At 35.7% G+C, this 144,179-nt stretch overlaps 1 long non-coding RNA gene across 1 annotated transcript; it reads right to left on the minus strand.

Annotated features, from left to right (window-relative positions):
* Positions 1–7,555: 7,555 nt before the first annotated feature.
* LOC134757180 (uncharacterized) lies at positions 7,556–88,190 on the minus strand. Its single transcript, XR_010130877.1, has 3 exons — positions 88,130–88,190; positions 9,216–9,354; positions 7,556–7,705 (listed from the first exon to the last, which is right to left on the minus strand). It is a non-coding gene; the product is annotated as an uncharacterized lncRNA (long non-coding RNA).
* Positions 88,191–144,179: the final 55,989 nt, after the last annotated feature.

The raw sequence follows: 144,179 nt of genomic DNA on the forward strand, positions 1-144,179 counted from the left end.
TTCTTTTGAAAACTGAAATTATTTGGTGCCTTATTAAAAGCAAGATTTGAGATACTTTGTTTTCTTTTTTAAGGTTTTGAACAATGTTTAACAAAAATAAATTAGTGATGTTTGACTTTCACCAGTGGAAAACAATTCTTGGTAACTTACAACCTAGATAATTTTATAGAAGTGGTTGGATAAAATAACTTACAAAATTGAAAGAAAACCTGGAAAAAGACATCTTGGCAAGTTCAGGGACTGAAGAGGTTCTGGCAATATAGGAAGCAAGAACAATAAACTTTTTCAGGTCTCTCAGATTTAAATAAATCATATTCAACCATGTCCTCTGCTTGTATCACTTTACTAAATATTCAGATTTCAGGAAGAGTGGGATTGGCTGAGCTTTGGGTCACATGCCCACCTGCTAACCAGGAGAGACTTGGCATCTTGATAATCAATTCTACCATAACCACTTGAAATGTGGAGAAATATGTCTCCAAAGAAATTTCTTAAAAGAATGATGGAATCAGGCAGTAACCTCTGGCTAATAAACCCCTACTACTATTGAAACGGAGCAATGCAATAATTTTTAAAAGCCTTATAAAATAAGTCTGTCTGTTGGTTAAAAACTGCCCCGAAGAGGAAGTGGGAGGGTGCAAAGTGTAATTCATTTGCAAGATAGCTGCAAAGACAATTACCATGCATCGATAAGCTTATTCATCCTCCCCTGAAACCTACCTTCCTAACCTCTTACATTATGCTTTCAGAATAAGATTTTGGAACAAGATTTGTCTTGTTTTAGATAATTAAGGCTGGAGCTGCTGATTAACCCCAAAGCTTCTATCATTGAAATGGGTTTAACATGAGATCAGGAAGAGCTCTTTGCTAAGCTAAAATTTGAAATGACGACTTGTCTTCTCTTGACTAATTCCCTTCTGAAAGCTGCATCTCACTCTCCAAGTAGAACAAGAGAGGTATTTCTCCACACATTTCTGGCTAGGCCTAAGCATTTTCTCACAATATCATTTCTACATTTATGACAGTCTTTTCATCATTTGATTTCAATGGTAATGATCCTTCTGTTGTCTATGAGATCAAGTTTAAGTTCCTCATCACCAGTTTTCCAGCTGCACATCACCCTACTACTTCAGAAACACACTGCATTCCAGCCACACCAAAATATTAACTGTGCCTCCACAAAATGGGGTGCCTTTCCAAGTCTGTGTCCCTATACATTCTCTGCTTTTCTTAACTTTTCTATTTCATAAAGTGTCATTCTTGTATTAAATAAGGTCAAGGATCAAGCAACCTACTCAAGAACTATAGACCTCTCTAGGTCTCTATTAGTAGCTTGTACATTACAACAAGCTTGATGAAGAATCTTGAGCCATATCCTATCCAGCAGCTGCTAGGGCCACCCACTCCTAGGATTCCACACCCAGCATAGCCTGCCATGTTTTGTTCATATTTCTATTAAAATAGTTTAACAGTATTATAATTATTTGTTTACCAATATGTCTCTCCTTTTACACTGTGAACTGCTTAGGGATAGTGCCCTTTTGTAACCATCTATCACCATGAATTCAATAAACATTTATTGATTATCTCCTATGCTGAAGAACTTATCTAAGTACTAGGGATTCAATTATAAAAATATAAATAAATCCTGCTGTCATAGCACCTAGAGCACAGGGTCTTGACAAAAACACAGACAATGAAGCAGGCCATTATAACATTCTGTGATGAGTACAGTGATAGGAAAATACTGGATTGTATAGGAACACACTGAATCCTTATAACCATCCCATCAGACAGGTCCTTCATTATACTGATGAAGAAATTGGAAAGCTAAGATGTTATAATTAATTTGCTTCAAGGCAGGCAGGAGACAATAGACCTATATGCTATCCCAAACCCTGAATACCCAAAACTCAAGGCTCGTCTATTGTGTTATGTTGCTTCTTTTCCCAGAAGAAGATGAGAACAGATGCAATCACCTGTGGAAGATGGGTGAGAAAAAGAGAGGGCCTAAGACATACTCCCAGGAAAAATCAACACATAAAGACAGAGATAAAAGGCTGCCCTAAAAGGCAAAGTGAAATAGGATAAAACAAAAAGTAGGTTGAAAACCAGGACAGTTTGTATCCATAGAAGCAAAGAGAATAGAATACCTGACACAATGACCAGTGTGAAATAGCCACTTAATACATTTTTCTTCTTTTTTTTTTGAGACGGAGTTTCCCTGTCACCAGGCTGGAGTACAGTGGCACAATCTCAGCTCACTGCAACCTCCGCCTCCTGGGTTCAAGCGATTATCCTGCCTCAGCCTCCCGAGTAGCTGGGACTACAGGCACGTGCCACCACGCCCAGCTAATTTTTTGTATTTTTAGTAGAGATGGGGTTTCACCATGTTGGCCAGGATGGTCTCAATCTCCTGACCTCGTGATCCACCTGCCTCGGCCTCCCAAAGTGCTGGGATTACAGGTGTGAGCCACTGTGCCCGGCCCACTTAATGCACATTAAATGACAAACTAGCTTAATAAATACAATCATGAAACAAGTCTTCTTGTATTTCTTTCTTAAAGAAAGCTTGAGGATTATTTCTAACTCTTTGTAGGAGAATTTAAACATAGTGTATGTAAAATGATAAATATAAACATGAAAATCACTTAGATGGCATTTTTCAATTATTTTAAAATAGTCACAAACTGAGACATGCACTTTAAATTGTGTGGCTTTATTATAATTAAACTTACTGCTGTAAATACAAGATAACTGGATGATTAGATACTTGCTTAAGGTCTTGTGAATACTTTCATCTTTTCTAGAAGACAGCTTACAAGTAGAAATTGCCAATTCATTGAAAGCTCTGACAACACAATCCATCAAAGATGAAACTGCTGACTAGATTCTGCCTCTAATACTGGGATAGATTCTGACTTAAGTACTTTATAAATGAATCACTATTTTTACTTGATGGATGAAATAAAATACATTCCTGGACATATATGCAAATGTTCAAACATAGAAATGACCACAAATAATAAGTGAAAAAAGAAGCTTTAAATTCAGTTAGCACTCTGCAGGGATAGAATAAGGATGGAATTCATTCAAGACAAATCATTGTGGTAATCTTTCCAGATAATATTTTAAGATGTGAGAATCATGAGGTTAACTTTGCATTGGTCTGGCTTATTCCTAGACTCTGCATGATCGATTCTATTGTGCAGTGCTATCAGATGTACTGTTTTGTAGATCACAGCATATGCTATTCATCAATCTGGTCAGTGAGGAGATAAAGAAGGAAGAACAAAGGTAAATAAATTATAGACTACTGTTTAATTGAAGTTACTGTAATAGTTATAATTGACTCAATTTCATAACAAGGTTAACTCACCTAATGTATTCTATTACATTCCATTTTAAAAGATCTCCATTGAACAAGACATTATCAAACAAGTATTGTTCTCAGTTAGTGAAATTACCTCAGTAAAAAAATAAGAAAACATAATAATACTTTCATAGTCAACATGCATTTTTTCAAATCAAATTTTCAATCACCCATAAATTCACAAATAGTTGTACTGGAATTTGTTCTCAGCATAAGGTATAATTTATCTTATTTCTAGTATGTTAACTCACCCTATGGTGTTACTAATACATTTTCTCTATGAAACTGCATGAAGGAGCATATGAATTGTGTGTCCAATAACCAGTCATCTACGAAGCACCTTGATTAATGACGCTTTCACATCTGTTCTCTTCCATTCATAGTCCACACTTTGATAATCTAGTCCAATGCCAGAGTCTATTGTGCAGTGCTATCAGATATACTGTCTGGTGGCTAAAACAGTAAGTATCCTTAGTCACCTTTTGGTAGAATATCAATTTAAAAATCCAAACAGACTAAAGCTTCTAAAGAAGTGCTATAGTGGTGAAACTTTCTAATTGTTTAATTCCTTGTGTGATATTATTTTCCCAAAAGTTGTATGTCAGGTTATTCTTACAGCTGTATTTTATCAAATAACAGTTTGATAAAATAATATTTTATCAAATAATACCGTTATCAAATAACAGTAAATGCAGTATTTTCCAGTTCATTTTTGCATGTCCTACCCTTTCGAAGATTGATTAAAAACCTACCATTTCAAGCACAAAAATTTAAGGACAAACAAACACTGTCCCTCGTATAAAATATGTACTGTGACAAGCACGAATATTTAAGGACAAGGAAAGCTTTTAATTACTATAAAATATGAACAAAGCTACTTATAATCATATCCAATATTTTTTCCTTTTAGGAAGTCCTTTTCCTACTACTTATTGACTACTCAATTTACTCCAGTCTGAATTGTGACATCATTCCACCAATAATTTCTTGTTAAGAGCACCACTTTAGGCGCTGGGCGTGGTGGCTCACACCTGTAATCCCAGCACTTTGGGATGCTGAGGCAGGCGGATCACTTGAGGTCAGGAGTTTGAGATCAGCCTAGCCAAGAGGGTGAAATCCCGTCTCTACTAAAAATACAAAAATTAGTTGGGCAGTGTGGCATGCACCTGTAATCCTAGCTACTGGGGAAGCTGAGGCACGAGAATCACTTGAACCTGGGAGGTGGAGGTCGCAGTGAGCCGAGATCATGCCACTACAATCCAGGCTGGGCAACAGAGTGAGACTCTGTCTCAAAAAAAAAAAAAAAAAAGCACCACTTGATATCATTAAATTTACAACATTGATGGACCTGAAGTACATTATCCTAAGTGAAATGGGCCAGAGACAGAAAGAAAATATTGCATGATCCCACTCATATGTAGAATTAAATAAATAGATAGAGAAGAGAGAGAGAGAGAGAGAGAGAGAGAGAGAGAGAGAGAGAGAAATAGATTGATAGATTAAATACATAGAGATAGAGAATAAAACAGAGGTTTACCAGAGTAGGGATGTTAGGGAGCGGGTAGAAAATGGAGAGATGGAAGTAAAGGATACAAAGTAGTAAATATATAGGATGAAAACTTTGAAAGATCTAATCTACAACATGAAGGCTATAGTTAATAATAGTGTATTATATTTAGGATTTTTGCTAAATGAGTAGATTGTAGCTTCTCTTGCCGCAGAGGGAGAAATAGGTGGCCATGTGAGATGATAGATATGCTAATTTGTTCCACTATAATAACCATTCTAATATATATATATATATGTATACACACACACACCAACATATATATCTTAAAATATCATGATGTATACTTTTAGACAATAAAATTTATTTAAAAAATGCAATGGTCGCTCTTCTTTGTCCTTCTGGAATTATCAAGGTATATTACACAAGTGTCTGCTCAATCCTTGTGGAAAAACTCTTGTCTTTACTTTCATGACTTACATCCTTCTTATACTGAAGGATGTTTCTGTATGAAAAGATGAGATGAGGCCAAAACAAAACACAAAAAACAACTTTCCTTCTTCACACATAGGCTAAGAATAAAATTTTAAATGTAGCCTTCTTCCTTGAGATAAATGGACTCAGATAGCCACACTATTTTCAAAGTCCTACCTTTTGCAAACACTATCAAGAGATCAATTAAGAAGTTATTTTTATAATAATTTTTATGTTAAAAGTACATTTTCACTGGAAATGTCACATGTTCTGATTATCAAAATAAAAAAGATCTAAACACAAATCTTAGATTATAAAACTTCTAGAGGAAAATATAGGAAATAATATTTACAACCTTTGGGTAGGCAAAGATTTCTTGGACCACAAAAGCGCTAACAATAGAAGAAAATGAACAACTGGAGTTCATAAAAAATAAAATATTCAACTTTTCAAGTTATTGTTAAGAAAACGAAAGGGCAAACCACAGGGAAGGAGAAAATGCTTGCAACACACACATAACCTAAAAAGTAAGAGCTCTTATAACTCAATAATAAAAAGACAACATGCCATTTTTTATGGGGAAAATGATTTGAATGGACAATTCACAAAATAATCTGTTAATAACATGTGAATAGATGGCCAGCACCTTTTATCACCAGAGGAATAAAATTTAAGCTATACAGAAATTCCAGTAGGTATTCATAGGAATAGCTAAAATTTAAAAAGCTGACAATATCAAATGTTGATAGGTATATGAAGCCTTGAAACTCTCACTCATTTCTGGTGCAAAATGCTACAGCAACTTTGTGAAACTCTTTAGCAATTTATTGTAAAGTTAAACATAATTCTACTCTTACTCAGCAATTCTAGTTGTAAGTATATAAACAAGAGAAATAAATCATTTCCTTATTAAAAAAGACATATATGAATGTTTCTAGCAGCTTTATTTAGAATAACAAAAAGGTGGACATAATGGAAATATTCATCAAGGGGTGAATGGAAAAGCAGATTATGAAATATTCCCACAGTGTAGCCCTCAATTAAATGGAGCAAACTACTGATTCACACTATAACACAGATGAATCTAAAACTCAATATATTGACCAAAAGAAGATAGAAGCAAAGATACTGTATGGTTCCATTTGTGTTAAAATTTCTAAAAGGCAAAATTAATTGAGAAATAAGATCAGTGGTTGTCTAGGACCAAAGGGAGGGTGGGAAGATGAACCACAAAGGCCTCTAGGACGCTGTTCAGGTTGATGGTGGCACAAAGGCATACATTTCTCAAAATGCACTTAAAATCATACTTCAAAAAATTGACTATATGATTATATTCTCACTAAAATATTTTAATGTTCCATAGTCATTTCTGATTATAAAATAATATATGCTAACTATAAACCTTCAAATATTTCAAAGGTGCAAAACATAAAAATGGATATCTTCTATATTATTACCTCCTCCTGAGGAAGACATTTTAAAATAATGTGGTATATCTTACTTCAGAATGTTGTATATATAATATATATACACATACATACACACATGTATCTATGTATATACATATTTTACAAAAATTGGACAAGCTTCATATAACCTATTTTCTACTTGTTTTCTTTTAAACTAATGATTCTTTGTGATGTTCTATGTGAGTTCATACAACATTCTAATGAATTCAATACAATTTTCTAATGAATGCCTACTAATGGTATGGTAATATATTTTATAGTTGTACTATAATTTATCAATATCTATCAGTGGAAAAATATTCAAAATACACTTTCAGATATTTAAGCTGACAAATAAATGTGTCACTTTTAATAAAAAGATATCTTTATTGACTACTTTAGTAAAATAATGCTTTGTGTAATTTACCCAGAGTCGGAATATATTTACATCAGCCATGCATCTTCAAAACTGATGAAAAATACTAAGAGTAGAAACACTGCATGATTAAGTGTGAAGTTTTAAGAAACCTTCTGAATCAAATGGAGAAAATGCAGCTCGGGTTGATTAAGAGAAGTATCCAAGGTCATATAGATTGTGGTTGGCAGAGCCAGCATCAGTGCCAGCTCCCGAATCTTAGTAGTGTTTTACACACATTTTCCTTTGTGCAGAATTCACTAACCTGGAAGGGGCTTCAATCCACAATCTTGGCATCATTAACATTGTATCTGAACACCTGAGGTGACCAATCTTACCTGCAGTTGAATTATTCAGTAGAAAGAAACACTATGCAATGAGGGTACGGAGGTAGCGTGGCGCTTGTCTTTCAGGAATGATTCTTTATGCTTCACAATTTAACATACCGCAACAGCACGATGCATCTAATGATTTTTTAAAACAGCTTTCTGCTGACAGCATAAACAGAAACAAGTTTATTTTGAGTGAGCAGCTGCTGTTTTTTCATCGAGGAACGTCGCTAGCTGAAATAATGCAGCAGGCTGGCACTGCCGTGAGTGGATAAACATCTACGGGGTTTGTGGACTGGCAAACGTAAGACCATTCTGCTTCTGTTGCAATTACCAATAAACCAAACAGCCCATCTTCAATTTTATGAGACTGAGAAGTTAAGCCAGTCTGCAAAAGAGTTACAGAAATGGGCTGCACAGATTGCCTTATTTTAATGAATGGATCAACTGCAAATGACTGATTTTTTTTTTGGTCCATCTATGTGGTATTTTTAAGTTTATTTTTCAGGTTTTGTTGAATTAATTATTTTTTAATGTACTCATATCCCTTTAAACATATTTCTTACATGAAACAGTTACGTTTATAGAAAAAGTTAAGTTCATTTCAGCAAAATTCCATTTTTTTGATCTGTGACAATCTATTCATTAATATTTACATGTTCTCAACAAAGATTTTAGTGCTGTAACTTTGGTCTCAAAGAAAAAAAAATCTGAGAAAGAACATTTGGTCAGTAAATGACCTCAGAAAAGTTGTGGATTGACAGTTTTGAAACAAGTGATTTCTCTTTTTTGGAGTGTTTTATGTTTTCGTGATTTCACCTTCATTTTAGTGCTTCAGGGAAGGCCAGGAAAGTATCTTGTTTGTCCACTCCTGCATACCTCTAATTATGTAACACCATCTTTTTGGCTGACCTCAAAAATTCCATTTAAATTAAGTATAATAACTAATTACATGTTCTATTAAGAAGGTTTTTTTTAGTTTTAACTCACTGAAGAGTTGAAAAAATAGTACAGAAAGTCCTCATATACCCTTCACCTGGCTTCCTTTACAGTAACATGTTGCATAACCAAATAATATTTATCAAAATTAAGGAATGTTTTGCATTAGACTTTATAATTTTTTAAAATGTGATTAATATAAGAATGCTATGAAATGATAAACATACTGTACAAGCATAAGAAGCTAAAGAAGAAAAATCAAATATCAAGATATTTCTGAGAGGGGAGAGATTACTTCCAACCAAGTAGTTCACTGAAGAGTTCATGGTTTAGAGGAATTTCCACTGGGAACTGGATGGTGACGGGGATCTGGACAGATAGCAATGAAGCTGGAGGGAGACCTTTTAAGTTTAAAAACAAGGAATGAGATAGAAAGCAAAAATTCAAGTGTACATGGAGTTGTGAAAATCACCCTAGGAAAATTTGGAAACAAACAAAAGACTAATTTACCTTGTTTGTTTCCCTTTCATTGACTTTTCAATGTAACAATTTTATTGTTAAATCATTAAAGAACTATAAATTGTGAGAATCAGATGAAAATTAATAATTAAAAGAAAGTCTGCAAACCTTGATCCCATGGTAAGCTATTGAATGTGCCATTAAATTAGATAGTGAATTCTTTCTTGGCCTAATCCCAGATAATTATAATTCTGTTCTCACACACTCTCACCTTTGCATAGTTAGCATTTCAACAGTTGAAGAGGTCATGTCCTTAGGGTGTCAGTTAATCAAACTGCAGAAACTTCACCATTTTCTTTAACACTTCAAGCACATTTAATACTGGTATCCTTGAGGATCACGGACATTTGCTAAATGTTAAGTATAAAAAGCAATCAATTATTCATGTGCTGTGTTATTAATATCATTTGGATTTATATAACACAGATGTTTTAACAATAGGACTAGTCTGGATTAATGAAGGTATACGCCAGTTACCAGTTACAAAGGCAACAAGTTGCCAAGATAATTCCCAACGCCCCTTGGGTTAAGGAGCAATAGCATATTGTTGGTAAGAGCAGTTGTTGATATTGGCTGCCCTACAAAGATTACTTAATGCCTACTGAATTGTTTGTAGAAAGGATAGAGGTGTTACATAAATTCTCATTCTAGAAATTTAATTTTATTTCAAAAGGAGTGAACATCTCTCCTTATATGGAACTTCCAGATCATTAAAAGCAGATTGAGCAGAAGAATGCAAACAAATCTGTTTTGACCTTTATTCAAATTCAGCAATATGAGCAATCCTTATTTTGGGAATAGAACCTGGAACTTTATGGAAGAGTGAACCCAGATTACCACATATTATGCTCTTCTTTTTTTCCTTTTTTTTTTTTTTTTGGCTTTTTTTTTCCACTGAAGTCATCACTAACAGAAAACTCAATTCTAAAGGTAATTCCCACCTCTTCTCAACCTACCCAAATTTTATCTAATTACGCATGACCCTCGACTTTCAACTTTATTGTAAAGACTTAACTGATCACCTTTCCTCAGGAGTGTTCCCTCCTCTCATATTTCTGTAAAACATGTTCCATACCATCTATTGCAATGTTCTATATTGTATAGTTATTTGTTCATGTGCCTTATTACTTTGTCTTCCCAACTAGATTGAGATCTCCTTGAAAACAGATCTGGTACTTATTAATAATCCTTCCTATGATAAATGTTCCTGAAATATTTGAAGCCTGACTTTTCTCTTTTTTTAAGTTTTGTTTTAGTTTTAGAGCTATAGTTGCAGGTTAGTTGTATAGATAAATTGTGTATTGTGGGAATTTGGTGTACAGATTACTTCATCACCCAGGTAATAAGCATAGTACTCATCAGGTAGATTTTAATCCTCACCCTTCTCCTACCCTCCACCCTCAAGTAGGCCCTGGTGTCTACTGTTCCCATCTTTGGTTCCTTGTATACTCAATGTTTAGCTCCCACTTATATGTGAAAACATGCGGTGTTTAGTATTCTATTCTGTGTTAGTTTGCTTAGGATAATGAATCCCAGCTCCATCCATGTTGATGCAAAGACATTATTTCATTGTTTTTTTATGACTGTATAGTATTCCATGGTATATATGTTTCCTCATTTTATTTATCCAGTCTACCACTGCTGGATATCTAGGTTGATTCTATGTCTTTGCTATTGTGAATAATGCTGCAATGAACATATGCATGCATGTGTCTTTATGGTAAAATGATCCATATTCCTTTAAGTATATACCCAAAATTGGGATTGTTGGATCAAATGGTTGTTCTGCCTTCAGTTCTTTGAGAAATTGCCAAACTGCTTTCCACAGTGGCTGAACTAATTTACATTCCCACCAGCAGTGTATAAGCATTCCCTTTTCTCAGCTTCACCAGCATCTGTTAGTTTTTGACTTTTTAATAGTAGCCATTCTGACTGGTTTATCATGTTATCCTACTGTGGTTTTGATTTGCATTTCTCTGATGATTAGTGATGTTGAACTTTTATTAATATGTTTTTTGGCCATGTATATGTCTTCTTTTGAGAAATGTCTGTGTCCTTTGACTACTTTTTAAAGGGGTTGTTTTTTGCTTAATCTGATTAAGTTCCTTAAAGATTCTAATATTAATATCTAATATTCATATCTAACATCTAATAAAACTAAATCTAATGTCTGATTTTAATATCTAAAGACATTCTTCCTTTGTTGGATGCACAGTTTGCAAGTATCTTTTCCCATTCTGTGGGTTGTCTATTTACTCTGTTGATAATTTCCTTTCCTTTGCTGGGTACCTCTTTAATTAGGTCCCATTTATCAATTTTTGTTTTTGTTGCAATTTTTAGGGTCTTCATCATGAAATCTTTTCCAGGGCTGATGTCCAGAATGGTACTTCATAGGTTTCCTTCAAGTGTTTTTACAGTTTTAGATTTTACATTTAAGTCTTTAATCCACCTTGGGTTTTCGTATATGGTGTAAGGAAGAGGTCCAGTTTCAATTTTCTGCGCATGGCTAGCCAGTTATCTCAGCTTCATTTACCAAATAGGGAGTCCTTTCCCTATTGCTTGTTTTTGTCAACTTTATCTAAGATCAGATGGTTGTAGATGTGTGGCTTTTTTTCTGGGCCCTCTATTCTGTTTTACTGGTGTATTTGTTTCAGATCTATGATAGCCACCCCAGGTATGGACCACTGCAGAACACTATGCATCACCTAAGTCACCAGGTCATTTTCATTCATCAAGTATTTATTAAGGGCTCATTAACAGCAAAGAACCATACTACAGTTATAAAAGAATGAAGTATATCTGACATGTGCAGATTCTGTTTCTAAGGGGATTGCTGCTTAAGAGAAAAATAATTCATGTGCATAAATAACTATAATAAAGTGGGGAAGCTCTGTGTGCTTAAGAGAATCACTGTTAAAAAAAAAAAACTCTCCATGTGCTAACAACGCACTTGGGTTAAGCCTTAAGGACAAGAGGATTTTAGAGTAAGAAGGTAACCAATGCAGGAAAGTACAAAAAAAAAAATCACAGGGAATAGCACATAGTTAAAATTAATAGAATAAAATAATTAATTCTAATTAATTTTGAAAATTGAAACCAGGTCTACATAATGAACATATTAAATGTGTCATTTTAGTTTTGATTTTATTGGTGTTGGATAAGAAACACTTATAAGTCTTTGTAAGTGTGAATCTAAGAAGTGGTCTTTAGATAATCTTTAGACCATGAGTAGAACATGTTGTATATTTCATCCTTCAACAAGCACTCCATCATCTCTAAGGACCCACATTTGAGGTGAAAAATATACTAAAAGTAAATGAAGAATAGTAGATATGTAGAGTTCCCAGGGGAAAAATTTGAGTAATTCTTTTAACAATATTTTTCATATAAGTTTAACAAAAAGATTTACTAAAGAGGAGCAAAAGGGGGGTTTTAAAATAAATATTTTAGAATAAAAGAGATAAGAATTTCAGTGGGCCCCCAAAACTTAAAAGGACCAGAAACATTAGATTATAGCAAACATTACAGCATAAAAGAAATCCACAATGTCAAGATAAAGTTAATGGCCTAGCAACTTGGTTGCCAACTTTTTATTTAATTACACTCTGGACATATTTGAGAGGTCTTCATATGGGTAAGAAAACTATGCTGCTGAAAGTCCACCAAAGATAAACACAGGTCTATGTATCAAGAGTATATATAATCTACCTTCCCATGAGCCAAATGTTTATTATACCAAAATTCAAATGATCTCTTAGGCTATTCCTGTTTATTTCTTGTCTTTTTGTTTAGTACCTGTATTAGTCCATTCTCATGCTGCTAATAAAGACATACCAAAGACTGGGTAATACATAAAGGAAAGGAGGTTTAATGGACTCACAGGTCCACATGGCTGGGGAGGTCTCACAATCATGGCGGAAGGTGAAAGGGGAGCAAAGTCACGTCTTACATGGTGGCAGACAAGAGAAGTGCTGAGCAAAAGGGGGAAAGCCCCTTATAAAACCTCAGATCTTATGAGAACTCAGTATCATGAGAACAGCAACATGAGAGTAACCACCCCATGATTCAATTACATCCACCTGGCCCTGCCCTTGATGCCTGGGGAGTATTACAATTCAAAGTGAGATTTGGGTGGGGACACAGCCAAACCATATCAGCACCCAATATAATCATAATTCTAAAGAAGCTCTGTGAATTTAATCTTAATGTAGATTATTCTGGTATCATAATATATTATTAGTGAAATTGGAGGGATTAATATTTTGTAATAGGGTAAAATTAAGGATAGGGAGTGTGAATCTAAGACCAAGATGTCTACTTGCAAGGCAAAAGAATATGCTCTGAGGAGAAAAAGTCAAAGTAGGAACCCATAGTGAAAATAAATAAATAAATAAAACTTTGTTTGTGAATTAAATATAAGGTTTACTTAGTAGGCTAGAACACCTATTAACTTGTATTGATCAAAGTAGTAACATTAATATACACATCCAAGTTTGTTTTCTATGTATCATCTCTTTCCCTCATGGAACATTCTTACAGAATTGAGCAGGTCTATGAGAAGCTGCTTCTTAAGCAAAGATGCCGCTTATGATGCAGTTGGTGCTGTAGCTATAGGTATATGACTGGAGAAGCCTGGTATGTTGGCAAGGGAGACATATATATTCAGCCATTCAGCCTCCTGTTCCCCTCTGACACTATACGTTAAGTAAATATATATCTATATCCCTAAAGATCACAGTGCCAATGATGCCATCCAGAGTCAATTAGCCTATTGCTCAGATATGAGACCATACAAGTCGTCTCTGATAATTTTTTTAATCTCTTGATCTTAGTGTTAATCTAGAGATTCTAAGAAATTAAAAGTTTTATATTGCAAATTAACTATGTTTGAAAAAGACATAAGCAGATTTGGCATGTGGTGTTAATAAACGTGTACCATGTCCTCTAAGTTCTACAGACCAAAAGCATTATTAATTTTCTTCACCTCTCATTGGTTTGTGTCTCTACCTCCTATAAATCCAGCAAAACTAAAAAAAAAAAAACCCTAGGAAATACTATTCTAGACATAGGCCTTGGCAAAAATTTCATGACAGAGACTCCAAAAGCAATTGCAAACAAAAAACACAAAATTGACAAGACAGACCTAAATAAAGAGTACAGATTAAATTACACCAAAGACCTAATTAAACTATCAACAGAGTAAATAGGGAATCTACAGAATGGGAGAAAATATTTGCAAACTACGTATCTGACAAAGTCTAATATCCAGAATCTATAAGGAACTTGAACAAATTAACGAGCAATAAAACAAACAATCTCATTTAAAAATGGGCAAAAGACATAAACAGGCACTTTTCAAAAGAAGACATATCGATAGCCAACATTATATGAAGTCTTATTAGGCTCAACATTGCTAATCATCAGAGAAATGCAAATCAAAACCACAATGAGATACCATCTCACACCAGTCAGAATGGCTGCCATTAAAAAGTCAAACAAATAACACATGCTGGTGAGGCTGCAGAGAAAAGAGAATGCTTATACACTGCTGGTGGGAATGCAAATTAGTTCAGCCACTGTGGAAAGCAGTTTGGCAATTTCTCAAAGAATTTAGAACTACCATTCAACCCAGTAATCTCATTATTGGGTATATACCCAAAGGAATATAAATCATTCTACCCTAAAGATGCATGCACACTATGTTCATCACAGCACTATTCACAATAGCAAAGACATGGAATAAACTTAGATGCCCATCAACAGTGGACTGGATAAAGCAAATGAGGTACATATACATTATGGAATCCTATGCAGCCATGAAAAAAAATGAGACTGTGTTCTTTGCAGGAACATAGATGTAGCTGGAGGCCATTATCCTAGTGAATTAATGCAGGAACAGAAAACCAAATACTACATGTTCTCATTTATAAGTGAGACCTAGCCATTTAGTACCCATGGACACAAAGATGGGAACAATAGACACCAGAGCCTACTCGAAGCTACAAGGTAGGAGGGAGGGTAAGGATTAAAATTACCTATTGAGTACCGTGCTTATTACCTGGGTGAAGAAGTAATATGTACACCAAACTCCCTTGACACTCAATTTACCCATATAAGAAACCTGCACATGTAACCCCTGAACCTAAAATAAAAGTTGGAAGGAAAAATAAAAATTGTAAAAAAATCAAAACAAAACCAGGGAAAGATTTGGCAGAAGTCAGTTCAGCAACTACTTTAAGAAAAAAAAATCATTTCCTCCCAGGAGTCCTTAACACAAAAATAGGCATACCTTTCTTGCATTTATTTAATAAGATGATGCCACAGTTGTATTGGGGAAAATATGAAGTAGTCATAATAAATAACTCATTTTATTCCAAAATCAGCTATTAATATATGGATTCAAGTTGCTTATTAACTATACCCACTGTTAAACAGTTCTCGGTAATGAGATGGTCCCTCAATCATACTATAAAATAGAATATTTTACTATGTCTTAAGTACTTATGAGCAGAAACAAACATATCTCAGCATGAAATTATCTATGCCTTGTAACTAAGTATGAAAACATAGTGAGGACAGTGAGAGTTATTTCCCTGAATTATTTACTTTTAATTATTTATGATAGCAGGATAAAATTACATAATCACCTTCAGAATCCATGCTTAATGAACTTATTTCATCAACTCTGAAAAGTCATTTTTTATTCCTCCATCCTTCATAAAGCTGTGCACTTCTCAGGGTTCCCTTTTATGGAGTGTGATACAGAGGCAAATAAAATGAAAGAAATAGTCCACAAAAGTCTTCCCAGAACAAGACATAAGAAAAAATCAGACTATGGAATGCAGCAAGGAAATCACAGGAAATATTTTAAATGTTTCTTCTTTTAAAAAATCAGAAAATACAAACTGAGCCATTAAATTCCAAAAGTATGGATTCCTAAAAATTGTTTAAATGTCCTGAAAGGTAAGGATATGTGAATTTATGACTGATGAAAGGAGACAGCAAATGCCTTACACTTGGATACTTGCAAGCATCTGGAAAAGCTTTATCTGTGGAGCAGTTCCTGAGATCCTTCACCTACCCAAGACTATTTATTTGCTAAATGCACAGTAATCGTAAGAAACAGTTGGCAGAGGTGCTCACTTTTGTACAACAACATAATTACAATAAAATAAAGCATAGTGATTTTTTCAGAAGAGGAAAAATGCATAATGCACTTGCTTAAATTGGCTAATCGATTTCACAGAGCCAAGGAGACACAGTGGTATGAGTGGATGTGTGTGTACACATAGAATCTTTCTTCACATCTGGAGCATTAAAGAAATGCTAACTTCAACTATGCCATTACCATCCTCAGCACCACTGTGAACACCAAATTTCTCTCTTATAAGATTTTTTGAGGTACAATTGCTATACCAAAAATTATACATATTTAATGTATACATTTTGATTAGTTCGGACACATATATATATATACACCTGTGATACCATCACTACAATCAAGGTATTATACTAAACATATTCATCGCCTCCAACAAATTCCTTATGTTCTTTTCTGTTTTGTTTTTGGTAAGAACACATAACATGAGATCTCTTCTTAACGTATTTTAAAGTGTGTTAACAATACAATTAGTGCACTAACAATACATACAGTGAATTGTGTTGTTAACTACAGGTACTGTATTGTACAGCAGATCTCTAGAACTAATTCATCTTGTATAACTGAAACCAAGTTTTCAAAACAATGGAGAAGGATCATTATGGTAACAATCTTACGGTCCCTTAACCTTCCTGCTCTCTGATTTCATTATAATAATGGCAGCATCCAATGCTGACACTATTTTGGGTATTGTATGTACATATATACATATACGTTTTTGTCTAAATGAAGAAACAAGGGAAGGGTGGGCTTGTTTTCTCCCAGTGATTCAGGGCAGAAATGTGATATTCCAACCACTGGAATAATGGAAAATGTATTGCCCATACAAATACAGGATACTGCTGTTAATTTTCTCTACAGTGTCTACTAAAACAAACTTAAAACCTTCTGTAGCCAATTACCTAGATACCAATAAGTTGCAAAGAAAGAAAGTTGTGCAGGAGCTTGAATTCAAGCATGTCAAAAGAGGGAAGAAAATGCTTGCTGAACTAGGATCACCAAATGTAAAACTGCTGAGCAAGAAAGAAGTATGTAAATTGATTAAATTTTTCAAGACAGAGTCATTTTCCTTTCTTTTCTCCTCATGCTGAGAACATTTCTTTTTTAAATATCATGGTCACTAGAGGTTGAATATTCACTAGAAAGCACATTTCAGCACAATTACATGTCAAATCTTGCCAGACAAAATGTGTGCAGGTCTTTGGGAGTACTGATACCTTTGAAATAAATTGTGTGTTAACAAACAGTCCATTCTGGTGATACAAGTTAATTGCATAATTATGTTGGGATAAGACAATACAATTACCACATCTCACTCTACACAGATCTCAGGATAGGTATCCAATTAACTCAGGTCAACAGACTCCTTGCTTAGGATGTGGTTTTCAGTCTGCTCCCAAGATGACATCACACAGTTGCCTGTCTCCTGAAGTGCAAAAAAGCTTTTTAAGGAAATAAGGCAATTTTGAAGAGGTTAGGAGCAAACTGCTGTGATCTACTTGATTCAGAAAGTAGTATTCTAATAAATCTCTTTCAGTATGTCATGAAAATATTGTTCAAAATTGATCAGAGTGGCTAAAATATACAAAAGTTCATTATGTTGTTTTCCATAAATATTTCATTCAAGGATTGTATCAAAGCTGAGGACATAAAAGTTGAATGTAGTCTCAAAAACATCAGAAAGCATGGAAATCCTATTTTACAAAGATATATTTAAAACTGAGAAGATTACCAGACTATCACAAGCAAAGAAAGAGCCTAGCATGTAATTTTAGAAAATATGAAATGCCTTTAACAACTTGCCAAATAAATAGGTTTTGATATATAAAGAAATGTGTAATATCATGGAAGGATTCGTTTTTTATTCATTTGTTATCCTGAATACAAAAGCAGCATTGAGCAGAAATGTCAAAATAGGGAACATCTGTTGGTGCCATCCCCTCCAGCAGAAACTGGTAACCCCTTTTGCAATTACATAGCATTTACTTACCGCTTTTCTAAACACTTGTCATACTGCAACACAATTATTTTTAAGACTCTTCCACAATAAGATAAATTGCTAAGAAACAGGGAATGTGTCCAAATTCACCTTTTCATCCCCATCTATCATTCACTTAGTTCCCAATAAATGTGTGTTAAATAAGAGAAAAATGTATAAACAGCAATGTAATAAATTTCATTATCATGCCACATAGATATGGGTCTTTCGTAGTTATTTCAACATTAGCCATCGTTAGGTTTATATAAAGGGGAAACGAATAGAATGGCAACGCAATGTTATCTCCTACATAAATGGAATGCTCTGGCTCACGGTAACGGAATGTAGCCAGTTGGAAAAGCCATGAAGTGGAACTAAACAGTGAAGTCAGTGAAGCTGGTACAGATGCTGGGAGAAACTCCAGGTTGTTAGACCTCACACAACATCCAAATATAAACCAAGATAATGCACTGGGATTGATATTTCTCATATGGGATGTATGAAGCCAAATGCTATCTTGTAAATCTATATCAGCACATTGCCTAGATGTTTAAGCTCTGTCCACAATTTCCTGGCTACCACACTGGCATTTAGAGACAGGCCTCTTTGTCTCACATCTAGGCATTAATGAGAGCCAGCAAGGCCCTGGTCCTAAAGAGGCTAAGATGTTGGGCAAAAACAAAGACACGATTTGGGCAAAAGCAAAGACACATTTTGAGCAAAAACAAAGACAGATACGCTTTTTCACTGGAAAAAGTATAGTTATCCAGAAGGCAGAGACGACATGGAATTAGACTTGCCAAATAAATCACAAGTCCAATACAGAGCTTTAAATATAATAAAGGTTGAAATTGGAGCTTGGATGACTTGATTCAAAGCCTTAAGTCACTTAATTTTCTTTTATTTTCTATGTAAAGTCAGGATTGGATCTGGAGACAAAGTTGGTTTGAACATGTTAATGGGAGCTAAGCACCTCTTGTTTTCAATTTAAAAATGTATGCCACGGTAAGGAATTAGGCAGAACCTGACACAAAGTCTGCAACTTTTGTTCCCCACCAGCATATTCAATTTGCTATGGGCAGCCCCTACTCACGACTTGATGAAGTAAATATAAATAGAAGGCAACCAGAGATTTTTAGCCCCTGAATGCCTCTAGTGCATTGTTCCATTGAGATTCTGCTACCTGAGATAACCCCAGATCTATTATCCACTCCTGTTTGAATTTCACTTACTATGGACTATCCTTTTTTGGGGTTTTTTGAACCTAAATTCTTAACTACTCAAGTCTTGGACTCAGTATGTTTTCTCTTTGTTTTGGAAACCTAAACACTTAGCTCAGGGGTTAGATATGTGTGTTTGGACCCAAATTAAGCGCTGAATAATCTTCTGGGCTTGATAAAAACCCACATTCCTCTAGCAGTTGGCAAGACTCTTTCTGCTTCTCACTGTTCGTTCCATTCTTGAGAATGTGAGATGGTATGGCTCCCGCATTCTTCCAGCTAAGTATCCCTTGCTGTTCAACTGCAGCATGAATGACTAGACCCTGGTTAGACTATATTTTAGCTCACACCCTAAGCTCATGGACCTTGGTAAAACAGCACACAGAGTCCTAGTGCTGCCTATTTGTAGTTCTACCACCACATGCACCTCATTGCCTAAATCTTTAAAAAATATTTGCTTAGGGTGTCCAAGCAAGGAAGACAGATTGTAGCAACTGCATGCTTCTGTTTCTGCTATTTAGAAAGACACACTCTGTACATCCAGATGGTAGCACTACCAAGTCCCTGGACATTTCTCCCCAGGAGCACAGAGTCAGACACTGTTAACTATGATATTTATTTGTGATACTTGCAGAGAAGTGGCAAATTAATATTAATATAGATCACACAGCCAGGAAGGAAGCCCTATCCTTCAAGTGAAAATGTGCATACTCCAGGAAGGGGGCCTGCAGCAATGGGAACACTGGAGAGGCCCTTCTTCCCATTGAGTTCTAGCAAAACATGTTTCCCAAACAATAATAGAGAATCAAGAAAATTATGTGCTAAATATTAAACTTGAAAGCCAACTCTACCAAAATGATTCAAACCCCCAACTTTACTTCAAATATTTTCAACACTGGCCTGCTTTTATAAACTAAATTCAAATAAAGTTATGAAAATATTTTGCTTATCCTCATGATACAGATGTTAGAGGCATGCTTAACAGCTTTCTCAGTTTCTTTCTTTACAATGAGTTGTCTAGTCAACCACAGAGATTTAGTGAATATTTTCAGGTCTATTTTTACATGTCCCTCAAAAATTAATAACTGACCTGGAAAATCATGTTATACATATTATATAAGAGAAATGAGCATGATTTTTGTTCTCATTAATCTCTCTATGTAAGTTTTCAGAAGTTAGAATACCTGAGGTTGAACTGACATTTAACAGTATAAAATGATAAGTAGTCAAGAACTATGTGCTAAGTTTTAAATTTTCTGTTTTTTAAAAATTAAAACTGATTTTTAAATATTACATCTTCTTCAAAATATTTTAGGCTGAGCATGGTGGCTCAGGCCAGGTGCAGTGGCTCACGCCTGTAATCCCAGCATTTTGGGAGGCTGAGACGAGGGGATCACCTGAGGTCAGGAGTTCGAGACCAGCCTGGCCAAGATGATGAAACCCCATCTCTACTAAAAATAAAAAAATTTAGCCAGGTGTGGTTGCACCTGTCTGTAACCCCAGCTACTCGGCAGGCTGAGGCAGAAGAATCGCTTGAACCCGGGAGGCGGAGGTTGCAGTGAGCCCAGATCGTGCCATTGTACTCCAGCCCAGGTGACAAGAGCAAAACTCCATTTAAAAAAAAAAAAACAAAAAAACGCAAAGTTAAAATAATTAGGTTACATTAAAAAAAACAAAATAAAATATACCTTTTACATCAGTTTAGTCAATAAATTTTATAAGTAAGGAAACTCTATGGAACCAGGGGATTTGGTTAAGTAACCCACATTTAGCATGATTTTGCAATCTGAACACCACTTCTGGTATGTTGTAAGGATTCTGGAAACACTGGAGGAATTCCATACCTTAAGATTCTAAATAGGATGGGAACATATAAATAGTATTCTAGTTTACTTAGATGTTTACCCAAAAGGTAGCCACTTGACTGTTCCTGTCCTGGAACTTTTATAACAACGTAAACCCCTCTACAGAACGCTAGGATACTACACACATAGTGATGTTTAATATTTAAATGAACACTTGAATGAATGAATGAACTGGAAACCTCATATTTTTTTCTCATAAATGTTTCCTTCTTCCCCTCTTAAGCTGTGATAGAAAAAAAAAATCTCTCTCAACTAGGTTCTATTTCCAATGGCCATAATATTCTTAAGAATTAAACATCACATACATATGCACTTAATCTTCTAAAATCCTTTCAAAATTGTGTCATATGCAATTAGTGAATTGTGTAAATTGAGCTTCTAGGAACTATAAAGTTCTTTATATGGATTCCATTTCAAATAAAAGAAAGTATTAATCTTCATAACCATGTCTTAGGTTTAAAATTCTTGACATATTAGAAAAAAAGAAACTTTCTCATCAATATTAAATAATTAAAAGTGGTCATAGTTGAAGAGTAACCTACCAAGTTTTACCTTTTCCAAGTTCAGACCCACATTTTCAGTGATTTGTTTTCAGCCTGGGGCAGATGACATTCATTCCAATGAATCTGCATTCACAGAACCCATGAGCTATGGAAAATCAAATCATAGTTTTCGTTTTTGCTCTATTTATTTAAAACTATCTCAGTCGGGTGCTGTGGCTCATGCCTGTAATCCCAGCACTTTGGGAGGCCAAGGACACGAGGTCAGGAGTTCAAGAACAGCCTGGCCAACATAGAGAAACCCTGTCTCTACTAAAAATACAAAAAATTAGCTAGGCGCGGTGGTGGGTGCCTGTAATCCCAGCTACTCGGGAGGCTGAGGCAGGATAATTGCTTGAGCCCAGGAGGCGGAGATTGCAGTGAGCCAAGATAGCGCCATTGCACTCCAGCCTGGGCAGCAGAGCAAGACTCCCTCTCAAAAAAAACAAACAAAAAACAAAACAAAAACACCAATCTCATGTTTCCTAGGAGGTGATTTTAGCTAGCATTTATCAATAATAATTCTAGGAAAATTGCAAACTGTTTAAAACTTACATATCCATAATTATGCCTTTCCCAAACTGTTTCCAGAATAGTTATTTTTGATAATAAAAATGTATTTATTTAATGAAATGTATGGTAAAGCATTATAGACTTTCATATACATAAACTCACTATTAGTCTAATCTGCCTTGAATTTACAATTGATCCTAAAGTTCAAAATAGATTTTTCCCTTTGTTCTAAAAGTTTTGCTTAGGCTTCTGGCCAAAACCAATATAATCCTAACCTAAGACCTAAGTAAAGCTTTAGTATGCTTATGCACAGTGTATGTAATGCATGATTTCCCATATAGAGGCAAAAAGGTGAACTTTAATAGCATAGACCTTAAGCAATATTTTCTTTCACTTGCTACTTTATAAGTATGAATTATAAGAAAACTAGACACTAACATTCTTTCATCGGGTATTTTTTTCCAGGATCCATTTAAGATGAAAATAACTATGGTGACTAACATTATCACTCTACTAGCTAGCACTCATATGGCTATTGTTCAACCATCACTTGCAGCATTTGAGAATTTGGGTATAGGAGGCAAATCCCAATTCAAGACTAACAGGGGCTTCCAGTAATCCAAAGAAAGGAGAAAAGAATCCTATCAAGGATCTCACGAATCACCACTAAATAACTTACTCATGTAACCAAATACCACCTGTACCCCAACAACTTATGGAAAAATAAAGTAAAATCAAATAAAATAAAGAATCCTACCAATATTATAAGATTCACTCATGTGCCTCTTGAAAATCCCCAGACTTCATAATTGGCCTCTTCCAAATACAAATTAGAGCTCTATTTACCCTCATTGGGTTTCCTTAGGCTCAAATCCTTTCATTCTCTTGACTATGAATTGGAACAGAAGTAGGCACAGTTGGTCGTTTCAGAACTTTATTTCTAGCCACTTTCTCCTTCATGTCTTCCACAACTCACCACCAAACAATGTATTTAGGTACATGTATTTCATGAATGCATTTATTTATTGAAATGGTGCCACTTCTTGTTTCAAGCTGACTGGAATTTTTTTCCATTACAACTTACTGTTGGTTTCCAACACCTGATAAATGTTCTTAACAACACATATATGATTATATCAAAGCTATTCAATAATCTGAAAATGGAATATAGTTATTATGAATATTTTATATTATCCATACCTCAGAAATAAAAAATAAAAAATACTTAAAGCAAAACCCATCCATGTTCAGGACATATAATCTCATGTTAAGGCCATACAAGGTTTGTTTTGTTTTGTTTAATCTTAAATAAACTACTGGAAGCATGAATTCCCTTGACCAAATCCTCGACAAAAATTGTACTGGAGCTGGACTGAGGGGCCTAACAAAACATCTGAGCCAACTTTTCCATTTGAAAGAAAGGAAATTGAGATCCAGCTGGTGCTACATACAGGGTACTAGTGACAAGGTTGGGTCTGACACTTCACCCTCCCAGCTTTGGGGTGAGGCTCTTTCCAGACAAGGATACATAGGAGCTGAACTGTTTCTAACTGGTTTATGTTTTTTTAAGGAAGCCCATCAATTTTTTATGTGATAAAGATAATCATGTATACAAATCTATTATATCAATTATCACGTGAAAATGGTGGAGGAATTTTAACCAAATGTGGGAATTATGTCTGGGACAACGTGACTTATATACATTGTGGGTTATGTGTATATTTGCAATTCACTTTGCAGAGCCATAACAGCTAAAGAGATCAGTAGTCATCTTTCCAAGCAGACGACACTGAAGTCTAAAGGAGAGAACTGCGTATGGGCCTTTCAGGAAACATACAGGAACCATGGGCAGAGGGGGAGGGGCGGCACCAAATATGTGGACAGACTCTCAAATGGTAGGTTTCAAATTGAAACATGCTGTATCTAATCTGGAAATGTTTGTATAGTTTATTCCAGGGAACAGCAGCAAGATTTAATTGCACAGGAAGAGGAAGATGGTCCTGCTTTTTCTCTGTGTTTTGTAGAAGACCTCACAGCAGATTGAAGATCCTTTCTCTCTGGCTTCACACACTCCAGATATTGTTGCAAGTCTGGTTTGGTCCCTAACCCACTAACTCCCTTAACACTGAGCCCCTGAATTCAGAAGGGATAAGGAAAAGAAATACAAATCAGTATTTTTCCATATCGTCTTTTATATCCATTGCAAAAACTTGTAAAAGTAATATTTTCTGGCATCATTATATTTTTGACATTTTTATATCTGAAATAATGCCTTAAAACCCCAAACCTGAAACAAATATTATGAATATGGATGGCAATGAAGCTGCCTCTAAGAAAGCAGCAGGGTAGGAAGTATCTATGTGCTTCAAGTTAGCAAATGAGTCGCATTTGTCTGGCAAATAAACAAAGATATGAATCACCTCCTTGCCTAAAGCTGCTAATTCTTTGGAGCGAAATTATTGCCACAAAGAAAGACAGTGGCTGTGTTTGCTCCTGTTTCAACTAAGAGTGACAGACAGCTAACAGAAAACATTACCAAAACATTTGCTAATGATACATTTACATTGATAAATCTGTGAAATCCCATACACAACATGTTAATAGTATATAAACCTAGATAAAGTTTTGATCAATAGCAGCAAGTGGGTATCTTGAAAAAATCTATTATGCTTTTTCAATTTTGGATTCTGTTGTTACGGTTATTTACTGATTGAATTTTTGATCTTATGCACAAAGACGGAAGATTATTAGCATTCTTTGAATATAAATGAGTACTGTTATGGGATTCAATTTCTCACTGAATTTTAATTTAGAAGATGTTCTTTTTTGTTAGTTCATATTAATAATCCGAATTTTAATCATTTTCATGTGCCCATGAAAGCACTGCAAGAACAAGCAGCAAATGTAGTTAGAAATACAAACTATATAAACCATAAAGTTTCAGTTCTATGTCCACATTATGATAGTATTATACCAGAGAAAGATCTCCAAAGTAACCTCATTGCTATTTTAATCCACACAAAGAGATGAAAAGATGTTCACTAACTATATCACTTTTCTGTTTCTGGTGATGAATTTTCTCAATGAACTATGTAACAACTCATCTAAGCATATTAAATCATTTTTAGTATGTACCCACATGTGGCCACTAACTGAGCTTTTTGCTTAGACACATGAACATAAACACCAGACATGCCAGTTTTTCCTCAAATTAAAAGGACATATAAAATATCAGGAAGAATTCACAGGGAGAATGGGACTAGGCTGCTGTCTAGGGGAAATTTTTGTAGAAAAATCTATTTTTTCAAACAAAAGATATTAAACAATAGCTTATCTTTTCCCCTCATCTCTCTCTGCCCTTCACATATATATGTGATATAGCTATAGATACAGATATAGAGATATATATTTCAGATGGAGTCTCGCTCTGTTGCCCAGGCTGGAGTGCAGTGGTGTAATCTCGGCTCACTGCAACCTCCACCTCCCGGGTTCAAGAGATTCTCCTGCCTCAGCCTCTTGACCAGCTCAGATTACAGGCGCCCATCACCATGCCCAGCTAATTTTTGTATTTTTAGCAGAGACAATGTTGCACTATGTTGGTCAGGCTGATCTCGAACTCCTAACCTCAGGTGATCCACCCATCTTGGCCTCCCAAGGTGCTGGAATTACAGGCATGAGCCATCGTGCCCAGCCCCATAACATATTTTCATAAAACATTTTATAAGTGTATTATTATAAAGTATAACATACAATGTCCTTCCAGTTAAGGTTGATTTAACAGACTGTATGTGACATCATAAGACTTAAATACTAAAATTAGAAGACAATAGAATGAGAAGTTTCATTCCTGTGACTATAGGCTTCTGTATGTACATTTATTTACCCTCATTCTAAGAGTATTTAACTACTAATATAAGGTATTTAACACTGTACAAATAACTGTTTTGCTTTTGGTCAAAAAAATCATTCTATTGTAAATTAACTTTTAGCTGTGCTGTATATGGCAACTTTAAACTTTTATTTACTTTAAATAGGAATCAATATTAGTTCTGGTAGACTTCACTAATAATCCTTTAAGAAAAGGATGAATTGTAGGGATGTGTAACAGTAGTTGGAGATAAAAATATTGGAGCAAGAAAAGATTTGCAGTACAACAGGTCCTCAAATAACACTGTTTTGTTCAATGTCATTTCCTTATACCATTGGTGACAAAAAAAAAAAAAACTCATTCTCATAAAAAACTGTCTGTGTGGAATTTGCACATTCTTGCCACATCTGCACGGGTTTTCTCTGGTTTCCTCACACATCCCAAACCTGTGCATGTTAGGTAAATGGGCATGCTTAAATGGTCCCAGTATGTGTGAGTATGTATGTATTATTCTGTTCTTGCACTCTATAAAAAATTACCTGAGACTGGGTAATTTATAAAGAAAAGAAGTTTAATTGGCCCATGGTTCCCCAGGCTGTACTGGAAGCATTGCTAGAGAGGTTTCAGGAAACCTATAATCATAGCAGAAGGTGAAGAGGAAGCAGTCACATCTTTCACAGCCAGAGTGGAAGGAAGAGAGTGAGGAGGGTGGGGGGTGCTACACACTCTTAAACAAGCAGATCTCATGAGAACTCACTATCACAAAAACAGCACCAAAGGAGAAATCCATCCCCATGATCTAATCCCTTCGCACCAGGCTCCACCTCCAACACTGGGGACTGCAATTTGACATGAGATTTGGGCAGGGACACAGACCAAAACCATATCAATTTCCTCTGGCCCCTCCCAAATTTCATGTCCTTCTCACATTTCAAAATACAATCATGCCTTCCCAAAAGTCCCCTAAAGTCTTAACTCATTCCAACATTAACTCAAAAGTCCAAGGTTTCATCTGAGACAAGCCTAGTCACTTCCACCCATGAGCTTGTAAAATCAAAAGCAAGTTAGTTACTTCCCTGATACAATGGGGTATAGGCATTGGGTAAATACTCCCTTTCCAAAAGGGAGAAGTTGACCAAAACCAGAGGGCTGTAGGACCTGTGTAAATATGCAACCCATCAGGGCAGTTATTAAACATTAAAGCTCCAAAATAATGTCCTTGACTCCATGTCTCACATCCAGGGCAGACTGGCCCAAGGGGTGGGCTCCCAAAGACTTGGGCAGCTCTGCTCCCTGAGGCTTTGCAGGGTACAACCCCAGTGGCTGATTTTACAGGCTGGTGTTGACTACCTGTAACTTTTCCAGGTGCACAGTGCAAACTATTGTTGGATCTACCATTCTGGGGTCTAGAGGACAGTGGCTTTCTTCTCACAGCTCTACTAGGCAATGCCCCATTGGGGACTCTGTGTGGGAACTCCAAACCCACATTTCCCCTCTGCATTGCCTTAGTAGAGGTTCCTCCTGAGAGCTTCACCCTTGCAGCAGAATTCTGCCTGGACATCCAGGCTTTTGTGTACATCTTCTAAAATCTAGGTGGAGGCTCCCAAACCTCAACTTTTGCACACTGTGCACCCATAGGCTTAACACTGCCTGGAAGCTACCAACACTTATGGTTTGCAATCTTTGAAGCAATGGCTGGAGCTGTACCTGGACCCCTTTTAGCCATGGCTGGAGCTGGAACAGCTGTGATGCAGGGTACCACGTCCTGAGGTTTCATACTACAGTAGGGACCAGGGTCGGGCCCTGCCTGGGTCTCGCCTATAAAACCATTCTGCCCTCCTATGCTTCTAGGCCTGTTATGGGAGGGGCTGCTGTGGAGGTTTCTGAAATGGCTCTGAGGCCTTTTTACTATTGTCTTGGTTATTAGTACTTGCATTTCTTTTAGTTATGCAAATTTCTGCCACCTGCTTCACTTCCTCCTTTGAAAATGGGTTTTCTTTTCTACCACATAACCTGGCTGCAAATTTTCCAAACTTTTATGTTCTGTTTCCCTTTTAAATATAAGTTCAAGTTTCAGATCATTTCTCTGTGTATGCATATGAGAATAGTCTTTTAGAAGCAGCCAAGCCACATCTTTAATGCTTTTATGCTTAGAAATTTCTTTGACCAGATACCCTAAATCATCAATCTCAAGTTCAAAGTTCCATATATCATTAGAACAGGGACATAATGCCACCAGTCTCTTTACTAAAGCATAGCAAGCAAGAGTGAACTTTATTCCAGTTCCCAATAAGTTCCTCATTTCCATTTGAGACCTCCTCAGCCTGGCCTTCACTTTCAATATCACTATCAGCATTTTCGTCACAACCATTTAACAAGTCTCGAGGGAGTTCCAAGCTTTCTCTCCTCTTTCTGTCTTCTTCTGAGCCCTCCAAACCATTCCAACCTCTGCCCATTACCCATTTTCAAAGCTGCTTCCACATTTTCCTGTACTGTTGCGGTAATGAGAGGACCGGAAAGACCAAATGGGTATTACAGGAGGATTTTTATTAAAGTGTACAATGGCTCAGTGGATTCGTATCCAAAAAGCTGAGCCTAGAACAAAGAAAGGGCTTGATTTTCATAAGCAAGCTTACAGAAGCAGAAAAAAGACAGTTAATTAAATAGTGACAGGTCTTGTAATATCCAGCATAGCTTGTGACCTTGCAGCTGCACTGAAGGAGAAACTGGAACTTACAAAACTTGCAAAATATTTATGGGGAGGGGGTAAAGGGCTAAAAGAGGAATTTTGTTTTTCTTATCCTTATGTTGGGGAGTGATGGGAGAGTCTCCAGAGAACATTCCTTTTGGGTTCTGACTTTTTAGATAGTGTTATCAGGACCTTGCCTGGGCCTGGGCTGTGTCTGTCACTGCTTTTTGGGATGACACAGGCTAATACAGGAAAACTTGTTTTCTCTTTTAGTTTTTATTTCTTCTTTGTCTAAGTACCTCTCAGTACCTCTATAGCAATGCCCAACTTCCCCGGTACCAATTTTCTGTATTAATACATTCTTGCACTGTTATAAAGAACTACCTGAGAATGGTAATTCATAAAGAAAAGAAGTTTAACTGGCTCATGGTTCTACAGGCTGCACAAGAAGCATGGTTGGGGAGGCCTCAGGAAACTTACAGTCATGGCAGAAGTTGAAGGGGAAGCAGGCACATCTTACATGGACAGAGCAGGAGAAGGAGAGCAAGATGGGAGGTGCTACACACTTTTAAACAACCAGAACTCATGAGACCTCACTCACTATCAGGAGAACAGCACCCAAGAGGAAATCAACCCACATGATCCAATTACTTCCCACCAGGTCCAACCTTCAACATTGGGGTTATAATTTGACATGAAATGTGGGCAGAGACACAGATCCAAATTATATCAGTGGATGTGTGTGAGTGAGCTCTGCAATGACATGACATCTTATCCAGGGTTGGTTCCTGCCTTCTGCCCTGAGCTACTGGGATGGGCTCCAGCCATCTTCAACACTGAACTGGAATAAGTGGACTGGAAAAGAATGAATGAATGAGTAAAAATTACTGTAAAATAAAAATCCATGAAGTATACAATGATCATACAAATACAAGACAATAAATAGTGCAATACATTAGGGATCAGGGAGCCCACCACATTTGTTGTTGTTTTTGAATTACACATTTGTTGTTGTTTTTGAATTACATTATTGTAAGAAGTATGCCTTGCAATTTTCGCTTTGTAAACGTTTACCCCCGATTTAACCTACTACTGCTACAACCACCATTACTCACTGATTCACAAGCAACTGGGTAAAGAATTATCATTTTTTATTAGTCTTTCTTAAAGGCATGTATAGCTCACATTTATTTCAATGTTTAATATTAGAAGTGTTTTGGTTTTGTTTAGAAGTTTGGTGATCTTTTTTTTTTTTTTTTTGTAAACCAGAAATGTGCTTTAGAAACTTAACTCTTGTTATATCAATTAACCTCTGGTAAAATTGGTTTTCTTATATGTTATTTTGCTTAAAGTCACAGTTTCCAAGAACTGATTGAAAACACTAAGCAAAGACTTACTGTTTTTTTAATGTATCATCCTAATTGCCATAAATAATTCTGGGAGGTGGGGAATTAATGCTGGATATTCCATCTATACACCAAAAAAATTTTTAAAAAAGCATCAGCTTCTTTAAATCTAGTACATAAAAAGTAGATTCCAACCACATGGTACATCATGTAAAACATCAAAACTCCTGTAAAATTCAAATTGAAGCCACATTTAGAGCATATAGTTGCCAACACAATGACATTTTGTTTATGTGAATGATGTAAGTGGAGATACATATGTTCTTTTTTTTAATGTTTCATTTTACATTTTTTCCTTATCTAAAAATTACACAACTTTAAATATTAAAATTTAGACATTTATTTTAAAATAAACTAGCAGTTCTTTCTCATTTTGTTTTTCCCCTAAGGGATGATATTTCAATTTTGTGATAATTAACAGTGAGGAGGTGATAATATAGGATATTATATTTATTTTCTAACTGTCCCTTGCCTATAACACACTGCATTGTCCTCTTAGAATTTGAGGAGAGCTAGTCTTTTGAGTTGGTACACTGAGATGAACAAGATATGTCTTGGAAAATGAGCATTTATTCACATTAGACAGATCCTCTATTCTACTAGGGTCATTTAGGCCTCAGAAATTCAAAAGAGATTTCTAAGAAAAAAATTTGAAAGTGCTTTCATTCTTCTGAAATTTGCAATACAGAAAGACTCCTTAATTTCAGAATAACTAAGAGTTGAACCAATCTGAAGTCCTAAGATTCAGACATATAAATTACTGTTTTATATAATTAGGTAAACTATGATTTTATTTCTTCTTAAATGTTTACGACTATCTCCTGAACTTTTTCCAGAGATTTATTTATTCAGTAGTCACCCCAATACTTTGGCAAATGTCAGAGCTCCAGAAACATTTGATTGGAATTAAATATGTTGTTTTCCATTTTGACAAACCTTAATTCCTTGCTCCAGCCTTCACTCCACCCTGTTTGCCCCACCCTAATCACTTTTAAATACATTCCATCCATTGCCCTTTTATTCTAACACTGTGCTAAATATTAAATACATGCTAACCCAACCTGATACCATGAAATGTAACATAAATCATATTAAAGGATTAGGGGAATTTGTGTGTTTTTAAGAAGTTATTTGAAATAAAACCTTCTAGATTTTTAAGTTATTTTGCACTGGAATAAGTTGGTTTCTGTATTTTCTCTGTTCAGCTTCTTAAGCCTGTGGAGAAACCTTTCCTGCCTCCAAACATATCCTGTATACAAACAAGTGAGAAATCATAGAGCTCTGCCATAGCATTTGTTTTTATGCAGCTCATTTTATGGGAGCACCTGTTCATGTAGATAAATGATGCCAAAATTGGATGTCAGCCCAAAAGATAGTGACTTCAGTGCAGGAAGCCAAGCAGGAGTTGGACCTGCACACAGTAGGCAAGTCCATCCAGCCTCTGTAGTCAGGCCCTGAGGGTGCAAGTTTTCAGCAGCCGGTTAGACCTCCTACATTTCTGCATATCCTGCTTACTGTGGAAGAAATGTACATTTATAAACACAAACCCTGAGTTAAAATCCATCTATGGCCATAAATTAAAATGGGTCCTCCATTCTATATTCATTGCTTGGCAATTAAAGAGTCCATTTGAATAAACATGGTCCTATGCAAATACTTTGAAGCGTGGCAGTTATCACAAGTGTACACATCCAACAGCCTTTGTCTGTCTTTGACTGTTGCCAACTCCACCATAAGGGGGATATTTCTGAATCTAAAAACAGCTAGCATAGAGAAAACTTGTCAAAACTAAACAAGGCATTCCCTGTTAAAACATTCATAGAAAGAAAAATCCATTTCAGAACAAGTTTAGTTCTCAAACAAATACTACTGATTGTATGAAAACTAATATCATAAACATTAAGGTAACAGTTACTTTTTGACATACAGAGGCTCAAAACACATATCTATATCTATATAACTCCAGTGTTCATGTTCTGAAACTTGAGGACTTACATTATTTCATCCAATTCTCAAAACAAGTCAGTAAAATAGTGTACTAGTTTTTCATTGCTGAAGTAACAAATTACTAGAAATTTGGTGGTTTAAACCAACAAAAATTATCTTACAGTTCCAGGGGTCACAAGTCCAAAATGAGTCTCAATGGGCTAAAATGAAAGTTTCAACAAGGCTGTTTTCCATTTGGAGGCTGTGAAAGAGAATGCGTTTCCTTGTGGCCTGCATTTCCTTGTGGCCTGCATTTCTTAGCTTATGGCCCCTTCCTCCATCCTCAAAGCCAGGAAAGGTAAGTCAAGTCTTTCTCACATTGCATATGCATAACGTTGACACTAACTCTTCTGCCTCCCTTGCCCACATTTAAGTACCTTGTGATTGCACTGGGCCCACCTGGGTAATCCAGGATAATCCCTTTACTTAAAGTCAGTCGATTGGCATCCTTAGTCCCAACTTCAGTCTTAATTCACCCTTGCCATGGAATATAACAATTCACAGATTTGGGGGATTACAGGTAGATATCTTTAAGGGTCAATGATTCTGTCTGCCAAAAATAGGAATGATTGGCCTCATTAACATATGAGAAAGGTGAGGCTTAAAGAAGTTGAATAATTTGCCTAAATGTACATAGCTAATAAGCTGAAATATTGGGAGTGCTTCCCCTCATCTGTCCAATAGCTGCTGTATCCTTCAGGGTCTTGGCAAGAAAGAGATGGCATATCCGAATGGTAATTTAAGGAGACTTTAATAAAAGCATTACTTAAAAAGTATGGCCATATGTAAGAAAATTATCATGGCATTAACTGGGGACTAGAAATGAGGTTCTGTTACTACACTGAAGAGGTAAAGGGAAGAAGAGTATGATGAGAACTTGAAGACAGAGGAATAGAGCCAAAAAAGGAGATCTTAATGTACAGGCTGTCAAGAGTTACCTTGTCTTATGGAAAACAGTCAGCCAGTGGTAACCCTGAAGAGAGGGTACTAGGAAATTAAGGACACTGACTTTACTCCCATTTCCCAAACTCTTATGAGTGCTCCACATATAAAAACCTGGTGCTAAGACAGAGGCCAAGCAGGTCATTTGCCCAGTCTAAATTGGTCAGCCTCTGCAGAGAGCAGAGTAGAGGAAAGCAGAGAGGGGATCAGAGGCACAACAGAAGACACTGGGGAGTTTCTCCAAATTTATTATTGATTTATTAATTTATTGATTTACATTAATAATCATTGCTGATATCTGGGTTTTACTAAAAATGACTTCAACATTTTGATTTTATAAGCAATTAGTATGGAGGTGGTCAAAGACTTATCTTTTCCTTCACATATTACCCTTTCCACAAAAATGTATTTAGTTGGTGCAGAAGTAATTGCGGTTTTGGCCATTAAAAATAATGGCAAAAATCACAATTACTTTTGCACCACCCTAATACCTATTTACCTTTTTTTACTTTATTGGCTTTAAGCTTCAGAATCCAAAAATTTTTAAGTGCTTTCACTCTTCTGAAATTTTCAATACAGAAAGACTTAACTTCAGAATAACTGAGAGTTGAACCAATCTGAAACCCTAAGATTCAGACATATAAATTACTGCTGTTTTATATTATTAGATAAACTATGATTTTGTTTGACCCCACTGGGAATAATTTATGATTGAACTTCCACTGGCTTCATTTTGAATAAATCTTTTCAGATACAGATAGACCAAGACACGATAGGTTAAATTATTAGAAAGGTGTCATAGGATAGAATGACTCAAGTTGAATCTGATACTTGAATATAAATGTTAAAAATATTTTTAAAAACTTTAAGATAGTACAGTACAATTTTTTCATCTGATAGACATTTTCTGAGACAACCTCTGAAAGATATCAGAGCAACTTGATGGCTTTTTGAGAAACCACTTCAAGGTTGTCCCTCAGCTACCTGTTCTCCTTACTACAACTTATCTTTAGCCTTTATTTTCAGTTGTTCCATTAATAGCATTCAATACGAAAGTCAAATTTCCTGGAATTATCTCCTTCTCCATACCAGGAGCTTCACCTTTCAGTCTTGCACTTTGTATGTGCCCGAGGTATTGATACCTTCAAAATGCATAAATTCACACTATTTGTACTAGATTTTTTATCCTTTGACCTCTTTTCAATTTGTTATTCAATATCAAAAGACTACAGAACTTTGACTTGAATTGTCAACCTCAAAGGCACTTCTAATACAAGAAAGAGAGCCTTTACATGGCCAAATACCTGTCTTCCCATTATTTGAACTCTGTCATCACGAATATATAGAAGAATGAGATAGTGGAATTAGAATGATAGAAGCCAAGAAAGAAAATAGAAGTGAAGGAGGGTGAAGAGGTCGTTTATTTTATCTCATGTCCATGACAAGGAAATGTAAAGGAAGGAATTATACCAAGTTGGGCTGGGGGCTAAGGAGAGTGAAATGTAAATCTAAAGGGAATCTAAAAGCCAGAGACAACCTTAGAAAGAAATTACTGAAAAAGCTAACTTATTCTGAACTTCATAAGATACACTCCCAGGGCTGTGGAGAAAAAATACAAATAACTTAGAATCCAGAGATATCTGTTCTTTGGTATTATGACTTGAAACAAGACTTAAAGTGAGCATAAAAATCCATGTTCACTTCAAAGTTAAACACTGTGGCTGAACAAATGCAAAAATTTCCCCAGTGATACTGCCATGGAACCATTACACTATAACCTCTTCATCAAGGAATCAGTCTTCTAAAAGCACTGATTCTATCCAGCAACCTTGTGTCAGTTTGGGCAGATCCGTACCATCAAGGTGCAACCTGAAATTTGACACGTAACGAACACAAAATCTTTCGTTCAGCTATGAATTTAGGTTTGTCTTTTTGAGTAATGGCCTAACTGAAGATGAACTACTTTGGTGATTTCAAACTAAACTGAACTTGAACTTTTGCCTAATAAGGTATCTTTTTCTAAGTGTGGCATCTCTATTAACCAAAAAGAATTTGGAAATCAACAGAACATGGAGTTCCCTGCCCTCCAACTTATGTTCAGACCATGAAAACCTAGAGATCTACATAAATTGGGTCAAATAATAGAATCCTGAGCTAACTGGGGTGAGGGTTGGGGGGAATGGTGCTAATTTTTAAGTTATTCCTTAGGTATAACAATGTATATGGGCAATGGAGGGAAATTTCTAGATTCTATCAAATCAGAGAAACGCTACTAGTGTACCAAAACTTAGGCATTCATCTCTTTTCCCATAAAGCTATGCAGCTGGGGGAGAGACAGATTTTTGTAATGCACATATAAAGATTTATGTTTTATACTTGCATATTGAATACATTTTTCAGAGGCTATACAAGGAGATGAAACAATCCTGAAACATATACAATCAAAAGGAAAGATACTAGCAGCTCAAAAATACATGGAACCTGTTCTTCTGTGTACCTCTCAGGCCTCTCAGCACTCACCAACACCAGTAGCAGAGGAGAGGACAAGTGAAGGAAGAAAGAGAGCAATGAAGCTGACTGAAGCAAAAGAGAGACAAGGAAGACAGGTGTAGAGATGGACAGGATAGCTAATGTTGACCTTTCATCAATTGCAGACAGTAATTACCAATAGTTCTCTGCGATTTTTTAGAAAACTTAGATTAAGAATGGCATGAATATTCTAACAAGGATGGCACAGAATGTGTGAGGGACAGAAAAAGAATTAGTGAATAGCCAAGAATCAGGCAAAAGGAAGCAGGAGTTGACAGTCAAACTAGACCAAAAAGGAGATGAATATTTACCACAAACTACCCTAAGGCTTCCACCAATTCCATGGTAAAGACAGATGGTAGGTTAGCATCGGAATCAACTTGCATATTCATTATAATGTACTGTTTATTCATGTTTAAGCTGTTACATGAACTATGAATAATTCATTTTATAGTCTGAGTTAAGTAATTTTCAAGTAATCCTTTTATTATCTTTTTTAAGTCCTAAGCTAAAGATTTCTCTTCCAGTGATTAAAAAAATTAGAATGCCATCTGAGCTGAAGTGAGTCAAAAGTGTGCTGCAGCCAGTACTTTTATGGTGTTCAGAATGGACAGACCAACTTTGTAACAACTGCCTTAGAATGCTTGCGTCACAAGACTTGTAGTGTCTGTGAGTGTTACAGATAAAAGCCACTCACTGGAGCTCAGGTCTGCCCTGAATGTTTTCTTGCTCGTAATGGATGTGAAATGCATTGCTAACATCTTCTCTCTCATTAAAAATGTAATGCATGTTTGCAACTGGCAGTAATTTTTTAAGTCTATTCCTTTTCTATATGACATATTTTCAATGAAACAAAATACATAAAAATTTTCATATCATTTTATGCCATTTTCTTCCCAAATGCCATTCCACAGAATTCGTTCTTGCTGAAGCAGGAAGACTTGTAAGGAGCTTCCCAAAGGTGATAAAGCATTAAAATATAAAATTCTATTAACAGCAGATGACGATACTACTGCCCAGGACTGATTCTTCCTACAATGTAATCCCATTTCCTGCTGCCAAGACTAATTATCTAATGACTAGCCTTCTAATTTGTTATGCATTTTTGGTATATTTTGATTTATTTTTCACACTACAAAATCTTTGATCGCCAATCTCATCTTTGCAATGGGTTTTTTTGTTCCAGTTTGCATACCTGTTTTTGACCCATGGTCATATAAGCCCATCTGTTCAATGTTTTTCATAACCTAGTTGCAATCTCCCCCAATCTACTTTGTAACTCTGCAACTCATGAAGTACCAATTGAAACTCAACTCCAGCTGCCATAATACTCACCTTTCTCTACTATAACATGACTCCTCTCTCAAGCCAGAGTCCCTAACCATCATAATTCAACTTTCGCAACTCAAGTCTTCATGTCTGCTCTCTGTAGAGAGCATTTATGGCCCACATCTTTTTACATCCCTGGTCAAAGGATACAATTCCCTGCATAGTATCTTTCTACTTGGTAGAAAAATAACTGGCAAATAATATTTGGATTGTTTCTGAATTGCAATAAAATTTTAATTTTTTAAATGAATCACCACTGAGTGTGACCTAGACAAGCTAAATGTTCTTTTGCAGCAGTAGGAACCAGAATTTAGTTTTAACTATAGTCATATAAGCCATTTAAGTGTTTAATTCCTCTGAACTCATTTTCTTCATCTGTAACACAAAAATGATTCCATCGGCCTTACATATGTCCAGAGATTATATGACAATCAAATAAAATGAAAATAAGTGAAAAATTTATCAAAAATAGTAAGAGATCAACAACGTAGAGGAATGTGTAGAGGAACATAAAATTCAAAGCCAATGAACTTCCCATATATGTCTTAAAATAGTTTTCTAGTTGTGGTGACAGGTTTGTAAAAACATAAGCAGCATTTTTCCCCTGTCAGCATATCCTTGGAATCCTCCCTACAGTAGATGACATTGCTACCCTGCCCTAGACCCTTCTGCCCTACCACTGCACTGATATCCACCTGCCAGGACTCACATTTAGTTTTTGCAGGGTTTGTTCCAGCCATCTCAGCCCACTTTGTCATCTGCTCAGGAAGCCAGAATTCCACATCCTCTGGGGAGAACTCTTAAATGTTAATTTTATACTGACTCTCAGAATTCCCCAGTGGAACGTGTCTGCATGTACTTAAAGGAGTAACTAGCATGATAACAAACTCAGCTGCCTTGTTTCACTGTTTCACTGGCCTGGGATATATAAGTGGTATTCTGGGATCACTTAAAATATAAAAAATAATTAATGATATAATATTTTTAAAATAAAAGTCTCCTTTTACTGCCTTTTACTCAAATTTTTGCTTTAGGATCAGCTTCTGAGTTAATCCAAAACAAAACAAAATTCCTCAAAAACAGAATATAAAAAGCATTCTTTCACATAATTTTTGACCCAACTAACATTAAAAGCAATCTAATTCTGTTTTTTCTGAATTTCAAATTCAACTTGGGCTCTTCTCAACCTATCACATAGAGTTCATATTCCAGAAACATGTCCTACATATTTTCTATGCTTCAGCCATAGTGAGTCACAAATATGCCATCCACTGGAAGTTTTTATGCTTCCATGTCTCTGCCTATGCTAGTTTTCTAGAACCTGAAGTATCCCTCCCCGATTCAGTACCTAGGAAGTTCCCGCTGAGCATTGGAGATGAAGGTTAACTATCTTCCCTTCTGTAAAGCTTGCCCAGGCTTCCCTGACACAGTTGATTTTTCTGTCATTAGTTCAACTGAGATACCTAATACAGGCTCTTGAAAAAGAGCCCCCACCAACCTGAATTTTCAAAGATTACAATTCCAAAGAGTTCTTGTATACATAGAGACTCATGATCATACCCTAATAAGCAAAGCTTTGATGAGATGAAGACATCAAACGGAGCCGGTTACACTTAAGACCTGATGAGCCTATCCGTGCCAGGATCACAACACTAATGATGTGATCATCAATGCCTCAAAAGTAGTGACTGTTTTCATGACATGAGCTTAGGAAACACTTTCAACTAGCCAAAACAATGAACGATAAACTCAGTAATGCCAAAAGCCTTATGTTATTAGTTTTATTGCAATTACTATAGTTCTTTACATTCAACATCTACTTAGATCATGCAGTGCTTATGGGCATAATTTTTCTTTATCCCAAGACCCTAGGAAAGTATACACACATAACATAAACTCAATAAATATATGTCAAGTGTGGAAAAAATGAAAATATTTTGGCTATTAGATTGAGAATAAACACCTTCAGATGTAATATTAGAGGTGTAAGCAGTCACTGGACTTGATGCTGGCCTAGAAGGAAGCCTCATCTGAGCCTTAAGAGGTTAAGAGATAGGAAGTGAAGCAGGGACTGCCTGTATGTTCATAAATTTGCTCCTGGTTCCCTTACTGTTTAATGTGCATTTATTTCATAATTTCTTTAGTGAGTACATCTTTACAGAGTGTTTGGTATTTGCTACACATTATGAATCTGCAGAGCAACTAACAAGAACAAGAAAACTTGCAACAATGTGAAGGAGGAATTTTGTTGTTATCATTGCTGTTTTCTAAAGGCTTTGCTGCCAGGTTTCCAGAAAATTTATTCTTAACCTCTGGTTCATAATTAGCTGCTCAAATTAGATGATCCAAGAAATTATGTGTGAGTTTCTCATTTCTCTGAATGCAGAAACACTGAAATTAGTTCTTATTAAAGGCCTAAGAATTTATTCCTTGAATATCTTTAAAAATAGGAGAAACTCTCATCTTGCAGACATTTTAGATGATCATAATTTATCTGGAGGTAAGAAGATGAAGGATGCACAATCATTTTGAGAGACAGGACTAGCTGGATTTCCTAGGCCGACTAAGAATCCCTAAGCCTAGCTGGGAAGGTGACCGCATCCACCTTTAAACACGGGGTTTGCAACTTAGCTCACACCTGACCAATCAGGGAGTAAAGAGAGCTCACTAAAATGCTAATTAGGCAAAAACAGGAGGTAAAGAAATAGCCAATCATCTATTGCCTGAGAGCACAGCAGGAGGGACAATGATCGGGATATAAACCCAGGCATTCGAGCCAGCAATGGCTACCCTCTTTGTGTCCCCTCCCTTTGTATGGGAGCTCTGTTTTCACTCTATTTCACTCTATTAAATCTTGCAACTGCACTCTTCTGGTCCGTGTTTGTCACAGCTCAAGCTGAGCTTTCGCTCACCATCCACCACTGTTGTTTGTCACCGTGGCAGACCCACCGCTGACTCCCATCCCTCCAGATCCAGCAGGGTGTCCACTGTGCTTCTGATCCAGCGAGGCGCCCATTGCCACTACCGATCCGGCTAAAGGCTTGCCATTGTTCCTGCACAGCTAAGTGCCTGGGTTCTTCCTAATCAAGCTGAACACTAGTCACTGGGTTCCACCGTTCTCTTCTGTGACCCACGGTTTCTAATAGAGCAGTAACACTCACCGCATGGCCCAAGATTCCATTCCTTGGAATCCCTAAGGCTAAGAACCCCAGGTCAGAGAACATGAGGCTTGCCACCATCTTGGAAGTGGCCGCCACCGTCTTGGGAGCTCTGGGAGCAAGGGCCCCCACCCTGCCGGTAACAATTTCTTAAATATGAGTCTTGAAAGGAAAGTTGAGATAATAAAGAATACCATTGGTGTAGACGTTTTCAGAGTCCAGCTGGCATATAGCAGCACACCCAGCACACTTCTTGTCTTTTACACTTTTGTTGGCATGTAACATACCAATGCCTTCAGGTTTTCAATTCAGCATTGCAGTGCTTCCCAGCCTCTCTCCTTCTAGGGGGCTGTGAAAGCCCACGCAAGGGAGGTAAAGTCTATCAAAAACTGCCGTCATCCTTTTACAGGTTTAAATGTTGAGGAATATTTCCTCAAAAATCCTGTGTAGACCAATTGCCTCCTTCTAAACTTTTTACGAAGAGACCTCACCTGACTTAAATTACCAGGTTGCATGAACCAATCTAACTAGAAATTATTATTTGCATTGGAAGTCCTGAGAAATTAAGTATGGAATTTATAGAATTTACTGTGAGGAGTTCATAATGACAGGAGAAAGAGGGATATTCCAAAAGTAACAAATGACTGAGCTTAATAACTCCACCATTTGTAACAGATCTCAGCTTTGCCTTTTCTTTCTATGCATCTACTTTAGTAAGGCTTCCATGCATAAAGAAATGTGTACAGTAGTTAGCTCTACCCTGACTGAAGAGCCCACGGTTTAATCTCAGCTGTGCATTGATGGAGTATAATTTAGAGATTCAGAGAGATGTATGAAATGCATCTAAATTTAGAATCTGACACAATGGTGGTTGCTAGGAGCTCAGAAAAGAAATCAAGGGACAAAGGGAGTGGCTTTTGAAGTGGTTGAACTCATTTACAGAAGCAGAAAGACTGTGCCTTGTGATGTGGCCTCTGTACTGCCATAGACTATTAGGATGAATGAATAAATGACTAGAGGGGTAGCTCCGCAAAAATGTCATAAGAGCTAGAATTCCAGGAGAAGCAGAGAGGTGACTTTCATGACGATGAGCTGAGACTCAAGTATGAAAGTCACATGAACAATATGTGAATCCCATGTCTAATTTCCTGCCTGTTGAGTCCACATTTGTCTCCTGGTTTCATATAATGATAAATGTAAGGTATTTCATTTGACCTTGTCCTTTTTTTAAAGCCATATGCACAATTACTTTAGTCACTATCCATTTTCCTCTAATTCCGTTCTTCCTATATTGTTGCCAAACTCATTTTCTGCAATTTGCTTTGTTAAGCTGCTCTGTGCAAATACACAGATGGGGTGAAAAGAGGAGTTAGGAAGGAATAACAACAACAATAAAAAGCTTGGTTCAAATGGAAATCATCTTGATGGTGTAAAGTTATTTAATTACTTAGCTCTTTCTGTGGTACTCCCCCTAATTCCTTTAGTCACTGAATTAGGCAGATAAAGATGGAATTCCAAGAATGTTGACAAATTTCAGCTGGAACCAGCAGCTGAGTCTTCACAGTGTTTTTGGCTATTATAATTTGGCTGTTGGCACAGTACTTGTATATGAGATACACAAAAACCTTTTATAATGATAGAGTTACCGTGTAATAATCCCAGTGATGAAATTAGAAAGAATACCCTGCACATTCCAAATAGGAGTGGCAGCATGGTTTCTGTATTCACTGATAATAATCTTCTATTTCACTAGGATCAACTGAAACTATACAACAGATTCTCGGTTCACAGATGTCTAAGAATGTCTTTATTCAAAATAAGCAGATAAACCACCAGAGACTCTCTCTCTCCTCCTTCCTCACAATCTGCTTCAAATTTATTTTAAAACTACAGTTGTTTTCAGAGTCAGGAAAATTTCCTAATAAAATAATCTTACTGGTTTTCAGAAATCCAGCTTTCCACACTGGTTTACCTATTCTTGGCTACTCCAGGTCATGTGGCTTGCTTTGAGAAAACAAAACATCAGATAGTTCCTTTCTGAGTATATGCACTATGTGTACATGCCTGTGTTCTCACAACTAGTGATAGGTAAAGAATGTCAGCAGTAAGACTCAGTGTTTATAGGTACCTGATGAACTTTGGCTCTGAATGAAGTCATCTCAGGCACCTTTAATTGTGTACTTTGATAACCTTTCTGCTGGTCTTGGAATAGAGAAAACTTTAGAGTTAACAGTATAGTCTCTGGGCCACATTAAATTTTCATAACATTAAACATGAGACACAAAGAATTTGCCTAGTGAAAACTAGGGAAAGAATAATGGAGGGCAGGGCCCAAAGATACCCAGAGACTAGGACAGATAAAATCCCAGAGGAACGTGCGTGCTTAAGAACAGGGCACCCATCAGGAAAATGTCGTGATGGCTCATGAAGAGCTCCTGAGTCCTATTTTTATAGAAAGAGCTAAAAACCTGGAATATCAAGCCATTTAAAAGGATTGAAATAACTTATCCCATGACTTCCATCATATCAAGCACACCTGTTGTGTTTGCTTGGTGGTTTTTCCTCAGCTCTTCTATCAGTCTTCCCCCAGGTGCATCCAGAACAGTGGGGTTCCCTGGGGTTCCTTACCCAGCACTGTCTCTGTTCACCAAGTAAGCTCCTTCCAGGTGAAGGCACCTATTTCCATAATTACAACTACTACTATCCCTACCTTGAATTCACACCTCTCTTCTGAGGCCCCAGTACACAAAGGCCTCTCTATGGCTACACCAGTGCCCACAAATATGTCTAAAAATGAAATATTCATCTGTCTTTGCCACCAGAATTGCTCCTCCTCTCATAGTCATCATGCTTGATCATCTCTCCCTTATCATTAGTCCATTTTCTCCACATGTGGCCACTCTACTGATCTATACGTCTTACTTTGTTTATGATATTTATTTATTGAATTCTACTGCACATTGGAAAATGGTTTGTGGTGATGCCAGTGTAAACAAACCTACTGCACTGTCAGTCATAGAAAAGTATAGCACACAGAATTATGTACACTACACATTGCTTGAAAATGATAATAAACAACCATCTTACTGGTTTATGTATTTGCTATACTATATTTTATATTGTTATTTTAGAGTGTGTTGTGTCTACCTATTTTTTTAAAAGTTAACTATAAAACAGCCTTGGCCTGGTCCTTCAGGAGGTATTCCTGAAGAAGGTATTGTTATCATAGGAGATGACAGCTCTAGGCATGTTTTTACCCCTGAAGGCCTCTAGTGAGACAAGATGTGGAGGTGGAAGACAATGATATTGAAGGTCCTGACCCTTTATAGGCCTAGGCTAATGTGTGTATTTGTGTCTTAGTTTTTAACAAAAAGTTTAAAAGGTTAAAAAAAATTAAAAAATTAAAAAAATAGGAAATAGCGGACTGTGAGTGGTGGCTCACGCCTGTAATCCCAGCACTTTGGGAGGTGGGCGGATCATGAGGTCAGGAGATCGAGACCAACCTGACCAACAAGGTGAAACTCCGTCTCTACTAAAAATACAAACATTAGCCAGGCATGGTGGTGTGCACCTGTAATACCAGCTACTCAGGAGGCTGAGGCAGGAGAATCGCTTGAACCTGGGAGGCGGAGGTTGCAGTGAGCCGAGATTGCGCCACTGCACTCCAGCCTGGGTGACAGAGCAAGACTCCATCTCAAAAAAAAAGAAAAAAAAGAAAGAAAGACAATGGCTTATAGAATAAGGATATACAGAACAAAAATATGTTTGTACAGCTGTACAATGTATTTTTCTTTCCAGCTCACTGTTACCATAAAAGAGTCAAAAAGTTAAAAAAAAATTAAAAGTTTATAAAGTAAAAAAGTTTTGGTAAGCTAATTTCTTATTGAAGAAATAACTTTTTAAAAATAAGTTTAGTGTAGCATAAGTGTACAATGTTTATAAAGTCTATAACAGTGTACCGTAGTGTCCTAGGCCTTCACATTCACTCACCACTCACTGACTCAGCCAGGTCAACTTTCAGTCCTACAAGCCTCATTCATAGTAAGTGCCCTATACAGGTGTGCTATTTTTAAAAAATCTCTTATACCATATTTTTACTGTAACTTTTCTATATTTAGATATGCTTAGATACACAAATACCATTGTACTATAATTTCCTGCAGTCTCCATTATAGCAACATGCTACACAGGTGTGTAGCCTAGGAGCCAGAGGCTATACCAGAGATATACCAGGTTGTAGTAGGCTATCCTATGTAGATTTGTGTGAGTATACTGTATGATGTTCACAGCATGATAAAATCACCTAAGGATTCATTTCTCAGAACACATCCCCATTGTCAAGCTACATGGTTGTACTTATTAAATTCACACCCAATTAAGTTGCAGCCCAAACCCAATCAAGTTGAAGCCCAAAATTCTTCAATAGCTATCCATAGCCTTCAGGAAAAACAGTCCAAACTCCTCAGCATGGCATATATGACTATGATCTGTCCTCTGCCTCTCTTCCCAGTCTTGCCAAGCCATGTTGGTATTTTTATCCTGTGCTCCTACCACACTGAATCTTTTAGAGTTCCTGAAAGTGCTCTTCCCTCTCCCCACATATACAGGAAAGAGAATCTTACAGGTGAGCATTACGGTAATTTTGCTAAAATAGATTACTTTTCTTACCATTTCTACTGTTATACATGCACCTGTCTCTGGCAAGCACACGCTCTTTCCTGTCTTGACAGCACCTCCTTACAACTATAAGTCCTTACCAGTCACTTAGCTAACTTCACCTGCCACTCACTTTTTAAAACTCAACCCTGGAGTCACCTGCCCCGGTGGTGAGGTATAAGCAGCAGTCATCTTCTCACAGTGTCCTCTGCATACATGAAGTCTAGTACTTATCATATTGCATTTCAGTTGTTGTTTTTGTGGGTCTTTCTTCCCAATAAATTATGACTGCTTTGAGTTTAGGGATTCTGTCTTATTCACATAAACCAATGCCTGAGACATGAGATGAGCTTTAATACAAAGTTGTGTGGATGACAAAGAGGATATATAAATTAACTGCAATAATTCAGAACTTAGGCCAAGAAGTAATCAATGAGGATCAGAAGCATAATTTACTGTGTTCAGAGACCATATACCATTTCAAATGACGACATCTACAAACTTATTTTACTACTTAAGACTCCCCAAACAAACAAACAAACAAAACTGGTACTTATTATTTGGATCAGGTAGTGAATAATGTTTAAATATTTTTGGTAAAAGAAAACATGATTCTTAGGTCATACAATTTATAATTTGGGAATTTGAAGGTAAAAATATGATTAAAAATATTTTCTAGTATACACAGCTTCTTAATGCAAATTTTAAAAAATATTCATGGCAATCATGTGATATGAAACACATGTATTATTTGTAATGGCCATTTTAGAGATTAGATGATGAAGTTCTTAGAGATTACAAAGTCAGTCAGAAGTTCAGCAGCCAACAAATGGAAAAGCCCAACTGGAACGCAGGTTTTTCAAATCTATGTTGCAACTTAATGTTAAACTGATATTAGGGAAGATTTTATAATATGTACCTTCTAAAATTATGTACTTGGGCAAAAAAGAGCCCCAACCATCTAATATGACTTAGGAGGAATATAGCCTATAGTAAGGCATTAATTTTTATTTTCAATTTTGCCGCAAGCTTCAAAGTTCAGACTTCTGAACCACTTGAATTTTTAACATATCAGCCTTGCTTCAAAGGCTTAAAATCTCTGAGCTTTTTTGTGAGTCTGAAGTAAATGTAGTTTTTGTCTTGAGAATATTCATGTACTCCAGGCATTTTGTTATTCCCTGGCCTAGAAAATGCAAATATTATTACCTTTATCCTTTCGGCATAAAGTGAATTTTAGTTAATTCATTTCTAGGCCAGAGTTAAGAGTTTTACATTTATTTGTGATGTTGTTTTGTGCTGTGACCATGAAAAATTATGATACTCTGGTTTGTGATTAACTTTAAACTTCATGTTCTGGAAAGAGAGAGAGTGAGATTGATATCAGAGGAGAACACCTACAGCCACTTGTCAGGTTCATAGGAAAGAAATCCCTGAAAAACAGGATAGGTTTAGTTATTTGATTTAAAGAAGAAATGTAAATTGAAAAACACCAAAGGAAACAGAGTAATTAAATGACCTTCAATGATTCCCACTTGTTATAGAATTGTACATTTTGCCCAAACATTTTTTAAAATTTCCAATAAAATCAGTATGCCTAATGTCTATCAGCTTGAGGAAGTCATATGAGCAACAATAAAAATAGTAAAGTAAGGTCTCTGGCTTTGAATCACTTCCAGCAAACATTGCTTCAGCTGCTATCTTAAGGAGGCTGGAAATGCAGACACAGCATTCCAAACTGGGGTGGGAGGGGGTCAAGATGGCCTCAACTCTGAGACTGGATTTGCCACACCCCAACATCGCCGTGGAGCAGTGGCACTGAGCTACTTGTTACTATCAACAATTTCTTCTAAAGATCCAGAGGATAATCATCTGTTCAGGAACATTTATTAAACAGATATCACCTAATAATTACTATTTATTTCAACACAAAGGCAACATCCCCGGCTTCAAGCGGCTGACAATTTAGTGTTAGAGTCACATAAACAAACTACCAAAATCCAATTTACTAAATGTTCAAACTGATGTTTGTACAAGGTGATATAGGAGCACAGGAAAAGTGACTCAAACTCAGCCTGGGGAAAATAGAGAATCTAGTAACAAAGTTGAAATTAATCCAAAAAGATGAGTAGAGGTTAGCAGGACAGCAATATCTTTTTTAAAATACGGACTGAGACAGAGCTTGGAGAGTTCTGGAAAGTGAGATGCTTCAGTACACATACAGTACAGGATGAACAGAAGGGTATGTAGAAGATAATGCTGAAAAATTGGGAGGTGGCTGAAAATGCAGGGCATTGTATCCCATGCTACCAAATTTATATTTTACCCTTAGTGCAACAGATAGTCATCACTGTATTAAAACCAAGAGAGTGACTGACATGGTCAGATTCACACTTCTTACTGTACACTGTTGAGGCAGTATTAGGATAAATTTTAGAGGGGCAGAAAAGTGGGCTAACACAACTCTCATGGTGAAAAAAGGTTGAGGATCTACTAATCAGTGATAAAGAGGAAAAGGTCTGGAACTACCTCTATTGCTTTCTAACATAAGCATTGACTAACTGGGAGTAAAATCATCAACACGGGGAATAAAGAATAAAAAACAGAAAATGAAGATGGGAATTTTGGCTTTGCACAAATTGTACTTAGGACCACTATGGCATATCTAAGTGGAAATATGCAGGGACATTAAGAAACAATGACTTCTAACTCAAGAATAAAGTCTGGATCAAGGATATAAGTTTTGTAGTTCAATCATAAAAGTGGGAGTTAAAATAATGAGTGTGAATAATATTGTTTAAAAAATATGTAAAATGAAAATAGATGTTTTAATGAAATTTTTACTTTATCCAGCTTATCACATTTTTACATGGATCATGCTTTTAGCTGATTCAGTTGAGAAATCTGCTAAAAGCCATATTAGGGGTCTGCTGAATATGATGTTTCTTTTCTTTGGCTGCTTTGAATATTCTTTCTTTGTCTCTAATTTTTGGTAGTTTATAATGTGTCCTGGGGAATTCTATATTGGGTTAAATCTGATTGGTGATCTTTGAGCTTCTTATTCCTGAATGGTCCTATTTTTCTCCAGATTTGGAAATTTTTCTGCCACTATTTTTAAAAATATTCTTTTGAGGTATTTTTCTCACTTGTCTTTGGGAATTTCTATTATGCAGAAGTTAGTTTACTTAATGGTGTCATATAATTGTCATAAGCCAGCTTCAATCTTTTTTATTCTTTTTTTTCTTTTTGCTCCTCTGATTGGCAAAATTCATATGTTCTATCTTCGATGTTGTTAATTCTTTCCTCTGTTTGATCATGTCTTCTGTTGAAGTTTTCTAACTGGGTTTTCAATTCAGTCATTGTATTCCTTATTTCTTGAATATCTATTGTTTAAATTGCTTCTATTTCTTTGTTAAATTTCTCATTTTGTTGCTGGTTGGTTTTCCAAATTTCACTTATTTCTCTATCTGTATTTTCTTGTGATTTCCTGGACTTCTTTGAGATAATTATTCAAAAATCTCTGTCTGACACAGCTTAGATCTTCAATTCCTTGGGGTCCACTGCTGGAGCTTTGTTGGTATATTTTGGTGTTGTCATATTTCTGTGAGTTTTCATAGTCCTTGTGTCCTTACATTAATGCCTGCGCATTTGAGGAAACAGCCACTTTTTCTAGTTCTTACAAGCATTTTTTGATAGTGTTAGACCTTTACTGCTTATTTTCAGAACTTAAATGCTGGCCCAGTGAACACTGGAAGTAAAATACTGTACTGGAATTAACACCCTACCATTGTTTCTTGGTCTGGGGAAAACTTATAGTGAGCCCCAGAAGTTAAACATGCCTTGGAGCTATATCGTTGCCCTGCCATTGTTTCCCAGTCTGGGGAAAACTAAAGCAGGCCATGGAACTTAAGTCCAAACTTTTAGTCATTGCTGGACAAGTGGAAGACTCCAGGCAAGCACCTAAACTTTGTGGAAAATCTAGCCAGAGATTCAGGCCTTCCTATTAAATTGTGACACCTGTGGTACTATGGCACCAGTCATTCTCTTCAGTGTGGCATCCCCTCTGATTGGAGCACAGAGTAGTCACCAAGATCCACTCATCAGTCACTGCCATTAGTACTTGCTTTTTGTCCCCAGTTCATCCAAGGTGGCTCAGCCCTCCTGGCACTCCCAACAATTTCTATGGAATAGGACCAGAGTAGGCTTCCCAGGAAGATCCCAGACCAGTGGAGAGATTCAATATTCACTTCTAATTTCCTCCTGTCACCTAAGAACCTGTGGAATCCAGGCAAATTCTCTGTGAGTGGTGTTATGCTGGCATGGGAGAGGAGTAACAGTCTAAGATGAGCATTTCTCTTCCAAGTCACAATATCTCTCGATTCTTGGGGCTCATGGGATTTCTCCACTTCTCCCTCAAGTTCTGGTGAATTCAGGGTGGTATTCTTGTCTTTGGATAGTTTGTAGGTATATTTTTTTGTGGGGGAAGTGAGGCCAAGGAATCTTCTATTTTGCCACCTTGTTGCAGTCACCTAATCCTATATTGACATACATTATCGTAATCAATGGTGTAGCTTGTTTCAAATGTTAAACACAAAACATAGATCATGAACACATGCTCATGAGAATGACCATTCTCAGCCTCAAATTGTATTTCCATAAAAGAATTGGCATTATTCCTTTTAGATGCCATGAGCGTATATTCAAAGTAAAAACACAATTGACTAAAAACTACTTATTAAAGTTATCTTTGTTGTTCCAATAAAGATGAATTATGTCTAGTTTCTGACAAATCATCTTTAATTTATAACCTGATCTATTTAAAAATATTTTACCTCATGTCTGACTTTTATTGCCCTTAATATTCTGCCTTGTAATTCAACTACATATTCATACCTTTTGCCATTTTTTCTATTATTGCACTTGCTTTATCTTATTAGATTTTAAGAATTGAACCTGTACATTTTTAACCTTTATAATATTAAAAAGTTTAAACATTGTGTAGAGAACAGTATAATATATCCCATATTCTCACCAGTTATTCTAAATATGGTCCATTTTTTATTATCTATATTTCCCTAGACACATTTATATCAAAACTACTCTCCCCATCACCTGTAAATTATTTTAAAGCAAATACAAGGAATCATATTAATTTATTTATAAATATTTTAGCACATATCTCTAAAAGACAAAGGCTTCTTTTAATTTAAGCAAAACGTTATTATCTCTAAAAATGACATTCATTTGCTCTTCTTTTTCTAACTTCTTGAGGTATGCACTTTGTCAAATTGTATCAGGTCTTTCTAACATTTATATTTAACACCGAAAATTTTACAATAAGAATGTTTTAGCTGCATCCAGCAAGTTGGGATGTGTCGTATTTTCATTATGCTCAGTTCAAAACATGACTAAAAGAGTCATGTCTTATACAATCCATTCTTTGGCCCAAGGATTATTTAGAAGTATACGCTTAATATCTTAATATATGGGGATTTTTTTATAATTGATTTTAATGTCTAGCTAATTCCACTGTGGTCAGAAACCACAGTCTGTATATTTGCAGTCTTTTGAAATTTTTAGAAACTTGCATTTCAGTGCTTTGAAATTTGTAAAAACATCCCTCATTGCCTAGCATTTAAACAATATGGTTAAATCAATATGAGTACATGCTCTAAAAGTACTTGGAAAAAATGTTTGTTCTGTAGTTGTTTGGGGCAGTGCTTTCTTGATACCAATTAGATCGATAGTGTTATCATGTCATTCCAATCATCTGTATCCTTACTGATTTTATCTTTTGCTTGTTGTATCAATTTCTCCAGTTGTGGTATATGCTATGATATGCCACTCAAATTTTTTTTCAGAAACGAAAGACTTAGTACCATAGTTGCTGAGAGTGCAATAAGTAGACAGTTCCTAACTGTCAGCAGCCATACAGACCTTTGTGAAATGACCTACATACAATAACTGATCCACATGGGGATATAAAGACCTGGCTTCCTTGTCCCATCCTGGTAAAATTTCAAAGGATCACCTCATTTTCAGAATTCTCTTCAGAGTAAACCATGAATTCTGTAGATAATGCATTATATTGCAACTTTTTCTTCTAATCAATTTTGCTTCTTTCCCTGTTCACTACAGCTGCTGATGCCAGTGGCAATCCTTGAGGAATCTACTACATTGTCATCTCCAGTCAATATATGCTTCCAGAGAACCCATCTGGTGACTGTTAGTGCTAGAAATAGTCTAAGACTGTAGCCACGGGGTTGGGATTTTAGACTAAGATCATCTGTCACCAGCTGAAAGGAGGACCGCCATCTTTGGTGTAGACAGTAGGTGAAGGACAGGTAGTATCTACTAGGTAGCAGTCCAGTTGTTAAACTTTCACAAGTATTGAACTGTAATGGAATCCTGGTAGAAGTGAATGCTTTTGCTGACAGCATAACATAGATCCATCCTTGGAGAAATAGGAAAGAAAATTTATAAAGATAATATAATTGGAATGTTACTATTAAACTCAATTGGAAAAAATATTTTACTAAGACACTGAGAATAATTAATCAGCAATTTAAAAGCTAAGTTGGGAAAGAAAAAGGGGCTCATTGTTTGCACAGAGAGAGCTCTCATCTCCTGCAGTTTGGAGGGCAGAGAAAGCTGAGGCCTATCCCAGAACATAATTGTGAAGGTAGCCAAAATCCTAAGAAGATTAAATTCACAGCCAACATAAGTCTTCTATGTTAAGGTTGGGACCAAATAGGAAAATAATAGAGTAGACCACAAAACAAGTCTCAACAAATTTAAGAAAATCAAAATTATATCAAGTTCTCTCTCAGAGCAGAGTGGAATAAAATTGAAAGTCAACTCCAAAAGGAATCCTCAAAACCACGCAAATACATGGAAATTAAATAACCTGCTCCTGAATGATTGTTGGATCAACAATGAAATCAAGATGGAAATTTAAAAAATTCTTTGAACTGAGTGATAATAGTGACACAACCTATCACAACCTCTGGGATGCAGCAAAAGTGGTGCAAAGAGGAAAGTTCATAGCATTAAATGCCTATATCAAAAAGTCTGAAAGCACAAATAGGCAATCTAAGGTCACACATCAAGGAACTATAGAAACAAGAACAAACCAAACCCAAACCCAACAGAAGAAAAGAAATAACAAAAATCAGAGCAGAACTGAATAAATGAGAAAAAAATATAAATAATGAATGAACCAAGGCTCTTTGAAAAGATAAACAAAATTGATAGACCATTAGTGAGATTAACCAAGAAAAGAGAGAAGATCCAAATTAGCTGAATTAGAAACAAAACAGGAGATATTACAACCGATACCACAGAAAAACAAAAGCTCATTCAGGGCTACTATGATCACCTTTACCCACACAAATTAGAAAACATTGAGGAGGTGGATAAATTCCTAGAAATGTACGACCCTCCAAGATTAAACCAGAAAGAAATAGAAACTCTAAACAGACCAATAACAAGTGGCAAGATTGAAATGGTAATAAAAAAATGCCAACCAAAAAATGTCCAGTATCAGATGGATTCACAGCTGAATTCTATCAGACATTCAAAGAAGAATTGGTACCATTCTTGTTGCCGCTATTGCAAAAGATAGTGAAAGAGGGATCCCTCCTTAAATCATTCTATGAAGCCAGTATCACCCTAATACTAAACAAGGAAAGAATATAACAAAAAAAGACCAATATCCCCGATGAACATAGATGCAAAAATCCTCAACAAAATAGTAGCTAACTGAACCCAACAGTGTATCAAAAAGATAATTCACCATGATCAAGTGGGTTTCATACCAGGGATGAAGGGATGGCATAAGATACACAAGTCAATAAATGTGATACACCACATAAAATTAAAAACAAAAGTTACATGATCATCTCAATAGATGCAGAAAAAGCGTTTGCCAAAATTCAGTATCCCTTTATAATTAAAATCCTGAGCAAAATCACCATAGAAGGGACACACCTTAAGGTAATAAAATCCATCTATGACACACCCACAGCCAACATTATATTGAACAAGGAAAAGTTGAAAGCATTCCCCCTGAGAACTGGAACAAGACAAGGATGTCCACTTTCAACACTTCTATTCAACATAGTACTGGATGTCCTAGCCAGAGCAATCAGACAAGAGAAGGAAATAAAGAGCATCCATACCAGCAAAGAGGAAATCAAACTGTCACTGTTTGCAGATGATATAATCATATACCTAGAAAATCTAAAGACTCATCCAAAAATCTCCTAGAACTGATAAATGAATTCGGTAAAGTTTCAGGATACAAAATCAATGTAGACAAATTAGTAGCACTGCTACATACCAACAGCTGGAAAACCAAACATCATATGTTCTCACATATAAGTGGTAGCTCAGCTATGAGGATGCAAAGGCATAAGAATGACACAGTAGACTTTGGGGACTTGGGAGGAAGGGTGGTAGAGGGGCGAGGATTAAAAGACTACACATTGGGTACAATGTACACCGTTCAGATGATGGGTGCAACAAAAATCTCAGAAACCACCGCTAAAGAACTTATCCATGTATCCAAACACCACCTGTTCCACCAAAACTTACTGAAATAAAAAATGGAAAGAAAGAAAATTTACATTTTCAAATAAAAAATAAAATATACAATAAATTGTTAACTATGGTAACCCTATTGTGTTATAAAATACTAGATTTGTTTCATTAATCTAACTGTATTTTTGTAGTCATTATTCATATGTACTTTATCACCCCCTCTCCTCCCTATACTTACCAGTCTCTGACAATATCATTCCTCTCTCTGTGTCCATGAAGTGAATTTTATTTTTAGCTCCCAGATATCAGTGAGAATATACAATATTTGTCTTTCTATGCCTAGATTATTTCATTTAACATAATGTCCTTCAGTGCCATCCATGTTGTTGCAAATGACAGGATTGCATTTTTCTTTATTGCTGAATCATATCCCATTGTCTATATGCTATGCAGCACATATGCATCCTTTGATGGACACCTAAGTTGACTCTATCTCTTGGCTATTGCAAATAGTACTTTAATAAACATGGGAGTGCAGATGGATATCTCTTCAATATATTGATTTCCTTTCTTTTGTATATTTACCCAGCAGTGGCATTGTTGGGTCATATGGTCCTTTTATTTTTAGCTTTTTGGGGAATCTCCATATTGTTTTCCATAGTGGATACACTAATTTACATTTCCATCAACAGTATATGAGGGCTCCCCTTTCTCCACATCCTCACCAACATTCATGACTTCCTGTCTTGGGGATGGGGAAAGCCATTTTAACTGGGCTGAGATAATATCTCACTGTAATATATTGATTTGCATTCTCTAATGATTAGTGGTGTTGAGCATTATTTTCATATGCCTATTGGCCATTTGTACATCTTCTTTTGAGAAATATGTATCCAGATCATTTGCCCATCTGGTTTGTTTGTTTGTTTTTGTTTTGTTTTCATTCTGTAGCCCAGGTTGGAGTGCAGTGATGCGATCTCTGCTCACTGCAATATCCGCCTCCCAGGCTCAAGCGATTCTCTGCCTCCGCCTCCTGAGTAGGTGGGACTAAAAATGCGCCCCACCTACCCGACTAATTTTCTGCATTTTCACAGAGACGAGGTTTCATCATGATGCCCAGGGTGGTCTCCAATTCCTGAGCTTAGGCGATCCACCCACCTCGGGCTCCCAAAGTCTTGGGATTACAGGCGTGAGCCACCGTGCCTGGCCCATTTGCCCATCTTTCAATCATTTTATTTGTATTTTTCCTATTGAGTTTTTTGAGCTCCTTACACATCCAAGTTATTAACCCCTTGTTAAGTGGATGATTTGCAAATATTTTCTCCTATTCTGTGGGTTGCTCGTGCTGCCTCAGTGGTGGGAGAGGAAGAAGAAAATTCATGTATAAATGGACCTAGGCAGTTTAAACCCATGTGTTTCTGGGGTCAACTATATACTATTACAAGATTTCTACCTTGTTTGTTAAGTAAGAAAATGATAATTCAAGTTAGACTGTAATAAATTAAGGATAAATGATGAAATACCTAGGATAACCAGCTTAAAATTAAAGTATAATTTAAAAGACAAAAGAATAGATAAACTGGAATAATGAACAGCACTTGAAGGCAGAATAAAAGAAGAATAAGTAAAAAGGAACAGATGGCACAAATAGAAGACAAATAGCAAAATGGTTAACTTAAACATGACTATATTAATAAATATTTACAGAAGTAATGAATTGGCAGCCATCTCTTGATTTTAAAAAGGTATAGAATCATTTAACTTAATTAATGGTTTTTAATCATTTTTACAATGTGTTTAGCCAGTGTAAAAATGATATATTTCAATGTATAAAAGTAAAATACTGAAGTGAATACATGACATGGATTTTACTCTTAGTCCTTTCTTAAAGTAGAATAAAAGATTTGAAATATCATTTGAATTTATTGACCTCAGTGTTCTTGTATGTAAAATATAAAGGTAGACTAAAATACTTCTACTTTTAAAAATCTAAATATTCTGAGGCCATAGATAAGTTTACACTGTAAATAAAGGCTATGTAATATTGTAAATAAATATTACTGTGACTAACATGTTAAAATTTAATGGAAGACAAAAATCTAAAATTCTGTACATTATATTACAAAAATCTATTTAATGAAATTATATTGCGTGGATAATTTTTGCACATTCAGGCTTTGTTAAAAAGTAAAAATAATTAAATTTATACATGCACATCCAAGACTAAAGACATTCTTAAGGAAAAATTGCCTATTAAGACAAAACTACTTCTGCCTTTGAATTTTCAAACACAATATTTTTGTTACTCTGTATTAACGGAAAAAGATGAGAGAATAAGCTATTCCTAGGATATAAAACAGAGGGATTTTGAAAGTGAAGGCAACAAATAATGAGCTTGCTCTGTAATATAAACAAGCCTCCCTGAGGTTTTCACACTGGGTGGAAAATTGTAACCCAGAAATATTTTTCCCTAAGACATTCCTTTCCATGAATGATCAGAAATTAGATTTGAGTGATTATAGCCAGATTGAACAGAGTAAGTCCAGAATGGCAATGAGGCAAAATGTCATGAGAGGCAAAGTCTCTGAAGGGAAAGAGAGTAAGGCTGGACCTCCATAGTATAGAATGAAGGGAAAGCAGCACCACATCAATATAGCACCATTTTTACCAAATGGATAAACCAAACATTTATTTTAAGAAGATTTACAGCCCAGCGCAGTGGCTCACGCCTGTAATCCCAGCACTTTGGGAGGTCGAGGCTGGCAGATCACCTGAGGTCGGAAGTTCAAGACCAGCCTAACATGGAGAAACCCCGTCTCTACTAAAAGTACAAAATTAGCCAGGCATGGTGGCACATGCCTGTAGTCCCAGCTACTTGGGAGGCTGAGACAGTAGAATTGCTTGAATGAGGAAGGTGTAGGTTGTGGTGAGCCGAGATCGCACCATTGCACTCCAGCCTGAGCAACAAGACCAAAACTCCGTCACAAAAAAAAAAAAAAAAAAAAAAAAAAAGATTTAGTGAACTGCTGTAGTTGGAAGGGATTACATTATTAATAATCCTTAGGATTTCCCCCTTTGCTGCTGAGTTCAGGTGGCTTAAATTGATTACTGTATAGAAAATAAACACTGTTTCCAAGCCTAACATTGTCTCTATATTGAGAATATAGAAGCTGATAGAGTCGGGCAGTGGGGGGCATCTTTAAAAAAAAAAAAAAAACTTACCTTAGTGGTGCTGAGCTTAGTAAAACAGCTGGAGAATTACAAAAAAATTCTCAAATGTATTGTTAACAAGACCAACTAGTCTATAGTAAAGTGAAATAAACTTTAAACCTTTGAAATCCTACAACTATTAAGATCTGCCACAGCCATTTTTATGGGACATTTTTCCTAAATATTTGTGTTTCCTTGATATCTTATGTAATTTTCCAATTACATAAGATATCAGGGACTATAATAAAATATTCTGGAAACCAATAATGAGTTCTAAGATTATGATGATTCTCATAAAAATATTTGCTTACAATAGTGGTGTTTACAACTAATCTTTCCATAATTTTTCAGATGCTTTGACTTTATTATGAAATACTGCTTTTTAAATCTATATTTATTTTCTATTGTTTTGGATACATAATAGTTGTATATATTTATGGGGTGTATATGATATTTTGATGCAAGCATATAATTGTAATGATCAAATCATAGTAACTGGTATATCCATTGCCTGGAATATCTATCATTTGTGTTAGGAGCATTCTAATCCCACTCTTCTTGTTATTTTGAAATATAAAATAAATTATTTTTAACTATAGTTATCCTTTTGCCGTCAAACACTAGATCTTATTGCTTTTATCTAGCTATATTTTTGTGCCTATTAACCATCCCTTCCTGATCTCCCATTCCTCACTGTCCTTCCCAGCTTCTGGCAATCCTGCATAAAAACAACACAGCTGAAAGCATTACATTAACTGACTTTAAATTAAACTATAAAGCTATAGTAAGTATAGTAAGTAAAAGAGCATAGTACTGGCATAAAAACAGGCACATAGACCAGCAGAACAGAATAGAGAACTCAATAAAAACATCCACATATTTACAGTGAACTTATTTTTTACAAAAGTTCAAGGAACATATATTGGAGAAAGGACATTCTCTTCAATAGATGGTGCTGGGTAAACTGGATATACATATACAGAAGGATACAATTAGAGCACTGTCTCTTTCCATATATAACATCAAATCAAAATAGATTGAAGACTTAAATCTAAGACCTGAAACTATGAAACTACTAGAAGTAAACATTGGAGAAACATTTTAGAATATTGTCTAGGCAAAGATTTCTTGAGAAAGACCTCAAAAGCACAGGCAACCACGGCAAAAATGGACAAATGGGATCACAACAATCTAAAAAGCTTCTGCACAGCAAACGAAACAATCAACAAAATGAAGAGAAAACTCACTGTATGGGAGAAAATATTTGCAAATTACTAATCTACCAGGAGATTAATAACCAAAATATGTAAGGAGCTCAGACAATAAGAAAAAAATCCAATTTAAAAAATGGGCAAAAGATATGAATAGACATTTCTCAAAAGAAGACATACAAATGGCCAATAAGTCTATAAAAAATGCCCAACATCACTAACCATCAGAGAAACGCAAATCAAAACTACAATGAGATATCATCTCACTCTAGTTAAAATGGCTTTTATCCAAAAGATGGGTAATAATGAATGCTGATGAGGATGTGGAGAAATGGGAACCCTCACACACTGTTTGTGGGAATGTAAAGTAGTATATATACTATGGAAAATAGGATGGCAGTTTCTCAAAAAACTAAAAGTAGAACTACCATTTGGTACAGAAATGCCACTGTTGGGTATATATGCAAAAGAAAGGAAATCAGTATACTGAAGATATATCTGCACTCCCATATTTATTAAATTACTATTCACAATAGCCAAGACATGGAATGAGCCTCAGTGTCCATCAACGAATGTATAAAGAAAATGTGATGCATATAGACAATGGAATATTACTTAGCAATAAAGAAGAATGAAATCCTGTCATTTGCAACAACATGGATGGCACTGGAGGACATTATGTTAAGTGAAATAATCTAAGCACAGAATGACAAATATTGCATGTTCTCACTCATAGATGGGGGCTTAAAAATTAAACTCATAAAATGTGTTTTCTAAAAATATTAAAAGTTGATATACTCTAAACTAATTCTATGAAGTATTAACTCATTTTGGTATTACTCTGATACCAAAACCAGACAAAGACACATCAAAAAAGAAACTACAGGCCAATATCTCTGACAAATATTGATGCAAAAAAAATCTTCAACAAAATACTGGCAAACTAAATTCAACAATACATTAAGAAGATCATTCATCATGACCAAAGTAGAATTTGTCCCTGGAATGGAAGGTTGGTTCAAGATTTGCAAATCAAACAAGGTGATACATCATATCAACAGAATGAGGGATAAAAACCATATAATTTCAATTGGTGTTGAAAAAGCAGTTGATAAAATTCAACATCACTTTATAATGAAGACCCTAAAAAACTGGGGATAGAAGAAGTATACCTAAATATAATTAAAGCTATAGATGACAGACTCACTGCTAGTATCATACTGAATGGGGAAAAACTGAAAGCCTTTCCTTTAAGGTCTGGAACACAACAAGGATGCCCACTACCACCACTGTTATTCAACATAGTACTGGAAGTCCTAGATAGAGCAATCAGACAAAAGAAAGATATAAATGGCATCCAGATTGGAAAGAAAGAAGTCAAATTATCATTGTTTGCAGATAATATGATTTTATATTTGGAAAAACCTAATTCCACAAAACAAGTATTTGATTTCACAAAGCAACTATTAGAACTGGGAAAACTGGATATACATATGAAGAAGAATGAAACTCAAACCTTATCTCCCGAGAAAATCCAAGATGGCCGAATAGGAACAGCTCCGGTCTACAGCTCCCAGCGTGAGCGACGCAGAAGACGGGTGATTTCTGCATTTCCATCTGAGGTACCGGGTTCATCTCACTAGGGAGTGCCAGACAGTGGGCGCAGGTCAGTGGGTGCGCGCACCGTGCGCGAGCCGAAGCAGGGCGAGGCATTGCCTCACCTGGGAAGCGCAAGGGGTCAGGGAGTTCCCTTTCCCAGTCAAAGAAAGGGGTAACGGACGCACCTGGAAAATCGGGACACTCCTACCCGAATATTGCGCTTTTCAGACCGGCTTAAAAAACGGCGCACCACGAGACTATATCCCACACCTGACTTGGAGGGTCCTACGCCCACGGAGTCTCGCTGATTGCTAGCGCAGCAGTCTGAGATCAAACTGCAAGGCGGCAGCGAGGCTGGGGGAGGGGCGCCCGCCATTGCCCAGGCTTGCTTAGGTAAACAAAGCAGCGGGGAAGCTCGAACTGGGTGGAGCCCACCACAGCTCAAGGAGGCTTGCCTGCCTCTGTAGGCTCCACCTCTGGGGGCAGGGCACAGACAAACAAAAAGACAGCAGTAACCTCTGCAGACTTAAATGTCCCTGTCTGACAGCTTTGAAGAGAGCAGTGGTTCTCCCAGCACGCAGCTGGAGATCTGAGAACGGGCAGACTGCCTCCTCAAGTGGGTGCCTGACCCCTAACCCCCGAGCAGCCTAACTGGGAGGCACCCCCCAGCAGGGGCACACTGACACCTCACACGGCAGGGTATTCCAACAGACCTGCAGCTGAGGGTCCTGTCTGTTAGAAGGAAAACTAACAAACAGAAAGGACATCCACACCGAAAACCCATCTGTACATCACCATCATCAAAGACCAAAAGTAGATAAAACCACAAAGATGGGGAAAAAACAGAACAGAAAAACTGGAAACTCTAAAACGCAGAGCACCTCTCCTCCTCCAAAGGAACGCAGTTCCTCACCAGCAACGGAACAAAGCTGGATGGAGAATGATTTTGATGAGCTGAGAGAAGAAGGCTTCAGACGATCAAATTACTCTGAGCTACGGGAGGACATTCAAACCAAAGGCAAAGAAGTTGAAAACTTTGAAAAAAATTTAGAAGAATGTATAACTAGAATAACCAATACAGAGAAGTGCTTAAAGGAGCTGATGGAGCTGAAAACCAAGGCTCGAGAACTACGTGAAGAATGCAGAAGCCTCAGGAGCCGATGCGATCAACTGGAAGAAAGGGTATCAGCAATGGAAGATGAAATGAATGAAATGAAGCGAGAAGGGAAGTCTAGAGAAAAAAGAATAAAAAGAAATGAGCAAAGCCTCCAAGAAATATGGGACTATGTGAAAAGACCAAATCTACGTCTGATTGGTGTACCGGAAAGTGATGCGGAGAATGGAACCAAGTTGGAAAACACTCTGCAGGATATTATCCAGGAGAACTTCCCCAATCTAGCAAGGCAGGCCAACATTCAGATTCAGGAAATACAGAGAACACCACAAAGATACTCCTCGAGAAGAGCAACTCCAAGACACATAATTGTCAGATTCACCAAAGTTGAAATGAAGGAAAAAATGTTAAGGGCAGCCAGAGAGAAAGGTCGGGTTACCCTCAAAGGGAAGCCCATCAGACTAACAGCGGATCTCTCAGCAGAAACCCTACAAGCCAGAAGAGAGTGGGGGCCAATATTCAACATTCTTAAAGAAAAGAATTTTCAACCCAGAATTTCATATCCAGCCAAACTAAGCTTCATAAGTGAAGGAGGAATAAAATACTTTACAGACAAGCAAATGCTGAGAGATTTTGTCACCACCAGGCCTGCCCTAAAAGAGCTCCTGAAGGAAGCGCTAAACATGGAAAGGAACAACCGATACCAGCCGCTGCAAAATCATGACAAAATGTAAAGACCATTGAGACTAGGAAGAAACTGCATCAACTAATGAGCAAAATCACCAGCTAACATCATAATGACAGGATCAAATTCACACATAACAATATTAACTTTAAATGTAAATGGACTAAATTCTCCAATTAAAAGACACAGACTGGCAAGTTGGATAAAGAGTCAAGACCCATCAGTGTGCTGTATTCAGGAAACCCATCTCACGTGCAGAGACACACATAGGCTCAAAATAAAAGGATGGAGGAAGATCTACCAAGCAAATGGAAAACAAAAAAAGGCAGGGGTTGCAATCCTAGTCTCTGATAAAACAGACTTTAAACCAACAAAGATCAAAAGAGACAAAGAAGGCCATTACATAATGGTAAAGGGATCAATTCAACAAGAGGAGCTAACTATCCTAAATATATATGCACCCAATACAGGAGCACCCAGATTCATAAAGCAAGTCCTGAGTGACCTACAAAGAGACTTAGACTCCCACACATTAATAATGGGAGACTTTAACACCCCACTATCAACATTAGACAGATCAACGAGACAGAAAGTCAACAAGGATACCCAGGAATTGAACTCAGCTCTGCACCAAGCGGACCTAATAGACATCTACAGAACTCTCCACCCCAAATCAACAGAATATACATTTTTTTCAGCACCACACCACACCTATTCCAAAATTGACCACATAGTTGGAAGTAAAGCTCTCCTCAGCAAATGTAAAAGAACAGAAATTATAACAAACTATCTCTCAGACCACAGTGCAATCAAACTAGAACTCAGGATTAAAAATCTCACTCAAAGCCACTCAACTACATGGAAACTGAACAACCTGCTCCTGAATGACTACTGGGTACATAACGAAATGAAGGCAGAAATAAAGATGTTCTTTGAAGCCAACGAGAACAAAGACACAACATACCAGAATCTCTGGGATGCATTCAAAGCAGTGTGTAGAGGGAAATTTATAGCACTAAATGCCCACAAGAGAAAGCAGGAAAGATCCAAAATTGACACCCTAACATCACAATTAAAAGAACTAGAAAAGCAAGAGCAAACACATTCAAAAGCTAGCAGAAGGCAAGAAATAACTAAAATCAGAGCAGAACTGAAGGAAATAGAGACACAAAAAACCCTTCAAAAAATCAATGAATCCAGGAGCTGGTTTTTTGAAAGGATCAACAAAATTGATAGACCGCTAGCAAGACTAATAAAGAAAAAAAGAGAGAAGAATCAAATAGACACAATAAAAAATGATAAAGGGGATATCACCACTGATCCCACAGAAATACAAACTACCATCAGAGAATACTACAAACACCTCTACGCAAATAAACTAGAAAATCTAGAAGAAATGGATACATTCCTTGACACATACACTCTCCCAAGACTAAACCAGGAAGAAGTTGAATCTCTGAATAGACCAATAACAGGAGCTGAAATTGTGGCAATAATCAATAGTTTACCAACCAAAAAGAGTCCAGGACCAGATGGATTCACAGCCGAATTCTACCAGAGGTATAAGGAGGAACTGGTACCATTCCTTCTGAAACTATTCCAATCAATAGAAAAAGAGGGAATCCTCCCTAACTCATTTTATGAGGCCAGCATCATTCTGATACCAAAGCCGGGCAGAGACACAACCAAAAAAGAGAATTTTAGACCAATATCCTTGATGAACATTGATGCAAAAATCCTCAATAAAATACTGGCAAAACGAATCCAGCAGCACATCAAAAAGCTTATCCACCACGATCAAGTGGGCTTCATCCCTGGGATGCAAGGCTGGTTCAATATACGCAAATCAATAAATGTAATCCAGCATATAAACAGAGCCAAAGACAAAAACCACATGATTATCTCAATAGATGCAGAAAAAGCCTTTGACAAAATTCAACAACCCTTCATGCTAAAAACTCTCAATAAATTAGGTATTGATGGGACGTATTTCAAAATAATAAGAGCTATCTATGACAAACCCACAGCCAATATCATACTGAATGGGCAAAAACTGGAAGCATTCCCTTTGAAAACTGGCACAAGACAGGGATGCCCTCTCTCACCGCTCCTATTCAACATAGTGTTGGAAGTTCTGGCCAGGGCAATCAGGCAGGAGAAGGAAATAAAGGGTATTCAATTAGGAAAAGAGGAAGTCAAATTGTCCCTGTTTGCAGACGACATGATTGTTTATCTAGAAAACCCCATTGTCTCAGCCCAAAATCTCCTTAAGCTGATAAGCAACTTCAGCAAAGTCTCAGGATACAAAATCAATGTACAAAAATCACAAGCATTCTTATACACCAACAACAGACAAACAGAGAGCCAAATCATGAGTGAACTCCCATTCACAATTGCTTCAAAGAGAATAAAATACCTAGGAATCCAACTTACAAGGGATGTGAAGGACCTCTTCAAGGAGAACTACAAACCACTGCTCAAGGAAATAAAAGAGGATACAAACAATTGGAAGAACATTCCATGCTCATGGGTAGGAAGAATCAATATCGTGAAAATGGCCATACTGCCCAAGGTCATTTACAGATTCAATGCCATCCCCATCAAGCTACCAATGACTTTCTTCACAGAATTGGAAAAAACTACTTTAAAGTTCATATGGAACCAAAAAAGAGCCCGCATCGCCAAGTCAATCCTAAGCCAAAAGAACAAAGCTGGAGGCATCACACTACCTGACTTCAAACTATACTACAAGGCTACAGTAACCAAAACAGCATGGTACTGGTACCAAAACAGAGATATAGATCAATGGAACAGAACAGAGCCCTCAGAAATAACGCTGCATACCTACAACTATCTGATCTTTGACAAACCTGAGAAAAACATGCAATGGGGAAAGGATTCCCTATTTAATAAAGGGTGCTGGGAAAACTGGCTAGCCATATGTAGAAAGCTGAAACTGGATCCCTTCCTTACACCTTATACAAAAATCAATTCAAGATGGATTAAAGATTTAAACGTTAGACCTAAAAGCATAAAAACCCTAGAAGAAAACCTAGGCATTACCATTCAGGACATAGGCGTGGGCAAGGACTTCATGTCCAAAACACCAAAAGCAATGGCAACAAAAGACAAAATTGACAAATGGGATCTAATTAAACTAAAGAGCTTCTGCACAGCAAAAGAAACTACCATCAGAGTGAACAGGCAACCTACAACATGGGAGAGAATTTTCGCAACCTACTCATCTGACAAAGGGCTAATATCCAGAATCTACAATGAACTCAAACAAATTTACAAGAAAAAACAAACAACCCCATCAAAAAGTGGGCGAAGGACATGAACAGACACTTCACAAAAGAAGACATTTATGCAGCCAAAAAACACATGAAAAAATGCTCATCATCACTGGCCATCAGAGAAATGCAAATCAAAACCACTATGAGATATCATCTCACACCAGTTAGAATGGCAATCATTAAAAAGTCAGGAAACAACAGGTGCTGGAGAGGATGTGGAGAAATAGGAACACTTTTACACTGTTGGTGGGACTGTAAACTAGTTCAACCATTGTGGAAGTCAGTGTGGCGATTCCTCAGGGATCTAGAACTAGAAATACCATTTGACCCAGCCATCCCATTACTGGGTATATACCCAAAGGACTATAAATCATGCTGCTATAAAGACACATGCACACGTATGTTTATTGCGGCATTATTCACAATAGCAAAGACTTGGAACCAACCCAAATGTCCAACAATGATAGACTGGATTAAGAAAATGTGGCACATATACACCATGGAATACTATGCAGCCATAAAAAATGATGAGTTCATGTCCTTTGTAGGGACATGGATGAAATTGGAAACCATCATTCTCAGTAAACTATCGCAAGAACAAAAAACCAAACACCGCATATTCTCACTCATAGGTGGGAATTGAACAATGAGATCACATGGACACAGGAAGGGGAATATCACACTCTGGGGACTGTTGTGGGGTGGGGGGAGGGGGGAGGGATAGCATTGGGAGATATACCTAATGCTAGATGACGAGTTAGTGGGTGCAGCACACCAGAATGGCACATGTATACATATGTAACTAACCTGCACAATGTGCACATATACCCTAAAACTTAAAGTATAATAAAAAAAAAAAAGATAAAAAAAAAAAAAAAAAAAAAAGAATAATACAGTAAACCTTATCTCCCACCATATACAAATATTAAATGAAAATGAATTCACGACTGAAATCTAAGACTTCAAACTATTAAACAACTATAAGAAAATATTGAATAAAATCTCCAGGACACTGCTCTGGACAAATATTTCTTGAGTCATAGCACATAAGCACAGGAAACCAAGGCAAAAATGGACACATAGGATTACAACAAGCTAAAAAGCTTTGGTACAGCGAAGGAAACAATCAACAATATAAAGAGACAACCCACAGAATGGGAGAAAATATTTGCAAACTATCCATCTGACAAGGGATTAATAACCAGAATATATAAAGAGCTCAAACAATTCTTAGGAAAAAAATCAAATAATTCAATCAATAAATGGGTAAAATATTTGAATAGACATTTCTCAAAAGAAGACACACAAATGGCAAAAAGGTATATGAAAAGGTGCTCAACATCATTGATGATCAGATAAATGCAATCAAAACTACAATGAAATATCATCCCCCCCTGCCCCAGTTAAAATGGCTTTTATCCAAAAGACAGGCAATAACAAATATTGGAGAGGATGTGGGGATAAGGGAACCCTCATACGCCACTGGTAGGAATGTAAATTAGTTCAACTGCTATAGAGAACAATGTGGAGGTTCCTCAGAAAATTAAAAATAGAGCTATCATATGATCCAGCAATCACACCTCTGGTTATATACCCAAAATAAAAGAAATCAGTGTATCATATCTGCACTCCCATGTTTGTTGCAGCACTTTTTTTTTTTTTTTTAGACGGAGTCTCACTCTGTCGCTCAGGCTGGAGTGCAATGGCATGATCTCCGCTCACTGCAAGCCCCACCCCCCAGGTTCATGCCATTCTCCCGCCTCAGCCTCCTGAGTAGCTGGGACTACAGGTGCCTGCCACCATGACCGGCTAATTTTTTTGTATTTTTAGTAGAGACAGGGTTTCACTGTGTTCGCCAGGATGGTCTCGATCTCCTGACCTCATGATCCGCCCACCTCAGCCTCCCAAAGTGCTGGGATTACAGGCGTGAACCACCGCACCTGGCCTGTTGCAGCACTATTTACAATAGGACCAAAATTTGAAACCAACCTATGTGTACAATAGATGAATGGATAATGAAAATGTGGTACTCATCCGTAATGGAGTACTATTCAGTCATAAAAAGAATGTGGTCCTGCCATTTGCAACAACATGGATGGAACTGGAGGTCATATGTTAAGTAAAATAAGCCAAGTAGAGAAAGACAAACATCACATGTTCTCAATTATTTGTGGAATGTAAAAATCAAAACAATTGAACATGGAGACAGAGAGTAAAGGATAGTTTATCGAAGGCTGGGAAGGGTAGTGGAGGGGGTGGAGCAGAGTGGGGATTGCTAATGGGTACAAACAAACAGAAAATATGAATAGCTAGTATTTCATAGCACAACGTTGTGATTATAGTCAAAATAATTTAATTGTGCATTTTAAAATAATTAAGAGTATAATTGGATTACTTATAATACAAAGGATAAATACTTGAGGGGATGGATACCCCATTTTCTGTGATGTGATTACTACACATTGCATGACTGTATTGAAACATCCCGTGTAGCCCAGAAATATATACCTCTACTATGTACCCGCAAAAAATAAAAATGAAATAAAAGTTGATCTACTTGCTTTGTTTGGTGTTTCTCTTTAAAATGCTATATATTTTTTTTGGTAATGACTTCAATTGAGAGTTTTAACAGTTAATGAAATAACATATTTTATTATGGCATTTACATATTAAACAGAAAAGACGAAAATTACCTTTGCACAATGCTTGTGACATGTTTAGACTATAAATAGTTATATTCTGAAAGTTCGGTGAGTTAGTTCAAGAGTGTTAAAGAATGTTATTGTTACTTTCAAGTAACGGATGAATAATTTAAAACATGGGATGGAATGTTGTACAATAACGTATATTGATGGCTTGGCTATTTTTAACCCAGCTATAGAAATAAGCCTGAAATATTTAGAGACAGTTGACTAGGAAATTCTGAATACTAGCTTAATGGTAAAAGCAAATGGTTTGGATGCCTTAAAGGTGCATATACAATTATTAGTATACTTAATGTGGAGTGCAATAAATACTTTTCTGAGATGTTGTTGAGGTCATTAACATGAAGGAATGAGTACTCAAAAATAATTTCTGTAGCTAATTACTGAAATATGTGTACATCTGTGCTATTGCTAAACTTCTTCTCTTATTGGTTTACTGAGTAAGAAGTTAGAGAAAATAATTTGGACATAAAGATGCATGGCAGAAGTCTCTTGGATCAATAACAGATTGTCTGAAACTAGATTTCTGAATACCCAAATTATAATGAAACACGTTGTAAACTGAAAACTCAGAAAAGGATTTAGAAGACAGGTGAAAAGAAAAAAACTTGCATTTTATCAGTCAGAAACTGATTCATGGAGAAGACTGATGGAGCAGAGAGGGAAAGAATGCTATCATGAGTTCAATTTGTGTGACTTTCAAGAGGATGCCTCTGCTAACCAGGGTCTAACTTTCTCCTGGAGGTAATAAACACTTCTTCTCATTTATTCAGGGTTCTGTGGTAGTGAGAATACTTAGTTCAAAACAACCAACTTTAATCTATAAATGGATAAACATAAAAATGACATAACAAAACAATGATATAAAAGTAGAGAAAATATGACCAAAAAGAAAAATTAAGATAATAATAGAAAATCAGAGATAAAATTAGCATGCAAAATCTACCTTACCAATTTCTAGAGCCCAGAGTTGCTAGAAGCAAGTAACAGATTAGTACTGCACTTCTTAGTGGTAAAGACAAGGAAGGGAAGCTAACTACTGTATCCAGTGAATAAAATCCACATAATCCATGAGAATAGGAATAACTACTGCTGGATTTGAAAACTGAGAGAAAGTAATCAATGAAGATGTCACCAACATCCCTATGATAAATATTTCAAGTTTCAATTGAGTAATTATTTTATTGACCCTAAATGCAAGCCAAATACAAAGCAAATCAATGAGTAAAATTCTACACATCAGAAAACAATGTTACCTATCTAAGCAGCTTTCTGATCTGGTTTGATCTAAGGATAAAATCTAATAAAATTCCTATGCCTTAGAGCTTAGGTTTTCTATACTTCAGTCACATAAGGTGCTTGTTAACTTGCAGATCTCAGGACTTTATTTAAAGGTGTTTTATGGTCCACAGATCACTTTAAACATGGCTTTAGGAAGTCTTTCATGAATATTGTATGAGGTAGAAAGATATTCAGATGAAAAAAGTGGAAACTTAACATCACGGGCTTAAGTAAGGAATGTTAATCTAAAAAAAAGTGTGAAGGAGAGAAAAAAGACAGTTCTTCGGTGTCATAAAGACATTCTATCTTTTTGCTCTGCCGTCTTCAGAATGTAGCTTTAATCTATTTGATCACAAAATTTTTCCTGTTCCTTCAATGCACCACATACAAGAATGAGTGAAAGAGAAATGCAAAAAATGAAGGTGGATACAGCCTTACTCTGTTGTTTTAAAATTTGTTTTCCCAAGAAGCCCCACCTAGCTATATCTTCTTGCAATTCTTCTTATATTTCATTGAATTGAATTAAATCACATGACTACTGCTAGAAGCAAAAAGTCTGAGAATGTGGGTATTTTAAACAGATAGATAATCTCAAGTTTTAATTCTCTGCTATGACATTACAAAAATCTAAAGTATTTTTAGACATTAAGTGGTTAAAACTAAACATGAATATAATTTGATATGTAATGAATAAAATATTTAAGATCAATGTTAGCAAAGTTATGTACTATTTTCTACTTTAAAAAAGTCAAACCACATGTCTGTGATTTTGTTCTACTACTCTCTATTTGGATAGTGTCTCATTTCCTATATGTAATGTCATTTTTGAGTTTACTAATGACTTTTTGTGTGTGTTCCCTATAGTTAAGTTTTGCTCTCCCCAGCAATTAACGCTTTGTAAACCAAACCCCTATTTCCAATACCCAAGCCAATCTTGGAAGTAAAAGTAACAGCTCCAAAAATCTGAAAGATTAACATTTCTACTAAAGAAACCCTATTAAGATTCTTATTTTGGATTATAATGTTGTCCCTCCTGTCCTCAATCCCATCCTAAAAGTTGAGAACTCAGAAAGTAGTTGAGAAGCAATAGAGAATCAGAAAATTATATTTTTGTTTCCTATTTGAGTTGCATTTTGAGAAAATTTGCAACCTCTGTATAGCATTTGCAAAAGTCCCTATAAAATAATTAAAAATTAATATAAGGTCATATATAAACATATATACTTATATGAATTTACATATTAGAGCTATATTCCTATTACATATATAGTATTTATAAAATGTTGGTAAATACATGATCCAGAAAACTAAGATCAAACATTTTTAAAGGTCTCAGATATCCATTTAAAGTTTGATTTACTTCATTGAATAAACTAAACAAAATTACTTTCTAAAAGGAACTTCAGGTGGATTTCACAAAGCCTAATATTTCCCAACTTTTATACTAATTATGGGGCTTAAGAGTGGGGGGTTGGCAACAATCGTGTCTTTTTCTCTATATCAATAGTTGATATTATATCAATGTGGCAAAATGACTTATGGAAGAAACTGCACTGATAATTATTAAATCCTAAAGGACTACTGCATACAACTATAGGAATTCAAAAGGAAGAAATGACTGAAAGTAGTAGAGAAATAAGTTGATAAAGTGACTAATAACATCCCATTTGTATTCCAAGGCCAAAATAACTACCTCTATTTAATTTAAATTTTCAGCCAGGCACAGTGGCTAACACCTGTAATCCCAGCACTTTGGGAGGCTGAGGTGGACAGATCATGAGGTCAAGAGATCAAGACCATCCTACAAAAATTAGCTGGGCATGGTGGCACGTGCCTATAGGCCCAGCTATTTGGGAGGCTAAGGCAGGAGAATCTCTTGAACCTGGGAGGCCAAGGTTGCAGTAAGCCAAGATTGTGCCACTGAACTCCAGCCTGGGCATCAGAGTAAGACTCCGTCTAAAAAAATAAAAAATAATCTAAATTTTCATCTGACTTATGACCTCCCACAGCAATTAGTCACTAACAAAGCTGTAATAATATAGAAAATTGCCTGCTAACTTTCCCAAATTATGCTTATATAAAATAAACTGGTGGAAATTAAATATTAATATGCTACATTGTACTAAATAGGTTATCAATAAATATTTGTTGATATTAAGAGAATACAAATTCAAAATTACTTGAATCTCAGCTATACAAACTGTTGGTATTAAAAAGTTGGTATTAGGTGACACAGAATTCCTACTATACTTGAAAATGAAGAGTTGCTACATTTTCTAACATTAACCTTATTTGCAAGGCTATTCTATTCCACATGAAGAGACTTAAAAACAATGACAATGAAAAGTTAAATTAAATCCTTTAAAGATGTGGCTTGTGGTGACCTACATGGGTGCAAAATCCACTATTAAATGATTATCTATTTAATTGTATTCTGTAGAAGTGATATTGCATTTTTCATCTACCTGTCATGTTTCATGAGCAATTTGTATTGTTTAAGGACAAAAAGAGATTAGGGGATTTTTTGTGTGGGGAGACTTAAGGCAGGTATGCATACCTTATCTTAATGAAAGCATTTAGCAAGGACTGTAAGTTTATTCCACTTAAAATATTTTAAACACAGCCTTTTGCATTTTCATGCTTGAAACCAGCTTACATAGAGAGATGAGTCAGTGCAATGGATACTCCTAATGCCTCAAGGTTCCAGAGACAACAGCTTCAAAGAAAAGAAAGATAGGAAAAGCATTCATTCATATTTTGTGACAGGCACATCTCTGTTAGCTTATAAAGCCTAAAATGAACAGCTACTGCAAAAGATATTTGAAGTGATGAATCCAACGTTTGAGAGCACTTGATATGCCTGGGAAGGCAGCCATGTGAAAGATTAAAATAGCCCACTCTGATTTTGGCTCCACTGAAGAGTAGCAGAATCAGTCATGGAAGATGATTCAGAGAGCATTTATTTCACTGTGATATTATTTTCACACAGGTCCCATTTATTTGCTAATAAAATTATTCTTGAGGTTTATAATTTGACTGTTGTAATACTTGTAGTTTCATTTTTTTATAATTTGTCCATAAATATGAAGCCTATTTCAGATGATGTATTTGATTATTATGAGTATAGCATGAAGAGAAGAAACAAGGTCTATGCATTGGGTTTCACCCAGGGCTATGTCAAAAAGCACTACTGGAATTCTTTTGAGACTTTCTTGTTTGGTTTTTATTCCCTGTAAGTCTGGTTTACCTCCATCATTCACGCAACAAGACTGAAGTTCATTGCCTTTTCATCCCTTAATAACTTATTATAATTGGCAATGTGATTTTTAAGTACCAGCTAATTTGGTACTATTTGCTCTTTGCACTTAAACATGTTACCTACTCTGAGTAAACAACTGTGAGTTTATAAGACTACTCAATGGTATGGTTACCGGTTAAGAAATTTTACTCCCAGTTGACAGTTCTGCTTCGAAGCCCAGTTGTAATGACTGTGTGATTCTAGATGTGAATTTTAACTTTTCTGATCATCAGAAAATAAACACACTCCTTTTATGCGATTATGAGGATTAAAATGAAATAATCAACATAGAGTTTATCAAAATACATAATAAGGACGTAGCAAAGGTTAGCTATTATTATTTTTAAGTGTGTGGTTTTTTTTTTTAATCTGGACAAACGTATAGATGGCAAAAAGGAAAAAGTGCTGGCACAAGAACATAATCTCAGCAAATGCATTTGGGAACAGAGTGTGGAACTTTGATATGTTGGAACCAATGTTGCAGTTTGAAAGCAAAGCTTGACCTTGGAAATGACCTATAGGCTAACACAATCAAGACCCTGGACACAAATGATGGTCTTTGCATATCATTTTAGCCTTCAGCAGAAACTGCTACTCTGGAACCTGAAATCTATAGATGTACTTGTACTTGGATCAACTCTCTGATCTATAAAAGAGCTAGGATAACTTGGTATTTAAGATTTAAACAACACAACAAAAACATAAGTGATGGCTTTCCTTAAGGTACTTTAAACAATCTTCTATGGAACTAACAGTGGATTTCCACGCAAAAGTTAAGTATAGAGAACAAATAGTCACACACACGAAAAGTCATTAGTAAACTCAAAAAAGACAACAGATACAGGAAACGAGACAGTATCCAAGTAGAGAGAAGTAGAACAAAACCACAGGCATGTGGTTTGACTTATTTTAAATCAGAAAATAATACATAATCTTGCTAAAATTGATCTGAAATATTTCATTCATTACTTACCACACTATATTCATATGGTCGGGCGTGGTGATTCTCGCCTGTAATCCCAGCACTTTGGGAGGCTAAGGCGAGCAGATCATGAGGTCAAGAGATCAAGACCATCCTGGCCAACATGATGAAACCCCATCTCTACTAAAAATACAAAAATTAGCTGGGCGTGGTGGTACATGCCTGTAGTCCCGGCTACTCAGGAGGCTGAGGCAGGCGAATTGCTTGAAGCCGGGAGGCGAAGGTTGCGGTGAGCCAAGATTGTGCTACTGCACTTTAGCCTGGCAATAGAGTGAGACTCCATCTCAAAAAAAAAAAAATTACATTCATATTTAGTTTTACTCATTTAATGTCTAAAAATACTTTTAATATCTGTAATTTCATTCTAGAGAAGTAAAACTTCATAGTATTTTTCCAACAAAAGTTTCTCCTATGTTTTTATGTAAATTTTTATTCTGTTTAGTTGGTAAAAATTTATTATATTTCTGCAATTTACCACAATACAATTCAGTATAAAAAGATATAAATTAAATATATATTTGACTACATGAAAATGTATTTAAAACTCTTATAAGGCAAAAAAAAAAAACCATAAGTAGAGTCTGAAGGCAACTGAAAAGTAGAGATAAAAATATTTGCAAAATATATTTTAGATAAAGCGTTAGTATCCCTAACACATTTTTAAATACCTAAAAATAAAGGAGTAAAAGCAAAATCACAATAGAAAATGGGCAAAAGACATGAACAATTTTTACAAAAATACAGAAACATGGCTCATAAATATATCAAATGATATATTCTTTTCAAAATAAGATAATTACAAATTAAACTACACTGCTATATCATCTCTCACTAATCAGTTTGTGTATATTTTAAAAGTGTAAATGTTGGTAAGGCTGTAGAAAATGGGCACTAGTGAGAATTCAAACTGGTATAGGCAACAGAGCAAGTCTCCGTCTCAAAAAAAAAACAACAAAAAACAAAACAAAACAAACTGGTATAATATCTATAGAGGGGATTTTGCAATATCTATTTTAACAACATATGTGTTTAGCTTTCTACCCAGCAATCTCATTTCTAGGAACTTACCCCAAAGATACACCCAACAATACAAAAATATATGTTCATAGTTATTCACAGCATATTGTTTGCAATAGTTTGTAATCTCCCATATGACCTCACATTGGTAAGTGGTTGAAAAAATAACGTAGTAAAGCCATACAAAGGAGTATTATATATCTGTTAAAAAAAAAAGAGAGTGAAAGAAAGGAATGAGAAAGACTCAATGAACCCATATATAGAGATGTCAAGGATACACTAAGCATTAAGTGAAAAAGCAAAGTCAAAAACCAAATATTGCATGTTTTCTCACTTATAAGTGAAAGCTAAATGATGAGAACACATGGACACATAGAGGGGAACAACACACACTTGGGTTTAGCAGAGGGTGGAGGATGGGAGGAGAGAGAGGATCAGGAAAAATTACTAATGAATACTGGCTTACTACCTGGGTGATGAAATAATCTGTACAACAAACCCCCATGACACAATTACCTATGTAATGAACCAGCACATGTACCCCTGAAATTAAAAGTTAAAATAAATATTTTTTAAAGAGTAACCTTATAATGCTTTTTCTAAGTAAAAAGGAAATAGGAAAATATTCAGATATCTGCTCATTATAAAAAGAAACACAAGTAAAAACTAGAGACTAGTGAGGTTGGTTATCTGTAGGGGATGGGTGAGAACAAGGAGAAAACATAGAAGAAATGTGAGGAGGGAGTGAATGACGCTTCTCTAAAAGAATTTTCCACACAATTTTGGCTTTCAAAACCATGTTGATATGATTTGGCTCTGTGTTCCCACCCAAATCTCATGTTGAATTGTAATCTTTGACATTGGGGGAGAGACCTCATGGGAGATGATTGGATCATGGATGTATTTCCTCTTTGCAATTCTTGTGATAGTGAGTAAGTTCTCAAAGGATCTGATGGTTTAAAAGTGTGTGGCACTTCCCCCTTTACTCTCTCTCTCTCTCTCTCCTGCCACCAGGTAAAGATATGCTTGCTTCCCCTTTTCCTTCTGTTACGCCTAAGTTTCCTGAGCCTTCCCAGTCATGCTTCCTGTACAGCCTGCTGAACTGTGAGCCAATTAAACCTCTTTTCTTTATAAATTACCCGGTCTCAGGTATTTCTTTATAGCAATGTGAGAATGGACTAATACAGAAAATTGGTACTGGAGAAGTGGAGTACTACTATAAAGATACCAGAAAATGTAGAAGAAGCTTAGGAACTGGGTAAAGGGCAGATGTTGGAACAGTTTCTAGGGCTCAGAAGAAGACAGGAAGATGAGGGAAAGTTTGGAACTTCCTTTTTTTTTTTTTTTTTTCCTTCCTAGAAACTTGTTCAATGGTTGTGACCAAAATGCTAATAGTGATATGGACAATGAAGTCAAGACTGAGGAGGTCTCAGATGAAGATGAGGAACTTACTGGGAACTAGAGTAAAGGTAACTCTTGCTATGCTTTAGAAAAGAGACTGGCAGCATTGTGCCCATCCTCTAGGGAGCTATGGAACTTTGAACTCAAGAGAGATGATTTAGGGTATCTTGAGGAAGAAATTTCTAAGCAGCAAAGCATTAAAAATGTGGCCTGGCTGCTTCTAAAAGTCTATACTTATTTGCATAAACAAAGAAATGACCTGAAACTACTTATATTTAAAAGAGGAGTAGAGTATAAAAGTTTGAAAAATTTGTAGCCTGACCACATGGTAAAAAAGAAAAACCCATTTTCTGGGGAGAAATTCAAGCTGCAAAAATTTGCATAAATAAAGAGGAGCTGAATTTTAATAGCCAAGACAATGGGACAATGCCTCCACGACATTTCAGAGACCTTCACAGCAGCCCTTCCCATCACAAACCTGGAGGCCTAGGAGGAAAGAATGGTTTCATGGGCCAGGGCCAGGGCCCCAGTGCTCTGCGCAGCCTCAGGACATGGCATCTTGCATAGCGGCCATGCCAACTATGGCCATGGCTAAAAGGGGCCAAGATATAGCTCAGGCCATTGCTTCAGAGGGTGTTAGCCCCAGCTTTGGCAGCTTCCACATGGGGTAGGGCCTGTGGGTGCACAGAAGATAAGAGTTGAGCTTTGGGAGATTCCACCTAGATTTCAGAGAATGTATGGAAACACCTAGATAACCAAGCAGAAGTCTGCTGCAGAGATGGAGTCCCCATGGAGAACCTCTACAAGGGCAGTGCAGAGGGGAAATGTGAGGTTGGATCCCACATACAGAGTCCCTACTTGGACATTGCCTAGTGGAGCTGTGAGAAGAGGGCCACCATCCTCCAGATCCCAGAATGGTAGATCCACCAACAGCTTGCACCAAGTGCCTGGAAAAGCCACAGGCACTCAACACCAGCCCATGAAAGCAGCTGTGGTCAATATACCCAGCAGAGCCACAGGAGCAGAGATGCCCAAGTTCTTGGGAGCCCACCCCTTGCATCTGCATGCCCTGGATGTGAGACATGGAGTCAAAGGAGATCATTTGGGAGCTTTAAGTTTTAATGACTGCCCTGCTGGGTTTTAGACTTGTGTGGGTCTCATAGCTCCTTTGTTTTGGCCAATATCTCCCATTTGAAATAGGATCATTTACCTAATGTCTGTACCCACATTGTATTATGTAAGTAATTAACTTGTTTTTGATTTTACAGGCTCATAGTTGGAAGAGAATTGCCTTGTCTCAGATGAGATTTTTGAGATGGACTTTTAAGTTCATGCTGGAATGAGTTAAGATTTTGGGGGACTGTTGGGAAGGCATGATTGTATTTTGAAATGTGAGAAGAACATGAGATTTCAGAATGGTCAGGGGTAGAATGGTATGGTTTGGCTCCATGTACCCAGCGAAATCTCAGGTTGAATTATAATCCCTAATGTTGGGGGATAGACCTTGTGGGAGGAGGTTGAATCCTGGGGGCGATTTTCCTCCTTGCTGTTTTCATGATAGTGAGAGAGTTCTCATGAAATCTGATAGTTTGAAAGTGTGTGTCACTTCCTACCTTTGTCTCTCTCCTGCTGCCACATGAAGATGTGCTTGTTTCCCCTTCACTTTTTGCCATAATTGTAAGTTTCCTGAGGCCTCTCAGTCATGCTTTCTATACAGCCTGTGGAACTGTGAGTCAACTAAACCTCTTTTCTTTATAAATTACTCAGTCTCAGGTAGTTCTTTATAGCAGTGTGAGAACAGAGTAATACACATGTTAATGTTTGATACACTCAAGAAACTTCTAAAAAATTAATTGGACTAGGGAAAACTCTACAAACACAAAAACAAATTAAACCATATTTCACATAAATAATACAACCTACCTAAAGGGGAAAGAGAAAGAAACTAACTTTTAAACATAATATTTATAAAACCAGAAACAAATATTGAACTGTAGTTTTTTTACAGTGATATAGGTTAATAATTCTCACACAAATTTCTGTATATTCTAGGATTAAGCAAAGTAGTAAATATATCATAGACGCCTGAACTTTCAAATGACTCAAAATAAAAGTTATAATAGTGTGTGTGTGTGTGTGTGTGCACTCATGGGAAGGGCAAATATGAATTAAAAATAAGAGGCTTAATTCTCCCTGTTAAAAATAAGAGTAGAGAACACTCCTCTATTTTCTTATAGCATGTGCTTTAGAACAATTGTTATTATAAACATTCTCTGACTCTGAAATGTATGTAAAGCTTTTTAGAAGCAAAATAAGGCTCCTACCAGCTTGAAGACCCAGGAATGTTTTTCTCAAATAACTGGGAATTAACTCTTTGAAATGTAGTCATCTAGGAAGATAACTCCCCTATCTCCTGGTATTTGTGAGAGAGTAAGAAGGTACCTTGGACAGACCTCAGCTCCAGGTTACAAATAGATTGTATCTGCTGGGCTATAATAAATGAGAGAGATTTCTTTCAGTCTAGGCACTCTCTTAGCAGATTGCCTGTGATATGCATCATATTCCAGATTAATGCTTATTCAATAATTAAATTTTGTTTCTCTTCTACCTTTGTGGGGAGATTTTTCTGGACTAGAAAGATATTTTGTTGTAATTATATTTCCTCAACTCTGTGTGTGTGTGTGTGTGTGTGTGTGTGTGTGTGTGTGTGTGTGTGTGTAGAAAGACAGACAGAGAAGAGGAAGAAACAGGAAGTAAGAAGGAAAAGTAAACATAGTGTTAACATTTGGGGAATCTGGATAAAGGTTTTAAAGGAATACTTTATATTATTCTTTAACCTCTCAATAAGTCTGAAATTATTTCAAAATAAAATGATAAAATATAGAATAAAATGAAGTAAAAAGCACAGGGCACAGGAAAATTCTGAGCATGAAACTCAACATTCTTGGATTAGTTTTATTTGAGAAATCCAAGACCTTTACACAATTTTCAGAGTTCTTTCTACTGTTCACCACTAATGAGATATCAAACCTGGTCTACAAAAAATTTACCTATCTCATCACTTAAGGACAATTAATCAAACTTTTTAGAATTATATAACTCTTAGCTCTCAACATTCTAACAGGGATCATTTTATTCAATCTTTTGACAAATCGAGGAGGTTAAATTTTCAAAAATGACTAAGAAGTTATTATCATCTTTGATTTGCAGATTCTGAAATAATGCATGATGCAATGAATATTTATCAAATTCAGAAAATCTTCCATTTACAAAGGTAAAAATATTTGTAAGTCACTCTATAAAATAAACAATAAAAACTATAATATAAGCTGGGTGCGGTGGCTCACGCCTGTAATCCCAGCACTTTAGGAGGCCGAGGCAGGCAGATCACGAGGTAAGGAGATCGAGACCACCCTGGCCAATATGGTGAAAGTCTGTCTCTACTAAAATACAAAAAATTAGCTGGGCATGGTGGCGCGTGCCTGTAGTCCCAGCTACTTTGGAGGCTGGGGCAGGGTAATCGCTTCAACCAAGGAGACAGAGGTTGCAGTGAGTCAAGATCACGCCACCGCACTCCAGCCTGGTGATAGAGCAAGACTCCAACTCAAAAAAAAAAAAAAAAGAAAAGAAAAAGGAAAAGAAAAAGAAAAAAACTATAATATATACAAAACTTCAACTGTGACTTGAAATCAGAAAAGGTTTTAGTAATTTGTAATCAACCTTTTGAGGTTAGAAACAACTACAACGGGCCAGGCGTGGTGGCTCATGCCTGTAATCCCAATACTTTGGGAGGCAGAGGCGGGTGGATCATGAGGTCAAGAGTTCGAGAACATCCTGGCCAACATGGCGAAACCCCATCTCTACTAAAATACAAAAATTAGCTGGGCTTGGTGGCAGGTGCCTGTAGTCCCAGCTACTCAGGAGGCTGAGGCAGGAGAATTGCTTGAACCTGGGAGGAGGAGGTTGCAGTAGGTTGAGATCGCGCCACTGCGCTCCAGCCTGGTGACAGAGCAAGACTCATTCTCAAAAATCAAACAAACAAACATACAAAAAAAAAAAAAAAAAACTACACTGAGCTTCGGAAGTGAAAAAGATTTAGTCTCATGAACTATTTGCTTTAGTCTGTTTTCACACTTCTATAACAAACTACCTGAGACCTGGTCATTTATGAGGAAAAGAGATTTAATTGACTCACAGTTCCACAGGCTTAACAGGAAGCAAGACTGGGAGGCCTCAGGAAACTTACAATCATGGTGGAAGGGGAAGGGGAAGCAAGGACCCTCTTCACATGGTGGCAGGAAATCGAAAGAGTGAGGGGGGAAGTGCCACAAGCAAACAGATCTCATGAGAACTCACTCACTATCACAAGAGCAACAAGGGGGAAATCCCTCCCCCATGATCCAATAACCTCTCTCCAGGCCCCTCCCCCGACACGTGAGGATTAAAATGTGAAATCAGACTTGGGTGGGGACACAGAGCCAAACCATATCACTATTTGCAGAGGGAGTGTCTCAAAAACTAAAAAGTAACTTCGTAACTCTATGTACTAAAAACACTTATTTTGATATACATGTCAGTTGTACAAGTTCAGTTTTCTAAGGTTATGCACTTACTTTTGGGGTGGCCAGTCTTTTAAATGTGTATTATTCACCAGGTATATATAATAGCATTACATATTTCTTTTTGTCTAACCAATTAATCTCATAATTCAAACCATCTTTACTCATCAAAATTATATAAAATGCAATAGGCTGAAAACAAAAGGCACATCTTGTAATTTTTTCATACTCCTATTATCCTTTTGGCAAATCTTCTTTTAGTACTTAACACTAGCTTTATTAGTTGGATTTGCAAAATATTCCAAAAGTATACAAATAATCATTATAAAAAATCATTATAAAATCATTTTGCATTTGCAGAATATTCTAAAAGTATACAAATAATCATTATAAAAATAGCTAACATGTCATGAGAACTTGCTCTATGTCATGTACTATGGTAACCAAGTGTACATTTATGTGATTTATTACAGCAATCCTGAGAATATTATCTCCAGTTCATAGATGAACTAAGGCTCAGAAAGATTAAGTAACTTTCCCTATGTCACACAGCTAGTACATAGGTTGCTGAAGTATAAATCTAGTGTGTCTGGTTTTGAAGCCTATAAAAATTATCCTCAACAGTATTTCTCTATCTGTATTCATCATGTGAAAACAGAACACAGAAAATGATATGATGGACCATTTTCTCAATTTTTCCAAGAATGGTATATAATTAGAACTAGTCTAGGTGAATAGAAAAGAAGTTAATTCATTAGTTTCTATTTGGTAGTGATTAGTTTGTGCCAGACACTGGGAAAAGTGCTACATGTACATTAACTTATTTAATTACCAAAGCCATCCTGAGGGAAACATGGTATCAGCTCACGCTTCTAGGCTGGGAAACTGTTGCTCTGAATGAAAAGGATGAATTGACCAAGTTCATACAGAATTTATCCCTCCTCACCACCGGAATTCCTAGGCTAATCTCATTTATAATCACTCTCTTGACAATTGTTTACATAGAACTTTAAAAATGAAAAGTCAAAATTGGAAAATGCTTAAAATGGACATAAAATGGCTAAGGAAATTTTCAGCCTAAAAAGTAGAAAGTCTACCTAAAATTTGCAGACTGTATTTCTACCTCTGAATCTTATAGAATTATCAGAGCTCTATAATAATAATGTAGCCAGCATTTCTTCTCACTCAAAAGTCATCATGAAAGGACATTTTGTGTGCATGTTTCTCATTATGTATTTAAATTACCATACCAGTAAGAAGCCTACTCTTAGAGATGGAATTTTCACCTTTAACTGGATCATATCCTGTTATTATAAAATCCTCAAACTCAATCCTGCAGTCAGTTTCAGGCAAAATGTCTTGTCTGTGTAAAAATTTTAAGTGCTTACAACTCCAAGTTTACGCGTGCAGGCCTCTAGTGTTATAATATCTATAATTCATGTCAAATGTCAGAATCATTGTAATGAGAAACAGTGAGAGAGAGTGGCATCGTTACATGTCATCTGCAGAGTATCAAAAATATCTTCAATTCCAATGTAAAGGCTACATTTAGAGGGGCAATTCGTGACAGGTTAGAGTCAATACTTTAATCTGAAGAGGCCACTACTATTTGTCTGCTCTAATCACTGACTAACAAAATGGTTCCATTTTGCAGCCAAAAAAAAAAATGGGCTTACAGTCTTTGTGCAAGTTCTAAGCCTTTCTTTTCAAAGTTACTAAGTCTGATTACCACGAGGTCAGCATGAAAGCTGAAGCAAGAGACATTTCATCCACTTGGTGACATTTTCTTTACACTTAAATAGAAATTATTGCTCTTCTTTTCTCCTTACTTTTATATTAAAATTTGTTAAGTTCAAATATTAGTACTTACTTCAACTGTTTTTGAGTTTTCTAATATAATAAAGTCTAATGGCTTATGTAATTAAGCAAATAACATTTAGCATTATTCTGTGTTTTCTCCAAAGAAACTACTTATTTTTTTTAAATTATTGAAGGGAAAGATAGTTTTACATTCAGATCTTTTACCACATAACATCTTTCACCATACAATTAAACATATGCATTTGTTAACAGGCAAACTACGTGATTGAGGCCAACCTTCTTGACTGTGGTAGTAAAAATGTAAATAAATAAATCATTAAAAAACTAGTGAAAATTTGAAATAGCCCCTATGGAGAACTGAAAAGGGGTAAACTAGGAATGAAAAAAAGAATTTCCAATTAGAAACAAGGTTGCAAAGGTTAGAACTCCTTTATTTGTAGCAAAGGCAAAAAGTATGAGTATGGAAATTTTCCCCAAAGCAATTTTAATGATACAATAACATAATAAAAACAAGAGGGTAGATACTAGGGATATTGATGAAGATGAATGAAAGGTACCTGGGGATTCTTAGAGTGAGACTCAGGGCAGACTAGGACAACTCCCAGGTTTCTGGCTTAGTGGCTTGGGATATTAGGTGGATAGTAACCTCTGTCATAAGAGAAAACTCAGATTAAGATAAAAATGTGGTAAGATGGACAAAATAATTACTTCAATTCAGTCTAGAAGTCAAGGTAACTGCGAAACATCCAAGTAGGAAATTTATATATACTTGAACATATGAGTTCAGAGTTCAGGAAAGTAATCTCCGTTACATCCTGAAGTTATTAGTGCCTCAGTATTTGGAGTTCTGTGCTGTCCTTACTTTGGAAGTAAACAGCAAGAAAATAATATGGCCAATTAAGGACCTGAGTAACACCAACTTTTCAGGCTACATTATGGGATCATGTGAAGAAAATTCCATGAAGGAGACTGAGAAGGATTTCTATGAAAAGTAGAGGGGAAATTGGGAGTGACAGTGACTTAGTGTATGAATATCAAAAAAGAGTAAGCTCTAATACAGAAGAAATTGTCAAGTGTCAAGATCAATCTTGTCTTTTCCAGGCAGGCATGAAAACATATTCAGGAGAATGAACACAACGAATTTAGAAACTGGGATGTCACTGGTGACCTTGGAAGATCAGGTTCCTTGGTTACTGTAGGAAGTAGCCAGATTCTAGAGAACCTAAATGTGAGGTGGAAGAGTATAGACTATTTTTTTAAAAAGCTTAGCCGTAAAGTGGTGGAGACAAGTAGTAACTAGAAAGTGTAAAAGAATTGAAGGAATATTATTTTGTATTGTAAGAGAATGATAATTATTTTATACTCCAAAAAAAAAAGGCCATTGGAAAAGTACAAAGAATGTATGGAAGAATTGATGTAGCAAGACCTTTAGGGAGTTGAGTGAGATGGAGATCCGGAGGAGACCTAGAACTTAGCCTCGGGGAGCAGAAGAAACCCCGTTTCAGTGGAGATATATTTATTATGCAAGGGCACAAAATCAGGAAAGTTTTCTTGCATCTCAGATTTATCTCTGGTGTCCTCATTCCCCATTGTTATTTCAAGGTCATGTTGTCTCCTTTCTCCGACAATGCTTACCCTTTTTAAATTTACAAATTTACCTTTACATTTCTGTTTTGTTGGCATGGGCTTACATCTCCCGACTGTTCCCTGTCATTCGCTGATAACTTAGGCGCTTGGATAGCAGTTTTCCTTTCCTCTTGCAAACCGAATGGCCAACAATGATAGACTGGATTAAGAAAATGTGGCATATATACACCATGGAATACTATGCAGCCATAAAAAATGATGAGTTCATGTCCTTTGTAGGGACATGGATGAAACTGGAAACCATCATTCTCAGCAAACTATCGCAAGGACAAAAAACCAAACACCACATGTTCTCACTCATAGGCGGGAATTGAACAATGAGAACACATGGACACAGGAAGGGGAACATCACACTCCGGGGACTGTTGTGGGGTGGGGGGAGGGGGGATGGATAGCATTAGGAGATATATCTAATGTTAAATGACGAGTTAATGGGTGCAGCACACCAACATGGCACATGTATACATATGTAACAAACCTGCACATTGTGCACATGTACCCTAAAACTTAAAGTGTAATAATAATAAAATTAAAAAAAATATTCTGAAAGCATTTCAGTCTGTGTTGGTGATACTTCTAATTCTCTAACAATGTGTACAGTGATCTTTTAACCTCAAACAATTGTTATCCCTATGTCATGACCCTGGTCTGAATGTCACCTGGAAAATCTGAAACTCTATAATGTAATTAATGATTAATTAATTTAATATGTTATTAGATCTATTATTAATTACGATTAGAATCTTCTACAACTGTAACTCTCACTTCATCCAGTCATCCTATCCTCTCACTTGCATTAATTTCCATTTTTACTTAGTCATAAATTCACGGCAAAACACTTCAGCACATACCAGTTATTTGTCTATCATATTTTTCTCTGTAGTTGTTCCACTTATCCTTGGACCAAGAAAAATTCAAACATCTCCTTTCTGTTTTCTTGCTCTCATGCTGATGAGCACAGTCAAGCAGGGGTAGAGGGAGCATGAAAAATTGGATCCACTGCAAATGTATTTATTCTAGTTCAACTGTATCCTTAGTGCTGATTAGGAACTATTTTATACTGCTTAATGGACACCCATTTCAATCCTCACAATAATCCTCCCAAACCTTTACCAACCTATTTATCATTTCTTAAGTATTGTCCTCATTATAACTCCATTATAATGCCATATCCACTTCAGGCCTTTATACTTTTCCTGGACTACTGCAATTGTATCCTAACTAGGCTGTTGGCAAACAGTCCACTCTTGTGCCAATTCTTCATCTAATTGCTACCAAAATAATATTTAATACAGAGGCCTAATTATGACAGTTTTCCATATTTAAAATTCTAACTAGACTATATGCTTTCAGGATAAAGTTCAAAAACTTCAGAGGTAAAAAATAAATATTTAAAAGTCTTTAACAAGCTGGTTTCAAACTAAATTTTTGAACCCATCATGAATCTGCCAATCTTTCCCCTTTTTCTAAATTTTCCAAACTTTGATATGTAATATATTCTATCCTCCATTTAAAATAACTTTTTTTATTTTTGTGAGGTAAAATACCATACATTCTTTTCAACAATAAAAATGTCACAGCCTCTGTAAATTCTTCACTTTAGAACCCCTATGGCTCTATTTACATAACCCTTTTTTTGGAAAATATCAGGTTATATTATGTTTTCTGAGGGAAGACATTCTGTCTTATTCATCTTCCATATTGGGATGCTTATAAAATAGATAAGTTTACAATTAGAACTGCATTGGCTTCAGAACACCCATTCTTCTAAGAAAGACTGATTTTCATGACTTGCCAAGCACTCTGTCGAACAAGAAGGAACACTTAAACAACCCTGTTCTATCCCATGCCCAAAGTTCTAAAGGTTTGCTGGTCTCCAAGGACTCTCCAAGAAGTGAGGAAGCAGAAGAAGGAAACTTTATCTGTATAATCATATAGACAGATCTTAAGATTATAACTGTAAAAAGGAAAGTTACAGGCAATAAATAAAAACTGATAAAATCTATGAATTAAAAAGACCAAATAATATTAGGTACCAGTCACCTCTGTATCTGTATTTGTGTGTGTGTGTGTGTGTGTGTGTGTGTATAATTCAAACAAGTTAGCTATATATTCATCTTTGGAAAATATGTATAATACAGATTATATGTGTTATCTCACATATTTTCTCGTTGGAAAATTTGTAGAACACATTTTAGGTGTGTTCTATGGAAAGGATACAAAAGATATCTCAATAAGAGAAATTATGTAAAGAGAGAGAATAGGATTAGGTGGGAGGATCTAGAAAGTCAAAAAGGATTCAATTTTATATTTAACATTTTATCAGGAAAAAATAGAATAAACTAAATATAATATTATCTTGACTATTTTAAGTTGTACATAATATGCATTTCTGTATTTCTGAGTTTTTAATTTTTTTGAAACTATTATTTTTAAATGATAAAATATACAGTAAACCTATTGCTTTTCTCAGGTTTTGGTGAGTGAAAATGCTTATATTCTGGCTATGAAGAGGAAACACAAACATTTAAGATAAAAATAAAATAAACTTTATTCAGTTTTAGCTTTGAGTTGTTGAGTAAACTGGGCCTTGAGAAAAGCCCATAGTTTCCTTAGAAATCAAGTACTTCATCCTAGATACAGAGGAATAAAAGGAAATTGTTCTATAGAATAGTTATGGCACGTTCTCAAGAGAATGGTGTTGACGGTTCTATAATTACACAGTCTGAAGTAGTTACCAAAAGACTATTAAATATACAGAGTCTGACAGAGAATCCATAATACTGTTTCCTGTCTACTCCCAAAAATGTTGATCTACAGAGCCATCTCATTGAAGTGTGTTCAGCTATGGAGATTGTTAGCTCTTATTTTACAATAAGATTTTGCAATAAATACACACTGATAACATCTATAAATTAAAAAGACCAAATAATATTAGGTACTTGTCACCTCTGTATCTGTACTTGCGTGTGTGTGTGTGTGTGTGTGTGTATGTGTATAATTCAAAAAAGTTAACTACATATTCATCTTTGGAAAATATGTATAATACAGATTTTATGTGTTTTTTTTTCTAATAGGAATGACAAACACACAGTAAAGAATTATGTTGTCTTTCTATTGGCCATCTCAAATTTCTCATTGGTTTTTAACATTTGACATCTATCTGCATAGGTTGCTATCTATGTAATCAGGTAGAGAAAAGGTTTATAACATTAGCAAAGCTTACACTAATACTTTTTATAATTTTAATATACCAAATATATTTAAATGTTATATATTTTAGGCTTTATAGTCCATGATATATTCATATTTTATTTGAACATTTCAGAAAATAGCAAAAAGTCATATATAAAGCCACTCTTTTTTTGGAAGAGTATAAAGTAAAAAATTAATACCTAGCTCTCCAATTCTTTTGAAGTGACGACAACTAACAGTTCTTGTAAACGAATGCACAATAGTGTGAGAAATCTACCTCAGGTAGAAGAATGGAAGCACAGGACATAAAAAGCAAATGCACAAAGGATAAATATGAAAAGACTGCTAACTGCTTAAAGTGACAGTGTGAACAAATCACTCTGGTGTTTACAACATATCTGGAAGTAAAATATAGAACAATAGTGAATAAAAGAGCAAGAGGAATTAAGTAAATTTAAAAACTGTTTCGAAGTTTTCACATTGTACTGGACTTGGTAACCGGTCTAATTTAAGGTACATGGTAAAATAAGTTACAGACGTCTTTTGTAATATCTGAAGTACCTAGTAAAAGAATGATAGTTATAGTCATAGCAAGTCAGATAATAGAAAAAGTACATTGAAATGACTTTGAAAAATATGTAATTAATACAAACAAAAACAAGAAAGAAAAAAGTGAGTAAATAAACGATGTCACAGATAAAACAGCAAGATCGTACACTCCAACACTGTGTGTATATGTGTGTCTGTTTATATATAGGCAAGCAAAAATAAAGCTGGTTTGGCTATATTTACACCTAATACATTATTATATTTTAAATTATTGTTAGCATGTAATATTAACATAGCACAAAAGTAGACCTTAAGGTAAGAGTAATAGGGATAAAGAAGGACATTTCATAACGATAGTTAATTTAACAGAAATATGTAACATTAATGACATACCATTAAATATATACATATAATTGATAACATTAAAATATATAAATCAAAAATTGATGAACTAAAATTAGATAACAAATCTACAATGTAAATAGAAGACTTTAAAGTACTTATTTCAGTAACTTATAGAAAAAGAAGACAGTCATAGAATACTCAAGCAACATATTTAACCAATTTAACCTAATCAACATTTACAGAACACTGCTCCCACAAATACAGAATATGTATATTTTTCAAGTGCATATAGAACATTTACCAAAATATTATGAACCATGAATTGTGTTTCAACACATTTCAAAGGCTGAAAACAAGACAGAATAGATTGTATGAATACCGTAGAATTAAATTAGAAGTCAAAAAGGAAAAAAATAACTAGAACATCTCCACATTCGTGAAAACAAATGAAAACACTTTAACCTTTGGGTAAAATTTTAAAATTTAATCACATGGGAAATTAGAAAATATTTTGAACTCAATGATAATGAAAACAAAGCAGATCAAAATTTTAAGGATGAAGCCAAAGCAATCAGAACAGTTAAGTCCTTACTTAACATCATTAATCTGTTCTTGGAAACTGCAATTTTAAGCAAAACAAGATAAAATAAAACTAGTTTTACCATGGGCTAACTGATATAAACAAAAGTTAAGTTCCTGTGGCATATTTCCAGTCACAAAAGTATCACCGAACTTCTAAATAAAGACCAAACACCTCTAACATAAAACGCTGAAATAAATGAGCTACACATACACTTAAGAAAGATTAATAAATACAAGTATAATGATTATTTACCAACTTGTTCCAGTTCAGAGGTGCAGGAAGCTGGAGCTTATCCTGGCAGCTCAGTGCTCAATGCAGCGACCGACCCTGGACAGGAGCCCATCCCAGCACAAGGCACACTCCCACACACCCACACTCATTCAGACTGGGACCACATAGACATGCCCATTCTTCTAACACACACGGCTTTGGGCAGAGGTAGCACTGGCTGGGAATTGATTTTTCGTCCCTCATCAATGTTATAAAGAAACATTATTTGAGGACTTGCTGTACAGGAAATTTTTATAGCTTTATATGGTTATATTAAAGAAAAAATAAAGATTTTAAATCAATGATTCAAGTTTAAGGTAGAAGGTGATGAGCATTTTAATGTAAAAGAAAACAGATGGAAAGAATACACATGAGCTAAGAAATTAATGAAATGGACAACAAACAATAGAGCAAATTTAAAAAGCAAAAGATCTTTGAGAAGATTAATAAAACTGATGCACCTCTAGCCATAGAGCTCAATTACCAACACCAGAAAAGAAAAGGTGCTGATCACTATCGGTGTTAGGGACATTGAAAGGAAAAATAACAAAATATTATAAACAAGGTTATCACAAGAGATTAAAAATTTGGATAATATAGACAAATTTCTTGAAAAACACAATTTGCTAAACTAATGAAAGACTAAATATAAACTTTGACTATATAATATATATAATCTATATCTACGTATATAGATAAATATATGCTTAAATTCATGTTTAAAAACCAATGTCATTCAAATTCTTTAAAATAAAAGGTATAAATAGCTGCACTGGTGAGTTCTTCCTAATATTTTGAGGAAAAAAATAATATCTTCTACAAATTTTTCAGAGGTTAGAATCACAAATTATTTTATGAAACCAAATAATCTCAGTACCAAAACCTGACAAAGAGAATAATAGAAAGACCAATTATGAGTATCTATCATGATCATAGAAGCCAAAATCCTAAACAAACATCAAATGGATATACAGATATATAAAAGATTAATACATCAAGACCACATGGAACTTATTCTAGAGATATATATTAATTTGTTTTTTGAAAAAAATATCAATTAAATTCAAAACATTAACACAAAAAGAAAAATAAACCTATGAACTTCTCCACCAAAACAGAAAATCACCCATTCACAATACCAAAAAATCTCTCCAAAAATTAAGAAAAGTAGAAAACTACCTTTTTCTGAAAGAGGATGCTTAGAAAAATCTACAGCTGACATCATATTCTAACATGAAATACTGTATACTTTTACTTCTAAAGTTTGTACTATTTGTTCAACAAATGTTGAATTTACTCAACATTAATGCACAAAAAGGAAACAAAAGGCATAAAATCAAAAAGGAAGGAGTTAAACCATCTTTATAGATGGTTTCATTTGGAATTTACAAAATCCAATTGAATCTACAAAATAAACTGTTAAAATTGATAAGTAAATTTAGGAAAGTCACTGTTTACAACATGAATCTATTTATCATAGAAAATATATTTGTCTTTATATATATACTAAGGAAACACAATTAAAATAAATATTAAAATATTAAAGCTTATAAGATCATAAAAACATTGCTGAGAAAAAATTTTAATGAAAAAACAATAAAAATAATAGGGAAGGAGGGAATGATGAAAGGAGGGAAGAAGGAAAGAAGAAAAGAAGGAAAGAAAGGAGTTAAAGTTCGTGCATTAGAAAACTCAACATTTGTCAATTTTTCATATGTCAATTCTCCCCAGACTTATCTTTGCAATACAATACTGACCAAAACTTGCTAATGCATTTTGAAATTTGACAGGTTGATTGTAAATTTACATTGAAATAGTACATATGTGAAATATCTAAGCAAATATTGAAAGAAGAAATATTTGAAGAATTTACATTACCAAATTTGAAGACTTAATATAAAGTTACAATAATGAAGACATAAAGTGAGTGTTAAAAGATAGCTAAATATGAAATGGAACAGATTAACAGCCCAGGGACACATCCATGCATATATACTTTCTTGATTTTCAGTGCAAGTATCATTGCAATCTAATGGGGAAATTTTTTTTTTCAATAAATGGAGGAACTGAATATCCTTATGTAGGAAAAAATGAGTCTTGACCCCTACCTCACATCTTACAATAAAATTAATTTAAAGTGGATCCTTGACTTAAATGTGAAAGTGAAACATTTAAGCTTATACTAAAGAACAGCAACAAAAATAAATCACAGAGAATAACTTTACAGACGGGAGGCTGGCAAAGATTCCTTAAATAAACAAAAAGCACTACATTTTATAATGACTGTATTGGGCATCGTTAAAGTTGACTCATTTTTGTCAGAACGCATCATGAAGAAAGCAAATAAGCATGCAGCACTGGTCGCACACATTTTCAATGTATATAGTTAAGAAAGCATTCATTTCCAGGACATATAAATACTTCCTGTATCTCAGTAACAAAGAGACAGACAATCCAATTAGAAAATGAAAAAAAAAAAAGAATCGAAACCAGTATTTCACAAAAGGGGATTTCCAAATACCCAGTATTCATATTAGAAAAAAAAAACTTATTACCTTATGGGAGTGAAAATTAAAATAACAATAACATATCAACACATAAACCAGAAAAGTTCAAGTGAAAAAGACAAATTCTAACATAAGCAAAGATGTGAAGAAACTGGATATTCATACATTACCAGTGTTGATGCAAACTGTATAACCATTTTGAAAATATAGCTTGGCATTTTCATACAGAGTAATACATACACTTACTACATAATGGTAATTCAAGTCTAGGTATTTTCACAAGATAACATAAAACAAATATCTACAAATCACACATATAAGAATATTCAGAATTACTTTATTTATAATAGCCACAAACTGGAAACAATCCAAAAGTCTACAACAGGAGACTAAGTAACCAAATTATGGTATATTTAATCAATAGACTACAAAAATAACAGTAATAAAAGAGCACACTTCTGATATTTATAAAACCTAGCTGTATCAAAAATATTATGCTGAGTCAAACACAAAAGAGTGTTGGAATTTGATTCCACCTTATAGGAAGCTCAAAAGGAGACAAATCTAACCCATGGAACTAAAAGTCCCACTAGTAGTAAGTAATCTCTTGGGCATGAGAGATATTCTATATCTTTATCTCAGTGCTGGTTACAAGGGTATAATACGTACCTACATAAAACTCCATTGAGCTGCACACTGAATATTGTGTCCTTTACTACATTTAAATAATATCTTCTAAAAAAAATCCCTTGCTGGCAAAATGGCGGAATAGGAACAGCTCCAACCGGCAGCTCCCAGCAAGAACGACACAGAAGGTGGGTAATTTCTGCATTTCCAACTGAGGTACCCAGTTCATCTCACTGGGAATGGTTGGACAGTAGGTGCAGCCCAAGGAGGGCAAGCCAAAGCAAGGTGGGGCATCACCTCACTCAGGAAGCCCAAGGGGTCGGGGAGCTCCCTCTCCTAGCCAAGGGAAGCCAGTAGGGACTGTACCATGCACTCTGGCCCAGATACTGAGCTTTTCCAAAGGTCTTTGAAACCCACAGACCAGGAGATTTGCTCCAGTGCCCACACCACCAGGGCCCTGGGTTTCCAGCACAAAACTGGGCAGCTGTTTGGGCAGACACCAAGCTAGCCCCAGGAGTTTTTTTTCATACCCCAGTGGCACCCGGAATGCCAGCAAGACAGAACCATTCATTCCCCTGGAAAGGGGGCTGAAGCCAGAGAGCCAAGTTGTCTGGCCTGGCAGGTTCCACCCCCACAGAGCCCAGCAAGCTAAGATCCACTGGCTTGAAATTCTCCCTGCTAGCACAGCAGTCTGAGCTGGACCTGGGACTCTCTAGAGCTTGGTGGGGGGAGGAATGCCCTCCATTGCTGAGGCTTGAGTAGGCAGTTTTACCCTCACAGTGTAAACAAAGCTACCAGGAAGTTCAAACTGGGCTGAGATCACCACAGCTCACCAGGGCCACTGCAGCCACACTGTCTATACAGATTCCCTCCTCCCTGGGCAGGGCATTTCTGAAAAAAAGGCAGCAGCCTCAGTCAGGGACTTGTAGATAAAACCCCCACCTCCCTGGGACAGAGCACCTTGGGGAAAGGGGCGGTTGGGGGCACAGCTTCAGCAAACTTAAACGTCCCTGCCTGGCAGCTCTAAAGAGAACAGCAGATCTCCCAGCACAGCATTCAAACTCTGATAAGGGACAGACTGCCTTCTCAAATGGGTCCCTGAACCTCATGTATCCTGACTGGGAGACACCTCTCAGTAGGGGCCGACGGACACCTCATACAGGAGAGCTCTAGCTGGCATCTGGCATGTGCCCCTCCAGGACAAAGCTTCCAGAGGAAGGAACAGGCAGCAATCTTTGCAGTTCTGCAGCCTCTGCTGGTGATAGAGTGGACCTCCCACAAACTACAGGAGACCTGCAGCAGAGGGGCCTGACTGTTAGGAGGAAAACTAACAAACAAAAAGGAATAGTATCAACATCAACAAAGAGGACATCCACGTAGAGACTCCAGCCAAAGGTCACTGACTTCAAAGACCAAAGATAGATAAATCCATGAAGATGGGGAGAAACCAGTGCAAAATGGCTGAAAATTCCAAACACCAGAACACCTCTTCTCTTCCAAAGGATCACAACTTCTTGCCAACAAGGGAACAAAACTGAACAGAGAATGAGTTTGACGAATTGACATATTGAAATAGGTTTAAGAAGGTGGGTAATAACAAACTCCTGCAAGCTAAAGGAGCATGTTCTAACCCAATGCAAGGAAGCTAAGAACCTTGATAAAAGGTTAGACGAATTGCTAACTACAATAACCAGCTTACAGAAGAACATAAATGACCTGATAGAGCTGAAAAACACAGTACAAGAACTTCGGGAAGCATAAACAAGTATCAATATGCTTTCACTTGATCAATCTGGCTATCAGAGATTGAAGATCAACTCAATGAAATGAAGGGAGAAGACAAGATTAGAGAAAAAAGAGTGAAAAGAAACAAAGCCTCCAAGAAATATGGGACTATGAGAAAAGACCAAATCTACATTTGATTGGTGTACCTGAAAGTGACGGGGAGAATGGAACCAAACTGGAAAACACTCTTCAAGATATTATCCAGGAGAGCTTCCCCAACCTAGCAAGGCAGGCCAACATTCAAATTCAGGTAATACAGAGAACAATACAAAGATACTCTGAAGAAGAGTAACCCCAAGACACATAATCATCAGATTCACCAAAGTTGAAATGAAGAAAAAATATTAAGGGCAGCCAGAAAGAAAGGTTGGGTTACCCACAAAGGGAAGCCCATCAGACTAACAGCAGATGACTCTGCAGAAACCCTACAAGCCAGAAGAGAGTGGGAACCAATATTCAACATTCTTAAAGAAAATAATTTTCAACCCAGAATTTCATATCCAGCCAAAATAAGCTTTACAAGCAAAAGAGAAATAAAATCCTTTACGAACAAGGAAATGCTGAGAGATTTTGTCACCACAAGCCCTGCCTTACAAGAGCTCCTGAAGGAAGCACTAAACATGGAAAGAATCAACTGGTACCAGGTACTGTAAAAACATACCAAATCGTAAAGACCATCGACACTATAAAGATGCTGCATCAACTAAAGGGTAAAATAACCAGCTAGTATCATAATGGCAGGATCAAATTAACATATAACAATATTAACCTTAAATGTAAGTGGGCTAAATGCCCCAGTTAAAAGACACAGACTGGCAAATTGGATAAAGAGTCAAGACGCATCAGTGTGCTATATTCAGGAGACCCATCTCACATGCAAAGACACACACAGGCTCACAATAAATGGATAAAGGAATATTTACCAAGCAAATGGAAAGGAAAATAAAGCAGGGGTTGCAATACTAGTCTCTGATAAAACAGACTTTAAGCCAAAAAAGATCAAAAGAGACAAAGAAGGGCATTGCATAATGGTAAAGAGATCAATGCAACAAGAAGAGCTAACTATCCTAAATATATATGCACCCAATACAGGAGCAACTAGATTCATAAAGAAAGTTCATAGAGACCTACAAAGAAACTTAGACTCCCACACAATAATAGTGGGAGACTTTAACACCCCACTGTCAATATTAGACAAATCAACGAGACAGAAAGTCAACAAGCATATCCAGGGCTTGAACTCAGCTCTGGACCAGGCAGACCTAATAGACGTCTACAGAACTCTCCACCCCATACCAAAAGAATATACATTCTTCTCAGCACCACATTGCACTTATTCTAAAATTGACCACATAATTGGAGGTAAAACACTCCTCAGCAAATGCAAAAGACCAGAAATCATAACAAACCATCTCTCAGACCACAGTGCAATCAAATTAGAACTCAGGATTAAGAAACTCTCTCAAAACCAAAAAACTACATGGAACTGAACAACCTGCTCCTGAATGACTACTGGGCAAATAACGAAATGAAGGCAGAAATACAGATGTTCTTTGAAACCAATGGGAACAAAGACACAACATGCCAGAATCTCTGGGACACATTTAAAGCAGTGTGTAGAGGGAAATTTATAGCACTAAATGCCCACAAGAGAAAGCAGGAAAGATCTAAAATTGACACCCTAACATCACATTTGAAAGAACTAGAGAAGCAGAAGGAAAAAAAAATCAAAAGCTAGAAGAAGGCAAGAAATAACTAAGATCAGAGCAGAAATGAAGGAGATAGAGACACGATAAACCCTTCAAAAAAATCAGTGAATCCAGGAGCTGGTTTTTTTTAAAAGATCAGCAAAATAGACTGCTAGCCAGACTAATAAAGAAGAAAAAGAGAATAATCAAATAGACACAATAAAAAAAGATAAAGAGGATATCACCACCAATCCCACAGAAATACAAACTACCATCAGAGAATATTATAAACACCTCTACAAAAATAAACTAGAAAATGTAGAAGAAATGGATAAATTCCTGGAGAGATGCACCCTCCCAAAACTAAACCAGGAAGAAGCTGAATCCCTGAATAGAGCAATAACAAGTTCTGAAATTGAGGCAGGAATTAATAGCCTACCAACCAAAAAAGTCCAGGACCAGAAAGATTCACAGCTGAATTCTATCAGAGGTACAAGGAGGAGCTGGTACCATTCCTTCTGAAACTATTCCAAACAATAGAAAAAGAGGGAATCCTCCCTAATTCATTTTATGAAGCCAGCATCATCCGAATACCAAAACCTGGCAGAGACACAACAAAAAAATAAAATGTCAGGTCAATATCCCTGATGAAAATCAATGCCAAAATCCTCAATAAAGTACTAGCAAACCGAATCCAGCAGTACATCAAAAAGCTTATCTACCATGATCAAGTTGGCTTCATCCTGGGGATGTGAGGCTGGTTCAACATATGCAAATCAATAAGTGTAATCCATCACATAAACAGAACCGATGACAAAAACCACATGATTATCTCAATAGATGCAGAAAAGGCCTTCGATAAAATTCAACACCCCTTCATGCTAAAAACTCTCAATAAACTAGGTACTGATGTAAGGTATCTGAAAATAATAAGAGCTATTTATGACAAACCCACAGACAATATCATACTGAATGGGCAAAAACTGGAATCATTCCCTTTGAAACCCAGTGCAAGACAAGGATGCCCTCTCTCACCACTCCTATTCAACACTGTATTGGAAATTCTGGCCAGAGCAATCAGGCAAGAGAAAGAAATAAAGTGTATTCAGTTAGGAAAAGAGGAACTCAAATTGTCTCTGTTTGCAGATGACATGACTGTATATAGAGAAAACCCCATTGCCTCAGCCCAAAATCTCTTTAAGCTGATAAACAACTTCAGCAAAGTTTCAGGATACAAAATCAGTGTGCAAAATCACAAGCATTCCTATATACCAATAACAGACAGAGAGCCAAATCATGAATGAACTCCCATTCACAATTGCTACAAAGAGAAATAAATACCTAGGAATCCAGCTTACAAGGGATATGAAAGACCTTTTCAAGGAGAACTACAAACCACTGCTCAAGGAAATAAGAGAGGACACAAACAAATGGAAAGAAATATTCCATGCTCATGGATAGGGAGAATCAATATCATCAGAATGGCATCGCATGTTCTCACTCATAGGTGGGAATTGAACAATGAGAACACTTGGACACAGGAAAGGGGACATCACACACTGGGGCCTGTTGTGGGGTGGGGGGAGGGGAGAGGGATAGCGTTAGGAGATATACCTAAAGTAAATGATGAGTTAATGGGTGCAGCACACCAACATGGCACATGTATACACATGTAACACACCTGCACGTTGTGCACAAGTACCCTAGAACTTAAAAGTATAATAATAAAAAAAAGAAAAAAAAAAGAAAATGGTCATACTGCCAAAAGTAATTTATAGATTCAGTGTTATCCCCATTAAGTTACCACTGACTTTCTTCACAGAATTGGAAAAAAACTACTTTAAATTTCATATGGAAGCAAAAAATTGTCCACAAAGCCAAGACAATCCTAAGCAAAAAGAACAAAGCTGGAGGCATCAGGCTACCTGACTTCAAACTATACTACAAGGCTACAGTAACAAAAACAGCATCGTATTGGCATCAAAACAGATACATAGACCAATGGAACAGAACAGAGGCCTCAGAAATAATGCCATACATCTACAAACCATCTGATCTTTGACAAACCTGACAAAAGCAAGCAATGGGGATAGTATTCCCTATTTAATAAATGGTGTTGGGAAAACTGGCTAGCCATATGCAGAAAACTGAAACTGGATCCTTTCCTTACACCTTAAACAAAAGTTAACTCAAGATGCATAAAAGACTGAAACATAAGACCTAAAACCATAAAAACCCTAGAAGAAAACTTAGGCAATTCCATTCAGGATTTAGGCATGGGCAAAGAGTTCATGACTAAAACACCAAAAGCAATGGCAGCCACAGCAAAAATAGACAAATGGGATCTAATTAAACTAAAGAGCTTCTGCACAGCAAAATAAATTATCATCAGAGTGAACAGGCAACCTGCAGAATGGGAGCAAATTTTTGCATTCTATCCATCTGACAAAGGGCTGATATTAGAATCAACGAAGAACTTAAATTTACAAGAAAAAAAACTATCAAAAACTGGGTGAGGGATAGGAACATACACTTCTCAAAGAAAATATTTCTGCAGCCAACAAACATAAGGAAAAAAAGCTCATCATCACTGGTCATTAGAGAAATGCAAATCAAAACCATAACGAGATACCATCTCACACCAGTTAGAATGGCGATCATTAAAAAGTCAGGAAACAACAGATGCTGGAGAGGATGTGGAGAAATAGGAATGCTTTCACACCATTGGTGGGAGTGTAAAATAGTTCAACCATTGTGGAAGACAGTGTGGTGATTCCTCAAGGATCTAGAACTAGAAGTACCATTTGAACCAGCAATCCCATTACTGGGTACATATCCAAAGGATTATAAATCATTCTACTATAAAGACACATGCACATGTATGTTTATTGTGGCACTATTCACAACAGCAAAGCCTTGGAGCCAACCCAAATGTCCATCAATGATAGACTAGATAAAGAAAATGTGGCACATATACACCATGGAATACTATGCAGCCATAAAAAGGAGGAGTTCATGTCCTTTGCAGGGACATGAATGAAACTGGAATCCATCATTCTCAGCAAACTATCACAAGAACAGAAAACCAAACACCGCATGTTCTCACTCATAAGTGAGAGTTGAACAATGAGAACACATGGACACAGGGAGGGGAACATCACACACTGGGGCCTGTAGCAGGGTGGGGGCCTAGGGGAGGGATAACATTAGGAGAAATACCTAATGTAGGTGATGGGTTGATGCGTGCAGCAAACCACCATAGCAAGTGTATACCTATGTAACAAACCTGCACGTTCTGTACTTGTATCCGAGAACTTAAAATATAATAAAAACAAAACAAAAAAAATCCCTTAAGGAATTATTTATAGGATGCAAAAAGTAGACAATGAAAGACACTCATTCTAGGAGGTTCCTTTGAAACCAAAGCAGCCATAGTGTGTTGAATTATCAATGTTGCCCTGAAAACTAAAGAGACTGTGTACTGTTTTGGAGCAGCAGTCAGAGATATTAGGAAACGTCCATTACAGAATATTTCTTTACCAATTAGCTGTACCAGAAAAGTTACAAATGGTAGTTCTCAAGTAATAAAAACCTCTTTTTACAAAATGTAAATATGTTGGGTTGACAAAGCTGGTTCTATTCATCAGGATGATATTGCAGCATTTACGATTTGCTTTTATTGTCACACCAGCATTATTAGCTATTACCTATTTAGAAAATACTGTTTTATTTGCTTTGAGAACTGAATGCAAGATTAAAAAAAATCTTAAAGAATGATAGAAAAACTGAAGAAACAAAAGGAAAAACAGTAGAGCCCACTCTGACAGTATCGACATCATGATTTCAGCCTTGGTTCAGTTCTTGCATTCCCTCAAAACATATGCACCACAGAAAAGCCTGAGCAGACGTTGTTAGAATCCCAACTTTTCATATAAGAAAACTAAAGATAAATTCATAAAGTAAAACTGGCTCACATACTTTAAGGAATTGTCTGATGACCAAAGAATTAATTCCTTGTTATAAAAATGGCATTTTTTAGCAAGAGTCTCAAATTTCACAACAGATCATGCTACCAACACAGCTACTACACAGAAACGTTATACCAGCAATCTGGGGTTCTTTTTTTTTCATTTTTAAAATAGAGGTTAATTTTTTAGTTTTGATACATGTATAGAGGTTAAATTTTTAGTTTTGATACATTGCGTACATTGTGGAATGATCAATCAGGCTAAGTAACATATCCATCACCTCAAATATTTATCATTTTGGGGGTGAGAACATTTTAAATTGTTAGTTATTTTTAAATACACAATACACTATTATTAACTCTATATTGTGCAATAGATCACCAGAACTTATTTCTCCTGTCTGACTGAAATTTAGTTCCCTTTCACTAATGTCTTTCCTTTCCCCGTCAATCTCCCCTTACCCCTCCAACCTCTGGGAACCACCATTCTGATCTATACTTCTACAAGTTTGACTTTCTTAGATTCCTCGTACAAGATTATACTTGTCTTTCTGTGTCTGATTTATTTTACTTAGCATAAAGCTGGTTCTATTCTCTAGGTTCACCCATGTTGTCAAAAATGAGAGAATTTTCTGGTTTTTTGAGGCTGAATTGTATTCTATTGTATATATAGGTTTTTTAAAAATCTATTCCTTCACTGTTGGGCAAGTTGATTGTTTTCATTTCTTAGCTATTGTAAGTAATGTTGCAGTGAGCATGGGAGTGCAGACATCTCTTTGACATATTGATATTAGTCCCTTTGACTATAAACCAGAAGTGCAATTACTAGGTCTTATGGTGATTCTGTTTTTAGTTTTTTTGAAGAACCTCCATATTGTTTACCAAAATATGTGTACTAATTTACAATACCACCAACAGTGTACAAGGCTTCCCTTTTCTTCACATTTTTCACAAGCTTACTTATCATCTTTTTTATAATAAGTAATCCAACAGGTGTGAAGTGATATCTCATTGTGGTCTAATTTGGATCTCTGATGATAAGAGATGTTGAGCATTTTTTCATATGTCTGTTGGCCTTTTGTATGTTTTCTTTTGAGAACTGTCTATTCAGATTCCTTTGCCAATTTTTGATAGAGTTATTTGTTGTCCTAATATTGAGTAATTTGAGTTCCTTGTATATTTTGAATATCGGCCACTTATCCAATGTATAATTTGAAAATATTTTTATCAGTATGTAGATTGTCCCTTCACTCTGTTGTTTCCTTTGCACTCTGTTGTGCAGAAGCTTTTTAGCTTGATGCAATTCCAATTGTCTATTTTTGCTTTCGTTTACTATGCTTTTGGGATCTTTTCCAAAAAATCACTGGCCAGATCAATGTCATAGAGCTTTTACCTTATATTTTCTTCTAGTAGTTTTACAGTTTCAGGCCTTATATTTAAGTCTTTAATTCATTTTGAGTTGACTTTTGTAGAAAGAGTGAGATAAGAGTCTAATTTCATTCTCCTGTATGGAGATACCCCATTTTCTCAAAACTTACTGAAGAGATTCTCTTTGTCCCATTGTGTGTTCTTGGAAGCTTTGTCACAAATCAACTGACTATAAATGTGTGGGTTTATTTCTGGGCTCTATATCCTGTTCTATTGTTTCATATGTTTGTTTTTATGCCAGTACCATATTGTTTTTATAATTATAGCTTTGTAGTATATTTTGAAATCTGTAGTGTGTTGCCTCCAGCTTAGTTCATTTTTGCTCAAGATGGCTTTGGCTATTTTGGATCTTCTGTGGTTTAATATTAATTTTAAGATAGTTTTTTCTATGTTCATTAATAATGACATTGGAATTTTGTAAGGTATTACATCTGTAGATTTATTTAGGTAGTGTAGACATTTTAACAATATTAATTGTTCCAATCCAATAATATGAGTTTTTTATTTATTTGTGTCATCAATTTATTTCATCGATGTTTACAATTTTCAGTGGATAGATCTTTTACTTCCTTGGTTAAATTTACTTTTAAGCATTTTTCTTATGCTGCTACAAATGGAATTGTTTTCTTTACTTCTTTTTTAGGTAGTTCTTTATTAATGTATAGAAGTATTACTGACTTTTGTAAGTTGATTTTGTAACCTGCAACTTTATTGAATTTTTTATTTCAAATAGTTTTGTGGTAGAGTCTTTAAGATTTTCTACATTACAAGATCATGTCATCAGCAAACAGAGACAATTACATAATTATTTTCTATCTAGATGCAATTTCTTTCTTTCTCTTGCCTAATTGCTCTGGCTAAGATGTCCAGTAGTATGTTGAATAGAAGTGGTGAGAGTGGGCATCCTTGCCTTATTACTGATCTTAGAAGAAAAGCCTTCAACTATTCAATTGTTGAGTATGTTGTTAGCAGTGGGCTTGTCATTACTGTTTTGAGATACAGTCCTTCTATATTTTACTTGTTGAGAGTTTTAATCTTGAAAGACTGTTGAATTTTGTCAAATGCTTTTTCTGCATCTATTGAGAGGATCGTATGGTTTTTTCCTTCATTCTGTTAATATGGCAAATCATATTTATTGATTTGCATACGTTGAGCCATCCTTGCACCCCATGGATAAATCTTACTTGATCTTGATTAATGATCCTTTTAATATACTGTTGAATATATTTTGCGAGTATTTTATTGAGGATTTTTGCTTCTATGTTCATTAGTGATATTAGCCTGTAGTTTCCTTTTCTTGCAGTGTCTTTGCCTGGCTTTGGTATCAAAGTGATGCTGACCTTGTAAACTGAGTTTGGAAGTATTCCTTCTGGTTCAAATTTTCGGAAGTGTTTGAGAAAGATTGGCATTAATTCTTCAAATATTTCGTAGAATTGAGCCAAATAGCCTCCTGATCCTGGGCTTTTCTTTGATAGAAAACCTTTAATTACTAATTAAATCTCCTTACTCTGTATTGGTCTGTTCAGATTTCCTATTTCCTTATGATTCAGTCTTGGTAGGTTATATGTTTCTAGGAATTTGTGAATTCCTTCTACGTTGTCCAATTGGTTGTAATATATTTGGCCATAGTAGTCTCTTATGATTCCTTGTATTTCTGTGTTATCTCTTGTAATATCTTCTCTTTCATTTCTGATTTTGAGTCTTCTTTTTTTTCTCTATTAAGGGTTTGTCCATTTTATTAAGCTTTTCCAAAAAAAGCCCCTCAATTTTATTGATCTTTTGTATTTTTTTCTAGTGTCTATTTTATTTATTGCTTCTCTGATCTTTGTTTCAGATAAACTAGAAAAACAGAACTACCATCCAGATAATGTTAATTAAACATCCTCTTGAGCTGTGCAAAAACAAAAATTTCTATTCTATAGTACTGGGATCCACAGATGCACTTAAGAATAAGAATATGAGAGATGGAAAGCCCTCAGATACATTCCTAAGAGCAGATAGGAGGTCAAGCATCTTGACATAAAAATTGAATTATAAAATTTAGAACCTTCATATTAGTTGTTCATGACATAAAGCAAGCATATCAACAGAGTAGAATTCAGCACTGAATTTCAGTTGCTACAGATTGAAGACTGAAAGTGATATGATTTCAAACCTACACAAAAATATATAAAGCTTATGTCTAATCAGAGTGCTTTGATAACTCTGAGATTTCCAGTTCTCACTTATGGTCAAATGCAGAGTTCCCTAGGGAATTAATCAGAAAAGAACCAAATGTGTGGGTCATTTTTGCTGGGCTGGCTCATAGACTGTGCTGACAGTTCAACAAAAGAGGTAACTTGCATGATTAACAAAAATCACTCTGCTCCATTTCCGTAAATTTAGCCAGAAAGACTCACTGGTTTTTAAAGAAGAGGATTAAGATATTTCAAGACAAGTGAGAAACATGAAGAAAAATTTCCTGTGTCCAACCAGACATAATAAACATCATAATTAGTAGCAGCATGTTAAATTATCTTTAATCATGAAAATTAATTTATATTATGCATTCTTCCCATTTTGTATCTTTCAAATTACTTTAATTAGCACCAGTAGTATTTTTCTCTTAATCGCTTTCATGAAAATGAAGATTATCTTTTTAAAAAGTCTATTACAATGAGTTATCTTAAATCCCCAACCATATTTTATGTTAGGCAAATATTAACTTGATTTATAAACATCAAATAATCCTTATTTTCCTCTTTATTTTAAAGGATTTTATAGAGTTTCCTGATAACTAGTATTATTTTCTTCTCAGTCTGACTTTATATTTCAGTATTTTGGAAATTAAAATGTTTATTTCTATTACCCCCATGGATTTGATATCCTCACATATTCATGCTAGATAAATTGCATATTTTTAGGTATTGCCATATTTTCTAGATAGGAAATATCTGGTCATCTTTTCACAAACGAAAGAGAAATTATGTGTGAACTAATGTTTTTCAAAACATGGTACACTGGCATCAGAGTACTTGTTGCAAATACAAACTGCAGGCTCCACTGCAGATCTACTGAAAAGAAGTTAGCAGGAGAGCAGGCGCCTGTATTTTTAATAAGCTCCTCAGGAGAATTCTTATGTACACTCAAGTGCATAAAAATGCTGGAGACAGATATCTGGAATACGCAGATTTAATTTTAAATATTTTTTTACAACAATCTGCATTGAAATGACAAATTTAAAGTGTAGAGTGGGAATTTTTTTTAAGAGAAATCTACTTTATAAGAAGTTTGGAGTAGCATCCCAGTTCTCTTACAGAACCAGAATGAGTAAAATTAGTAAATCAGCCAAAAACAGTGCAGGTCAGTTGAACCTTGGAGAGGCAAAGAAAAATAAAACAGGGAGTGAGCAGAATTGCAGAATAGTTAGAATTCTCTTCAGTTTAAGAGAAATAGTTTCTAGGGCATTATGGGAATTAAAGATCAATGCTGTTCTGCCCATATACCATTCCTGGTTGCTCCATGTATAGGACCTTCACATTATCAAAATAATGTCATGATGAAATGCACAAGCAAATAAAATAGCAATTAGAGGAGAAGCCCCACTTATTTTAGGTAGGATGTTTGATAAACATTTGCTGAGGCTGAGCCAAAATAAGGACATCAGGGAAAAAATATGAGTGATGTAGAAAATCATTAACCTGAGCCTGCCTACCTAAAAAAAGAGAGAGAGCTTTATTCCAGGAACTGCTGAGTTGCTATTTCTAGTGATTATTCCAGTGGGTTTCAGTATTAAACAATTAATTATGCCCCTATATATGCATGTTGTCTCACCTGGTTAACTCATTGGCTTCAAGTTTCCCATTCCCTCTGCTCCACAGAAGCCCAGGAAGCTTGCTGTTTGATGGCTCTCCTCCCTGCTCTTAAGTCTCAAGAGTAAGGAGCTAGCCACAGTATTATAAACATTGGTCCATTTATTTACGCAGGTAGCCTTTATTACCATGTTTTATTTTTTGTGAATTTTTTTTATCAAAGTAATACATGTACACTTTTAAAGTCTAACTATAATGAAAAACAATTCTCTTCCTCACCTCCTCTTTTCCTGAATCCCTCTCTTCTAAAATTTTTAGATTTTTTTTTTTTCTGACACTAACCCACTAACCCACTTGGTTATAATGTTATACTCCCATTTCTTATCGACTTAAGACATTAACAATTTTATAGTATTATGTATGAAGAAGATTTAAACTTTCACTTACTAGCTCTATTTTAGTGCCAGCCTCTCTTGCTCTCCTGCTATGCTTTGGGTGTCCTTCAGTATGGAGCCTCTAGTTCAATTTCTCCACCAAATAAACCTCTCTTCTCTTGCAGGGGTGAACGAGGCAGCTGCTTCACTGCACATTGCGGGGGTCCATCCCGCAGACCCTGACCCAACGACGGATGAGTAACGTACACTGACACAGATACTCCGCTTGTCAGTCCGGCTGAAAGTCCGGGCCGCTTACAGACTCCAAGGAGAGTGCTGTAAAGAGTCAGCAGCCACGGACTGGACTCGCTGGCTCTCTGGGTATTTATTTAGCACACATTAAATGACAAAAGTCTTAAGTAAACACCAGTAGAAGGTAATTATCATTGCTGACCCCCGAGTAGAGAGCAATCACGCACACACAGATAGTCAAAGGTTAGTCTTAGGACTACATGAGTAAACAAGCTATTTAGATAGACTTCTGTACCTTCCTATGTTAATTACCCGGGCTATAGCTCAAAGAGGATTAGACTGCCTTCAGCCATAACTTTACCCTGAGGCTTTTGCAAAAACCTTTGGCCTTCCAAGAAGGTTTATTTTTATTTTACAATTTTTCCCACCATCCTGACTGAACCCCTACAGTACAGGTTTAGGGAGGGGCTTGGGGGGGAAAATGTCTTGCAAACACTTTCAATTCATCCTTCTCATTTGAGTCCACGTCCCATCCCACGCCAGCCAAACCTGGTACACTCCAATGTGAGAGCCCTCCCAGCAAGACCTGCCTGGCTTTGCTTTGGTGTTCTCTTCCTAGCTCATACCATTTACTGACTTCTAAAACATATGTTGTCATTTCCTATCCAACATTTTGTTGGCTTATACCATATTTATTTTCGTACTCCCACTTTACCCAGATTTAAGAAAGGGGCTGAGATAAATGCATATGTGCAGTACACCACAGTTAAACTCAAATCTTCTGAATAGTATAATCCCTCAATTGTGTCAACAGGTCACTTATGTATAAACTAAGAGTCGCTAGTTTCTGTTTTGGTTTGGTTTAATCTCATACAACATATTCTTATTGTTTGAATTTTGATAATGTGATGAGGCTACAGTAAAAACAGGCATTCTCATATTCGTCATGGTCGTGTAAATTGGTACAAGTTTTTCAGAAAACAATTTAGCAGTATGTATTTAAAAGCCATTAAAATGCTAAGTCTCCTGGACCCAGTAAAATTCCACTTCCAAAAATCTGTTCTAAGGAAAGAATCTTAAAAATAAGAAAACTATGCACAAAGATATTTATTATGTACATATTCTGAAAGGATAAAATAAGGGATAATCTCATACTAACAGTAAGAAAATGGCCAAGTAAGGAAAGGCATAAACACCCAATAGAATAGACAGATATTTTAAAATGTTGTTTACAAAGACTGAAAACAATGAATTTGGCAACTAGGCTAAAGGCCCACTCAAAATATTTCTAGGCTTTAGTGAGAAAGGTTTCTTCAAATATTGAACAAAACCTTGGAAATCGGTTTATTGAAGATGTGTTTATACGTTATTAGTATGTTAAAGCTGTTGTTTGGTCTTGGATAAGAATTATTCAGTATTTAAAATATCTTCTAGGAACTAATTCTTAGAAAATTATAAGCTATGTTTTACAAAAGAAAATCCAAGTATTTAAAAAACACAAGGCAGTTCAGTTCAAAACGAGTTGGGGTGTATTGGAATCAGTAGAACTTATTTTTATAGCAGTAATAAATAGCTTCTGAATGTCTATTTTGATAATGACACATGAATATTCTTACTCCAGGGGATAGCGAAACTAATTATTTGGGAACATTGGTGTTTTGAATTTATGCCAGGATTCTCTTTTTTGAGAATAATGAAAACCACTACATATAAATTAGCCCATTTGTTCACATCATTTCTCACAGATACAGGGATGGAGCAAGCAGTTTCCCAAGTTTATAATTAGTGAGCTATGAAGAATATTTAGCATGTTGTTGAAATCTGTATTATAAAACCCAGCTCTCCTGTGCTCTAAATCAATTGTTCTTTGCTCTGGCCTTCATTGTCATTTTATTATTGTGAAAAAGATCTCTCAACTGTGATCAACTGTACTGCTGAAGAGATTAACCTCTCATTTCCTGGTAATGATTTTAGAGTATTTTTTTCATAACCTACAGTGAGCCTGAAGCAAATGAGAACATTAATGATCAATTATGTTGTTTGAGCAAAGTTTATCATTGAAATTCAATGACTGAAGTCATTGTGACAACATTACTTTAAATGAATCTGAATGGCTTAATGACCTATGTCAGAATGAAGTATCACTATATATCATTAGTATCATCTTACCAGTGCTAAGAAAATAACTAGTGAGATGTTTTATGGTAAATGACTGTCTGGAAAGATTGTTTATTTTAAAATGTATCAAAAAAAAGTTTGTCTTCCTTGATTACTACAGACGACTTCAGTCAAACTAATAACATTTATTTCATTGTCTAAGATAAAAATTTGACCCATAATTAGTATTGTACCTTAAATAATCCTCCAGTGTATACAGAATTCCATTTTAATGACTGCCATCATACCATTTCATTCTATGTGATCACTATTTTCATTTCCCAGATAAAAGACTCAATTAATACTACTTTGATGCTATAAATATAATACATTCTATTAAATGAAAGCCCTATAAAATACATGTTCTTGTAAATTCCTGTCTATATGTCTGTTGGAAATAGCATCTTTTTCATTCAGTATTAATGTGCATATGTACAATAAATTTGTATGAATGTGAATTTTAGGTTATTTTTCTGCATTATGAATATTTTCTTATATTAAGAGATGCTGGGGACGGAAGCACTGGCTCACGTCTGTAATCCCAGCACTTTGGGAGGCAGAGATGGGCAGATCATCTGAGGTCAGGAGTTCAAGACCAGCCTGGCCAACATGGTGAAATCCTGTCTCTACTAAAAATACAAAACTAGCCAAGCGTGGTAGCACATGCTTCTAATCCCAGCTACTCAAGAGGTTGAGACAGGAGAATCACTTGAACCTGGGAAGCGGAGGTTGCAGTGAGCCTAGATCACGCCATTGCACTCCAGCCTGGGAGACAGAGCCAGACCCCATCTCACAAAAAAAAAAAAAAAAAAAAAGAGAGAGAGAGAGAGAGAGGCAGAGAGATGCTGGTACTTTGAAGAGTGTGGATGGAACTGTAATAGGAATTGGGTCCTGAATGGATTCCCTTCTTATGTGTGCCAATAGCAATACAGTTATGTTTGACTCAACCGTGTGGTAATTTGAGAAAGAAAAAGAAAAGAAACATGTAACTTAGGTTACCCCCAAACTTACCAGAAATGTGGGCATATTCCCTTACTAAATATCAAGTCCCTGTGGTAAGGTGAAAAAGGAAAGAAAATTGCCTTGAGAATAAGATTGAGGCCTGTAATTCCATTGTGTTACCAGTTGTCAACTTTCTGTAGTACAAGCTTATTTAAAAGGAAAGATTAAAATGTCCATATTCACAAATCGCCAATACATTTTGAAAAAGATGTCAAATTGTATTAGAAATATATTCAAACATATGTATTCTCTTCCTTGAATACTCTAATCAAATACTCAACTCGTTTAACAGTTTTTCTTGATATGCTTTTTTTCTCCCAAAAATATTATTGCTCGATTTTCAGAATTCCCGTAGGATTTTGTACTTAGTTAATTTTCCACAAGGATCTCTCTATTGTGTAATGGTTTTTCTTCATGATTATTTCTTCTCCAAGCCAGGAGCTCTTTAAAGACTGAGACTATCTTACTTATCTTTATACTCCAGGTGAAAGTCATAGGAACAATTAATTCTAAATCAATGCTTTAAAATCATCAAATTTTATCAACAAATATTTATTGATTCCCTACTATTTTGTAATGAATAAGATAAATCCCTTCATGGAATTTACATACTAATGTAAAGTGACAGACAAATAAACAAATATCTCTTCTATGAAAAATAAAACTAGTTTGAGGATATAGAAAGTGATGAACAGGTGTTGTTTTAGAGAATAGACATGGAAAGCCTTTCTGGATTGGTGATTAGATTGGAGTGAAGATCTCAGTGAATAAGAGTGCCATTGGGTGGAGATGACAAAGATTCTCTCCTTGGACAAACTCTAGACAAGCTTCTCTGAGGCCTCTTCTTGACTAGACCTCAACCTTATCCCATAAAACCTGCAGACTCTCAGTACAAATTATTTTCATCTACTGCATCCCATCCCCTATATACGCACACTGTTTAAGAGACTTGAACAAACATCAGTATAGTTTCTAACAGCTGAAGGCCACATCACTAGGATGATGACTTCCCCCTTAAGTGCCTGCCTGAAAACACTCAATGCTGCCAGGAGAATTTACTATTCTTTCCAGCCAAAACCTGGTAATAGGCAAATAGGCCCTAACCTTCTCTTAGAGCAGTTACTTTAGAAAGCTTGCAATTAGAAATCTTTTTCCTACCCCTTTAGATAGTAAATCTACTACCCCAGAGAACTGTCTTCTCAAGGACCTAAGAGCTGTTTCTTTGACATGCAATCATTCACCGAGATCACTTTCTCCCTTGTTCTCACTGTGGGAAAGTACTTAACTTGCACCACTGCCTACTGTCATAAAGATATGAGAAGTTTGTTTCTCTTATGGGTAAGATCTAATTAGCACACCCAGTTGATGGGCCAAACACCTTAAGACCCCCAAGAGTCTTTCCCTTAGTCCACTCCAGTCTTTAAATGTCTCCTGCTTTTTGTTTCGGTAAAGTTGAGTTGAGTTTAGGTCATGCTGGGCCCTCTTCCCTATTGCAGTAGTCATTTCTGAATAAAATAATTCCTTGTTGCTTTAGCCAGTGTCTGGTTTTGTTTATCTTTACAGGGTTGTATATGGGGAATCATCTCTTAGGCTGACAGAAAAGCTCTCAGGCTGAAGTTTGCTTGGTGCTTTTGAGGAACATCAAGGAGGCCAGTGAGGCTAAAGCACAAAAGGAGGAGGACAGGGTTGTGGGGATAAGACCAGAGAGTGCAGGGGCACGTATGCCCTGGTTAGAGCTTCGGGTTTTACCTGAGTGAGATGGAAAGCACTGGAGGATCGTGAACAGGGTATATTGTAATCCGATTTACTTTACAAGAATTGCTTTGAATAAGGAATAGACAAAAGATGAGTGGAGAGCTATTGGCAAAAAAATGGAAAGAATAAGGCCAATTAGGAGGTGATGGCAACGTCCAAAAGAGAAATAGCATTGCTTTGGCCAAGATGGTGATGGTGGTGAAAGCGTTGAGAAGCAGTGAGACTCCATATAGATGTTGAAGGAAATAGCTGGCAAAATTTGCTACGTGAGTATCAAGCAATAGGTTCAGCAAAAGAAATAAATATGAACATTCCCATAGTTATACTACTGGAGGCTATGCTTTTAGAAGTAGCAAAACCTTAGCTTTGATATAATCTCTAATTTATAATTTTGGCATATAAATTCTCTATTAAATCTGGTCAGAAAATTTTAAATTTCAGTGTATCTCCTCTGAATCATGTATTTTTAGAAGAGTTGGATTCAAAGTTCATCTCCTATGTAGTGAAGTTTCTACAAACTTGTAATTATGTCTACCTGGTCAAGGGCAGACAGTAGACAGTGCTTCATGCAATCCACAATCTTTTATATATTTTTATTGAAGCCACCTAAAATCAGTGTCTCATCTACTAACCATAACTACGGCCCTCCTGTCATGCGCTGGGCCAACTGCCATTGCATTTCTAATCATTGAATGCATGAATACTTTTTGCACAGGTCGGACATTTTCATTCCGCATTAGAGGTAACTTTGATGTGCACACTTTTGACCCAAATGCAGAAAATAGGTCATAGTAAATACGATAGTCTGCTCTACTTAACTTGGAAAAATATATTTATAACCAATCAAAACCACAGGGAACATTGCTCTGACATGAAATAAGCAAGATTTACCTAGCCCAGTGATTTGACTTATCTTTATTAGTCATTACAGGCCATTATCTCTAATACTAAAGGTTTATACAATTCTAAAGGACTCATAGCAAATATATCCATAAGAAACCACTTAAAAATATTTCCTATAGCCAAGAATCTTCTAAAGACTTTGCATTGAATCTAGGAAACACAGAGTTTATAAAATGGATTTTAAAAATGATCTTGGGGTTCAACTTAAATCCCCATATCTAAAATATAATTTCAGATGAAGCCATTTAAAAAGCAATCATCTGGAAGCCTATTTTAGCTGCATTTGGGGTCTAGGATAGTGCCATTCACTCATCCATGCATTGAACTTATACTGAGAGCCTATGGTATGCTTGCCACAGTATTCTACAGTGGGATAAGTCAGGGTGTTCCCTGAAGTGCTCACAACTACTGCCCTAACTCCGAGTAGAAACTAGAGCCCTCAGCTTACTGACAGACCTAACGTTAGTTTAGTTACTTCCTTTATGGTATTTATTTTTAGTGTCTGAAGCAATTTGCATTCACATTGAATCCAGACCCTGACCTCAGGTTAGTGTTATGAACTAACAAATTCTTGATTTACTCATGTATAAATTGGATTGTGGAAGAAATGTATTTCTCCCTCTGTATTCCTCTCCCAGAGTATACTAACATATTGGTATATTCGGAATATTCTTTAAAGATACTACGCATTTGTTGCTAGCTGATTAATCCACTCAAAAATAGCCTTAGTCTCCTACAAATAAAAGGAGGGCTACATAAGAACTATGGAAAGTCTTCCTGGGAATGTTTTTTAAAGTTAAAAGAATTATGTAACTACACTAAATCTTTATAAAATAAACATAGTTTTCTTTAGGGCTCTAAACAGTTTTCAAAGTTATAACTTCCATCAATAAGGTACTGGATAGACTATTGTGTTGCTCTCCTGAGTTTCAGCCCTCTCCTGTGGTATTGGTTTTTTATTCTTCTGACCCAGACATACTGAGGATAACTTCTCATTCACTTTGCATTATACTGCTTTTGGAAGCAACTGTGAGGATTAATATACATACACAGTACATGTCCTTATGTGTATTATCAATCCAGAGTTATTTCAACATTAATGTTCAGCCTACTGAACAATAATTCCTAGTGTTCCCAAAAAGATAAAAGAGAGAGTCCAAATTGTAATCTTATTTATTATCATTATTCCTTTTATGCCTTTGACACAGGAATCTCATCTTCTTTTCTTATGAACAATCCTAGACTCCCAGCAATATTGCTTTATAAAGTGATAAATAAAAACTAAAGCAAAGAAATAAGACATTTGAGGTAAAATATGTATTTTATTCATTTCTCTTTCTTATAGGGAATTCTAAAAGTATCATTAAAATAATTTTAACACTTATTTTAGTTCTTTATATTAGATTTTTTTGTGTTGGTTCATACATATTGAGAAAATAAATAAAATTGAGGTTAACTTTAATTCACATTATTGCCAGAAAAATTTACAATAGATAAATTATACTAACATAAAGTGTTTATTTTTGTGAAGCCACAATTACACATTAAAGCTTTTTACCTAAGAAATTCTATATAATAAGCACATTATCATTTTTTCAAATGAACAAACTTTAGCAAAAAATATATATTTTTTAAAAGTTATCCAGGGGCGGTTATCCAGGGGCGGGCATGGTGGCTCATGCATGTAATCCCAGCACTTTGGGAGGCCAAGGCGTGCAGATCACCTGAGGCAACAAGAGCAAAACTATGTCTCAAAAAAAAAAAAGTTATCTCAATCATTGATTGAATTGGTCTGAACTACTCCTACTCTGTCAGAAAAAAAAAAGCAAATAAAAATCCTCCTTCAAAGAACAATGTCTACATATTCAAAATATCTCTATTTTTATATCAAACAATCAACATTATAAAAGGCAGAAAAAAGACATGAACTGACCAAAAGTAAGGAAAAGAGAGAAAATGGACAACAGAAACAAAATGACAGGAGAACCATGTAATAAAATTAACATGTAGATATAAAAATAATTCATTTTGCCATGAAATTAAAGAACAATATGAAGAATATTTAGACTAGAAAGTAGGACAGGAATAAAATGGGCATTCTCACAATGAAAAATATAGTAGCTGAAATTAAAAGCTAAATACTTTGTTTTAATAATCATATACATTGAAGATAATTAGAGAATTAGAAGACGGACCTGAAAAATTTATGCATACTGAGTAACAAAAAGAAAAAATGACAAACATTAACAGAAAAGATGTTGAGAAACATTCACTGTGCAAAATGATAAAAAGGTCTAAACCATATTTAATTAGAGTCCAAAAGGAAAAAGGAAAGAACGGTAATAATTGAAAATATAATTGCTAAGAATATTTTTAAACTGGTTAAAGACACCAGGTTATAGGCTCAAGAAGTACTACAAATTCCAAGCAGGATAAATATAAAGTGATACACAGAATGATAATAATAAACCTGATGGTAATGAAAGACCAAAAGAAAATATTAAGAGCAGCCAGAGAAAAGGCATATTACCTTCAAAGGAGTCTGGAAGCTAACAAATCAATGGAAACGATGAAAGCCAGAAAACAATCACATTATGTCTTTGAATGGTAAAACTACGGAACAGCCAATCAAGAATTCTACACCAAGCAAAAGTATTGTTCAAAAATGAAAATGAACTTAAGACATTTTTAGACAAACAAAACTCACATAATTCAGCATCCCTGATTAACAACAAAAGAAATACCATAAGATGCTTTTAAGGCAAAGGAAATTACAGCAGATAGTAATAGGGAATGTATGAAAGAACAAAAGTAAATATAGTATTTGTGAGAGAAAATATAAATTCAAATTGACTATATTTTTAAGTGACTGGTGAAAAGATATATATAAAATTAAAATATTCCACAAATGATACTTTCAATTTCAAAATGGCAGCATAGAAACAAGCTGGCTTCATTTTCCCTATCCCACACCGAAAACTAAAAACAAATATACAGTGCCAAGATTAATACCAACAATATCTTAGAATGCAGATATGAGGATTAGGCAGTTTCCAGGGCCATAGAGAAGTGAAAAAAAAATCAGGGCAAACAGTAAAAGAATTGGACATCCCTATCTGTGACACACCTGCTCCCAATCTTCCCAGCAAAATGTATGTGAAAAACTTCCCCCGACTCACTGCCTCTATACCAGAAAAAGTCAGATTGAGGTAGACAACCAGCTTCTCCATTATCTCAGGTTTTCTGGTAGCGATCTGTCCCTGCCTCCACCCATGGGAATCGTAGGGAACACTTGAAGGGAGAAATAACCCTAAGGACAGCCAAAGATAAAGGGAAGAGGCAAAACTATCACCCTCATCCCTGGCAACTCTGCTCTGCAACTTGGACTGAGGAGAAGCCAAATAAGAGTGGCTGTTCAGCAGCACTATGCTGCAGGAAGTTTGTCCCAAAGATCCCCTGGACATGAACCCCTAGCCAGCCTTCCCAAACTACTGGAAAATGCCCTTCGATACCAACCCCATTCAGTACAGGCAGCACTTTGATTGTTTACTCTAATAAGTCAAACCCGGGTTTAAGGAGCCATCTAGTGCTGAAAAAGGAGGCATAAACCTAGAGGAAAAATAAGATAAAATCAATAGGTAAATTATAAAGAATCTCTAAGAAAACACATGCAATAAAAAATAAAACAAAGCCAGACAGAGAAGATTGAAATAAATACTATTTCAAAGATAAGACATACACATACATCCATAAGAAACAACACAAACAAGGAACCATGACCTCATCAAACAGACAAATCAAGGCACCAGTGATTGACCCTAACGAGAAAGTGAAAAATAAATATGTCCATGCATTTACAGTTAACTCATTTTCAACAAAGCTGCCAAGAACATACCACTGGGGAAAGGACAATCTATTCAACAAGTAGTGCTGGGAAAACTGAATAACCATATGCAGAAGAATGAAAGTAGACACGTATCTCTCTCATACACAAAAATAAAATAGAAATTGGATAAAAGACTTAAATTTAAGACCTCAAACTATGAAACAACTAGATGACAATATTGGGTATACTCTACAGGACATTAGTCTGGGCAAAGATTTCAATAAAATTTCAAAAGCACAGAGAATGGAAGCAAAATAAGACAAAGGATTACATCAAGCTACAAAGCTTCTGTGCAACAATGGAAACAACAAACAAAGTGAAGAGACAGCCCGCAGAATGGGAGAATATATCCACCAACTACCCATCTGACAAAGAATTAAAAACCAGAATATATAAAAAGCTCAAACAACTCAATAAAAGAAAAAAAAAGTCTGATAAAAAAGGGGGGCAAAAGACTAGAATAGACATTTCTCAAAAGAAGGCACACAAATGGCCAACAGGCATATGAAAAATTGTTCAACATCACTAATCAAAGAAATGCAAATCAAATCTACAATGAGATACCATCTCACCCCAGTTAAAATGGCATTTATCTAAAAGACATGGAATTGCAGATGCTGCTGAGGTTATGCTGATGGGAATGTAAACCCGGATAGCCATGATGGAGAAAAGTATAGAGATTCCTCAAAAAAACTAAAAATAGAAGTACCATGCAATCTAGCAATTCTACTATGGGATATACACCCAGAAAAGAGGAAATCAATATGATGAAGAGGTATCTACACACCCATGTTTATTGCAGCAGTATTCAGAATAGCCAACATACAGAATCAACCTGTGTCTATTAATGAATGAATGGATAAAGAAATCATGTATATATACAAAATGGAAAATCAGCCATAAAAATTAATTATATCTCGCCATTTGCAGCAACATGGGTGAAACTGGAAGTTACTGTGTTGAGTGAAATAGGTCAAGCACAGAAAGACAAATATTGTATGTTCTCACTAGCACGTGGGAGCTAATAAAATGGATCTCATGAAGACAGAGAGTAGATTGGTGGTTATCAGAAGCCAGGAAGGGTAGAAGGAAGTGGGAGATGAAGAGAGGTTGATTAATGGGTACAAATATATAGTTTGATAGAAGAAATAAGACCTCATATTTGATAGATTAGTAGGAGAACTATAGTTTGTGATATCTATCACATATTTCAAAATAACTGGAAGAAAATAATTTGATTATATCTAACATAAAGAAAAGACAAATAATCAAGGTAATAAATATCCCAATTACAGTGATTTGATCTTTATAATGAATATATGAAATTTTCACATGTACCTTCAAAATATATACATCTATTATATATCAATAAAAGTTAAAATACATATATATTCTACAAGTAAACCACATAATTGGGAATTGAATAAATAGCGTTCTAAAGCTCTGGCTTTATCTGAAACATGGGATAGTAAGTGTTCCTGTAATAGTGATAAAGAATCAAGCAACAGAGGAGAAAACGGGAATAATTTTTAAAACAACTGACTGGTTCAACTGAAGGGAAGAAAGTAAAAGAAAAAGGAAAATAGAAAAAATGAAACCAAATTTAACATGGTACATATCAGTAAATATATTAAAATTAAATTGAAACAATAATACATTATCACAGAAACAAATTATCATGCAGGAAACAAAGTAAAATTCAATTATATACTGCTTGCAAGAAGCACAAGATATATAAGTACACTAAAAGGTTAAAAGTAAATAGAAAAGTTATACCACGTAAGGCCGGGTGCGGTGGCTCATGCCTGTAAGCCCATCACTTTAGGAGGCCAAAGCAGGCCGATCACTTGAGGCCAGGAGTTTGGGACCAGCCTGGCTAATATGGCAAAACCCTGCCTCTACAAAAAATACAAAAATTAGCTGGGTGTCATGACGTGCACCTGTAATCCCAGCTACTCAGGAGGCTGAGGCAGGAGAATTGCTTGAACCCGGGAGGCGGAGGTTGAGTGAGCCAAGATCGCACCATTGTACTCCAGCCTGGGCAACAGAGGAACACAAAGAAAAATTGTAACTTAAAGTAAGAAGTATGTATTAGTCTGTTCTCATGCTGCTGACAAAGGCATACCCAAAACTGGGTAATTTATAAGGAAAAAGAGGTTTAATGGACTTACAGTTCCATGTGGCTGGGGAGGCCTCACACTCATAGCAGAAGGTGAAAGGCATACCTCACATGATGACAGACAAGAAAAAAATGAGAGCCAAACAAAAGAGGTTTGCCCTTAAAAAACCATCAGATCTCATGAGACTTACTCACTACCACTATTGCCCCCATGATTTAATTGTCTCCCACTGGGTCCCTCCCACAACATGAGAGAATTATGGGAGCTACAATTCAAGATGAGATTTGGGTGGGGACACAGCCAGACCATATCAATGTATAGCCAGGTCTAGAGAGAGCTTCTTCATGATGATAAAAGGCTCAGTAAATCAAGAATATATGACAATTCTCAGTTTGTTTGTATCAAATAAGATAGCTTCAAATCATATAAAGGAAACATTGACAGAAAATCAAGAACAAATTGAAAACCTACAATTATATACAAAAAGTTTTTTTCTAGAGACAGGGTTTCGCTTTGTCATCCCAGGCTGGAGTGCTGTGCATGATTAGCTCACTTGTCACCTCAAATTCTTAAGCTCAAGCAGTCCCATCTCAGCCTTCTAAGTAGCTGGGACTACAGTCACATTCCACCATGGCCAATTTATTTTTGTATTCTTTGTAGAGACAGAGTCTCGCCATCTTGCTTACCTAAGCTGGTCTCGAACTCCTTGGCTCAAGTTATCCTCCCACCTCAGTCTCCCAAAGTGCTGAGATTACAGGCATGAGCCACCATGCCCAACCTAAAAGCTTTTTAACAAATCTCTTTTAGTAACAAATAAATCAGTCAAATTAAAATTAAGAATACAACAATAAGTTTAAACACGACTTTATTTAATTTTTATTGAGACAGCATCTTGCTCTGTCGCTGAGGCTGGAATGCAGTGGCATGGTCTCGGCTCAGTGCAACCTCTGCCTCCCAGGTTCAAGTGATTTTCCTGACTTAGCCTCCTGAGTAGCTGGGATTACAGACACGCACCACCATGTCCAGCTAATTTTTGTATTTTTAATAGAAACGGGGTTTCACCATGTTGGCCATGCTGGTCTCGAACTCCTGACCTCAAGAGATTCACCCATCTAGGCCTCCCAAAGTGCTGAGATTATAGGCATGAGCCACCCACCTGGCCTCAACAAGACTTTAAATTAAACTAATTACACATACAGAACACTATACACTATAATAAACATCTACAAATTAAAATTGTTTTATGTACATATAGGTACATTGCAAAGTTGACCATATGCCAAATCATAAAACAAGCCTCAGTAAATTTCAAAGGATTGAAATTATACAGAGAATATTAGTTGACTTCTGCAGGATTAAGCTAGAAAGCAATAACAATAAATAGAAAATACTTTACATTGAATACGTAATGGTAAAAATAGGAAAATGCCACATGGTGGGATAAACCTAAATCTGTTTGTAAAGGGGAATACATAGCCTTAAATGTATGCATTAGAAAACAAGAAGCTTGAAAATCACACATTTAGGGATCTGTCTCAATAAATTAGAGAAGTAAAGCAACATTAAACTCAAAGACAAAAGAAAAAATAATACTTTAAAAATACAAGGTAACTGTAAAATACAGAGAATTGAAAAACCCAAAGTCTAAATAATAACGATATACATGTTACAAAATTAATCAATTTAAAAATTATAGAAAATACAAAACAAATATTAGGAATAAAAATGTGGCCATAACTTCAGATCATATAATTAAGATGCAAGAGGTTATATGAAACAATGTTAGGCTCATAAATAGTAAAAATTTAAGTAGAATGGACAAACATATTGAAAAACTCATTTTACCAAACTGGGCCCATAAAATAACAAAAAAGTTGAACAGTACAAAATTTTATAAAATAATTTAATCAGCAATAAAATTTTTCCTGCACAAATAAAACTCTAACCCAGACAGATTTAAACATGAATTCTCAAAACATTTAAGAAAAAGTAAATAACATCAATCTCATACAATTTCTCTCAGAGAAAACTAAAAGAGGGAATACTATTCTACCAGTTTCATGATAGTGGTATAACTTTAATATTATATCTAAAAAAGGACATTACAATAAAACAGAGCAATGTTACAGGTTCTCTTTCATGGACACAATTTTTTTTTAATCCTAAATAAAATATTCAAAAATAAGAAAACCCTTGAGAGAGAAAGAGTGCCCAATGTAACAAAGCTATTAACATAATGAAGCAGAAACTGCAAGACCTTTATCATGCTGTCTTTAGTAGGTTAAGAGGTGATAAAGCTAGGCCAGTCACTACAAACCAATATGTTCTTCAGTGCAACCATAATGGAAGTATTTTGATTGAACCAAAAAACTGATGATCTCAGGCCACAAAAAGGAAACCCAAAAGGGAAAGAGAAAAAGAGAAGAAATTGAAGATGGATTCCATTACGTGGATAAAGTAGTAATGTTCAGAAACTGATTGTTTGGATCACAAACCATTGAAACTGCTTCAACTGTTACATCTTCAAGTGCTTCTACTTGAATCACTAGGTTAAAGCTACACTTTGATGCTTCTATGGAAAGATGTTTAGGACTTCAAGCATGTACTTGTGGGATGCGGAAAGCCTCAAATTTTCATGAAATCCTTCTGCATTGTACACAAAATTCTAAATAGTTATGTTCAAAGAATATAATAACATGAAAACATGATATGATTTTCCAATCACTTTGACAGCTATGTTTTTTAGTAAAATGGTCACCTTAAAAACAGCAAACATTGGGGATCTAATTATTTTAAGATGCATTTCATTTTCTATGACTTAAAATGCAAAGTAGACTTATATTCATTTAGTTTGTTAGCTCTGAAGTATAGTGAGATTTTCAAAAGTTACTTTAGTTTAATTTTTATGAATATTTAACTTATAATTTTTTCCGTAGAAATAACTTTATGTTTGAATTTATAAAAAAAAAAAACTTTTTCCTTTTGTATAGAAATTTCAAGCAAATTTATCTTAGCTGTTTGGGGGCAGAGAAGTGTAATCACTGGTAGTTTAGGCCACAGGCCTCCCTCCTGTAACCAGATAGAAAGCAGCTACCCGCATAGAGACACAGAACTCCTTTATGTATATTATTAAATCCATAGAACCCCTTGGAGTAGTAAAGACAGCCTGTAGGGATGGCCTCACAGTTGAGAAAATTGAAATCTCACTAAGCTCACCGAAACATTACAAGCCATACAAAGAAATGAAAACAACAGTAGAGGAAGAATCAACAGATGAACATACAAATTTTTTAACCAAAGACATTTGATTATTTGGACCTAACACATACCTACAGAATAATCCACGCAACAGAATATGCGTTCTTCTCATCTGCACTTGCACATTCTCTAAGATTGACCACATATGCAGCCATAAAGCAAGTCTCAACAAATTTAAAAAATAATCAAAGTCTTACCACCCACACCCTCAGACTACAGTACAATAAAAATAGGAATCAACACCAAGAAGATCTATCAAAACCACACAGTTACATGGAAGCTAAACAACCTGTTTCTGAATGACTTTGAGGTAAAGAAAGAAATTAAGGCAGAAATAAAAAAAATTCTTTGAATCTAACAAAAACAGAGATGCAACATACAAGAATATTTGAGACACAGCTAAAGCAGTAGAAGAGGAAAGTTTTGAGCACTAAATACCTACCTCAAGAAGTTGGAAAGATTACAAACTAACTAATTTCACACCTAGAGTAACTAGAAAAACAGGAGCAAACCAACCCCAAAGCCAGAAGAAGAAAAGAAATGACCAAAATTAGAACTAAACTAAACAAAATTGAGATGTAAAAATCCACACAAAAGATCAATGAAATCAAAAGTTGGTATTTTGAAAAACTAAACAAGATGGATGACTGCTAGCTAGATTAATTTTTAAAAAAGAGAAGTCAAATAAATACAATCAGAAACAAAAAGGGTGACATTACAACTAACCCCACAGAAATGCAAAAAATTCTAAGAGATTATGAACACCTCTATGCACACAAACTTGAAAATCTAGAATAAATGGATAAACTCCTGAAAATACAAAGCCTCACAAGATTGAATCAGGAAAAATACTGAAATGCTGAACATACCATTAATGAGCTCTGAAACTGAATCAGTGATAAAAAACCTTACCAACCAAAAAAAAAAAGCCCCAGACAAGATGGATTCACAGCTGAATTCTACCAGATTTACAAAGAAGAGTTAGTACCAATCCTATGAAAATTATTCCAAAAAATTGAGGAGGAACTCATCCCTAACACATTCTATAAAGCCAGCATCATTCTGATACCAAAACCTGACAGAGACACAACAAAAAAAGGAAAACTTCATGCCAATATCCCTGATGAACAGACACAAAAATCATCAACAAAATACTAGCAAACCAAATCCAGCAGTTAATTTATCATGATCAAATAGACTTTATTCCTGGGATGCAAGGTTGATTCAACATATAGAAATCAATAAATGTGATTCTTCACATAAACAGAAGTAAAAACAAAAACCCCATGATCATCTCAATAGACACAGAAAAGCCTTTGATAATATTCAATATCTCTTCATGTTAAAAACCCTAAAGAAATTAGGCATCAAAGGAACATACCTCAAAATAATAAGAGCCATCTATGACAAACCCACAGGCAACATCATACTGAATGGGCAAAAGCTGGAAGCATTCTCCTTGAGAAGTGGAACAAGAAAAGGATGCCCACTCTCACCACTCCTATTCAACATAGTATTGGAAATCCTACCCACAGCAATCAGGCAAGAGAAAAAAAGAAAAGGCATCCAAATAGAAACAGCAGAAGTCAAACCATCTCTCTTCACAGATAGTATGGATGCTATACCTAGAAAACCCATAGGTTCCACCAGAAAGCTCTCAGAACTGATAAACTACTTTAGCAAACTTTTAGTGTACCAGAAGCAGTAGCATTTCTGTACACCAATAACGTCCAAGCTGAGAGCCAAATCAAGAATGAAATCTCATTCACCACAGCCACAAAAGAGAATCAAATATCTAGTAATACAGCTTACCAAGGAGGTGAAAGATCGCCACAATGAGAATTACAAAACACTGATGAAATAAATCAGAGGTGATATAAACAAACGGAAAAACTTCCATGCTATTTCTTTTTCTTTTCTTTTCTTTTCTTTTTTATTTTTTATTTTTTGAGATGGAGTCTCCCTCTGTCACCAGGCCTCCCAAGTAGCTGGGACTACAGGTGCACGCCCAGCTAGTTTTTGTATTTTTAGTAGAGTCAGGGTTTCACCATGTTGGCCAGGATGGTCTTGATCTCTTGACCTCGTGATCTGCCTGCCTGAGCCTCCCAAAGTGCTGGGATTACAGGCGTGAGCCACCACTCCCAACCTAGATTCAATGCTATTTCTATTAAACTACCAATGTTAATTTTTAACAGAACTAGCCAAAATTTTTAAAATTCATATGGAACCAACAAAGATCCTGAATAGCCAAAGTAATCCTAAACAAAAAGAACAAAGCTGAAGGCATCACACTACTGATTTCAAACTATTCAACGCAGCTACAGTAACCAAAACAACATTGTACTGGAACAAAAACAGTGTGACATAGACCAATGGAACAGGATAGAGAACCCAGAAATAAAGCCACATACCTACAACTACCTCATCTTTGACAAAGTTGACAAAAATAAGCAAGGGGGAACGGACTACTATATTAGGCCATTCTTGCTTTGCTATACAGAAAAACCTGAGACTGGGTAATTTATAAGAAAATAAGTTCAATTGTTTCATAGTTCTACAGGCTGTATAGGAAGCATAGTGCTGGCATCTGCTTCTGGGGAGGCTTTAGGAACCTTTCAACATTGTGGAAGGTGAATGGGGAACAGGCATCTCACATAGCTGGAGCAGAAGCAAGAGAGTGTGAAGGGGAGATGTCACACTTTACAACAACCAGATCTCACAAGAAATCACTCACTATCACAAGGACAGCACCAGGCCATAGGGAACCTGCCTTCATAACTCACACACCTCCCACCAGGCCCCACTTCCAACATTGGGGATTGCAATTTAACATGAGATGTGGCAAGGGCATATATTCAAACCATATAAACTCCCTAGTCAAAAAATGGTGCTGGGAAAGCTGGCTAGTCACATACAGAAGATTGAAACTAGACCCCTTCGATTCATCATACACAAAATTTAACACAAGATGGATTAAAGACTTAAATGTAATACCTAAAACTATTAAAAACTCAAAGAGAAAACCTATGGGAAACCATTCTGGACATCTGACTTGGCAAAGAATCTATGACTAAGTACCCAAAAGCAATTGCAACAAAAATAAAAATTGACAGGTGAGACCTAATTAAACTAAAGAACTTTTGCACAGCAAAAGAAACTATCAACAAGGTAAACAGACAACTTACAGAATGAGAGAAAATATTCTCAATCTATTCATTCAAGAAAGGTCTAATATCCAGAATCTATAAGGAAGTTAAACAATTTATAAGCAAAAGACAACCCCATTAAAATGAGCAAAGTACATGATCAGACACTTCTCAAAAGAAGACACACATGCAGTCAACAAATATATTACAAAATGCTCATCATCACTAATCATTAGAGAAATGCAAATTAAAATCACAATGAGATTCATCTCATACCAATCAGAATGGCTATTATTAAAAAGTATGAAAATGGCCAGGCACAGTGGCTCATGCCTATAATGTTAGCACTTTGGGAGGCTGAGGTGGGCGGATTGCCTGAGCTCAGGAGTTTGAGACCAGCCTGGGCAACATAGTGAAACCCCCTCTCTACCAAAATACAAAAAAAAAAAAAAAAATTAGCCAGGCACGGTGGAACACACCTGTAGCCTCAGCTACTTGGGAGGCTGAGGCAGGAGAATCACTTGAACCTGGGAGGTGGAGGTTGCAGTGAGCCGAGATCAACCCACCGCACTCTAGCCTGGGTGACAGAGCGACACTCTGTCTTAAAAAAAAAAAAAAGAAAAAAAAAAAGTCTAAAAACAATGGATGCTGGCAAGACTGCAGAGAAAAGGGAAAACTTATACACTGCTAGAGGGAACGTAAACTAGTTCAGCCACTGTTGAAAGCGGTTTGGAGATTTCTCAAAGAACTTAAAACAGAACTACCATTCAACCCAGCAATTGTACTGCTGTGTATATACCCAAAGAAAAATAAATTGTTCTACTAAAAAGATACATGCATTCATATGTTTATTGCAGCACTATTCCCAATAGTAAAGACATGGAATCAATGGAAATGCCCAATAATAATGGAGGGGATAAAGAAAATTTGGTACATACACATCATGGAATACTACATACACATAAAAAAACCAAAATCATGTCCTTTGCTGCAACATAGATGCAGCTGGAGGCCATTATACTAAGTGAACTAATGCAGGAACAGAAAACCAAATACCACACGTTCTCACTTGCAATTGGGAACTAAATATTGAATACGCATGGACACAAATTGAGGCAGAATAGACAAAAGGACCTGCTTGATGGAGGAGGATGGGAAGAGGGTATGGTTTGGAAGGCTATTTATCATGCACTGTGCTCACTACCTGAGTGACAGGATCATTTTGGGCACCAAGCCTCAGTAACATAAAAATTACCCATGTAACAAACCTGCATATGTATCTCCTGAATCTAAAATAAAAGTAGAAGGCCAGATGCAGTGGTTCACACTTCCAATTCCAGCACTTTGGGAGGCCAAAGTGGGAGGATCACTTGAACCTAGGAGTTGACCAGCCTGAGCAATAGTGAGACCAGGTCCCTACAAAAAAATAAAATAAAAATTTGCCAGGTGTTGTGGGGCACACCTGTGGTCCTAGTTACTCAGGAGGCTGAGGTGGGAGGATAGCTTAAGCCCAAGAGTTTGAGGCTGCAGTAAGCTATGGCCATGCCACTGCACTCTAGCCTGGGTGACAGAGTGAGACCTTGTCTCTAAATAAATAAATAAATAAATAAATAAATAAATAAATAAATAGAAAAGTAGAAAGGGAAAAAATAAAGAACTCACTTGACTTCACATCCTCTGAAAAGTAATTAAAATATAATTCAACTTCCATTCATAAAATTGTAAAACCTCTTAAAGTAGTATTAAAAACAAACTTTCTTAATTTGATAAAGATTTTCTGCAAAATACTTTCAACTCTACACATAATGATGAAATATCAAAAGATTTCTCCTGAAACTCAAAACAAGTTAAGAATGTCATACGATCAACACTTCTTTTAATAGTGTACTAGGATCCAAATCCAGAACAATAAGGGAAGAATACATCAAAAACGCTTAAGCAAGTTCCAGGGAAGAAAAAAAAACATATCATTAGAAATGACTTGTTCATAGACAATCAAAGTTATTGATTGTCTACAAATAATTATTATTTAATGAGTTCCATGGATATGAGATCAACATATGCAAATCAATTGTATTTAAATATAACAAAAACTGAAGAAGGGAAAATGATATTTAAAATTCAACAAGCCTTTTATGATTTATCAGAAAACGTGTATCTAGGCAAAAATCTAATTAAAGGCATCTTCACTGAAACTATGAAATATCAAGAGAAATCAAAAACCAAAATAAATGGAATTATCACATTTAAGAACACCTGAAATCTACTCTTTTGGCAATTTTCCAGTATACAGTACCATGTTATACACAAAGCAACTAGGTAAAGGCATGAATATGTTAATTTTATTGACTGCAGTAATTATTTCATTATGTATATTAAAACATCATGTTCTACAGCTTAAATATATACAATAAAATAAATTTTTTTTAAAAAATTGAAAAGAAATTATCACATTTAATAATTTGAAGATTCATTATCATGCAATTGAGAATTCTTCACCAAATTGTTCTCAAATCTCAATGCATTATAATCACAATGTAAATCTCAGCAAGTTTGGTGTGCAGGGGGAAAGTTAGAAGGTATAGTGAGGGAGACCGATAAACTGATTGTATAAAAAATATCAAAGACAGTCTTGGAGAAGAGGAACATAGTTGGAGGATGCATGCATCCAGATATGAGGACTTATGTTAGCACTACAGTAATCCAGATGGCATCCTAATGATGCAAAGATAAACCAGAAGAAGCTAAGGAGAGTTTAGAAACAACCATACAAGTATGAATAATTTATGACAGAGATGGCACTTACATTTTAGTAAACATTGAAATTCAAAAAGTATTGTATCCTACCCTGTACCAAACACACACACCCCCCTCAATTCTAGATAGTTTGCAAATAAAAACGTGAAACAACAATCATTCTGGAAAATATCAGGAGACTATCTTCATTAACTCTGTGTACTAGGCTGAATAATGGCCTCCTAATCCTTGCAATCTGTAAATGTTACCTTATTTGGAAAAAGCAACGTTTTAGATGTAATTAAGGATCTTTAGATGGAGAAATTGTCCAGGATAATGAGTGCACACTAAATGTAATTACATGTATTCTTATGAAAGGAAGGTTGAGGGAGATGCTGACTAAACAGACAGAAGAGGTGAAGGCAACGTGAAGAGGTGGCGAGCATAGTGATGCAGCCACAAGTCACAGAACAACAGTAGTCATCAGAAGCTGGAGGAAGCAAGGAAGGGATTCTCCCTCGAAACCTCCAGAGAGTATGTGGCCCTACCAATTCTTTGATTTCCACCCAGTGATACTAATTTTGGGCTTTTGGCTTCAGAACTGTGAGAGAAAAAAATTCCATTTTTTTAAGCCACCAAATTTTTGAGAATGTGTTCTAGCAGGTACAGGAAACGAATACACGTAAATAGAGATTGTCAAAATATATCACCAGAAACACTGATCATAAAGAAAAATATTGATAAGTCAGACTTTATTAAAAGGAAGAATGTTCATCAAAAGACATCACTAAGACAATGACAAAGGAGGCTAGCAATGGAGAAGATATTTACAGCATATAAAATTGACAAAGGACTTTTGTCCAGAAAAACATACATAAATCAATAAGAAAAAAAAGACAACAAAAAATAGATGAAAATATCTAGGAAGATACTCTACAAAATAGCAGGTGTAAATCATCAGTAAGAAAATGTTGTCAACTCCACTATTCATTAGGAAGCATAAAGTAATACCATAATGATATACAACTACATCCCTGCCAAACTGGCTATGATAAAGCAATTGACAATATGAAGCATTGGTGTGTCCATGAATAGAAACTTTGCAAAAGTGACTATAACTTAGCAAAGCTATTCTGGGAATGTGTCAGGCAGTACAAACTGAAGTTGAACATACACGTTCTTATGACCTCAAAATCCTATTCTATTTCTAGATGTACACAAAAAAGAAAAGTTAAGTGTGTGTTTGTGTGTGTGCACCCAAAATATGCACGAGATCATTATAGTAGTGTTTCTAACAACACCAAACATGAAACAAAAAAAAAATGAATTTCCAATGGAGAAGAATGTGAGGGTGGCTGATGATGTGCTGATAACATTTGTCACTAAGTCTGTGTAGTGACTCTCTCAGTGTATTTAGTGACAATGCATTGAGCTTTACCATAATAATTTGTATACATTTTTCTATGTTATACTTTCATAAAAATATTTTTTTAAATGGCACTATTAAATCTCTTTACTCTTCCATATGTAATTCCAACAAATATTCTTGGAATTTTTAATGAAAAGTGTCAGAATATATACATTTTTATGAGAGGAATTGTCATTCTAATAACACTGCATCTCCCCATACATAAGCATACTTTTCATTAGTATTTACATAATATTTAGATATATATATGTGTGTGTATATATATATATATACATATATCTCACTAATGCATATATGCATAGCATACTGTGTATATATTCCACCATGTGGGTCTTACACTTTGTAAGTTTTATACTTAAATGCTACTGGGAAAAGTATTTTTTTAATACACTTTCCCAATTGGTTTTTTACTGCATAGAGAATTGCTCTTGGTACTACTTTATCTGTTGATACTATTGGATTTTTTTCAATTCAGCAATCATTTTATCAGCAAATAATAAAATTTTATTTTTCCTTTTTTATAATTGTATCTCCTCTTTTAAAAATGTTGCTTTATTGGACACCTCAAGTTAAATATTGAATAGAAGCCATTGTAACTAGTATCCTTTCTTTTTCTTGACATTAAATGTTTCTAATACTTGTGCCTTAATTATTATGGTTATTTTGGGGTTTATAGCATTTAAAATAATATATTTTAAAATATTCAACAAATTCTTGCATATTGATGTTAAATCCTACTTGCTTCTGATGCATTTTATCTATGTATTATTTGATAGATTTTGTAAATAATTTCATAGTATTTTTACCTCTATGTTAATAACATATAATTTTTATTTTTCTTACTGTCCTTGTCCAGTTTTATGGCAAAGTAATACTAACCCTTCAGAAGGATTTGGAAGACCAATTGCTCTTTAATCTATAGAGTAGTTTATATGAGATTGGCATTATCCTTTCTTTAAGGTTTTGCAAAGTGCCCTTGTAATCCCTTCTAAACCCAGGATTTTGAAAGGTGGGCACAGAATATGGAACAAAGATTCCATTTATTCAGTAGTTGTAGGTTTTAGTTTTTACTTCTTCTCTGAGGCTATTTTGATACTTTAAGTGTTTTTCGGAACATTTTTTATCTAATCTTTCAGCTTTATTCGTATAAATTTGCTCATTTTGTTGATAATGTGAACAAGTAAAATGTAACATAATCTATGTCCCCTTTTTATACTGAATACTGTTTTTTCATCTCTTAATCATTCTTGCTAGGTGGTGGTGAATTTATCTTTTCAAATAATCAGCTCCAGGTTGAGTTTTTCTTAGCTACTATCTCTTTGTGAAAAATATATTTTTCAGTTGAATACAATTAAATTTGAAGTGATCTGAAATTATATCATCAATTTATATACAATAGAAGACATATCTGGCTAGATTACCAATATGAGTAGTTTTCTAATAAAATTCACTCTTGGTAGGGAAGATCAATTGTAAGATTTTTGAATTAATAAAAAAAGATTTTTAAAGAGATTTTTTACAAGCATGGCTAGATGGATGATTGTTATTCTTCAATTAAGGCATATTTCTGTCTTAAGTACCAAAATTATTCCTTAGGAATCAATGTCTTCTTTCCTCTTCATTGTCTGTCATATACTAATAACAGGTACTCAGTCTTATGTCTTAAGTTGAATAAGTGAAGGAGGCAAACTAAAGCATTTTTATGTTCTGTCATTTTTTTATTTCAGTTGTATTCTTCTCATCTTTATTGACTAATTCCAGAAATAAATATTCAGCACTATTCTGGGACACAACAACACACTTGTAAATAGCAACAGGAAGGTCCTGATTCCCAGAGCTTACGTTCTTTCATGAGGAAAGTTCGAAAATAGACAAGTAAAGAAACAAAGACAATGCCAAATAGAGAGAAGGAGCATACTATCTGAAGTGGTTATCAAAGGTATCTCTGAAAAATATATTTCTGATACCAAAATTATGAAAATGAACCAGTCATGAGAAAATAAACTACTGGCCAGGCACAGCAGCTCACACCTGGAATTCCAGCACTTTGGGAAGCCAAGGCAGATGGATTGCCTGAGCTCAAGACCAGCCTGGGCAACATGGCGAAGCCATATCTCTACTAAAAATACAAAAAATTAGCTGGGCGTGGTGGCCTGTGCCTGTAATCTCAGCTACTCAGGAGGCTGAAGCATGAGAATTGCTTGAACCTGGGAGGCAGAGGTTGCAGTGAGCCAAGATCATGCCACTGAACTCCAGCCCTAGGCCACAGAGTGAGACTCCGTGGAAGGAAGGAAGGAAGGAAGGAAGGAAGGAAGGAAGGAAGGAAGGAAGGGAGGGAGGGAGGGAGGGAGGGAGGGAGGGAGGGAGGGAGGGAGGGAGGAAGGAAGGGAGGAGAGGGGAGAGAGGGGAGAGAGGGGAGAGAGGGGAGAGAGGGGAGAGAGGGGAGAGAGGGGAGAGAGGGGAGAGAGGGGGGAGGGAGAGAGAGAGAAAGAGAAAGAAAGAAAGAGAAAGAAAGAAAAGAACTGGGAATGCATTTGAAAGAAAAGTGTATAATGAATACAAAGACCAAAGAGATTGGCATGTTTGAGTAAGAGCAGGAACCCAGGGAAGAAGAGGGGCCCTGAAGATGATGGAGTTACGTAGGAGTCAGATCACATCATGCCTTTAGGCCAAGGTTTGTTTTGATCCTGAACACAGTAGCAAGTTACTATACATTTTTTATTATTTTGATTTTTGTTTATATTTATGTTTTAACAGATTGTTATGACCTAATTTCCCTTTTTAAAAGATAATTTTAAAACATTTTGGCAACTTTGTTCCTATTCTCACTGCTTTACAAGCTATTCTTTGCATAATTAATAACTTATAATTTTTATTTTTCTTACTGTACTTGTCCAGTTTTATGGCAAAGTAATACTAGCCCTTCAGAATGTATTTGCAAAGAATGGCTTGTAAGGTGGTAAGAGTAGGGTTAAAGATGCCAGTTCAGTTTAAAGATAATGGGTTTGAACTAGCACAATGACAGTGAAGATGGTGAGAAGTGAGCCAATTAAAGACACAATTTAGAGGTAGAACAATCATGATTTATTGATGAATTAAATGTGAGTGGTGGGGAGAAATTAAGGGTAGTAAATAAAGGATAAATCCATGGTTTGGGTCTTGAGAAGAGGAATACTAGAACAATATTATGACACATTGCAATACAGTTATCAAGATGCCAAATTTATTTCCACTAATTATATTGCACAGAAATTTTCCTGACAGTACATAGACGTTAAAGTACAATGTACAGGCTAGGCACGGTGGCTCACGCCTGTAATCCCAGCACTTTGGGAGGCCGAGGTGGGTGGATCACCTGAAGTCAGGAGTTCTAGACCAGCCTGACCAACATGGTCAAACCCCATCTCTTCTAAAAATACAAAAATCAGCTGGGCATGGTGATGAGCGCCTGTAATCCCAGTTACTTGGGAGGCTGAGGCAGGAGAATCACTTGAACCCAGGAGGTGGAGGTTGCAGTGTGCTGAGATCACGCCATTGCACTCCAGCCTGGGTGACAGAGTGAGACTCCATCGCAAACAAACACACAAACAAAAAAAAAAGTACAATGTACAGAGCAATTAATTATGGGTCCAGAGAATTTGGTACACCTCTTATAAAGCTCACTCACTGCACAAGACTTTCTCTCAAACGAAAATTATAAAATTTAAACAAATGATTGTGAGCATTAAATTAGATAACAAGGGCAAAAGTAACCAGCACAATAACAGCACATAAAAATTGGTAAGATCTGGATCTATATATATTCTGATCACCTCAGTGAGTGATGGAAGATTTCCTGGTACCCTTGGATTAATTTTGACCTTTTTCTCTCTTCAGATGTGGAGACTGAGGACCATCGCATTCTGAAGGGTGCTAAGTTGATCTATTATCTCAAGTGAATTACTTCTTCAGAAGCTTAATTTTGTCAATTTTCATACTGAATGTATTTAACTTGAAGTAATTTTTGGATGCTATTTTGCATTTTCTAAAATGTGTCACACTTTAAACTGTCAAAAGAGAAATATAAGGAAGGCATTGAATAATTTAATGTTAGATTGTTTAGGGGTAAACTCCATCTCAATGCTTCCTTATGATTTGGTCAAATCAAATATCTCTAAGCTCAAGTTTTCATAATAGCAGACAATGACAGTTGAAATAGATAATCTTTTAAACTGCATTTACATATTGCCTTCCTTACTAATACTTGTTAATTGGATAATGAGTTTACAGGCATAAAAATTCTTTGTGAATTGTAAAATATTAATGAAATAATTCCCTGCAAATGTTTATTGACCATTTATTAAATCCAAGACCAAGCACAACTGCTCTGTCAGAGCCAATAAAATAGTAGTAGAGAAACAAGCAATAATTGAATAAATGAATCAATAAAAACACAAGACAATGATTAAGCATCTAGAAGGTAAGAAATGGATAACAACGTGGAGTGAGTGGGTAATTTTAGTCAGTGTAGGCCCCACTAAGAAATAATTTCAACAGAGAATTGAAACATGAAAACAATTCAGCCTTACAATCCAACGAAAACTAAAGGAGACTTCCAAAAATAACAGCAAATATAAATGTCTAAGATGAGAATAAGTATGGATTGTCAGAGAAAAAAATAGAAAAGCTAAAGTGGGCAGAGAAGGGAAACTGGGTAGAGAATAGCACAGTAAGACATGAGAGTAGGCAGGGGCCATATCATTTATGACTTCATAGGCTGTGGAACATAATTTGGATTTTTATTATAAGAGAAAATTATTAGAAGATTATAGCAATAAAATAACCAATTGGTATAGGGGAAAGATTAGAGACAAAGGGACCATTTAGAAGACTAGTAATCATGAAGGTAGTAGTCATAGAGAAGATGAAAAGTAATGAAGTTTGGGAAATATAGGGTTCACAAGAATTGCTGATGAACTGGATACATGAAAAATGGAAGTCAACAGTAACTTCTATTTTTCTTTAATGACTGGATCAATGATGGCATCATTTACTGAGATGTTAAAGGCCAGAAGAGTAGCAGAATGACAGGAGGTGTGGGATGGAGCCAAAATTGAGAGGGACACTTGGGATAAATTAGCTTTAGTATGCCTACTGCATATCCACATGGAGTTGGTGAAAAGGTAAGAGTCAGGTACATCATTGTGAAGCTGAGAGGTTAGGACTAGATATCCAAACTGGATAGTCATGCATATAGGATGGTATGAAAAGCCACGGAACTATGTCAGATCACATAAGGAGAAGGTGTGGACATGAAAGGTTGAATTATTTTTGTTATTTAAAGGTTGGGAAAAGGACAATTCAGCAGAAGAGATTAAGAAATAGGATAAAAGGAAGAAAGAATGGTCTTCCAAGAGACAAGTAAAGGAAGTGAAATTTCAAGAAGAAAGAGTAATCAACTATGTAAATCCTGCTGGGAATTTCAAAGTTGAAAACAAAATTGCCCATTGGACTTATCAAGATTGACAATATTGGTGACTTTGACAAAAGCAATTTCAATGGATTAATGAACAAAAGTTTAACTGAAGTGGATAGAAAAGAAAATGGGAGGACAGACAATTAGAGACAGTGTGCTAGAATGTATGTTTGTAGAAGAGCAGAGAAATGGGGTTAAGAGCTAAAAGAACATGTGGGGACTAGGACTCATTTTTAAGAGGAAGACACTCTCATTGTTTTAATTTTGGTGGTGATTTTTAGATGGAGAAATGAAATTGATTATGAGACAAACTAAGCTGTGATTACATGATCAAAATCCTTAAGTTGACCAAAGTATCTAATAACCCACAAGTAGAAAAAAATTGGGTTCCTATGGACACAGAGGAGAGTTTTATTTTGACAGGAAGGAAGAGGATGTACATGGGTACAGATGAAGACGGTATGTGGATCAATGTCTATTCACAAATATCTTCATCTCAACCTCCTTCCCCTGTGAGAGCTGTCTGTATATGGTGGTTAAAAGTGTAGGCGAGGCCAGGTGCCGTGACTCATGCCTGTAATCCCAGCACTTTGGGAGGCTAATGTGGGCAGATCACGAGGTCAGGAGATTTAGACCATCCTGGCCAACATGGTGAAACCTTGTCTCTACTAAAATACAAAAAATTAGCCAGGCGTGGTGGTGCGCCCCTGTAGTCCCAGCTACTGGGGAGGCTGAGGCAGGGGAATCGCTAGAACCTGGGAGGCAGAGATTGCCATGAGCCAAGATCACGCCACTGTACTCCAGACCGGTAACAGAGCAAGATTCCGTCCCCACAACCAAAAAAAAAAAAAGTGTAGGCTATGGAGCCCAACTGACATGGTTCAAATCCCAGCTCAGTGTGACTACGAACAAGCAGCTCATCTGTGTCTCAGTCTCTTCATCTGTAAAATGGGGTAATAATAGTACCAACCTCATAAATACTGTCGAGGTGACTCAAAGTTTTAAGATCCACAGTTGAAAGGAAATGTCAAGTAAATGTTTTTATTATTATGACCTATTATTATTATTATGTCACTATATCCAACTGCTTATTCTACATTGCTACGTGGTTGTCTGAATATCTAGTACCAAGCATCTTTTTGTTTGTTTGTTCGAGATGGAGTCTCGCTCTGTCTCCCAGGCTCCAGTGCAGTGCCGCTCTCTTGGCTCACTACAACCTCTGCCTCCCGGATTCAAGCAATTATCCTGCCTCAGCCTCCTGAGTATCTGGGATTACAGGCACACACCACCACGCCCGGCTAATTTTTGTATTTTTAGTAGAGGGGGGGTTTCACCATATTGGCCAGGTTGGTCTCAAACTCCTGACATGGTGATCTACCCGTCTCAGCCGCCCAAAGTGCTGGGATTACAGGCCTGAGCCACCGCGCCCGACCTAGTACCAAGCATCTTAAGCACAGCACGTCTAAAACCAAATATGCAATAAGTTCCTAAATTTGTGAATGCAAAGCCAGAAAAGGGTGTTCCTAAACCAAAACCCAGCTAATATTTGCCTGAATTTATTTTCTTTTTCTTATCCTTTTTATCTTCTCTGGAATTTATCAACAATAATAAGTGCTATTACTTCTAACAAGCATTTCAAAACTTGAGATACTATTTTTCTAATCTACAACTTAATTCATGGTGAAATAGAAAGTAATATCAATTTAGAAATCATTTGTATTTTTCCCTCCATACCTAATGTCAACCATTGTAATAGCTTCTCAAAAACCTTTTAGTCATACTAAAATTGTGTTGGTGTCTCATGATTTGGCACAGAGTCAATTTATAAGTATAAAAACCTGAAGTATTCTGTACCTAACTTGAAAGTGGATATAAATGCTGAAGTGTGCTTTAATGCAGTCACATGTAATGAAACCTAAAACTTAATTTTAACTTAATAAACTATTTTTTAAATTGAAATGTCTTTTCCTTTCAATTGGGAATATTTTCATTTTAATTATATTTCATTAAGGAGAAGAAAAAACATATTCTGACAGCTAAATGACAACTTTAAATATTTTCTACCAAATATTTCAAGAATGTTTTGATAAAATAAATTAGAATAATCTGAAACTCGCCAATTTTAATTTAGATTTTTATATTTATCAAGTATGTCATATTGTTTTACTAAAAAGAGTAAGTGTTCTTAGGAAATGAAATCTTACCAAATTATAAGATATAATAATCACTATCAGCAATTAATGACCTAGAACCAAAATGGACATATAAAATTTTAAACCTTATAATGAAATACTCCTAGGAACAATATTAGGTACATGTACTTCAAGATTACTGAAGTTATTATTTAATTAGGTGGTTACTGTGGCACATACATTTATATTTCCTCTAAAAAGCTTCCAGAGAAGAAGTTTCACTCTCTTTGATTGTCTTTTAGTAAAAACAAAAAAAGCAAATAGAATCAAGCTGTTTATATACAATAATATACTATACATTAAATTGTGTATTATATAGAATCCTAAAATAAGATTTCACTAATGCTAATTATTGGGTATTATATTGAGTGTTGGAAACAATGTACCTTAAATATATTTAACCAAGAATATTTCATATAAACACTAGAAGACAGCAAAATTGAATTATCTCTAATTGTCATTAATATAAACCCCCTTTTATATAATATACTTTTAAGAACCCAAGTAAAAACAACTGAAAAAGTATTCATAGATCTAAGGATATTAATGACACGTATATTGTCTAATGCTGTTTGTACCACATCTGAAGAAAGACCATGCCCTTCACAAAACAAGATTAGAAAGGAGAAACAAAGAGAATAGGTTTAAACATACAAAACTGCCGAGATTTGGTCATGTTTTTAACTACAAATATATTTTTATATGATTCAGCTTATTATATGACAGCAAGAGCGTGGCAAATACATTAATCAGTTTTTTTATGTGTTTGAGATACGAGGACTTAATTTTCCAGTTGTTAACAAATGGATAGAATCTAAATTTTGTAAGTAACTCAAGCTTTTAAAAAAGTCTGAAGTCACGTATGTATCTAACCTTGAAATTGATCAATTCAATTTTAGGGAATCATGTGGAAGAAAGAAAACTGAATAAATTTTTATCCTAAGATGAAGAAGTTAAACACTCAATTTTGGTTCCATTATTATCTAAGAAACCATAGTTTATAACAGATTACAATTTTTATTTTATTTTAAAGAGCATTTTTTCCACTTTCACCTAACCATTTCCTCAAAAGTTTTCATGTGCTACCTTAGAAACTTCACATTAAGTAATCATCTATTGTGTACCCCACTGGTTTTTTTCTAGGTACATCTCTCCTCTAATCTTGTCTTCATTTTAATTTTTATCAATATGTAATGATTGTACATATTTATGGGGTACTGTGATATTTTGATACATGCATACACGCTATGGTGATCAAGTCAGGGCATTTAGGATATCTGTCACCTCAAATATCATTTCTTTGTGTTGCAAATAGTTCAAATCTTTCTTGTAAATATTTTGAAATCTACAATAAATTGACTATAGTTACCCCACTCTGCTATCAAGCAATAGAACTTAATCCTTCTAGCTATGTTTATACCCATTGACCAACCCCTCTTCACTCCCTCCCCTCCCCCTACACACTCTTGCCAGCCTCTAGTAACTCTCATTCTAATCTACACCTCCACGAGATCAACATTTTTAGCTCCCATATCAGAATGAAAACATGTGTTATTTGTCTTTCTGTGCCTAGCTTATTTAACTTATTGATCTCCAGTTCCATCCATGTTGCTGTAAATGACAAGATTGTATTCTTTGTTATGGCTAACTAGTATTATCTTATGTTTTTTATCCATATCTATTCCGTGTGTTCTTTATCCATTCATGTCTTGATGGATACTTAGGTTGCTTCCATATCTTGGCTATTGTGAATAGTGCCTCAATAAACGTGGGTGCAAGTACCTCTTTGATACACGGATTTCCTTTCCTTTCCTTTGGGTGAATACCAAGTAGAGGGATAGTTGGATCATATGGCAGTTCTATTTTCAGTTTTTTGAAAAACATTTATCTGTTATCCATAATGGCTCTGATAATGTACATTCCCACCAACCATGTGTAAGAGTTCCCTTTTCTCTGCATCCTTGCCAGCATTTGCTATTCTTTTGTCTTTTCTATTACAACCATTCTAAATGAGGTGAGATGATATTTAAAGTAACCAAAACAGCATGGTGTTGGTATAAAAATAGGTACATAGACCAAAAGAACATAATACAGAACCCAGAAATAAATCCACATATTTACAGCCAACTGATTTTCAACAAAGGTGCCAAGGACATACATTGGGGAAAAGACACCCTCTTCAATAAATTATTCTGAAGAAACTGGATATCAACATGCAGAAGAGTGAAACTAAACCCATCTCTTATCATACACAAAAATTAACTCAAAATGGATTAAAGACTTCAATACAAGACCCAAAACTATAAAACCTCTACTAGACAAAAACATATGGAAAATGTGTCAGGACATTAATCTAGACAAATATTTTATGGCTAAGACATCAAAAGCACAGGCAACAAAAACAAAAATAGACAAATGTGACCGCATTAAACCAAAAAGCTTCTGCACAGCAAAGGAAACAACAGAATAAAGAGACAACCTGTAGAATGGGAGAAAATATTAGCAAACTATTCATTCAAGGACTAATATCCAGAATATGCAGGGAACTTCACAGCAAAAATAGAAAATAAAAATATAATACTCCCCTTAAAAAATGAACAAAGGACACGAGTAGACATTCCTCAAAGACATACAAATGGCCAAAGAGTATATGAAAAATTCTCGACATCACTAATCATCAGGTAAATGTAAATCAAAACCACATTGGCTTTTTAATATAAGCTTAATATTATCTGACTACTTAGAAATTTAACTTAGAGGAAATACAATTTTGGGAAAACGTAACTATTTTAAAACTGCTGCTCAGTAAGTCCTCAGTATCAAGGAACTGGTTAAGAATCCACCATCCTGCTGCCTGACCCTGTCTTCTATCATTCCCCAGGATAGAAAGGTCTTTCCGTCTATGGTCTTGGGAAACTGGAAGAAGTTATGCTTCAATGAGACTAGCAATTGTGGTTCAACAAAAATCAGTAAAGGGTCAGCAGGTTCAGTCTGATCTTCTTTAATATTTGCACACCTTAAATATAGAAGTCTCACAGATGCAATATTTAAAGCTAAGCAGAAAGGAGAAGTTGGGAACACATTTAATAATGCTACCTCCACAAATTTCCTGTATGTGCTAACAATCATGACTCCAATAATTTAGGTAGCAAGTCTTACCTGCCTTTTACTTATACACACACATTCAGAAAATCCTTGAAGGAAAATTCACAAGAAACATGCTAATTCACAAAATGTCAAGTTTGCTTTTTGTTCACTAAAATTAAATGAGACAAATCTCAAAGAGGGTAATTATATTACTAGTGTATATGTGAAATTAAATGTTAGTTATCATGTCAAAGGCAAAAAAAAAGTCATCACAATAAATAATGTTTTTCTGTTTTTAAAGTCCTTTTACATGTTATTTCATTTTACCATTACTAACATAAGGTACATATAATCTCACTTTACTATTGATGAAAAGCAGGCTTTAATGGATTAGGTTTGTCCAAGCTCACATAGCAAGCAGCAGAAATAAAACTCAAATACTTATTATCTGATTACATATCTCTCTTTAATATTGTAGACTATTTTAACAAGACTACTAAACACATTATGAAATATACAAAGCGATCCTACTAAATCTTAAACACTTTTTGCATTTTCTGCAAATTATGATGCTATCATTTAGTCCTTGACTTTTGGGGACTTGATCGCAGTCAATTCCTGTTACCATTTGGTGGTTATAATCACAGTCACTGAGGAATACATGACATCCCTGAAGTCACAATATCAAGTGACTCGTAGTTGTATTTCAGCTCTAAAGGAGAGCTAACTTGTGTTGTTGAGAGAGGACTCTGGGTGACAAAATAGAACCAAGCAAACAAACAAACCAATAAATAAATAAAATGAAAATATAGTAAGACAAAACAAAATCAAACAAGACAAAAAAACAAAAAAATTATGAAATCCAGCTTTTGCACAGCTATGCCAATCTCTAGTAAATAATTATTCTTCTGCACTTTTTTGTCCCTCATGCTTTTTTAATGAATGAAATTACTGATTTGGAGAAAAAAAGATAATATCAAATATAATTTCTGTCTTTACATAGTTCTCTTCCACCAGTGAAACTGAATAATTTTTTAGCTTTACAGTTGTTATAAATTTTAGCAGGTACTTTTTAAGAAAAATATATAAAAGTTAAAAATACAAAAATCTTGGTGTTTATTTTTATATTCTACTACACTTGCTTCTTGAATATGATACTTAGAAAACTAAGACCAGCAAACAGTTTTTTGACAATTACTTCACCAACTTTATCATATTTGCCTTCTACCTAATCATGTTTTGAAAAAACCATAATAATTGTTAACTTAGTTAATTTTTCCAAATAATTTTTGTTTTCTAATAGCAATATAGTAGAAGCATTAGGAATTCAATGCACATTTAAAATTCTCTTTGAGAAAACAGATGAAAGTTACAATCAAATAAATTTTGTTCTTATTGATGTGTATGTGTTTAATGGTATGACCAAATTAAAATATTAGTCCATGAATGGAATAAATAATAGAAAGGAATTGGCCAGCTGTAATGTAGATTATATGTAAGGTTAATTAATTTAGTATTCCTAACTTTGTAGACGTTTGTATATAATTTTAAGAATATTAAAACAGAATCTCAGTAAAAAATGCAGTGCTAGAGATACAGAAGTTGATACTCCTAGAGCAATGTACCATTTAGCCTTCATTGGGAAGACAAGAATATTGTTGTACAGTGGACTGGAGGGAACTTGAATTAGTTCACTCAATTAAGTCATGATTAATTTATGTTAGATCCTGCTCTCCCGAGTCTATAAAATCCAAGAGACATTAGTTAACCAGCAGTATTTAGTTTAATAAAAATAAAGTCTTTAAAAATGAATTCTAGGCCAGGCACAGTGGCTCACGCCTGTAATCCCAGCACTTTGGGAGGCTGAGGTGGGCGGATCACGAGGTCAAGAGATCGACACCAGCCTGGCCAAAATGGTGAAACCCCATATTTACTAAAAATACAAAAATTAGCTGGACATGGTGGCACATGCCTGTAGTCCCAGCTACTCAGGAGGCTGAGGCAGAAGACTCGCTTGAACCCAGGAGGTGGAGGTTGCACTGAGCTGAGATCGCGCCACTGCACTCTAGCCTGGGCAGCAGAGTAAGACTCCATCTCAAAAAAAAGAAAGAAAGAAAGAAAGAATTCTAAAGAGAAAATAATTTACTACTGACACAATCAATAGACAGCAAGATTCCTATTCTAATCTGAGTCAAGGGAAGTTAAAATAAATTTAGAAATTAGTAACAACAAGGTTGTTCCCTTCAAATGGATTACCAAATTTCCCAAATAGTTATTAGCATGTGTGATAAATTTTAAGTATGCACAAGAGCAAAGACTTTGCAGCAAGAACTGCCACTAGTGATAAGTTCATGTTCTCTCTTGGTCTAAATAGAAACATTCAGTTGCTAATACCTTCAGTCAAAAATGATTCTGCAGAGGCTGTGAGTAGATTTTGATTACTCTAATTATCTACTTGAACATAATACATGAGTCTAACGGACCTTTGTGTATTTAGGGTATATTGAGAGAACGTGTGGTTGTAGGCATAGCTGGGTTCCTAAACCACTGAGAAAATAATAGCGGCTTACTCAGTCTCTTCAAGGAAAGAACAAAAATGAATCTTAAGGAAGATTCTTTAGCTCCATTCACGGAGTGGCTGAGATACTCTAAATATTATGCAAAGTGTTTGACTGAAGGCAAGCATAGCACTTATAATAGATCTTTATCTACAAGAAACCAATGATGGAAGTATGCACCTTCAGGAATATCTTGTTTGATGAAGAAAAATTATGTAGCTGATTTGAGTCACATAGTTTTTCAGAAGCATTTCAATAAATCCTACCTGTGTAATCTGAGTTCTATAAAAGTTATAAATAATGTCATCATATGGGGTTGACTTTGATAGGGCAACGACTGCATATGTTTTTGTTTTTTATTTTTTAAATTAGAGATGGGATCTCGCTATGTTGCCAAGGATGGTCTGGAAATCCTGGGCTCAAGTGATCATCCTACGTCTACCTCCCAAAGTTCAGGGATCACAGATGTAAGCCACAGCTCCTGGCTATATTTGTTATGTAAAAAACAGTAGTTAAACAAATAATTCTTCCCAAATATACTCTTATATTCACCTGAATTTAAACTCCTAACCACTTTTTGTCATTACTTTAAAAATATTTCAGCTTAATACTGTTACATATACTTAAAACCATAGCATTTCATATAAAGTGTCTGAGATCATAACATTCCATTTTCTTTTTCTTCATTTACACTTTCAATTTTTAAAGATATAAAGGACAGGGGGCCATACATGAGACTTTTTTCCAAACTGAGTATGTTTTAGTTGTTCCTAAGAATTCTGGCTAATGGCATCAATGTCAGATATGAAGTCACTGTTCAAAAAAAATGACAATGTGAAAGACACACTCTCCATGATAGTAAATGCCTAAGTGCTCACATTATCCCTCATGAACTGCATGCTTCAAGTAGCGATCAAGCACAGCCATCCATCCTTCTTACAGCCAATGTGGCGGAAAGTAAGAGGAGTCCCATCTTTGTGACATGCCATGTTTCATTGCCAATATGAAAGATTTTTTTTTTTTGCCAGAGTCATTCAGTAATGATATACTAGCTCAAAGGTGTTATTTTCAGCAGTAACTGTCATAGTTTCTGTTGGTCTAGAAAATCAACAATGGCTTGCTCGCATTGAATGAAGCTTAAAGTGCACAATGAAGGAAAGGTATTTTTGACAACAATGGCACTTGTTGTGTTAGGGTCTTTAAAACAAAACCAACGGAGAAGGGTATGAAAAGTGATATGTTTTCTGCTGTGGATATGAAGATGCCCTTGTATAATGATAGACTGATGTCTCAAAAAAGGAAAATAAAACAGTGAACTGCTTTCTAAGTCTCACAAAGGATAAATCACTAAAAATAACGTTTAAGAGTTGATTAGGAAAAAAAAACAGAAATATGTATATATCATTACAAAAGTCAAGCCCTTTTGGAAGTTGTGGAAAATGGTGAAAACAGTAATTATTCCATGCGCCTAATTTTTAAAAAATTATTTATTATTTTCTTATAAAGGAATACCTGACCACTGTGTTTTGGAAAATACAGATGAACAAAAAGAGAATCATTTAATAATCCATTGTCCCACTACTTTTTCCCCATGGTAGTCCATTTTGTACAAAGCAATTAATGTGACCTTTTAAAATTGTTAATCTGTTCACCACCCTCTAATGGCTCTTTGGCATACCTAAAATGAAGTCTAAATGACTCTCCATGCCTACATAGCCTAAACAACCTGGTCCCAGGCTCACTCTTTCTCACTAATTTCCCACCACTCTTCCCCTAGCTCATTCCACTCCAGCCCAGAACCCAGCAGCAATTTCTCCAGCATGCCAAGTACATTCCCACCACAGGACATTCCTGGCTGTTCCCTTGACTTGGATTGTTATTTACCCAAATACTTCCACTTGTTCAGGTCTCTGCTCAAACATCGCCTCCTCAGCCAGGTCCTTCCTGATAACTTCCTCTAAAAAAACACCTTTACCACCACCCTTTCTCCTTTTTACCCTGCCATTTCTTCAAATCTAACACGTATCACTACTGAACTTTATATTGTATATTCATGTGTTTATCTCCATGTTGTTTATATCCACTAGAATGTAAGCACCCTGAAGATGAGAACTTGGCCAGCATTCCCACTGCTGACAAAGTTCATGACCTAAAGTGTGTTCTCAATAAATATTTGCTGAATAAATGAATACCCAAGGTTAACATTTTGGTTACAAAAGTAAAAATAAATAATATTTTGGGGTTCTTATTTAGAGCCAGTCATTCTTTTAAATGCTTTATATGCATAAACTTACTTAATCCTCCCAAACATCTGATGAAAAAGGTGTTATTTTTTCCTATTGTATGAATGAGGAAATTGAGGCACAGGGATATTAAATAACTTGCCCCAGATACAGTTAGAAAATGATGGAACTAGAATATTAATCTAAGCAGTCTGGCCTCAAGGCCAAAACTCTCAACCACTAGCTCATGCTCTCCTTTCTCTCTTTCTTGCTCAGCCAGACACATTCTCACATGCACAATTATGCACACACAGTCTTGCCTTATGTAGTGTTTTGGGCATACTTTTACATATATTTAGATATCCTCTGACAACATCGTTTTAATACCTTATCACCTTCTACTTTGAGTTTGTGAGAGGGATTTTAAAACCAATAGCATATGGTGGGCATTAATAGATGACTTGCTTTAAATATAATTAACACATTTCCTATACGTCAAATTATCAGATAAAAAAGAGACATGTTCTCAAGGGGTTTTAATTTATATTACCAACTTGTTCCCAAGAAAAGTTAACTTAATAATCATTTTCTCATATCCTCAAAACCTGGGTATTTTTTAAATTTTAGTCATTTTGATAAAGCTTTTATTTGATTTTTCATTATTATTTAAGGTTTGTCTGATTTCTAGTGTGGTGGAACATTTGTTATAAATTTATTTCTCCATTTCTTTGATTCTTCATTTTTATTGAGCAAAATTGCTGTAGTTCCTAACTGGTTTTATATATTATTAAAGAAGTGCCCTAATGCATAATATATTCAAGTTATATCCAAGTCCTTGGTTTTATCTACATGCTTTTATTCTAGGCCTGAAACCAGATTTTCATGAACTGAGTTTTGACAATGTTTATATATTTGTTACTAAACAAGTCATTGGGTACACCTGGTATTTCCTCTAAAAGTGAAGAATTTACCAGAAGATAACAGGTAAAAACAGTCTGACATTTTGGTCTATATTCCACCTACCTATTGACTTGGCCTCCTATATATCTGGGACTAATAAAGAGAAACAAAGATATAGGTAAAGGCATGTACGTAAAAGAGTAAAGGTGTTAAAGTCATTTTATGATTTTACGTTTTATCTTTATCTACCTATCTGGCTACTGAATAGTTTATTGTGAAACTATGCTAGGTGAAAAAAGAAGAGGTATTTATCACTTCACACCGGGATGGTGAATTCAGTTGCACTTTATCAGCTAGATAGGTAATATTTTTGATAGTTGATTTTGTGCTGGGTAGTATGCAGAGTTTTATACACACACACACATTTTATATATGTAAATATATGTCAAACACATTGACGATAGATACATAGATCAATCAATCAATCAGCCAATCACAAAGCTATTCTTTCTCATTGTGATGATTAATTTTAAGTGTCAATTTCATTGGATTGAAGGATGCAAAGTATTATTTCTGGGTGTGTCTGTGAGGATATTGCCAGTGGATATTAACGTTTGAGCCAGTGGACTGGGAGAGGAAGATCCACCCTCAGTGTGGCTGGGCACTATCCAGTTGGCTGCCAGAGCAACTAGAAAAGCAGGCAGCAGAAGGTGGAAGAAGATGGCTTGCTGAGTCTTCCGGGTTTCTTCTTTCTCCTATGCTGGATGCTTCCTGCCCTTGAACATCAGCCTCCAGGTTCTTCCACCT

Source organism: Gorilla gorilla, chromosome 15, assembly GCF_029281585.2.
Source record: "Gorilla gorilla gorilla isolate KB3781 chromosome 15, NHGRI_mGorGor1-v2.1_pri, whole genome shotgun sequence".
NCBI classification, from domain to species: Eukaryota; Metazoa; Chordata; class Mammalia; order Primates; family Hominidae; genus Gorilla; species Gorilla gorilla.